Source organism: Dasypus novemcinctus, chromosome 13 (assembly GCF_030445035.2).
Source record: "Dasypus novemcinctus isolate mDasNov1 chromosome 13, mDasNov1.1.hap2, whole genome shotgun sequence".
Classification (NCBI taxonomy): Eukaryota; Metazoa; Chordata; class Mammalia; order Cingulata; family Dasypodidae; genus Dasypus; species Dasypus novemcinctus.
This window is the reverse complement of record NC_080685.1, coordinates 49,849,523-49,993,701: the sequence shown is the minus strand read 5'-3', so window position 1 is coordinate 49,993,701 and position 144,179 is coordinate 49,849,523. Positions and strand designations below refer to the sequence as shown.

The 144,179-nt window shown below is 38.3% G+C and overlaps 1 protein-coding gene and 1 non-coding gene across 20 annotated transcripts; both read right to left on the bottom strand.

Moving 5' to 3' along the window:
- Positions 1–46,723: 46,723 nt before the first annotated feature.
- Positions 46,724–135,997, bottom strand: PRRC2C (proline rich coiled-coil 2C). 19 transcript variants are annotated; one of them, XM_058310123.2, is made up of 36 exons: positions 135,674–135,997; positions 114,574–114,739; positions 113,757–113,934; positions 112,322–112,431; positions 111,143–111,268; positions 109,571–109,791; positions 106,687–106,769; positions 105,982–106,115; positions 105,814–105,901; positions 104,993–105,131; positions 101,734–101,787; positions 95,406–96,024; positions 92,996–93,165; positions 91,846–92,095; positions 86,562–86,772; positions 83,982–86,231; positions 80,889–81,097; positions 76,625–76,779; positions 75,279–76,107; positions 74,884–74,969; positions 70,818–71,006; positions 70,468–70,719; positions 68,111–68,203; positions 64,154–64,255; positions 60,630–60,831; positions 57,733–57,936; positions 56,662–56,774; positions 56,145–56,281; positions 53,837–54,068; positions 53,539–53,646; positions 52,398–52,616; positions 51,777–51,880; positions 51,274–51,400; positions 50,208–50,444; positions 48,694–48,746; positions 46,724–48,231 (listed from the first exon to the last, which is right to left on the bottom strand). In XM_058310123.2, exons 2-36 carry the CDS (start codon positions 114,683–114,685, stop codon positions 48,159–48,161), a joined length of 8,469 nt encoding a protein of 2,822 aa, XP_058166106.1. In that variant the 5' UTR covers positions 114,686–114,739; positions 135,674–135,997; the 3' UTR covers positions 46,724–48,158. The 19 variants fall into 19 exon arrangements, with proteins under 19 accessions (XP_058166106.1, XP_058166094.1, XP_058166098.1 ...); XM_058310122.2 differs by having other exon boundaries at positions 48,011–48,231; positions 53,524–53,646; XM_058310111.1 differs by lacking the exon at positions 48,694–48,746 and having other exon boundaries at positions 53,524–53,646.
- On the bottom strand, positions 80,431–80,503 carry TRNAV-CAC (transfer RNA valine (anticodon CAC)). The gene has a single exon. It is a non-coding gene; the product is annotated as a tRNA-Val (tRNA).
- Positions 135,998–144,179: the final 8,182 nt, after the last annotated feature.

The window sequence follows — 144,179 nt, the reverse complement described above, 5'->3', positions numbered from 1 at the left end:
ACCCCATAGTGAGTCTTTCTGCTGAGGAAGCTGGGACCGAAAGTGATATACCCAGGGCGTGTGGAAGGTAAAAAGCAGAACTGGAATCAGGACTCACAGCTCCTGGCCCCAGGGACACTGCTGCATCTTCCCACCAGAGCAGATCCTGGATGTTGCTGATAGGAGCAGGTGAGGTACTGGGGCAGGGGTTGTTTGGGAGTTAGGAGGGGCCCCAGCCTCGTGTAGACTCTTCCTTCTCAGGTGGACATGAGAGTACAGTGGCCACTGCCTCCTAGAGAGAGTGCCTCACTCTCATAGTCTAAAGCAGAGCTATCAAGTTAGCCATGCACCCCTATCAGCAAGGGTTTTCAATACCGTATGTATATTGGGAAACTGTGTATAATCTCTATGGATTCACCAATATCTTATTTCCCAATAAACTCTAAGGGGAAAAACAATGTGAACAATATTGAGTGGAAATCCATCTTCCAAATCAGTAATTTTTACTTTTTTGGCCAATTTATCATATTTTAGAAGATCATTATTTTTAGCCTCATAATGTGCCTGACAAAGAGTTCAAACTAGAAATGTCAGCACTGCCAATTTTTGTCATTTACTCCTATTTGCATTATTAGAATTATTTCAACCCAGGTTTTCTTGGCAAAAAATTTTTAGGCCACTGGCCTCTTCTGAGGATTATATTAGTTAAGACTAGGCAATGGAACTTGTAAATCCGCTAAATTGACACAAGTAAACTGCAACAGGTTGGTATTTGCTGAAAATCTCAACATTCCTGCTGACTTCCTCCAGCTTTGCCACCCCTGTCCTTCCATCAGGAATGTCTCAGAACCTCTGGACACACAGAGAAGGCACTGAGTCTGTCCAAATTCAATTTTAGCAGAGCTCAGTTTTAATATAAATATAACTTGGAATCCTAATATTTTCTTTATACATCCTCATGGGTTGTCTTGTGGGCCCCACAATAGGGAGCCCTGGAGTCTCTGGTGAGGCTAACAGAGGGTGGCAGGAATTTCCCACTGGTAGAGGAGAAGACATCACCATGGTGACCATCTAGGGTTGCCAGATTTATCAAATAAAAACACGGGGTACCCAGTTAAGAAAAACAAATAGCTTTTGGTATAAGTTTATCCCAAATAACCGCATGTATGCGGAGGAATAGAACTAATCTGTCAAGTGATTAAAGATTCAGATTTAACCGAGCTTCTTATACTAGAGAATATTTGGTTATCTGAAATTCAAATTTAATTGGGCGTCCTGTATTTTATCCGCTAACCCACCATAAGGGGGACGGTCTTGGCAATTGAGGCCTTTTAGAACTCAAGCATGCAGCACACGCAGCTATCTACTCCTTCCTTTTGCAGGCAAGCCCCTCTCCTTTGGGGCCAAATGGCCAGCAAGCCGGTTCAAGTTTTTTCTTTCTATAAAGGTCGTGTTTGCTCGCTCCTTTATTCACTGTTCATTAGCCCAGCGTTGGGCACCAGGAACATAGTAGCCAATGCGATCAACACAATCCCTGCCTTCAAGGTGCTTACAGTCTAGTCGGGAATGAGGGTGCACTTTAGGGAGTCCACCCTGTCCCCAAACTTTGTATATAAAGTCATGCATTTTTCCCCTGGGAGAGTAGATCATCACTCAGAGGATCAAAGTGATTCCGGCCTCACAGTTAAAGCCACTGCTCTGAAGCTCATCCCACAACCCAGGATGAACATTCACAAATGAATTATCACCACCCCTTGAAGGACACCCTGAGAAAAGCCGTTTCCCCATCCCTGAAATTCACTCGGATTCACAGGGGATGAATGCGTTTAGCATAAACCAAGTGCCTCTTGCAGTAAGCGGCCTGGGGAAGGGCTCTGCGGTTCTGCTCCCTCCCAACGCAGCAAGCAAGCCAGAGGAGAGTGCTCAGTACCTCGCGGTCATGGTGAATCTCCGCCTGGTCACCTCGGAGGTCAGGTCTCTGTAGGGGAAGTTAAAGCTGCCGCCTGCGGGGCTCTTCTGAGCCATGGCCCGGCGAGCAGAGGATTCCAGGAAGTGCTGCCTCCCAGGGCGTCTCCCACTCCACCTGTGAGAACCAGTGCCAGCCCGTCAGCACGCGTTGGGTGTGAGGGAATGTCCCAGCTGGGTCGAGAACCACATGGTTTGCAGAGGACATTCACTGCCATGGTCTCAGTGGGCCTCCCTATGGCCCACTCCCATCCCCACACTGCCTCGCGCCTCTCCCTGCTGAGGCAGGTATTTTCTCAAGTACCTGCTGTGGGAAGCAGAGCACGAAGAGAACTGGGAAGAGAACCGGAGTCATTTCCCTGAGCTTGCAAATGAGGAAACTGAGGGCAACCCTCAAGACTTCCAGATTAACAGCTGAAGAAATGGACGCCCAGAGAGGTGAACTCACTTGCCCCAGGTTGCACAGCTGAGCCCTGTCAGGTACTGCCTCCTCTCTAACAGGTACTACCTCTGTGCAGCCATTCCTCATGATTCCAGTTTGAAGAGCTTTCTTTCAGAGTGCTTACCTTCTACAGCACAAGAAAGGGATGCGGAAAAGGCTGGGACTCGGAGCGAGCATAAACACTGGATGCTTGATATTGATAACAAAAATAAAAACCCCCATTCAATAGTTGCCAGCCACCATGGGATGTCTTTTTACAGTGTCAAATTTGATAACCATAAGATAAGTGTTTGACCGGTGGAAAACTGAGTGGCAGAGAAACTAGGTAACTTCTCCAGGAGCCACAGAGCTGGAATTTGAACTTGGTCTATCCAGCTTTAGAGGTTATGCTCTCTCCGCTCCAGAGTCCAGCAGTCCTTCTGCCTCCGTGCCAAACCACCCCCCAAGAAACAGGAGGTGAGTTCCAAATCCTGGGTCACACCTGAGTAGTGGCACTACTGTTTTTAATGGATTGCAATGACCTGAGCTCACAAGTCCAATCTTCTGGTCAGAAAGGGTCATTCCTAAGAGGATGTCCAACTGACTCACCTTTTGATCCCAGATCAGGTTGGTGCAGAATTCTTTCCACACCTCAACTCATGCTCATGGTCTTTCCTCTTACAGACTCTGTACCATCGAACAGCAGTTCCACCTCTCTGGAAAGGGAAAAAGCCAAAACAACAACAAAAATATCAACTGCCTCCCCTTCAGTCTTTTATTCTCCTGCAGCTAATCTCTCCCAGGAACTTGAGTTAATAGGAATGATTGCTCCCTTAGAAGTGGCAGCTGACACAAATGATCCCTGCAGAGGCAGCCTGATGAGAAATCTCCACGGACATTGTGGGGAGGAGATAAGCCTTGGGTGCAAAATTGGGGAAGGGCATTCTGGCACTGGGGCAATAGGAAGCACCAATTCAGGTGCTGTTAAATAATGACATCTTGCCCTAATATTTATCAATTTAAGTTTTTAAAATGAATTCATGTGCAACCTACCTCCCCAGCACCATCACAAGCATTGATCCTGCCCCTTTCTGATAATTCACAGCACTTCTGCTGCAGAGGCAGGTGCTTTAGCTTTGAAATTAAAGGAGTTTTTGTGTTTTGCAATTAAAGGATTGCCTGACTCTCCCACTATTGTGCTGTGTGATCTTCAGCAAGTCATTTCACCTCTGTGATGTAAAAGAGGGGTAATACTACTATCTTTCTGCTAGGCCAGTTGTAAGGATTAAGAAAATATTTGCAAAAATCTATCATTTTATCCTTTTTGCATGTGTAAATATGTGTATTTTAGCCCAGGAATGAATATGTGTGTTTGTTTCCCCGAATATTTTGAGTGTAAATCTTGTCTTTCCAAAGCCAATTATACACTTTTTTTTTTTTAGGAGGTGCCGGGGATTGAACCTGTGACCTTATACGTGGGATGCAGGCACTCAGCCACTTGAGATACATCTGTTTCCCCAATTATGTGCTTTTTGAAAGCAGGAACGCTATTTCTGTTTTTCTCTTCCCTCTTTCCCATGGCTCAGCTACTAGTGGGAGCCCAACAATTACTTAAATTGGATCAGAATCTTCAAAAGCATTATATTGCCACCTGTTTCCCTTAGTCATATTCCTTTAGTCATGATTCCCAAAGTCTCCAAATTCGAAAAGAGCTTTCAAACTATAAATACACTTCTACATTGTGTTTGAATATGTCAGTAGCAGTTACTGGATGTAAAGTTCAGAAGGGATGCAGTGACTGTACAAAATCTCAAACTAGTTTGTGTTTGTTGTGACTTTGGGTCCAGTGGCTTTGGAGCATAAAGTCTGAACTTTAGATAGGAACCCTCCATTTCTTGTAGTTCAGATACATCTAAAGTGATTAACAATACAATAACTCCCATATTAGCTATCCTTTATGATGACCATACTTACCTGAAACAATGAACCCTGACCTCCAAACATGAAGTTTACATTTCCCATAGGTAAGGAGAGACCTGGGTAATAAAGCAATTTGACTATAAGAGAGAGCCTGTACTTCATTCCATTGACAATAAGGAAACCACAGTAGAAGAAATCTGCTACCTGTGAGAGAGAACAGAGCATAATTAACTCCACTCTCATTTGGGATTTTTATCCTAATTTGCTTATTCACATTATCAGAGGTCTTTGCTGAGTTCAAAAGTTTATGAATTTTGTTTTTTTAGTCCAGCTTTAGCAGAGTGCCCTCTGTGAAAAATCAACCCTGATTTCACTTGGGGTGGTGACATGCTGGCGAAAAGGCACCAGTTCTCAGCCCTCTTTGCCATCAGTATGGCCATTGACTAAGTTCTGAGACGTAAGCGGGAATGTTAAGCAGAATTTCTGCTCAGCTGGGACATGGATTCTTTCTCCCACTTTGCTGTTTGGGAATGTAGGTGTGATTTCTAGATGCTTCAGCCACTCTCCTGGACGGAAGCAAGATCCTGAGGAAGGCCAGGCATAAAAAGTAAAAAGTCTGAGTCTTTGAAGGATTGTGATGCCCTCATATCTGTGCTAGATCGCTCACCTCCAGGCTTCTTTTAAGTGAGAGGATAAATCTTTGTATATTTATGTCACCGTTAGTTTGAATTATCTGTTTTATTTGTCAAGCCTACTATCACAGACAAAGTCATTTTACAGCATCACACGTGCATGCAACAGTGCTTTTCAGTTCAACGAGATTATTTTATAGTTCTCTTTAATTAGAGCTGATTCCCTTTATGAATAAAGACACATATTTCTGATATTCTATTTTTCTTTTTAAAGAAAGGGCTTACATTAATTGGGTTCCACAGTGGCTTACAAATTGTCTTGTTTTTCTAAACATAAAATACAGTTATATAGTATAGAAGGCAGTGGGAAAATAGGATTCCATTTTTAGTGATTATCTTAAAATCAATGTAAAGGTATTCAGTTAGATGAGGTAAAGCTGGGTTATTATCTTCCAGCAGGTAGAGGACAGTAGTGTTGATGTAGAGGGAAAAACCCTGAGCCCACCACCAACCTACTGTTAATGTGGTGTATGAATTTGAATCAAGTTGCTCTAACCAAAACACAAAAATGACGATGGGGAAACGGACTTTGGCCCAGTGGTTAGGGCGTCCGTCTACCACATGGGAGGTCTGCGGTTCAAACCCCGGGCCTCCTTGACCCGTGTGGAGCTGGCCATGCGCAGCGCTGATGTGCGCAAGGAGTGCCGTGCCACGCAAGGGTGTCCCCCGCGTGGGGGAGCCCCACGCACAAGGAGTGCGCCCGTGAGAAAAGCCGCCCAGCGTGAAAAGAGAGAACAGCCTGCCCAGGAATGGCGCCGCCCACACTTCCCGAGCCGCTGACGACAACAGAAGCGGACAAAGAAACAAGACGCAGCAAATAAACACCAAGAACAGACAACCAGGGGAGGGGGGGAATTAAATAAATAAATAAATCTTTAAAAAAAAAAAAAATGACGATGATACCATTATGATGTATCAAGCCCTCATTTGTTCCAGAGACTATATGAAACATTTAATACACATTAGCTCATTTACTCTTTGCAATAACTACACAAAGTAGATATTATTATGACTATTGTTTTTGGATGGGAAAACTGAGACTCTGAGCCATATGCCCTGAGCAGTCATGTGATAAAGCTGGGATTCAAAACAAGGTCTTCCTGACACCAAAGTCCATACATTGAGCAACCACATTTTCCCCACAAAATACATATGTGGGCAAAATGAAATGAGAGCATGTATACTTCAAAGACAACAGAAGACTATACAACTGCAAGACATGAATATTAATTAAAAAACAGGGAACACTGACAGCTACTCTGTTAGGTTCTCTTAGTTGCATGGAACATAGACTGAGGATTCCTCAAGTGATGAGGGCTTGTGGTGAGGATACTCACTGGCCAGAAAAGGAGACCAGAATCCTCTTGGAAGCATGAGGTGGGTGGCCCAGGTGGGCCTCATGGGGAGACTTGAACTGGAAAGTCAAAGGCATCTTGCCTTCCACATGACAGCAAAAATGTATGGCTCTAGTGCTCTTCCATGAATGAGACTCAGTTACTCTCAGTCTCTGCAAAATTTATAAGCCTAATATAATTTTTGTAGGCCTATGTCCAGCTGAGATAACAGGAAAAGGACAATTAGCACTGAGTAACATGGAATTATGAGTCCTATCATAACTTTAGTGTCAGCTCCCCTGAACTGCTTTTTTTTTTTTGAACCTGGGACCTTGTACATGGGAAGGAGGCACTCAACCACTGAGCTACACCTGCTCCTCCTGAACTGCTTTTTGAACTTGCTCTGCTGAGGGCCAACTTGAACTAAATTCATCTCTCTGCCTACTCAATGCCTGTAGCCATGCAGCTGTGTGTGGCTAGAGAAAGACACAACTCCAATGACTAGTTTCACTTTAAATTCATGACTATACTCTTCAAGAGGGTGTTTATTCTAAGTCAGTATACCTCTTCTCTCCTCAAACCTCCACATGTCTTCCCAATTCTCATTCACAGCTAAAGAAAATTGAAGCAAACCTAAGAGAATTTCCACAAGTATCCAGCACCCACCATATTAACCCACCTTCCCGCTCTTGTGCCCACATCCTATGCCTCCTTCCTGGTTGCTCTAGATGAGCTGCTGGCACTCTTTTCAGAGGCCAGTTTTTCAGCTGGGCACTAGATCCCATGCCCTTATGAAAAACAAAAACAGAAACATTTAAACTCGCCATATCCAAGACTGCTCTCCTGTTAATGCCCTCAGGAGTGCTCCACCAGCTGTCTTCCCATTTCGGTTCATGAACCTCACCCTTTCAGCTGCTCAGTTTCCAAATCTTGGAGTCATCTGGATGTCATCTTTCTCTCTCAAACTCACTTTCAATCCATTATCAGATCTTTTCAGCACTCCTTTTCAAATTATACTCAGAATCCAGCCACTTCTCACTATCCTCACTGTTAACACGCTGGGCCAATTCACCATCACATTTTGCCAAAGCCTCGTATCTGGTCTCCCTGATTCCATCCTTGTCCCTCCTTCAGTCCATTCTCAATACACAGCCAGAGATGTCTTTTTAAAATAGGCCATGTCATGTCACTCCTCTGCTCCACACTCTCCAATGGCTTTACATTTCAGAGTAAAAGTCAAAGATGAGGAAACAGGCTCTAAAAGAAGATTTGGGAACTGGATTTCCAGGCAACGAGGATCCCATCACTGGTGGTAAGTGAGAGCATTAATAGCCCCTGGCAAGCTGTAATGGTGCAATTAAAACTTCCACTGGTTGTAAATTGGGATGGGATACTGTTGGAATGGGAATGAATTGGCAGGTGAAATATCTCCAGCTTTTGAGAGGTCCATGGGAAGTACTGATTACAAGGACAATGTCTCTTGCTGAGACAGGGCAAGAGTGGGGGTAATTAATCAGCAGTTGAAGGTGAAATGAAAAAGTCAGAGGTTTCCTTGGCAGTATATAAAGAGACTCTTATTTCCAGCAGCCAGAGGACATAAAAGCTGAGAATGTGGCTGAGGACTTAATTATAAAAGTAGCATACCAGAGAAGGTTGGATTCTCAGTCCCAGCAAGGTTGGGAAGAAGAGGGATCCTGAGACTTGGGATGAAGACCTGTGGATGGATCTCCCCTGTACCCTCCAGACTTGAAAAAATGACCTAGTCTTCCCTGTTGGAGACTAGCTCTCCTCTTGGCTAAAGAGGTTTTAGAAGAGTCGGTCTTGTAAGGTAATCCAGGCTCTCTTCAGATTCTCCCTTCTGGCTGCCAGGCCAATATCTAGGATCAGGTCACCCCACAATCCAGCCAGAAAAGTGTTAAGCCTGCCAAGGGCAGAAAGGGACTAAAGTAAGAAAGTGCTTCAGCACCTGGCTAATATGTATGGCTTAAGCCTGCATATATATATACGGGACTGGATACTGAGAACATTGGAACAAGTCAGGAGTGGGGGTGCAAAGTAAGACTGGATACAGGGGGTTATTAATCTGAGAGTACACTTACAGCAATAGGCATAACAGGATGCCAAAATGATGAAGGTCAGGTGGCAGTGCTTAATGAGGAACAAGGTGGTTAATGTACCTTAATTAGCAGCAAGATCAGAGTGGCAAGGCAGGGGGAGGGGAGAGGTAGTTAATAGAACACAGCATTCCCAGGGAGAAGCTTGATGAATAGCCAACAAGTATAAGGGTCTAAGAGTCAATGATAGATGATATTAAAAAATCACCATGTTATGCTCAGTTTCTGGACCCAGAACCTACTGACTGAAAGAGAAGCTGGGTCCTCAGGAGGAAAGACCCTGCAAAACCATGGCAAGTATATATGGTAATAACTCCCCAATCCTTCCCAAAGAGGCTTTTGGCCACTTTCTCAATTACATACTGGGGGAAAGGGAACACCCACACATTCTGAAGATGGTTGGACACAGGATTCAAAATGACATTGATTTTTGAAGTGTCAACATGGTCCCTCTGTTAGAGTGGGGATACATGGAGACCAGGAGCAAATGAAGTCCTGGTTCTGGTCTAGCTCACAGTTGGTCCACTGGGTCCATGGGCTTGCCCAGTGACCAATTCCCTGCTCTTTGAATCTATAATTGCAGTGGACCTACTCGGAAGTTGGCAGTACTTCTACATTGGGTTCCTGGCCTGAGGTAAGTATTGTAGTTGGAAATGTTAAGTGGAAGTCTCTATTGGGTTATACGGTAATTCCTTATTTAACCTTCTGAGGAACTGCTGAACTGTTCTTCACAGCAGCTGCACTATTTTACACTCCCACCAGCAATGTATATGGGGTTCCTATCTCTTGCCAACACTTATTTTCTGTTATTATTTTTTAATTATACCCGTACTAATGGGTATTATGAAGTGGTATTTGTGGTTTTGATTTGTATCTCCTTAATTACCATTGAGGCTGAACATCTTTTCATGTGCTCGTTGACCATTTGAATATCTTCTTTAGGTCTATTCAAATCCTTTGCCCACTTTTGAATTGGATTGTTTTTCATTTATTTTGTTGTTGAGTTTAGGAGTTCTTTATATATTCTGGATACTAAACCCTTATTTGATATAAGATTTATAAAATTTTTTACCATTCTGTAAGTTGTCTTCACTTTCTTATAGATGTCCTTTGCACATTTTTAAATTTTTATGAAATCAATTCATGCTTTTGGTTTCAAATATAAGACTCCATTGACAAATCTGAGGCCATGAAGATTCACTCTTATGTTTTCTTCTAATAGATTTATAATTTTATCTCTTATATTTAGGTTATTGATCCATTTCGAGATAATTTTTTGTATATGAGGTAGGGGTCTCTCTTAATTCTTTAGTATATAGTCATTCAGTAGTCCCCATACCATTTGTTGAAGGAACTATTCTTTCCTCATTGAATGGTCTTGGTACGCTTATCAAAAATCAATTGGCTGGGAGCCATTGTGGCTCAGTGTTTGAGTCCTGGCTTCCTACATATGAGGTCCCAGGTTCAATCCCCAACCCCAGTACCTTAAAAAAAAAAAAAAAAAAATCAATTGGCCACCTTTTCAATTGGAAGCAGACTGGGCATCGCCATCCCAAAATCTTCAAGACTGAGGAATGAACAAACATAAGGGGGGATTGCAACTATGCACTAAAGTAGACATATTATTCTAGCAGTGGAAGAACTTCTAACATTGATACAAAGGCAGTGGTCACTGAGGTTCTGAATTGAGGGAGAGGGAACCATAGGTGTAACATGGGCATTTGGGGGGCGCTGGAATTGTTCTGCATGATATTGCAATGATGGATTCAGGTCATTATACATTTTGTCAAAACATATAAAATTGTGCGGTACAAAGTATAAACCATAATGTAAATTATAGACCATAGTTATTAGCAATACTTCAATATGTGTTCAGCAATTCTAACAAATGTACTATACTCGTGAAAAAGGTTGTTGATGGGGAAAAGTGTGGGAGGGGATGGGGTTGGGGTATATGGGAATCCCCTATATTTTTGGTGTAACATTTATGTAATCTAAAGCTTCTTTATTAATAATAATAATAATATGGGAAGCAGATGTGGCTCAAGTGATAGGGCCTCTGCCTACCATATGGGAGGACCTGGGTTAGATCCCTGGGGCCTCCTGGTGAAAAAGAAGAAGAGAAAGCATGCCCGCACAGTAAGCCAAGTGCCCATGTGGTGAGCCGAGTGCCCATCTGGCAAGCCAAGTACCCACTCAATGAACCATGTTCTCATGCGGTAAGCCAAGTGCACACATGAATGCCTGCATGGCTAGCCAAGTGCCCACACAAGTGCCTGTGTGCTGAGCCAAGTGTGTATGTGAGAGCCCACGTGGTGAGCCAGTACCCACGTGGCAGGTCAGTGCCTATGCAGTGAGCCAAGGGCCCATGTGGTGAGCCAAGTCCCCATGTGAGTGCCTGCATGGCAAGCTGAATGCCTGCATGATGAGTCAGTGCCCGTGCAAGTTGAGTCTGCAGCAAGATGATGATGCAACAAAAGAGAGAAGGGAAGAGTCAAGGTGAAGTGCAGCAGAGACCAAGAACTGAGGTGGCACAATTAACAAGGAAACTCTCTCCACATCAGAGCTTGCCAGGATTGAATCCCAGTGAATCCTAGAGGAGAAAGATGATAAGGGAAGACAAAAAGAGAAACTGATACAGAAGATCACACAGTGAACCGACAGAGACAGCAAAAACAGCAGGGCAGGGAAGGGGGAGGGGAAGAGGGGGAAAAAAATGACAGTATCCAAATTGCAAATGGAAAAAAAATCAATTGGCCAAAGAGAAACAAACAAAAATAATAATTAAAAAAATCAATTGGCCGTAGCTGTTTTGGTTTATTTCTGGACTCTCAATTCTATTCCACTGAATGTTTATACTTATGCCAGTATCACACTTACTGATTTCTGTAGCTTTGTAGTGAAGTTTGAAATCAGGAAATGTGAGTCCTCCAAATTTGTTTTACATTTTTCAATTTTTTTTTAGGCTCTTTGGGGCCCCTTGCAATTCCATATGAATATGAGAATGAGCTTTTCCATTTCTGCAGAAAAGGTCATTGGAATTTTGGCAGGTATTATACTGAATCTAGATTATTAGATTGCTTGGGGAAGCATTACCATTTAACAATAGTAAGTCTTCCAAGCCATGAACATGGGATGTCTTTCCATTTAATTAGCTCTTCTTTCATTTCGTTCAGCAATGTTTTGTGGTTTTTAATGTATAAATGTTTCATCTCCTTGGATAAATTTATTCCTAGGTCTTCTATTCTATTGGATATTATTGTAAATAGAATTGTTTTCTTAGTTTCCTTTTTGAATTGTTCAGTTCTGTTATACAGAAACACAACTGAATTTCATTTTTTGGTATTCTACCCTACCACTTGGCTGAATTTATTAACTCTAGTCTTTGTGTGTATGTGTATATTGTGTGTGTGTATATATCTTTACTTTCTCCTTTCCAATCTGGATGGTTTTATTTCATTTTCTTGACTAATTGCTCTGGTTAAGACTACCAGTACCGTGTTGAATATCAGTGGTGAAAGCAGCATATTTGTCTTGTTGCTGATCTCAAGGGGAAAACTTTCTTTCTTTCAAATTGAGTATGATGTTAGCTATGGGTTTTTCATAAATGCCCTTCATCATATTAAAGTTTCATTTTATTCCTAGTTTTCTGAGTGTTTTTATTATCAAAGGCTATTGAGTTTTGTCAAATGCTTTTTTTGTGTCTATTGAAATGATCATGTAGGTTTCTTTCTAGTACTATAGTGTATTGCTTTGACTTTTCAATGCATATGTTGTACTTTGTTTGCATTCTGGGATAAATTCTACTTGGCATGGTGTATAATCCCTTTAATATGCTGTTAGATTTAGAATTTTTTAAAAGATTTATTTTATTTATTTCTCCCCCTCCCCTTCACTGATTCTCTCTTTTTGTTGTGGCTTTCTGTTTCTGACCATCTTCTATTTATAGGAGGCCTGGGAACCGAACCTGGGACCTCTCATAAGTGAGGGACGTGCTCAATCACTTAAGCCACATCTGCTCACTGCTCATTGTATCTCTCATTGTGTCTCCTTATAGGGTCATCTTGTTGTATTAGTTCACTGTACCAGCCCTTCATGTCAGCTGCCTGTCTTGCTCATCTTCTTTAGGAGGCACCAGGAACCAAACTTGGAATCTCCCATGTGGTAGGAGGTGTCCAACTGCTTGAGCCACATCTGCCTCCCTGCTGTTAGATTTTATTTGCTAGTATTTGTTGAAGATTTTGTGTCTATCTTCAAAAGGGATATTGTAGTTTCATTTCTTGTGGTATCTTTGTCTGGCTTTGGTATCAGGTTATTATTCGCCTGATAGAGTAAGTAAGGAAATACCTTCTCATTATTATTATTAGTAGTAGTAGTATTTTGTAAATGTTTGAGTAGGATTGTTGTTAATTTTTCTTTACTATCTGGTAGAATTCACCAGTGGAGCCATCTGATTCTGGACTTTTCTTTGTTGGGACAGTTTTGATTCCTGGTTCAATTTCTTTATTTGTTATAGGTCTGGTGATATTTTCTGTTTCTTTTTGTATCAGTTTGATAATTGTTGTGTTTATAGAAATTTGTCCCTTTCATCAGATTATCTAATTTCTTTATGTTCATACTATTCTGAGAACCCTTTTAATTTCTGTATGGTCAATAGTAATGTCCCCATTTTCATGTCTGATTTTAGTTATTTGCATCTTCTCTCTTTTTTTTAGTCAATCTAGCAAAAGAATTGCCAATTTTGTTGATATTTTAAAAGAACCAAGTTTTGGTTCCATTGGTTCTCTCTATTGTTTTTCTATACTCTATTTCATTTATCTCTGCTTTAATCTTTATTATTTCCTTCCTTTTGCAGACTTTGGGTTCAGTTTAGTCTTCTTTTTCTGGTTCTTTAAGGTGTAAAGTTTGGTTGTTGATTTGAGATGTTTTTTCCTTTTTAATGTAGGTTTTGAGGAGTGTAAATGCTGTATCCCGTAGGATTGGGTATTGCATTAGTCAGCCAAAGGGGTGTTGATGCAAAATACCAGAAATCTGTTGGCTTTTATAAAGGGTATTTATTTGGGGTAGAAACTTACAGTTACCAGGCCAAAAACAGTAAGTTACTTCCCTCATCAAAGTCTGTTGCCACGTGTTGGAGCAAGATGGCATCTGCAAGGATGCCACCTTCCTTCTTCCTCTTCAGGCTCCATGGTCCCAGCTTCTTCCAATATCAGCTGTAGGCTGGGATAAGTCTTGTCACTCTCCCCAGGGCTCATTTCTCTCTGGGCTCTGTTGCTCCGCTCTCTTTACAAGACCAGCTGTAAACTATCATGTGAATGGCTCATCTCTCTTCCTGGGGCCTCTGCCGTGTCTATTGGAGCCTTCTCTCTTTCCTCATGTATCTGTTTCTCTGCATATTTTCTTCCCAGGGCTCCAGCATCAAAAACTCTCATCTCCCTTTTCTGTGGTATGGTTTCTATCTGTGAGTCCCTGCCCCTCTCAAGGGGGCTACTGATGTGGCCCAATCAAAGCCTTAATCATTATTTAATTAAGTAAAAATGAAACCTCTGACTCCAGTATAATCTAATCTGCCCAATATAATCTAATATGCCCAGACTAGTTCACAAACATAATCCAAAATGTATTTTTGGAATTCATAAACAATATCAAACTGCTACAGGATGTTGTGGTTTAGCTTGTACTCATCTCAAAGTATTTTCTAATGTCCCTAGTAATCTATTCTTTGATCCATTGGTTCAGAACATGTTGTTTAATTTTCAGGTATTTGTGAAATCCCTAGTTTTCCTTCTGTTATTAATTTCTATCCTCATTCCATTGTGGTCATAGAGGATACTTTGTGTGATTTCAATCTTTTAAAATTTATTGAGGGAAGCAGATGTGGCTCCAGTGATTGGGCTCCCACCTACCATATGGAGGGTCCTGGGTTTGATTCCTGGGGCCTCCTGGTGAAAAGCAAACTGGCCCATGCCACACAGAGAGCTGGATGGCCTCCGCAGTGCAGAGAGCTCACCCAACAAGATGATGTAACAAAAAGAGACATGGGGGAGAGACATTGAGAGATACAACAATCCAGGAAGCTGAGGTGGCTTGGTTGATTGAGTACCTCTTTCTCATGTTGGAAGGTCCCAGGACCGGTTCCTGGTGCCTCCTAAAACAGAAGACAAGAAGAGAAGACAAGCAGACACAGAAGAATGCACAGCGAATGAACACAAAGAGCAGAGCATGAGTGCAAGTGGCGGAAGGTAGTGATAAATAAATAAACAAATCTTCAAAAAAAATTATTGAGAATTGTTTTTGTGGCTTAACATGGTAGAGAAAATGTTCTATATGCACTTGAGGAGAATGTGAATTCTGCTGTTGTTGGATGGGATGTTCTGTATATATCTATTAGGACTAGTTGGTTTATAGGCTTATTCAAGTCCTCTCTTTTCTTACTACTCTTCTAGCTAGCTGTTCTATCCATTATTTTTTTCTTTTTATCCATAAGTACTTTAATAACTATCTCTTACAGAGATAAGGATCTAAGAGAAACATAACCACAATTCAATTACTACCTTTAATGGAATTAACAATAATTCCTTAGGGAAGCGGATGTGGCTCAAGTGATGGAGCTTCTGTCTACCATATGGGAGGACCTGGGTTCGATCCCTGAGGCCTCCTGGTGAAAAAGATGAGAAAGCATGCCTGCATGGTGAACCAGTGTGTGCACGAGTGCCCATGTGGTAAGCCAGTGCCTGCACAAGTGAGTTATGCACCAAGATGATGATGCATCCTAAAAGAGAGATGGGGAGAGTCAAGATGAAGCACAGCAGAAACCAGGAACTGAAGTGGCACAATTGACAGGGAACCTTTCTCCACATCAGGGTTCTCCAGGATCAAATCCCAGTGAATCCTAGAGGAGAGAAAATGAGAAGACAACATAGACAGCAAAAACAGCAGGGCAGGAAGAGGGGAAGGGGAGAAAATAAATAAATAAATCTTAAAAAAAAAAAAAGGGAAAAAAGTAATTCCTTAATATAATCTATAGCCAGGCCATATTCAATACCCTAAAAATGTACTTTTGCAATTGGTTTGTTTTTAATCAGGAGCCAAACAAGATTTACAAATTGAATTTTTGACGTATTTCTTGTCTGTTAAATAAATAATAGCTCCCATTACTCCTTTATTCATACCATTTATTTGTTTAAAGAACTGGGTCTTTTCTAAAACTTCCCATGCTCTTGGTTTGGGATTTGTGTGTGTTTTTGTGTGTGTGATATTGTGTAGCATGTTCCATTATCCTTCCTACTTCCTGTAAGTTGGTAGTTAGACCCAGATTCTAGTTTGTATTCAGGTTCTTTTATTTTTTCTTTGGTAAAGATACTTCTCAGGGATGGTAAGCCCATACCTTGGCACATATCAGGAGGTGAGTGTCATTACTCCAAGAAGTGGGTTTGACTGTCCTACCTTTAGAGATGTCAGGATGGATTAGAATGTTCAATGTTATCAACCTGATCCTTTTATTGTAAAACTTCCTACAGACTTTCCTAGATGTATTAGGTCATTAGGGGTGCCAAATGGTGTTCTTTACATTACTGAAAGTAGGGTATTGAAGTGTGCAATTTCTCCTTTCAATTCTGTCAGTGTTTGTTTAATATATTTTGGGACCCTGTTTGGTGCATATAGGTTTATAATTGTTCCCCAATTGAGCCTTTTATTGATATATAATGTCCTCCTTTACCTCTTATAATGATTTTTTTTTTACCTAAAATATATTTTGTCTGATATTAGCATAGCCAGCACAGCTCTCTTTTGGCTATTATTTCCATGGAATATAAATTCTCATCCTTTCACTTTCAACATATTTGTGTCTTTGGGTCTTATAAGCAGTGTACTGTTGGATCATGCTTTAAGATTTCATTTTGCCAATCTCTGACCTTTCTTTGGTAAGAGTAATCCTTTTAAATTTAAGGTGATTACTGATAATGAAGGATTTCTACCTTTTGCTATTTTTTCTATGTCTTACATATGGTATTTGTTATTTTGTTCTTCAACTACTATAGTTAATGTCACAAATTTATACCCATTTAGTTTGAATTCATACCAACTTAGTTCCAATAGTATACATTAATTCTGCTCCTATCCAGCTCTATCCCCTACCTTAATGTTGTAATTGCCATAAATCACATCTTTATTCATTGTGTGCCCATTAACATAGATTTATATTGTGTTATGAATTTGTCTTTTAACTATTATAGTAAATAAAAAGAGTTACAAACTGAAAATACAATTATACTAGCTTTTATATTTACCAATGTTGTTAACCTTTACCAGAAACCTTTATTTCTTCATATGGTTTTGAGTTACATCTTGTTTCAGCTCAAAGACTCTGTTTAGCATTTCTTGTAGGAAAGGTTTACTAGCAAGAATTCCCTTAGTTTTTGTTTATCTGGGGTGTACTAATTTCTCCCTTATTTATTTTTTTTTAAAGATTTATTTTTATTTATTTAATTCCCCTCCCCTCCCCTGGTTGTCTGTTTTCTGTGTCTTTTTGCTGCGTCTTGTTTCTTTGTCTGCTTCTGTTGTCGTCAGCATCACTGGAAGTGTGGGCGGCGCCATTCCTCGGCAGGCTGCTCCCTCCTTCGCGCTGGGCGGCTCTCCTTATGGGTGCACTCCTTGCGCGTGGGGCTCCCCTATGTGGGGGACACCCCTGTGTGGCACGGCACTCCTTGCGCGCATCAGCACTGCGCATGGGCCAGCTCCACACGGGTCAAGGAGGCCCGGGGCTTGAACCGCGGACCTCCTATGTGGTAGACAGACGCCCTAACCACTGGGCCAAAGTCCGTTTCCCTCTCCCTTATTTTTGAAGGATATTTTTGCTGGAGAATAGAATTCTTGGCTGACAGTTTTTTCTTTCAGCATTTTATCATCCCATTGCCTTCTTCCTCCAAAATTGCTGATGAAAATTCAGCTGTTAATCTTACTGAGGATACATTTTTATATGACTTTTCTCTCTCTTGCTTCTTTAAAATTGTTTGTCTTTCAACAGTATAATTATAATGTGTCATGGTGTTGATCACTTTGAGTTTATCCTGTTTGGAATTTGTTGAACTTCTTGGATGTGTAGATTCATCTTCCACCAAATTTGGGAAGTTTTCAGCCATTGCTTCTTCAAAAAATGTACTGCTTTTTTTCTCTCCCTTTTCCTGATAGGACTCCAATAATGTGTTTCCTCTCAACTTTCCTAGACCCATTAGATCATTAGTGGTGTCAAATGCTTGATGTTGTCAATAGGTCCTTAAAACTCCATTTATTTTTCTTCATTCTTTTTCTTTTTGAGCCTCAAAATGGGTAATTTTAATGGCCATACATTTAAGTTTATTGAGTCTTATGCCTGCTTAAATCTGCTATTGATCTCCTCTAGTGAATTTTTAATTACAGCTCCAGAATTTCTATTTGGTTCCTTTTTACTCTTTCTGTCTCTTTATTGATATTCTCTACTTGTTCATCTGTTATTCTATTGATTACTTTTACTTCTTTGGCTATTTAAGCATATTTTTGACCTTTAACTTAAAGTCTTTGTCTTCTAAGTCCAGTTGACTGGGCTTCATCATGGATGGTTTCTCTTTTTCCTGTGAATTAACCATATTTTCCTGTTTCTTTGTATTCTTTGGAATTTTTATTGAAAACTGGACATTCTGAATATTATAACGTGGTAACTCTGTAAATCAGATCATTTTTTTCTCCCCAGGATTACTGTTGTTGCTTATTGAGGGCTGTAGTCATCAATTTGTTTTGTGACTTTTCCAAAAATTTTTTTGCAAAGACTATACTTCTTGATATGTGTAGTCACTGAAGTTTCTGTTCCATTATCCCCATGGTCAGCCAGTGACATGAAAGAGATTTCCTTGATTTCATGGATCCAAAAAAAGAAAAAAAGAAAAAAAGTCTTCTCTCTCTTTAAATTCTTTAGATATGCTGCTTGGGCAGACACTTCAGCCTAAGGGTGTTGAAATAAGGGCCAGCCTCTGTGCTCGTCCCTTAGACAACTGCCAAACAGATCAAAATATACAACCCTGACTTTGGAGGATAAGACCCTTTTTGCCCACCCTGGCATCAGCAAGCTGCACCAAAAGCAGGGCCACCCATCCCTATGCCTGCCTGCCATGGGGCAGTAGGCTGGGTATAGTAGCAGTTATGTAAAATGCTGAAATTCACTGAAATTTATAAGATTCTTTCCCCATCAAGCACTCTCCTGAACACTTAACATGTTCAATAACACTCTAGAGTTCTGACAGTTCATGCTAGCTCAATAGTTGTTTCAGTTGAGGGACTGATTCCTGAAACTTTCTACTATGCTATCTTTTGTGACATCACTTGAGTGTGCATTTATTATTTATTAGCAAATAGAATATGGCAGAAGTGATTATAAAAACACTTAGTTCTGTCTTGGGCACTTACTCTCACTGTCTCTTGGATCCTTTACTTGGAAGCCAGCTGCAATAACATGAGGTAGCCTTGTGGAGAAGCCCATGTGTTGAAGGACTGAGGCCGACCAACAACCATGTGAATGAGCTTGGTAGAGAACTTTCCCCATTCAAGCCTTTAAATGAGATTGCAGCTTTAGCCAACATGACAGAAAACTCTTAGAGACCTTTAGCCAGAGGCATCTAGCTGAGCTGCACCTGGATTCATGACCCATAGAATCCAAGATAATGTGTGCTGTTCTGAACTATTATGTTTTGGGGTAATATGTTACACAGTAATAGGTAATACAGATTGAATACCCTTCCAGGAATCAAGGGGTAGAATTAAGCAGCTTACTATCACTCTCAGTTACTTACTTGCTTGAGGAGTTTGTACTTCTTATACCTGCAGCTCTGGGCCCTGTGGATTTAGAGGTTCCGGTTCCCAGAAGGGGAATGCATCCACCAGAGGATCAGGAAGCAATCCGTTAAACTTTAGGTTATAGCTTCCACCTAGTCACTTTGGACTCATCTTACCAGCTGGTAAGAAGTTATCATATAACAGGTAAATTTGACATTAGTCATGAGTAGGAGGTAGAGGTGCTCTTATAAAATAGGACCAGGGAAGAATATGTTTGGCAGTCATGTAATACACTGGGGTTGCACTTGGTATTTGTCCAATTTTGACAAGAAATAGATAAGTGCAGCTGACAGTCTTAGAAGGCATGGTGACCAAGGGTTCTGACTACCTCAGATATAAGTGCCCACAGAGGTGCTATTGAGGTTGAGGGGAATCTAGAATGGGTAGTAGAGGGAATGATATCACTTGAGACCAGCTGCAATGGCAGAAGCTACGCTTTACCCATTAACCTTCTTTTTTTCTTTTCATTTTTCTATTTTTAAAAAGATACTGTGGGAAGTAGGTGTGGCTCAAGCAATTGGGATCCCGTCTACCATATAGGAGGTCCGGGTTTGAAACCCAGGCCCTCTTGGTGAAGGCAAGCTTGCCCATGTGGCAAGCCTGCCCACACAAGTGCTGACCCATGCAGAGTGCTGGCCCGTGTGGAGTGCTGCCCTGCACAAGAGGGCTGGCCCATGTGGAGAGCTGGTGCAGCAAGGTGACTCAACAAAAAGAGACACAGAAGAGAAATAATAAGAGACACAGCAGACCAAGGAAGCTGAGGTAGTGCAAGAGAATGATCCCCTCTCTCCCTCTCTGGAAGGTCCCAGGATCGGTTCCCAGAGCTGCGTAACGAGAATACAAGCAGACACAGAAGAACACAGAGCAAATGGACACGAGAGCAGACAATGGAGGGAAGGGGGAGAAATAAACAAATAAGTAAATCTTAAAAATAAAAAAATAAAATTACATAAATGTTACAGAGAATATATAGGGAATTCCCATATGCCCTGCTCCCCACACCTCCCACATTTTCCCACATTAGTAACATCTTTCATTAGGATGGTACATTCACTGCAATTGATATGCACATTTTGGAGCATTGCCACGAAGCATGGATAACATTCTTTTTAAGTATCTCCATGAAGACACCGACCAGAATCTGCAAGAGTTATTCCCAGAGCTCATTATATGAGCAAGTATATTTGAGCGATCAAAGAGTGAACTGTAGTGGATGCTGTGGCACACCACCAAGGTCCCCCTTCTAGAAAGATGCACTCATTTTTCAGCTGCTGAGAATGTTGGCACTGAGCTAAGTCCCTCTCCAGGAATTACCCTTAGCTAAAGCAAAGCATCACCCAAGATCATGTTTGCCTCTCCTTCACCCTGTTATAAGCACCCAATGAGGTAATAACTAAATAATGTGAGGACGGGTTCTATGGTCATGGCAGACGGGGTTCACTGCCATGTCAGATGGCCCTTCTTTGGAGCTGGTGTTTCTACGTGATGGAACTGGACTCAGATGGGATCTCTTTTCATAAGACTTTCATCCTACTTTACTGGAATTGTAGTTGGTGTTGGGGTTTAAGATATATTTAGGGAATTTGAATCTCTGAACTGACAATAGGATAGCCAGGCCCTGAGCATCAACAGACTCCAGCTCCTACAATCTGATTTATTGGACTCACCTCACTCAGCCAAGACGGAGTTGGAGAAGGACAACCACCACATCATGGAGCCTAGAGTGCCTACAACTGAAAGCAGGAGGATTGCATCCAGTATCCATGTGGAATCTGAGCCTCCTCCTGACATAGAGGTGCAACAGACACAACCAATCCAAGGCCCACAGAGAAAAGGTGGCATTGGAGTGGGAAAAGTGGACATGGTGGCTGATGGATATGGGGAATGGCAGGAAGAGATGAGATGTGGAGGCGCCTTTGGAACTTGGAGTTGCCCTGGATGGTGCTTCAGGGGCAATCACTGGACATTGTAAATCCTCCCAGGGCCCACTGGATGGAATGGGGGAGAGTATGGGCCATGATGTGGACCATTGACCATGAGGTGCAGAGATGCCCAGAGATGTACTTACCAAATGCAATGGATGTGTCATGATGAAGGGAGTGAGTGTTGCTGGGGTGGGAGGGGGGTGGTGGGGTTGAATGGGACCTCATATAATTTTTTTTTAATGTAATATTTTTATGAAATCAATAAAAAAAATTTAAAAAATAAAAATAAATAAATAAATAATGTGAGGATATAAGTCTGGCCTCCTTGTCTCAAGTCCAGATAATTCTGAAAGTGTGTCCCATCTCCAGAGCCTTTCATGGGATTGAGGCCTTTGTTGCCACAGCATTTCATTTTAACTACTTGCTCCGCCCAATCCTACCTTTTACTCCCCAGCAGGTGTTGATCCCACACACATGCACACACTTATTTAATCATCAGAACCCTGTGAAGAAGATAGTTTTCCCAACACTGAAATGGGGATGATTCTAAGACAATGTAAAGGTTTAGTAATTTTGCTTTGGTTATTCACCTAGTAACTTCAAGTTCAGTGTGTTTCAAACAATGTAGCTTAGTAGGTTAAAGATCTTGTGCCTCGATCAAATCTTGGCTCCTCCACTGGGTGTCCTAGGACAAATTATCATCTATGTGTCATTCTACTCATGTGTAAAATGACAATAAAAGGATTACCCACTTTGTAAGAGTTTGGGGAGGATTTTCTTGATACAAATCAAGTAATTAATAACAGTGCCTGGCACGCAGGCAGTTTTGGGTATTTGCTATTTTTATGCAGAAAGGGCAGGGCTGAGGAAGAAGACAAGCTAGTTTGGACATGTGGTAGTAATACAAGGGTATTACGCTTTGCTTTGCTATCACTGTTCCTCTTGTCACCTTCCACTATTCTCTTTATTTGTCTCTTGAGGAAACTGTGTACTCCTTTTTGGATGGAATCATGCTGATTTTGGCTTTTATACATTCAAGGCCTAGTGAGGATGATGCCTGCCACGTGTTCAATTCTGAATAAATAGGAGTACCCTGTACTTTTCTCCTGTAGTTATGGAGACAATTGCCCACATGGAAGACCCAACAAGCAACCATTCTGTGCATAATGATTACATCTCAAAGTATTTTGGGGGAGGAAAGCAAAAATTTAAGCACCTGAACCATTTCCCTGATTCTGCGCAACTAATGAGGAAATAAAGTGTTGGTGATGTTTATTGGTAATTTGCACTTTTCCCTGTGAGGCTTTAAGCTAGAGATAAAATTCTGTTAACTGAGCAATATGATAGGAAACACCTCTATAATACCAATTCATGATCCCAGGTTAGAGAAATCCTAAGAGCCCATCAATCACCCCAATGGGTATCGCTATCAGCTTGTGTGGGGGACTGTGGGTTTACTTCTGGGGTAATCTTTTCAGCCTTCTCATACTTAAAAAGTTGAGAGGGCTGGCTACTCTTTGGAACCAATGAGTCTTATTCATGTTAGTGACGTTTTTTAAGCCACTAAATCGTGTAGTCAAAAAATTTTGAAGTCAAACTTCTTCCATTGAACAATATGTTTACTTTGCTTGAAAATGACTGCCTTAAGTCAGTAAACCATTCCACACAGAACTGTCTGAAGTCAACTGAAATGAAACATTTCCCCTCTTGGCAGATTTTAACTCCAGAAGGCCAGAACACATCTCCCTTCCTCTTTCTGACCCCTCTACCTATCTTGGAACCTAAGACAAATTCACCTGGAACTACAGGCTCTACTTAGTGAAATGACCTTTCTCTAGCCTCCACTGAACATCAATGTACTTTAGGAATTGCTTTTCAGTTCAAGATGAGCAAGTTGTTGACTTCTGCAGCTCAGAACCCAGTAAGATCCCAAATGCCATTCCTACTACTTATTTGCAGGTCAATAAAAAGTGAGAAACAAGGCCAGATCAGGACTGGCTAAAACCTTTGCTTTTAATCCTATTAGAAGGTTTAGCAGAATAGATAGATGGATTGAGGGAAGGGAAGAAAATAGCTTGAGATATCCAGGAAATAGAGACCAGGTATTGATGATTAAAATCAGTGGACGACCTCAAGCCACCATGTATATCTCCACTTTCCTCTAGATTGTGTTGATACAGAGATTATCTTCTATATTCCCAGCACCTGGCACCTAACAGATATTTGATCCCTTGCCTAACTATACCTGAGTCTCATCTGTTGCTTAAATTCTCTAGCTCAGGTAGGTTTTACATCCCTGATGGCATATTATTTCTCTTATCAAAGGAAATCTTTGTTTTAATTTTTTTAAAAATTCTTACATTGGAATATGGAGTAAGTTAGCAGCTCTTGGGAGCAGATGTGGCTTAAGTCATTGAGTGCCTGCTTCCTTCATGGGAGGTCCTGGGTTCAGTCTCCAGTGCCTCCTAAAATTAAAAAAACAAAAACAAAAAACAACCAGCAAACAAATGAAAAAAGAAAAAGACAACTCAGGGTAGCTGATGTGGCTCAGTGGTTGAGATCTGGCTTCCTGCATACGAGGTCCCAGGTTCAATCCCTGACCCCAGTACCTCAAAAAAAAAAAATTAGGAGCTCTTAACCAACCTTTTTTAATCCACTTGTTAGATAAGGCATTGAATGATGCCCATAGCTAGTCAGCTGTCTAGTAAGTATAAATTCTTTGTTTTTGTTTTTATTTAAAAAACAACAACCAATTTCCACTTTTTAAAAATTGTCAAATTACATATGGAGAAAACTGAAACTTTAAAGGGATACTGTATTTAGATTGCTTTACAATTATGACACTTTTAAGACAAAACTGAAAAACTGTAAGGGATGCATTACAGATGGCATAGGCAAAAGAAAAAACATGACTTTAATTAGCAGACTCATGTCAAAAGATCATGTCATGTTCACCCTTCCCATAGAGGTGAGTTTCTATCCATAGGTAACATCAGAAAGAATGAAAATCAAAAGCACTCTTGGCTTGATATCTGTTGCCATTGTCTTCTGGGTATTTCAGGAAGGCCATAGAGCTCCTGCTTTGAGCTCCAAAAGGAGACTCAGCTCTACACCTGAAAAAGTAAATGAAGACCAACACGTGGAAGATGCAAAAGGGCCAAAGAAACATTTCTTTTTGGTTACTTAAAGAAGCAACAGACTTCCGGGAAGATGGCAAACTACAAAGACATGGGATTCTCTTCTCTCCCAGAAAAATAGCTAAAGGACAGGCTGAAAGGGCGTAGAAAAAATTTTCTAGGGTTTAGGATACCAGGCGAAGGCTGGACATCACCCAAAAGAAAGAGACAAAGGAAAAGAATTGTGATAGCAAAACTGTGAGATAAAACCAAAAGCTACTACTGGTGGCACTCTCCCCACACTAAAGTCACCTTAGAATACTCTGGCCTCTGGGCCAGTGACAGACAAAGGAGCTTCAGGGATCCACTGCCCCAGGAAAGAGGAAAAGAAGTGACACAGCCTAAGGCTCACTCAGCTTTTGACCCACAAATTTGGTCTGCTGAGTCCCATGAGCCCTTCCAGATCAGGTGGAGCTGTGCCATTGTTTGCCTTGGGAACCATCAAGGGACCAAAAGATCCTGGACTAAAGAGATCCGACCCTCCTAATCTCCTTTTCTATTAACCTGGACTGACTGTTGAGGATGCAGAGTGGAGTGGAATTATTTCCTATCTGGGAAAAGGGAGGGGGCTGCAAGAGAAGGCCTGAGAAGTGTGTCTGAGAAAGTTTGAATTACAAGGCTCTTAGCCTCCATGCAGGAACCTCTAATCACATTGATCCTCTGGTCTGTGTTGTAGCAAACACACTTTGACCAGGCATTGAACTGAGAGGGCTGCCAAAGAGTGTCATCTGCTGGCAGACCAAGGAAGTACAAGTGAGGAAAAAAATGAAAGTCTTTTTTTTGGCCTTTATAGCCTCCCTTCCCAAGGCCCTAGTAAGCAGGTCTACAACCAATTACTTGGTCCAGAGCCCTATTTTGAGCAACTAATAGGGACAATTCTAACAATCGAGGTCAATCCAAGAATCAGAAAGCAACAATAACACACAGCCTCCTGCCACTAAATCACTATGAAAGAGAAAGAAATTGAGCATCTGAGTAAACTACCATACTAATCAGATGCCTAAATATCAGCAAAACATTATGAGCCATACTAAGAAAATGGGAGATATGGCCCAAGAAAAGGAATTTATCAAAGCCCCAATAGAGACACAGGATTTGAGAGAATAAATTAATAAGATGTGCACAAATTTCCAAAATCAAATTAATGAGTTGAAAGACAATATGGCTAAAGAGATAAACAACATCCAAATAGACCTACTCCAAGATACATACTACTTAGAATGCCAAATGTCAAAGATAAAGAGAAATTTCTGAGAGCAGCAAGGAGGATGCAAACCACCACATACAAGGGATACCCAGTAAAACTTAGCACAGATTTCTCATCAGAAACCACGGAGGTGAGAAGAGAGTGGTATGATAGAATTAGGATACTGAAAAAGAAAAACTGCCAGCTGAGAATTCTTACCTAGCAAAATTGCCCTTCAAATATGGAGGTGAATATAAAATATTCATAAACAAACAGAAAAAATAAGAGTGTTTATAAAGAAGAATCCTTTGCAGGAAATATTAAAGGAAACCTTAGAGCCTGAAATAAAAAGACAGGAGAGAGAGGTTTGGAGGACAGTACAGATGAAAGAATAGCAGAGGAAGTGGACTTGGCCCACTGGTTAGGGTGTCTGTCTACCACATGGGAGGCCCATGGTTCAAACCCTGGGTCTCCTTGACCCATGTGGAGCTGGCCCATGTGCAGCGCTGAAGAGCGCAAGGAGTGCTGTGCCACACAGGGGTGTCCCCCGCATAGGGGAGCCCCACACGCAAGGAGTGCACCCCATAAGGAGAGCTGCCCAGCGTGAAAGAAAGTGCAGCCTGCCCAGGAATGGTGCTGCACACATGGAGAGCTGACACAACAAGATGACACAACAAAAAGAAACACAGATTCCCATGCCACTGACAACAACAGAAGTGGACAAAGAAGAACATGCAGCAAATAGACACAGAGAACAGACAACCGGGGCGTGGGTAGGGGGGCAAGGGGAGAGAAATAAAAAAAAAAAAGAATAGGAGAAAGGATAACCAAAAAAGTAAAAATAAAAAGATGAAAATGTTATGACATATGAAAACCAAAGAATACAATGGTGGAAGCAAATAAAGCATTTACAGTAATATCATTGAATGTGAATTGATTAAACTCCCAAATCAAAAGATATAGACAGACACAATGGTTAAAAAAACATGATCCATCCATACACTGCTTAGAAGAGAGGCACCTTAGACCCAGGGATACAAACTGACTCTAGCAGTTTGATATTATTGATGAATTCCAAAAAGAAATATCGAATTATGTTTGTAAACTGATCTTTTCCTCTGGGAGTATTAGATTATATTGGATTCAGAGATGTATTGATTAAGTAATCAGGTAAACCTCTTGTGCCAGTGGGGCATAAAAGACATGGCAATGGACAGATTTGGAGTTTTTGATATTGGAGTTTTGATGTTGGAGTTTGATGCTGGAGCCCTGGGAAGTAAGTTCGCAGAGGAAATAGAATCAAGCCCCCAGAAAAGAGAAACCCTGAGCCCAGGAAAAGAAGTGTGAGGAAGGGAGGAACCCAGGAAGCCTGAACCCTCACAGACATTGGCAGCCATCTTGCTCCAACACATGGAAATAGACTTTGGTAAGGGAAGTAACTGTGCTTCATGGCCTGGTATCTGTAAGCTCCTACCACAAATAAATACCCTTTATAAAAACCAACCGATTTCTGGTATTTTGCATCAGCACCCCTTTGGTTGACTAATATACCAACTAAAAGTGAAACATTAGAAAAAGTTACTCCATGCAAATAGTAATCAAAACAGAGCAGGGGTCATAATACAAATATCAGACAAAACAGACTTTAAATGCAAAAAAGTTATAAAAGATATAGAAGGCCACTATATATTAATAAAAGGGACCACCCACCAGGAAGATATAACAGTCATAAATATCTAAGCATCTAACCAGGGTGCCCCAAAATACATAAGTCAAACTCGGGCAAACTGAAGGGAGAAATAGACATCTTTACAAGAATAGTTGGAGACTTCAACACACCACTCACATCATTAGGTAGAACAACTAGACAGAAGATCAACAAGGAAACAGAGAACTTGAACAATATGATAAATGAGCTAGACCTAACAAACATAAATAGAATGTTGCATACTAATTCAGCCATTTATACATTCCTGCCAAGTCCTCATGGATCTTTCTCCAGGATAGACCACATGTTAGGGCACAATGCAACTCTCAATAAATATAAAAATATTGAGATTATACAAAGCAAATTCTCAGATCATAATGGAATGAAACTGGAAATCAAAAATAGACAGGAAAGAGTTAAATTGTTAAACGTATGGAGGCCAAACAACACACTCCTAAATAATCAGTGGGTCAAAGAAGAAATTAAAAGTGAAATCAATAAATATATTGAGACAAATGAAAATGAGAACACAACTTATCAAAATTTATGGAATACAATGAAGGCAGTCATGAGAGGGAAATTTATAGCCCTAAATGCCTATGTTAAAAAAGAAGGAAGAGCTGAACTCAAAGATTTAACTGAACAACTAGAGAAACTAGAAAAAGAACAGCAAACTAATCTCCAAGCACGCAAAAGGAAAGAAATAATAAAGATTAGATGGGAAGTGGACTTGGTCCAGTGGTTAGGGCATCTATCTACCACATGGGAGGTCCGTGGTTCAAACCCCGAGCCTCCTTGACCTGTGTGGAGCTGGCCCACGCACAGTGCTGATGCACGCAAGGAGTGCCATGCCACGCAGGGGATTCCCTGCATAGGGGAGCCCCATGTACAAGGAGTGCACCCCGTAAGGAGAACTGCCCAGCGTGAAAGAAAGTGCAGCCTACCCAGGAATGGGCACACACGGAGAGCTGACACAAGATGATGTAACAAAAAAAGAAACACAGATTCCCGTGCCACTGACAACAGAAGTGGACAAAGAAGAACACACAGCAAATAAACACAGAGAACAGACAACTGGGGTGGAGGGGAAGGGGAGAGAAATAAGATAAATAAATCTTTAAAAAAAAGATTAGAGCAGAAATAAATGAAATTGAGAACAACAACAATAAAAAGTAGAGAAAACAAAACAAAACAAAAAAAAAACAAAAGCAGGTTCTTTGAGAAGATCAATAAAATTGACAAACCCCAAGCTAGACTAGCAAAGAAAAAAAAAGAAGATGAAAATAAATATAATCAGAAATGAAAGGGGGAAGTTACAACTTACCCTACAGAAATAAAAAAGATCATAAGATGATATTATGAGAAATTGTAAGCCAACAAGCTAGACAACTTAGATGAAATGGACAAATCCCTAAGAGTGCACAAACAACCCACACTGATGCTATAAGAAATACATGAACTTAACAAACCAATCACATTTAAATCCATCATTAAAAATCTCACAACAAAGAAAAGTCCAGGAACAGATGACTTCATAGGTGAATTCTACCAAGCATTTCAAAAAGAATCAACACCAATTCTGTTTAAACACTTCCAAAAAAATTGAAGAGGAGGGAAAATTACCCAAAACATTTTATGAAGACAACATCACTCTAACACCAAAGCCAGATAAAGACACTACAAGAAAAGAAAATTACAAACCAATCTCTCTAATGAAAATAGATGCAAAAATTCTCAACAAAACACTTGCAAATAGAATCCAACAGCATATCAAAAGACATACATCATGACCAAGTGGGATTTATTCCTGGTATGCAAGGCTGGTTCAACATTAGAAAACCAATCACTGTAATCCATTCCATTAACAAATTGAAGTTAAAAAAATGTATCATTATCTCAATCAATGTAGAAAAGGCATCCAACACAATCCAGCATCCTTTCTTGATAAAAATGATTCAGAAGGTAGAAATAGAAGGAAAATTCCTCAATACGATAAAAAGCATATATGAAAAGCCCACAGCTAACATTCTACTTAATGGTGAAAGACTAAAAGCTTTCCCTCTAAGATCAGGAACAAGACAGGATGTCCACTCTCATCACTGTTATTTAACATTGTACCAGAAGTTCTAGCTAGAGCAATTAGACAAGGAAAAAAAAATTAAGCATCGTAGGAAAAGAGGAAGCAAAGCTCTATTTGTGGATGACACGATCCTATATTTAGAAAACTCTGAAATGTCTACAACAAAGTTACTAGAATTAAGCAAGGTGACAGAATACAAGATCAACATGTAAGAATCTGTACTGTTTTTGTACACTAGTATTAAACAATCTGAGGAGGAAATCAGGGGGGAAATTTCATTTACAATAGCAACAAAAAGACTCAAATTCTTAGGAATCAATTTAATCAAAGAAGTATAGGACCTATATGCACAAAATCACAAAACAATGCTAAAAGAAATCAATGAAGACCTAAACAAATGGAAAGACATTCTATGTTCATGGAGTGGAAGACTAAATATTGTGAAGATGTCAATCCTACCCAAACTGATTTATAGATTCAATGCAATACCAATCAAAATTCCAACAGCCTACTTTACAGAAATAGGAAAGGCAATTACCAAATTCGTTTGGAAGAGAAAGTGCACCCGAGTACCTGAATAGCCAAAAGCATTCCAAAAAAAAAAGTGACATGGGAGGAATTTTACTGCCTGACTTTGAAACATATTACAAAACTACAGGGATCTAACAGCAGGGTACTGGCATAAAGATAGACACATCAATCAGTGGAACAGAACTGAGATTCCAGAAGTAAACCCTCATGTCTACAATCAATTGGTTTTTGACAAACCTACCAAGTCCCCGTTAACAGAACAAAACTGTCTCTTCAACAAATGGTGCTGGGAGAACTGGATATCTATAACCAAAAGAATGAAAGAGATCCTATCTCACTCCCTATACAAGAATCTACTCAAAATGGTCAAAGACCAGGCGGCGGACTTGGCCTACTGGTTAGGGCATCTGTCTACCACATGGGAGGTCCGTGGTGCAAACCCCAGGCCTCCTTGACCTGTGTGGAGCTGGCCCATGTGCAGTGCTGATCCGTGCTAGGAGTGCCGTGCCATGCATGGGTGTCCCCCGTGTAGAGGAGCCCCACGCGCAAGGACTGTGCCCATAAGGAAAGCCACCCAGTGTGAAAGAGAAAGTGCAGCCTGCCCAGGAATGGTGCCCCACACTCGGAGAGCTGACACAACAAGATGACGCAGCAAAAAGAAACACAGATTCCCGTGCCACTGACAACAACAGAAGCGGCTGAAGAAGTCGCAGCACATAGACACAGAGAACAGACAACCGGGGTGGGGGGGAGGGGAGAGAGATAAATAAATAAATAAATAAATAAATAAATCTTTAAAAAAAAAAAGGTCAAAAAACTAAATATAAAAGCCAGGGCCATGAAACTACTGGAAGAAACTGTAGGGAAATATCTTAAAGACCTTGTGGTAGGTGGTGGTTTCTTGGACCTCATATCCAAAGCACCCACAACAAAATTAAAAATAAATAAATGGGTAAAGCAGATGTGGCTCAAGTGATTGGGCTCCGATCTACCATATAGGAGGCCATCATTCGATTCCCAGGACCTCCTGGTGAAGGCAAGCTGGCCTGCATGGCGAGCTGGCCTGGACAGAAAGCTGGCCCATGCAGAAGTGCTGGTGCAAGATGACACAGCAAAAACAGACACAGAGGAGGGACAATAAGAGATGCAGCAGACCAGGGAGCTGAGGTGACTCAAGAGACTGTGTGCCTCTCTCCCACTCTGGAAGGTCCCAGGATCTGTTCCTGGTGCCACATAAAGAGAAGAAGACAAGTAGACACAGAAGAACACACAGCGAATGAACCTAGAGATCAGACAATGAGCACAAAGCAACAAGGGGGCAGGGATAAATAAATAAATAAACTTTTTTTAAAAAGCACAATTTACATGTAGTAAAATGTATAAAGCTACATTAGTATTTTTATGTGTGTATATACCATTCAGATCAAGTCATAGAGTATTTCCAGAAATTTCCATTATGCCTTTTCCCAGTTGGCATCCTCCAAAGGCAACCACTCTTCTGACCTCTGTCATTATATTTTAATTTTGCTGCTCTTAACCTTAATGGAAGTGGAATTTCTAGAGTATGTGTGTATACTGGTGTATCTGTTTTTTCTTGCTGAACATGATCTGTGTAGTTTTTTACAGCAATTTGTTCCCTTTTATCGTGTAGTATTTTGCATAGGAATATTCCACAATTTACTGCTTTTCCTGTTGGTGGATATATAGGCTGTCTCCAGTTTTTGGCCAGCATGAAAATAATACAGCTGTGAACTTTTTTGTCTATGTCTACTGGGTATATAAATAAAAGTGAATTGCTAAATATATTTGATGTTAAAAAAAAAAGAGCAGCTTGTAAATGTTAACATGTTGTGGCAGTTTGAGATTATTTATGAACCCCCAAAAAGATAATGTTTATAAACTGGTCTGTTCCTCTGGGCATGATACCCTTTGATTATATTAGATTCAGCTGAGATGGCTTTGATTAAATTAAGATTAGGACTTGGATTTGACCAGTCAGTAGTGTGTAACTCAGGTTAAGTCCTTGCCCCCTTGGTGGACTGATATAAACAGGCACTCACTGAGCAGACACAGAAGAAGATACACAGGAAGAGAGAGCGAGCTCCATAGATAAGGCAGAGGAGAGGACTTTGGTCTTACCGCCCGAGGAAGAGAGGTGAGCCATTTGCCTGATAGTTTGCAGCTGAGCCTGGAAAGAAACAAGCCCTAGGCCAGCCTGTAGCTGAGAGATAGGAAGGCTGAACCCTTTCAGAGATCGCCCGCCATCTTGCTTCAACACATATCAACAGACATTTGGTGTGGAAGTACCTTTTATGGTACCTTGAGTTGGACTCTTTAGGGACTTGTAACTGTAAGCTTTTACACCAGATAAATACCCTTTATAAAAGTCAACAGATTTCTGGTACTTTGCACCAACATCTCTTTAGCTGACTAATACAGATGGTCAGTGTTACACTAACACAACCCTTTTTTTTTGTTTTCATTTCACAAGTAGAAAATTTATCTTAAAGCACCTAAAAATAACGAATTCTTAAGTCTGTCAAGCTAAGACGCATAAAAAAGCTTTAATTGTCCAAATATAGGTTGACTGTGGTTAACTGTAGATATTGAGTAGTAGGGTACTATGAGGATTGGAAAGGGAATGTAAAATTAGCACTGGAAATGCTAATAAACTATTAAATATATTGCAGTGGCAACACGCTGCTGACATGATAGAAAACACATACCTAATAATTTATTAATAAGTTCTAACAGTCTACTCTCAACCCTTTTTAACCTGTGATATGTTCTCATTTACCTTCTACATCTTGCTCCAAGCCAAGAGTTTGTTGGAACTTTACTTTTTGTCATTTGTAACTGGAAATGAGTAAATGACTTCTTCCTTTTTTTTTGAAGATTTATTTTTTTATTTATTTCCCCCCCCCCCCCCAAGTTTTCTGCTCTCTGTCTATCCATTGTGTGTTTTTCTGTGACCGCTTCCATCCTTATCAGTGGCATCGGGAATCTGTGTTTCTTTTTGTTGCATCATCTTGTTGTGTCAGCTCTCCATGTGTGCGGCACCATTCTTGGGCAGGCTGCACTTTCTTTTGCGCTGGGTGGCTCTCCTTATGGGGTGCACTCCTTGCGTATAGGGCTCCCCTACACGGGGCCACCCCTGCGTGGCAGGACACTCCTTGCACACACCAGCACTGTGCATTGGCCAGCTCCACACAGGTCAAGGAGGCCTGGGGTTTGAACTGCGGACCTCCCATGTGGTAGGCAGATGCCTTATCCATTGGGCCAAGTCCACTTCCCAATGACTTTTGCAACCACACCCTCCTCTCATTCTCCAACACTATTCCCCCAATCACTTTCCTATCACAAAGCACAATTTGTTATTGTCAAAGAACAAAGACATATTCCATCCCTCCAAACCCCCTCCCCAACTTTCCAGAGCAGCTCAAGGGACAGAGACATGTTCAGAAAATTATGTGATCAAATCTACCATCAATACTGACGGCAAGATGTTTAGGTTTACCTTGTCATATATCAGAGAATCCAGAGACAAGATCTACATGGCCGAACTGTGATGAAATGCTTAAATAAACGTTTCATTGCCCTGGATAAGTTTTTGTTGCCATTATTCTATTGTGGTCCTAGCAAAGGGCCCAAGGTATTACTGGTGCTTCAAGTGAATACTACCAACTGAGCAGCACACACCTGGCTGGGCCAGTACCTGAGAATGTGACCTTATTTGGAAATAGGGTATTGGCAGATGTAATCAAGGTAAAGTCATACTGGATTAGGATGTGCCTAAATCCAAAGGACTGGTGTCCTTAAAAGGAGATAGAGGGAGTAAATGTAGTTCAAGTGGTTGAGCACCAGCTTCCCAGGTACAACAAGGTCCCAGTTTCCATCACTGGTACCTCCTAAAAAAAGTGGAGATAGATCCAAGATGGCAAAATAGGGAATGGCAGGAATAGGGAATAATAGGCTTCAATTCTTCTCCAGAAACTGCAGGAAGGTAGGCAGGTTTACTTGGCAGAACGGAAGCTGTGGGACGGTAAAGGCGATTGGAGAGGATGGGAGAGAGGGGAGACCCGGTTGGGTGGAAGGAAAGGGAACCCATAGGAGATAGGGCGCTCAAGCCAGCTTAGAGGTTAGAGTAGCCAGGGAAGTGACCTGCCTGGAAAATTAGTGCTCAGTCGGCAACCAGAGTTACGTTCCCCACCCCCAGGGCAACAAGGGGAGCTCCCTGGTACCCAGCAGGCTTTTGAGGTGGGGGAGCTGAGGGGCAAACAAGTTTGGGAGTCTAGCACATCGCAAACTCGGGGGAAGAGAGGTAGGTAGTAAGGGAGATATGGCGGGTGGACCAGAAAACAAAGCTTCAGGGAGAGGGGAATGAGGAACTGAGCAAGCAGGCTGCCACACCCACCCGCCCTGGAAGAGGGAAGAAATGGGTCAGTGAGGGGCAGACTGAAAGGCACCTAACAGCCTGGGAGAGTGGGAAGCCTGGGGCGGCCAACACCAAAGTATTAGACAGCTTAACCAGCCCGAGGTGAAAAAGAATGGGCAGAGGCAGAGGACAAGCTTTCAGTCTTCAGAAGTCTAGCCTGAATGGTGGAACTGGTGGAGCTCAGTGGTTAAATTCTTGCTTCATGTATATAAGGTTCTAGGTCCATTTTTTTAAAAAAGCCTAACTGGCCTGAGTGATAAGGGGGATTGGAGGCAGGCACCCCAAGAGCTGCAGGGAGCAGTAGGGATTGAAGGACAAGCAGCCTCAGGACAGGAAATTTAAACTGAGTTTTTTTTTAGGTTATTTGATTTGTTGTTTTTTAAATTATTATTCCTTGTTCCTTTTTCTATACCTGACACCTTACCTGGGAAGGGTAGGCTTGCAAGGAGGTTGGTGAGCACTGGCAGCCTGAGACCTTTGCAAGCATATTTATTGTTTGTGTGTGTGTAATTGATGCTTTTTCTTTTTTCTCTCTCTTTTCTCCTTAGTTTCTACTTTTCTTTCTTTCATTTTTCCCTCCTCTGTTGCGTTTATTTCATTCCACCTTCTCTTGTTAGGGCCTCATTTTCTTCTCGTCTTATCTTTCTGGTCTTTTATTTTATTCTATCTTTTTTCCTGTTTCTTTTTTTTTTTTTTTTTGCCTCCACATTTTTTAATTCTTAATCCTTTTTAAAATGATTTTTCACTCTTATTAGTTATTTCTTTTTTCTCTTCTCCCTGGTTCTTTTAAAGTTCATTTTACATCATGTGTGTGTGTTTATTCTTTTTCTCCTCTCCTTTCTTTCCTTTTCTATGGCCTTACTATTTTGGGGCGGGGGAAGAACATGGACAACTATAAGGATATAGAATAAGTGGAACCAAGTGTCAAAGAGGAGCCTTAACACAAAACAAAACAAAACAAAATAAAACCCAAGAGTATAAAGAGAAGCTACCCATCTGAACAAGCCCATCGAGATAAACAGATGCCGAGACACCAACAAAAAATTACAAGCCATACTAAGAAAGAGGAAGACATGGCTCAATCTAATGAACAAACTAAAAAAACAGGAAGAGGTGCAGAATGTGGAGCAACTAATCAAGGATGTCCAATAAATATCATGAATCAACTTAATGAAGTGAAGGAAGAGATAAAGGATATTAAGAAGACACCGGGGGTGCATACAGAAGAAATTGTAAACATACATAAAAAGATAATGAAAATGATGGTGATGAATGGCACATTGAAGTAATAAAAAATACACTGAAAGCACCTAACAGTAGATTTGAACAGGGAAAGCAAAGAATCAGTAACGTAGAAGATAATACATCTGAAGTCACAAAGATATAGAACAGATAGATAAAAAGATAGAAAAAAATTCAGCAGGGACTCAGGGAATTGAATGACAACATGGAATGCATAAACATATGCACTATAGGCATCCCAGAAGAAGAAGAGGAGGGAAAGGAGGTAAAAGTGTTGGAGGAAATAGTGGCTGAAAATCTACTAAATCTTTTGAGGGACATGGATGTACATGTCAAGCACAGCACACTGCAAGCAATATAAATCCTAACAGGCCTACCCTGACACATATACTTATCAAATTGCCAAATGTGCACAACAAAGATAGAATACTGAAAATTGTAAGAGAAAAGAGATCCATCACATACAAGGGAAGATCAATAAATTAAGCACTGATTTCTCATCTGAAACCACTGAGGTGAGAAGGCAGTGGTATGACATAGTTAAGGTGCTAAAAGAAAAACTGCCAGCCAAGAATTCTGTATCCAGCAAAGTAGTCATTCAAAAATGAGGGAGAGGGAGTGGATGTAGCTCAAATGGTTGAGTGCCTGCTTCCCATGTATGAGGTCCCAGGTTCAATCCCTGGTACCATCTAAAAAAAAAAAAACAAGCAAGAAAAACCAACTTCTATTGGGGAGTGGGTGAAGCTCACTGGTTGAGCACCTGCTTCCTGTGTGCAGGGTTCTTGGGTTCCATCCCCAGTTCTTAAAAAAAAAAAAAAGAGAGAGCCTTTCAAGAAATACTAAAAGGAGTTCTGCAAGTTGAAAGGAAGAAAAAAAAAGAGGGTTCAAAGAGAGTGTAGAAAGGAAGATTATTAGTAAGAATAACTAAAAAGATAAAAAGAGAAATAAAAACAAAATATGACATATATAAAAGATGTCTAATCTGAAGAAAAAATGGCTAATGTAAGTACTGCCTTGACAGTAATAATATTGAATGTTAATGGATTAAACTTGCCAAACAAAAGACACAGATTGGCAGAATTGATAAGGAAATATGATCCATCTATATGTTGTCTATAAGAAACTCACCTTAGATCCAGGGATGCAAGGAGATTGGAAGTGAATGGTTGGAAAACAGTTTTACATGCAAATAGTAACCAAAAAAGGGCAGGAGTAGCTATACTAATATCAGACAAAATAGACTTTAAATGCAAAACTATTCTAAGAGACAAAGAAGAACATATATATTAATAAACGGGGTATATGTATCAAGAAGAAAGATCAAACACTTATGCACCTAACCATGGTGCCCCCAAAATAGATGAGGAAACATTGGAAAACACTGGAAAAACTAAGTGGAGAAATAGATGCCACTACAATTATAGTGGGGAACTTTTTTTTCTTTTTAAAGATTTATTTATTTTTATTTTTTTCTCTCCTCTCCCCCCAGTTGTCTGCTCTCTGTTTCCATTTGCTGTGTGCTCTTCTGTGACCACTTCTATCCTTATCAGGGGCACCAGGAATCTGTGTTTCTTTTTACTGCATCATCTTTTTGTGTCAGCTCTCCGTGTGGGTGGTGCCATTCTTGGGCAGGCTGCACTTTCTTTGGCGCTCTCCTTACGGGGCACACTCCTTGAGCATGGGGCTCCCCTATGCAGGGGAGGCCCCTGTGTGGCAGAGCACTCCTTGCACGCATCAGCACTGCACATGGGCCAGCTCCACTCGGGTCAAGGAGGCCCAGGGTTTGAACCGCAGACCTCCCATGTGGTAGATGGATGCCCTAACCACTGGGCCAAGTCTGCTTCCTGTATAGCGGGGAACTTTAATACACCATTATCACCGTTAGACAGAACATCTCGACAGAGGTGTAATAAAGAAACAGGCAGTGGACTTGGCCCAGGGGTTAGGGTGTCCATCTACCACATGGGAGATCTGGGGTTCAAACCCCGGGCCTCCTTGACCCATGTGGAGCTGGCCCATGTGCAGAGCTGATGCGCATAAGGAGTGCCCTGCCACGCAGGGGTGTGTGTCCCCGCGTAGGGGAGCCCCACGCGCAAGGAGTGCGCCTCATAAGGAGAGCCGCCCAGCACCAAAGAAAGTGCAGCCTATCTAAGAATGGCGCTGCCCACATAGAGAAATGACACAACAAGATGAGGCAGCAAAAAGAAACACAGATTCCCGAGCCGCTGACAACAGCAGAAGCGGACAAAGACGACGCAGCAAATATACACAGAGAACAGACAACCGGGGTGGGGGGCAGGAAGGGGAGAGAAATAAATAAATAAATAAATCTTAAAAAAAAAAAGAAACAGAGACCTTGAATATTAGAGGATCTGGGCCTAATAGACATATACAAAACATTACACCCAAATACAGCAGGATATACATTCTTCTTGAGAACACATGGATCATTCTCCTTGATAGACCATATGCTAGGTCACAGAACAAGTCTCAACAAATTTAGCAAGATTGAAATTATACAAAGTAATTTCTCTGACCACAATGGAGTGAAGCTGGAAATTAATAATTGGCTGAGAACCAGAATAGGCACAAAGATATGGAAGTTAAACAACATATTCTTAAACATCAATGGGTTAAGGAAGAAACTGCAAAAGAAATTATTATTATTTTTTAAAGATTTATTTATTTATTTCTCTCCCCTCCCCCCTACCCCGGTTGTCTGTTCTCTGTGTCTATTTGCTGCGTATTCTTTGTCTGCTTCTCTTGTTGTCAGCGGTATGGGAATCTCTGTTTCTTTTTGTTGCGTCATCTTGTTGTGTCAGCTCTCCATGTGGGCAGTGCCATTCCTGGGCAGGCTGTACTTACTTTCGCGCTGGGTAGCTATCCTTAGAGGGCGCACTCTTTGTGCATGGGGCTCCCCTACACGGGGGACACCCCTGTGTGGCAGGGCACTCCTTATGCACATCAGCACTGCGCATGGGCCAGCTGCACAAGGGTCAAGGAGGCCCGGGGTTTGAACCGCGGACCTCCCATGTGGTAGACGGATGCCCTAACCACTGGGCCAAGTCTGCCACCTGCAAAAGAAATTAATAGTGACCTTGAAACAAATGAAAATGAGAACATAATATTTCAACATCAATGGGATGCAGCAAGAGCAGTGCTGAGAGGGAAATTTATAGCCATAAATGCCTACATTAAAAAGAAGAAAGAGCTAAAATGAAAGACCTAACTGCATACTTGGAGGTACTAGAAAAAGAACAACAAACTAATCTCAAAGTAAGCAGAAAGAAGGATATAACAAAGATTGGAGAACCAAATGAAACTGAGACTATAAAAAACACTAGAAAAATTGAACAAAACCAAAAGCGGGTTCATTGAGAAGATTAATAAAATTGACAAAAGTTAACTAGCCTAACAAAGAAAAAAGAGAGAAGATGCAAATACATAAAATAAAAAATGAGGGAGGGGCTATTACCACTGATCCCACAGAAATAAAGAGTATCATGAGAGGATATTTTGAAAAATTGTATGCCAACAAGATGGATAATTTAGATGAAATGGACAAATTTATGGGAAAACACAAGCAGCCTATATTGACAAAGGAAGAAACTGATGAACTTAACAGACCAATCACAAGTAAGGAGATTGAATTAGTCATTAAAAACCTCCCAACTAAGAGCCCAGGACCAGATGGCAGACAGGCGAATTCTACCATTCATTCTGGAAAGAACTAACAGCAATCTTGCTTAAACTCTTCCAAAAAATAGAAACAGAATGAACAGTTCTTAACCAATTCTTTGATGCCAACATCACCCTAATACCAAAATCACATCAAGATGCCACAAGACATAAAATCTACAGACCAATCTGTCTAATGAAGCTGGATGCTAAAATCCTCAACAAAATACTTGCTAATTGTATTCAACAACACATCAAATGAATTATACATCATGACCAAGTGGGTTTCATCCCTGGTATGCAAGGATGGTTCAACATAAGAAAATCAATCAGTGTAACACACCACATAAACAGATCAAAAGAAAAAAAAATCACATGATCATCTCTATTGATGCTGAAAAAGCATTTGGCAAAATATAGCATCCTTTCTTGATAAAAAAAACTTCAGAAGATAGAAATATAAGGAAACTTCCTCAACATTATAAAGGGTATATGTGAAAAACCCACAGCTAACATCATATTCAATGGGGAAATGCTAGAGGCTTTTCCTCTAAGATCTGGAACAAGACAAGGATACCCACTGTCACCACTCTTATCTAATATTGTGTTAGAAGTACTTGTTTGAGCACTTAGGCAAGAAAAAGATATAAAAGGCATCCAAATAGGAAAGGAAGAGGTAAAAATTTCACTATTTGTGGATGACATGATTCTATACTTAAAAAGTCCTGAGAAATCTATAACAAAGCTTCTAGAGTTTAAAAATGAATTCAGTAAAGTGGCAGGATATAAGATCAACATGCAAAAATCAATAGCATTTTTGTACACCAATAATGAGCAATCTGAGGAGGAAATTGAGAAAAAAAATCTTTACAATAGTGACTAAAAGAATCAAATATCTATGGATCAACTTAACTAAAGATGTAAAGGACTTGTACACAGAAAACTGCACAGCATTGTTAAAGGAAATCAAAGAAGACTTAAATAAATGGGAGAATATTCCACGTTCATTGATTGGAAGACATCATTAAGATGTCTGTCCTACCCAAATTGATTTACAGATTTAATGTAATCCCAATAAAAATTACCACAGCATTTTTTACTGAATTGGAAAAGCTAATTGTGAAATTTACTTGGAAGGGCAAAGGGCCTGGAATGGCCAAAAACATATTGAAAAAGAAAAACTAAATTGGAGGAATCATGCTACCTGACTTTAAAGCATGCTACAGTACCGGGGGAGAGTGTGAACTACAGAGTAGACTATTATCCATGTGGTGCAGCAGTGCTCCAAAATCTGTTCACTGAGTGCGATGAGTGTACCACAATGATGGGGGAGGTTGTTGGTGTGGGAGGAGTGGGGTGGGGGGATGGGGGGTATATGGGAACCTCTTATATTTTTTATAATGTAACCTTTTTGTGATGTATGTATCTTCAAAAAAAATACAATTTACAAAAATGATGGGGGAGGGGGTGGGGGTGGGTTATATGGGAACCTCATGCTTTTTAATGTAACATTCTATGTGATCTATTAATTTTAATTTAAAAAGTGTTATTAAAAAAATACACTAAAGCATACTACAAAGCTACAGTGGCCAAAACTGTGTGGTATTGGCACAAGGATGGATGGACATACTGATGAATAGAACAGAATTGAGAGTTCTGATATAGATTCTTGCCTATATGGTTGTGACAGTTTGATATTATTTATGAATTCCAAAAAGCAATATTATGTTTGTAGACTGGTCTGTTTCTCAGGGCATGATAATCTTTGATTGATTTAAAATCAAAAGCCTTACATATACTTGATTAAATCAAGATTAGGACTTTGATTCAACCATGTTATTAGGGAATGCAGGGTTGAGTTCCCACCCCCTTTGGTGGGTCGATAAAACAGACTCTTACACAGAAGTAGATACACAGAAGAACACAGAGGAAGAGAGATAGCTCTATAGACACAGCAGAGGTCCCAGGAAAAGAAATAAGCCATTCGCTTGATATTTTAGAGCTGACCTTGTGAAGAGAACAGTGCAGCTCAGCCCAGAAAGAAAAGAGCCCCAGGAAAAGAGACAAGCTTTATGCCAGCCTACAGCTGAGATCAGAAGATGCTAGACCCATGGAGCCTTAAAAGGGAAGAGGAAGGCTGAAATCTCACAGACATCGCCTGCCATCTTGCTTCAACACATGGCAACAGTTTGGTAAGGTAGTAAACTTGAGTTGGACTCTTTAGGGCATTGTAACTGTAAGCTTTTACCCCAAATAAATACCTTTTATAAAAGTCAACAGATTTCTTGTACTTGGCATTAGCACCACTTTGACTGAGGAACAGAGCGGTCAACTGATATTTGACAAGGCCACCAAGCCTACTCAACTAGGACAGAATGGCCTCTTCAACAAATGGAGAACTGGATATCCATACCCAAAAGAATGAGAACAGGTCACCATCTCATGCTCTGTACAAAAATTAACTCAAGATGAATCAAAGACCTAAATATAAAAGTGAAGACCATAAAGCTCTTAGAAGATTATGTAGGGAAGCAGTTATGATATCGTGCAGTAGAAAATGGTTTCATAAACTTTATATCCAAAGCATGAGCAACAAAAGAAAAATGAGATAAATGGAACCTTCTCAAAATTAAAAACTTTTGTGCTTCAAAGGAATTTGTCAAGTAAGTGAAAAGGCAGCCCAGTCAATGGGAGAAAATATTTGGCAAACTTTTACTGATAAGGGCCTAATATCCAGCATATATAAAGAAATCCTACACCTCGAAAACAGAAAGAAAACAATCCATTTGAATAGACATGTCTCCAAATAAGAAATACAAATTGCTAGAAAGCACATGAAAAGATGATCAACATCACTATCTATTAGTGAAATGCAAATCAAAGCTCCAATGAGATATCGTCTTACATCCATTAGACTGGTGGCTATTAAAGAAAACAGAGGACTACAAGTATTGAAAAGGATGTAGAGGAAAGGGAACACTCATCCATTGCTTTTGGGAATGTGGAATGGTGCAGCCATTGTGGAGTTTGGAGATTTCTCAGGAAGTTACTATAGAATTGCCATATGCTCTAGCAATCCCACTTCTGGGTATATAACCAGAATTGAAAGCAGGGACATGAACAGATAAATGCACACCAATGCTCATAGCAGCATTATTCACTATTGCCAAAAGTTGGAAGCAACCCAAGTATCCATCAACAGATGAATGGATAAGCAAATTGTGGTATATACATACAATAGAATATTATTCAGATTTAAGAAGGAATGCAGTATTAACACACTGGATAACATGGATGAGTCTTGAAGACCTTATGTTGAGTGAAGTAAGCCAGTCACAGAAGGACAAATATTACATGATATCTCTGATATGACTTAAGCAAATTGAGACTCACAGCTGGAGTCTAGAAGATAGATTATCAGGAGACAGGGTGTAGAGGGTAGTCAGCTAATGCTCAAAATGGACAAAATCTATGTCAAGGTGGAAGGGGGTGGTTTGGCAGTGGATGGGGGTGACAACGGTACAGTTCTGTGATTGGATTCCATGGCGCAGCAATGTGAGAGGGAGTAGGGTGGGAGGTTTGGTTAGGACTAGCAATGGAACTGGGGGAAGGTTTGGAGGAAGGAGCAGGTGAAGTCCGGGAGATTTGTAGGTCTGTGGTTAAAACTATAATGGTGGGGGCAAACAGATGTGGCTCAATTGATTGGTCTCCCGTCTACCATACGGGAGGCTCTGGGTTTGCTTCCCAGGGCCTCCCTGTGAGGGCAAGCTGGCCTGCACCCGTTGAGAGGTGACAGGGCACAGCAAGATGCAACAAAAGGGAGACAAGCAAACACAGAACACGCAGCGAATGGACACAGAGAGCAGACAGCAAGCAAGCAGTGGCGGTGGCGTGGGGGTGGGGGTCGGGAGTAGGTGATAAAAAAATAAATCTTAAAAAAAAACTAACGGTGGGAATTTCTTTTGGCACAGATGGCAGGGGAAGGTTACTGGGCAGTGTCAGGAGTGGGGGTTATGTGGGATAGGGTACACCTAGGGCATGCCTCTATGTAATATTAAAGTGTTCATCTTGTCATAGTGTGTTATCTTCAGTGGGTTGAGACCCACACAGTAAACAAGAAAATATTAAACTTCCATCCTGTGGAGTTCTGCTGTTCTCAATTTGAAGGGCAAGAATCTCTTGAGAACACAGACTGTGCCTAATAAAAGAAAGCAAACCAATATGTCAAACCCTCAATATTGTTGCATGTAACTATGAGCCTTACTCTTCAAAAGTTGAAACTTAGCGGCTACCAGGGATTCCAAGGGGAGGGAAGAATAGATGGAACATACGGGTTTTTTTTTTTTTCTGAGGTATTGGGAATTGAACCCAGGACCTTGTATGTGGGAAGCAGGCACTCAACCCGTTACACTCGCTCCCATAGGGCATTTTTAGGATATTGGAATTGTTCTGCATGATCTTGCAATGAGGAATGCAGATCATTTTAAATTTTGTCAAAAACCTATGAGTGTATGATGCAAAATGTAAACCATTGACCATGTTTACTAGCAATGATCGATATTTGTACTATTGTTAACAAATTTACCATACATCCGTAAAGTGTTATTAATAGGGGGGAGTGGGAGAAGAGGGAGCGAATTGAGGTATAAGGGAATCCCTTATATTTTCCATGTCACCTTTCTGTAACCTAAAGCTTCTTTGAAGTAAAAAAAATAAGACACCAGGGGAACATAAAAGAAGAAATTGTCACTGTACATAAAAGGTATACAGTGATGAAAGACAATGAAAAAAATTTTTTTAACTATCATTACTTTTGTGTTATTTTACTCTTTTTGTTTTTGGGTAGATTTTGGATTGCAAAAATCACAATTGTGGGAGGGGAGGATCACTGGTGTGGGGTGTCAATGATGGGGAGGTGTGCACCTAGGACATACCTCTATAGGATATGAATATGTTCAAGTGTTATAGGGTGTTATCCCAGGGCTTGGAGACCCACACAATAACTGAAAGAATATTGAATTCCCATTCTAGGGGGTCCTACTACATTCTCTAATAGAATGGCAAGAACCTTCCAAGTACACAGCCAGTGCCTAGTGAAGGAAGAGACCATTACACCAGGCCCTTGATATTGATGATTGTACTTATGAACCTTTTCTTGTGAAATAGAAACTTAGCCCTGGTATTATATATTGCCTAAGAGCTTTCCTCCTGAATACTAGTATCAAATGTGGCCTCTCTCTAAGCCAAACTCTGCATATAAACATAGAACGTTCTCTGGCATGGGACATGACTCCTGGGGATGAGCCTCCCTGGCACTGAGGGATTACTACCAAGTGCCAACTAGAAATGTACCTGGAAAAAGACTTTGGCCAAAAGGGAGAACTATTAAATACAAATGACTTTTTGTGGCTGAGATTTCAAAGCAGGGCCAAATAAGCTCAGGAATTTGGCACCCTAACAGTGGGCTTTACTTTGTAATTTATGCTCCCCAGTGTAAAAGACTCATTTATAGTTTCCCTACACATGGCTCTTCTGTTCCTTTTATTTGAACCTTTAATTAGCACTATACTTGTTAACCATATGTCCTAGAAACTCAAGTCTTTAGTCCATTCATGTTCCAGTTTAGTCCCAAATCTCAGCAGAATTGCAACACCTGCTCTACAGTTCATTGGATTCACCCAAGACTACTAATGAGATGATGGACAATGCCCATCCCAAGCAACTGTCTGCAAATTCAAGCAAGACAGTTCCATCCATGGGAACCAAGCCAAGCCAAGTAGAAAGAATGGGCATTACCACCCCCAAATCCTCAATATTGGGGAATCAACAATGGACTAAAGTAGACTCATTATTATTCTATTGTAGACTTATTATTCTAGCAACAGACCTTTTTCACTGATATAAAGGCAGTGGCCACCAGAGGTTCTGAGGGGAGGGAGAATAGGTGTAACATGGGGACACTTTCAGGACACTGGAATTGTCCCACATGACACTGCAATGATGGATACAGACCATTATACATTTTGCCATAACTTACAAAACTGTGTAAACTATATTCCAGTTAGTAGCAATGCTTTGTGTTCATCAATTACAACAAATGTACCACACAAATGAAAGATGGACTTGATGTGGGAAAGTAGGGGAAGAGGGTAGGGCATATGGGAATCCCCCATATTTTTTATGTAACATTTATGTAATCTAAAGCATCTTTTAAAAAAAGAGATATATGAAGACAAAGAGGGAAGGTCATGTGATAACTGAGGCAAAGATTGGAGTGATGCTCCTATAAGCCAAGGATTGCATGCAATCACCAGAATCTAGGAGAAAAACATGAACAGATTCTCCCTCAGTGCTTCTGGAAGGAACACGGCCATGCTAATACCCTGATTTCAGTGTGATAGCCTCCAGAACTGTATGAAAGTAAGTATCTGCTGTTTTAAAGCTGCCCAGTTTGTGGTAAAATGTTTCAGTTGCCATAGGAAACTAAACACCAACTTCATCACACCAATTTAGAGCATATTTTGACCAAAACCATAGACTGAAAGCACATATATCAACAGTCACTGAAACACATTTTTCTAAAAACTGGGCCTGGAAGCCAGGTGCTCTGGATATAGGATTTTAGGCAATTAAAATCTTTCAGTACTTTGTTAAAAATTTAGTAAATGATAAAACAAAACCCCACTGCCTTTCCGAACAAGTAATAATGTCTTATGCTAACAAAAATAAGAAATATTTTTGGGTCTTTCAATTTATTCCCAGAAGAATGGTGAAATGGTTTTCTACAGTCAGCACTTTGTCTATCAAGAAAGACTTCTATTTCTTCCTTGTCTGTTTTCAATAGGAGTATGACTATCCCAAGAACAGGGACCATGACTATTATCCCCCATGACAATATTTGCTTTGACTGATTTTGTTTTAGACTTCTTAAAATCGAGAAATCAAGTCTTTGGATGATGATTTCCTCCTAGAACATAATATACTCTAAGGTTACAATTTTTGGTATATAACACCTTATTGCTTCAGATTTTAGGAATGGATTAGAAGCTCCAGGGTTAATTATTTAGAGAATACTTTATTAGTTTCTGTAATCAAACCCATGTAGATAAGACCTTACATATTTAATACAGTGCGTTACCCCTGTACAAATGGGAAAAAAATTAAATTTAACGTTTCTAGACCAATATGGCTGTTAATTTCTGTACAATGCCAACTCAACATGGTACAACTGGGATACTTTTTCCAAAGTTGACAGCACAGCTAAAGTTTCCAAAAATTCAAATTATATATATATGTATATATATATATTTATATAAAAAGACCAATAGCAGTATGTTATGCATCAATAGCAGCAACAGGTTTTCCAGGTTCTGCAGTCATCTGAACAAAATTATAGAGACATCCAGCACACTCCGTTAAAAAAAAAAAAGAAAAAAAAAAGTAAAAAACAAAAATCCCAGAAAACAGCAAGTTCTGTTACTGTTATGGTACCTGGCACCATTTTTTATTAGCTTCTCAATCATCATCTGGAAAGAAAACATTCTAGAATAACGTCATTAAAAACAGGTCTGATATAGCACGGTCACGACTACGTATCATAAAGCAGGTACAAGATATTTTACATTCACAGAGGTATGATACAGTATTGTCCTACATCTATAATACTAGAGGATACAATTAAAAAAGGCATTATTTGAGACTTGATTCTACTTTTCCAGCAGAGGGCCCAAAGGATGGTGTGACACAACTCTGGTAAAGAAATGCACCTTCTTAGATAGGATTTTCTATAATTAACAGCACAGTTCTAAGGACATTGCTCTTCATGAACATCAGCTAAAAACTGTAAAAAACAAAAATAAAAAAACAAAACAAAAAAACACTGGATTCATACAAAGATGACGGAGTGGTGGCAAGCAGGATTCAACCTAACTAGTATTTTACCAAATCTGTCATGTTTGAATGGTGAGAGCTCCATGGAAGAAAGGATAGGCCAAGTAGCAATTCAAAGCTTCGGGCCACAACCAAAACACAGCATCATTTCAAACAGAAGCAACAGCCAAACACTGCCCATTTGAAATTATTCAAGGATGCTGACCTCAATATTTAATCATCTGTTCACTCATCCAGGAAGAAGGGGAGATCAGTCATTGTACTTTGATTGTGTTCAACTAAATCACCTTGTTACAAAAATAGCAAGCTGCCAGAATAAAAAATAAGGCTCCTCTATCCAGCACCAGTTATCTTCAGTTCTTCACAAGCCTAAAAACACTAAAACCATATTCAAGGACATAAGGGAGCAAAGAAACCGCATCTGATGTATTTATTAGCTGGGATCATCACACTGTTCAGGCTGAACTATTCCTCTGTGGTTATTTTCTGCCTATTCCGGTATTTTCATCTAACCATAAGGATTTTAGTTCTAAATTATATGCACTCAAGGAATGTGTGCACTTATTTGTAAATAAGTTCTGACTGAAGACATGTGGCCATGAACAGAGCATGGGTTATACTGTAGATGCAAGCTTGCAAAGTTTCATTTTTACTGGTAAAGCAGCTATGTGTCAGTATAAATTGCTCCTATGTCCCCTGTGCATCTCCAAGCTCTGGACAGAATAATGTCACAGACCATTTTACCCCTTTGGCTGCTGGCATTATCTGACTTCATTCTCCCTCTTCCCTCCCTCCCCCTACCCGCCAATCCCCTGCAATAAGCCATGGCCATTAAGATTTTGTTTCTTCGGTTTTGATCGCCTGAGGTTTGATTGGTCCAGTTCTAACAGGTTTGGCGGCTATGGTGGGTGCAGGGGATGGCTTTTCTTCTACTTTTTCCTGACAGACACCAGGAGGGTCAGTCAGTGTTTCAGGAGGTTTACTTGATTCACTGTCCACTTTCTGGGCTTTGCCTCCTATCTGTTTGCTCTGTTGCTGTTCAGAGAAGAACCGTTGCGTGGACTGAAGAACCTCTGCTCTCTGCTTTGCCTTTAAAAAAAATGAGGAAAAAAAAAAAACAACTGAAAATGCTGCAACATTACCAAAGCCTGTCAATCAATCTCAATTCAAACTCTTTTACCAATCACAAATCAGTTATATTCCCCACGTTGGTTTGGCCCAAACCAAAAGTACCTCATTGATCTTTCAACTTTTAATGCATGGATTTCTTCCTATCTTTGAAAAATATTCCATGTGATTTATTTATTTACTTTTACATTTGAAAGAACAGGACCACCTCCCACCACCTTTTCAAAGTTTGCCATCTTATAAAATAATAAAATATAACTTGCTGGTTTGTATTTTTTTCTAGGACATAGCTTATTGCTATGAAATTTTATTTAGGGAGCCTGCTTGTAAATTTGAAGACATACAGGTAACACTTAAAACTTCTATTTATCAATATTTGGTCTACAATAAAATGAAAAGGAAGCACTTATATTGTGGCATTACCAACACCTAGGACCAAATGTCTTGTGGCTGAGTCCTCTTCCCACAGCTCTCTTCTGCAGGGGAAGAGCATCAGAAATTAGTAACTACAACTTCACTTGATCACTAAGTTCTGATAGCTCCTACCACATTCTGAGCTGGTAAAATAGATAATTTCCTAGTTTCAATGACTATGTGCCCCAAAGAACATACTTACGCCAATCTGTAAATTATACCAGTGAAACATACACAATTAAAACTTAGGTTTCTACACTTCTTGCAAATAATAAAATACCCTTCATGCTCTATAGGTAACCTGTACTAGCCAAAGACCTGAAGCAATTTTCAAGAAATTTGTACCCTCCCCATTGCAAAGCTCTGTCATTTTCAACATGGGACTGTGTGAAAAATCCAGTGCCAAGGAGCCAGGGACAGACTGCAAACCAAGGCCAAATAGTTTCCAAAGATTTCTACACATACCAGCATTTAATAGTAATTAATAGATAAAGCCCTGGAAACATAACCTTACTAAAAGCAGGTATTATTTAACAAGAGTTTTACTGCAGGGTAATCTTTACATTTGATTACTCAGGATCAGAAACACAAGGGATATTAATACCCAGAAAGAAATTTTTGTCAAACCAAATTCTCTAATAGGATTATCCTAAACATGTTTCTAATTCAGAGTAAAGCATTAATGTGGACACTTTCCTGTTGGAAAGCAGTAAGCTTTTCTTTGTTCTAGTCTGACCTGATACAATGACTAAACAGGCAATATTACTAAGAAATGAACTGTACAGACAGGTAGTTTATACTATAAAAACTGTCCTATCCCCACACAGACTCCTAGGCACTCTTCTGCATTAGCAAACCTCACATTTATCAGTGCCTTTCATCATGAAGGATCCCAAAGTGCTTTTCTGAGTTCTTCATCTACAACTGTTCACTCCATTATAGAATACAGCCACCTCAGGTGGCAGGCAAAAAATAAAAGGGTATGAAAACAGTTTGAGAAGAAAACGGTACTTGGATGACTCATGAGGGGGAAAATCAAGATAGGTAACACGTCTTACCCACTCCAGAGTTTTGACATAACAATGATGTATATCTTCAGTTTAGGGAGAAGGCAGTAGTAGAAGGGATAGGAAAAAAGGGTAAAAAGAAATCAAAGAAAAGGGAAAAAAAAAGAAAAACAAGGAAATCTATAAATTCATATTACTTTTTGGCTCTTCCAAAAAAAAAAAAAATGCAGCATTTAAATTCAGATTTCCCTCAAATATTACTTTGTAAGCAATCCATCTGGGCAGAGTTTAATATCTTGTTTGCTGACTATAGTTGAAAAAAAAGGGAAGGGTGTGGGAATAGGGCTGAAAGAAAAAAAAAAAAAAGAAATTAAAAAAAAAAAAAGAATGAATAAAAGTAGCTCAGTTACATCTAAGTCAATGAATGCCTGGATATACGGTTATGGGTCCAGAGGCATTGTGAGACATGGATCAGAGACAGAATCTTGCTCTGTTGGCTGTCAACACTGTACTAACCTTCATGTCTTGTTCAGCCTTCAACGCAGCCTGGGCCTGATTACCTCTGACTCCAGATAGTGATCCACAAGGACCCCTGGCTACATGTGGCAAACGAGCATGGCTCATGAGGCCTGTGGTCAGCGGAGGAGGCATCTGACTGGCCAGTGCCATTGGTGGCCTCTGAACAGGCGCTGGGAAGGTGTTAGTATGTGGGGCTCTTACCAATGGAGGGACCAGGTTAGGCTGAGAGAGAATCTGAGTGAAAAAAACAAAACATACAACATTGAACTGTTAAAAAAAAAATTGCCAACTAAACCAGGTTGGCTTATCCCAGAGTAAATCTGTGCCCAGTCTGCCAGTGAAAGGAAGTGTATGGATTGTGCCATTCCATTAAAAGGAACTAAGAACAAACAGGCCATGCTTGGAGAATCTAACAGAAAAATTAGGCAAAGCATGCTCATTTCAGTTGGTTCTAGCATCTCAGCTGCAAATTCTGGGAATAGAAAGGCTATTGATTAGGGTATCTTAAAATAGATACAATTGCAGAAAAGGAACACACCTACACCAAACAGAAGAAAGATAATATGAATTCAACAACTGAGAGTTTTCGCAGGAACCAATTCTAGTTTGTGAGAGTTCTTATCAATTTTAACAGTCCTTTACTATGATTATCAAAGTAAAGATGTATTAGAACAATGTTTGGAAATTTTGCCCTCAAATGCATACAGGTAGCTTTCAATGAAACCAAGAAAACTTCAAGCACTGGGACCCTTCTCTGAAAAGTCAACTTCTTCAAAAAGATTAAAGGATAGGACTAAAATGAAATATCAGAGCTGTGTGGGGAATCTCTTAACTATTTCTATTGACTGTTTTAGAATTATACTGTTACTACCTGTATCTAGCTACAAATTGCAGAGAACATATTTGAATGTTGTGAATTTACCGTTAAGTCAGAAACTGTTTTTCATTAAAAAATTGTGCTTCTAGACTGCTTAACGTCTGTCATGATTATATGATCAAAGAATTAGCTGGGTTAGCAATATTTACATGTAAGTCACACTCATTCTTACTTATATTGGCCCACCTGGGGTGCAAACTGTGTAGGAAATGGTTGTGTCATTCTCACAGTGGCAGGGGCTGACTGGAATTGCTTCTGATAGACAATGCTGTTCATTTTGCTGGACTGGCTGTTCGGACTTGTGGAAGTAGCCCTTGGAAAGAAGCCATCGCTGGTCAGTACAGTAGTGCCAAACAATGCTGCTACCTTCTTACAGACACTGCTCTAATTCTTTGTAGTTGATGAAAAGTCATCAAGGTAAATTATCAGACATTATGGTAGCAGTGAGACAACAAAAGGGCATAGGTGAAAAAAGATACTAGAGGTAGATTTGCTCTGTATTAGGGAAATCTTAAATAGCATTAAAAACACATTTTCAACAATTTAAAAACAACATTTTAGATAATACTATCAGACTGTCTTATTAACTTCTTTTGTGTTTAACACAGAACTGGTGACTAAGTATATAAAAAACAAATGATGATTAATTATTTTGAAATTCTGGAAGCAAATTTAAATTTTCATTTTACCGGAAGGGACTAGATGTTGGTGTGGTGCTTCTACCACTGATTGGAGGTGTGCCTGGTTTTATATCAATGCCACTTCCAAAGGCTTTTAGTTCCATTTCAGACATCTAAGAAAAAGCATAAAAATTAAATGTAACATTTCTTAAATTCCATAAGCTAAGTGCTGTGTTTAACATCCTATATATGAAGTCTTACTCTAGCAAAGGGTAAACTATCTTTAGCACAAAAACCCTACAATTAAGTTTCAAATATGGAATTATCAGGCCAAATTTGTGGCTAAAAAATCTGATACTGTGTGAATCCAATTCTTGCACAGAATTTGGGGATTTCTTTAATATCAGGTAAAAACCAGAGGGGGGACAAACACTAAAAATAGAGGAGGGAAAAAGAAAAAATGGAAGGAAGAAGATGTGGCTCAAGCAGTTGACTGCCTGTTTTCCACATGGGAGGGTCCTGGGTTTGGTCCCTGGTGCCTCCTAAAAAAATAGATAAGTCATAAGTATACTGGGTTTTAAAATACCCTGGAAGGTGATGTATTTCATTTTTGTAGAATATACACCATGCATTTATTTGAATTATGGCCCTAAATTCCTAAATAAGTTATGTAAATTTTGCTTCACTTACTTTTCCTGTGGTTGCAATCATACTATGCTGGGTTCCAGCAGGGATCAGTCCTCTGAAAGGCTGGCTTACTTGTGCAGGACGACTCAGGCTCTGGGCCTGAGCTTGTGGAGTTGTATGCTGTAATGGGGGCTGAAGTGTCTGAGGCAAAGCAATTAGAGGTTGCCCTGTAGATCCAAAATTAGGCAAGGAAAGCTGGGATGCTGGCAAAGGTACTGTGACCTAGAAAATAAGAAAAGAAACCTTAGCAAATTTGCTTATACCTGTTGGATACATATCCTCATTAACTATATATATAAATATAGTTACATACATACAACTCAAATATTTTTCCATAAGCTTTTAAAAAATAAAATACATGAATCTACTAAATTATTTCACATACCAATATTTTGCCTACTATCTCCAGTCACTAGGCAGTGCAACAAGAAAATGGATTAATTAATGCTACACAGAGTAAAGGAACGATATAACTGAAATAATTGACTGTTTTGAGTTAATCCACAGTACATGTCAAATAACCACAAAATAAAACAAAATTATGAGGATATAATTTAAGTAGTTATAATTTCTCAAATAGCTGCAAAATAAGCTCTGAAAAGAAGAAAAGAACCTCTCAGTTTTCATAGAAGCACAGTATTTAATTTGAATGTCAATAAGGTAATATGTTTATGAATTCCACCCCCTAAAATAAATAGCAACCAAAAATATTTATGAGAAAAATGACTAATGGCTGGCTTCTCTCCTCCAGCCCTCTATCAACTTACCCTAATGGGTAAAAACCTATCACACTTACATGTTAACTATATATTCTGGAGAATAATTTTCAAACTTTTCTATTCATGGACTCCTGTGTTAAAACGAACCTACTACATGGAAATCCAGATTTTAAAAAAAAGTGAAAAGCAGAATTGATTAAAGTGGAGGCAGAGAAAATGATGCTCATGAGATGGAAGCACCTTCCATTCCAGTGGCTCCCATCTACTCTGCTCCCCAACCATGGAATTCCTACAACACCCCAGAGAACAGTCTGAAAATCACTGCATTATGTCCCCATCTTAGGTCTATTTTAAATTCCCAAACAATAACAACAACAACAAAAAAAATAAAGAAAATTGAGGAAATTTACCATGCCATAGTTTACCTGCTGGAGAGCACTTGGTGACTGGGCAGTGTTATAAAAATTTGTCTGACCAGGCTGTTGTACTTGTCCAGAATAAAGGTTTGAAGCCTGGGTGAGATTGGCTCTGGCCTAGAAAGAAATAGCAGTAAGAATGAAAAATTTTTCCAAAGCAGATATCAAGATTATGACTTCACAGCAATCTCTAAAAATCTTAAAACAACATGGGAAGATCTTTGCTTTTTCTTTAAAAAATGTTTTCTTAAAATAATCTGCTGCATAGGAACACAAGGACAGAATATGGTTCTAGCCCCTACTTTACCTGGAGAAGATGAGTATCGATTAGCTGGGAACCTCCTAGTCCTGATGCCTGACCCAGCTGATGCTCATACAAGATAGGAATAGGTTGAGTATTTGAAGTTTGTTGAAAGGCAAGACCTGACTGTGCCTTGGCGAGTTCCTGGTGTTGGACAGCTGGAAAGTTGTGGATGGCAGTGCCAGAAAGGACCACAGATGGCTGGGATAGACTGCTTTGCATAAAAGCTGGCTGAGATCTAGACAAATACCAAAGAGAAAACGCTTTTATTAGGAATTAATTGTATATGGAACCAGGACATTTTAAGAGGAGTATTCCAAATGGTCAGTTACTCTAGAAAAGAAATCAAGAAAAGAGGAAGAGAACAGATACCATGTGGGGCATCTGGGGGACATTGAGACTTGTCTATCATTGAGGTAGAGGCCTCAGTATCAATTACTTAATATTAGTTACTTAATTGAAATAATTAAGTAACTAAATGCAAATAGTGGATTACATCTATTTGTCATTCCTGGATTAGAAATGCTAAAGTTGTAGTTTTAGCAAAACTTCCAAGATAATCCCAAAATGTCGATATCACACAAATGAACAGTGATAATTAGGTAAGAGACTACCTCTAACTTCCAGTTAGGGTAAACAGTTTTTCACTTCTACTAGGAAAGAATCTGTTGAAATAAACTCAACTAAATGACAGAGTAAGACCAGAAAATAAAATATGCTATATAACTAATGATACAGATGCACTAAATTCTACTGAAGAACCTTTAATCAAAACACAAAAGCGTTAAGTCATATTTTTCAAGCTTACTAATGATTCTGCTATCTTTTGAAAAAGTTTGGCTGAACCTGGCTTCTTTATTAGTCTCATTTATGGTAATTTAAAAGAAATGGGGAAGCGGACGTGGCTCAATGGAGAGAGCATCTGCCTACCCCATGGGAGGTCTGCAGTTCAAACCCGGGACCTCCTCGACCCGTGTGGAGCTGGAGTGCCATGCCACGCAGGGGTGTCCCCCACATAGGGGAGCCCCACGCGTAAGGAGTGCGCCCCATAAGGAGAGCCGCCCAGCGCGAAAGAAGTCCAGCCTGCCCAGGAGAGGTGCGGTGCACATGGAGAGCTGATGTAGCAAGAAGATACAACAAAAAAGAGATACAGATTCCCAGGCCATTGACAAGAATAGAAGTGGACACAGAAGAACACACAGTGAATGGACACAAAGAGCAGACAACTGGAGTAGGGGCAGGGGGAAGGGGAGAGAAAGAAGTCTTTATTAAAAATAAATAAATAAGAGAAATGAACTATATTAGTTGAACCCAAGTTTAATCTATAAAGAATGGAAATTCTATCCGAACCACTTCAAAAATCAAAAGAAAATATATATCCAAAAGCAGATATGAAAACCTTCTTAAATGAAATGTCCTGAATGCAGAATGTGTGTGTATATTTTTTTGGGGGAGGGGGGTGTGATTTTAGGCCATTCCTATAAGCATTGATTATAGAGCTATATCACAATGCACTGCTCCTACCATTTGACTCCTACTCCCACTCTTCCACCCTCATTCAGTTGGAGGCCAGAGATATCTGGAGTTGAATTCAGGCTCTGCCAACTATTTGTAGTGTAACCTTAGGCAAAAAATGCAATCTTTTCAAGTTCTAATATCCTCATACATCAAATGAGGATGACAATATACCTTTTATGCTGTGTGAAGACTAAATTGAGCCAATGTATATGGAGGGCCAAATATCTATCATACACATGGAAAGTTTTCATCACTTCCCTAATAAAAAAGATAACTTATAGTGTGTCTCAGGGACTCTTTCAAAAATGCTTTGTCCTACTACAGAACATACCTGTCACCACTATCACCATTACTTCTATTCTCTGTCTGCCACTCTACTTCTCTTTCTTCTATTCCACTCTGTCCTTCACTCTCTACTGCACTGTAGGTATCTGCCAGGTCTCAAGTTTTACAAAAAGGGGACTTGGATTTATAGTTATTAATAGCCAGATAGCAAATAAAATTTCAGATCCTTTAGTAGCTATTTTCTGGGATTTCTAATTGCTATGGGGTTATTGTTGCCCTCTTCTTCAAGAAGCTTTGAGGACTTTGTTCAAAGGCTAATTGAAGTTATCAGAGGCTGAGATTCATGACATAATTAGCGAGTTAAATTACTTAATGCAATTTATAATAGAATCCTCCTAACTCTTTGGGGAGAGGAGGACATAAAGGAAAGAAGAGTAGAGATGATGGCAAGGAGGATGAGCAATTAATTACACTGTTTTCAACCTAAGAGTAGGAATTTTAAAGCATTTACCTGTATGGTTGAAGTGAAGAACTGAATAATTCCTGAGCTTGAGAAACAGCAGGTCCAGCCCCCAAGCTCAGCTGAGCTTGATGCTGACCTTGCAGTGGTGCATAAATAGGGATTGGAATCTGCTGGACTGAAGCTGGCTGCAATGCAATGAAAAAAAAAATTATGTATAAACATATTATGTATGAACACTATATACACAAATTGAAATACTAGGGAAAACAGAACTTTGAGATATGAAAAGAAATAAGTTAATGCCACACACTAGCTCTCTTTTTAAAACAACCCCAAATGTAAAAAACTAAAATTTCCTTTCAACCCGTTAATTCTTCATATTGTTAACTATTAAGCTATGGTAAATTTGGGAGTGTTTTAGGTTTGCTAATAACATATCAAGCTAATCAAGGTTAAGTTACGATTATAATTTCAAAGTGTCTATTATTTGTAATCCAAGATGATTACTACTTTCATAAAAATGCCAAGAAACACCTATAGAATGAAACAAATCTTTGATATTCACCTGAGAAAGACCCGGCTGGAAGCCTTGCTGCTGAGCCAAGGATGGTGGAGCCAGTCGTGCATGTTGAGTATTGAATAAATGACTTGTGTCCATATAGAAAGCTGGGATTTGAGCTACAGGCCCCCAGGAAAAACAAGCAGTTAATAAGGTCTAAATTTTGTATTTCCAAATAGTAAGTAAAAATCAAGAATTATAGCTGATTTAGTGAGCACTCTGAAAATTAAAATAGCTATGGGAAAAACTAAAATTTGTTAAAATATTTCAAAAGAATTGACATTTAGTAATTTTTGAAAGTTTGATACAGATTCTTCCAGATTTCTTTTTAATGTATTATATATACTGTTTTGCAACTTACTGGGTTTTTTTTTTTTAAGCCATGGGAACCTGGAAAGGTAGGCTCAGTGGGACACAAGAAGCAGCTTACCCCCACAACTTGCCACTACACTGGGTATGCACACTGAAATTTTTCAAAGATACTTTTCGAAAAAGAATTATGCAAATATATACACTCTGCAGCAATGTATTTTAAGAGCCTATTAATATTGGGTATTAAAAGATACCGGATACTATCAATATTCCTAATATTTTCCAACTTGAGAGGGAAAAAAAAAACCTCGTTATTATTTTAATTCGACTCTACCATCAAATTTCATTACTTTATAAATCCAGTATTTTTCAAATGTTTATCAGCCATTTAACTTAAATAAAGTTCTCTATCCCCACTACATACATTTTTTTCTTGTTATTCTTTATTTTCCTTATATTTATTCTTCCACGTAAATTTTATAATCGATTTTTCTGGCTTTGGTAATGTGACTGGAACTGAATAAATAACTTATTTTGCAAATTGTTAGATACTAATTTGTCAATATATATGTAACACATATGTAAGAAACAACTCCCAAAAACTCAGAATGCTTATCAAGGAGAGCTACCATTCTATTTTATAAAAGGAATTAATCTGCAAAGCAGACAAATTTAAACTTGAAAGGTTAACTAGTGAGAGAGAGAAAAGCACTTGAAAAATGCATCATCTTCTAAATTCCTAATATTCAATCTGAAAAATAGTACCTGCTGCAGACTGAGACACGTAGACTTGTGGACTCTGCTGCTGCTGGGCAATAAGGGAAGGCATACAGCTTAATTGTGAAAAGTGACTTGCAGAAGGCAGACTGCTTGTCTGTAACTGTTGGGGTTTCACTTTACATATGTTAGGAGGATCTGATGTGGTTGTAGATTTTGTACTCAAAGAAGAAGTAGTGTAAGTACCAGCTCCTATGTTTAGGGGAGGGGAAAATACAGTGTATTTAAAAGTGCCACTGTTGCTCACAGTAAAATTCAATATTTGAAAACCTACTTAAAGATAGGCATAAAGAGAATAGAATTCATTTACACAGAAGTACAAACTACTGCATGTTAGGAATAATTATAAATTTAGATGGACTTTGAAAAAACACAATTGCTCCAGGAGTGGAGGTGGCTCAAGCACTTGAGCACCCACCTCCCACATGGGAGGTCCTGGGTTCCGTTCTCAGTGTCACCTGAAAAAACAAAAACAAACGACAAGCAAAACAATAAAACCCACTCAGGAAAGTTAATGTGGCTCAGTGGTTGAGCACTGGCTCCCCACATATGAGGTCCCAGGTTCAATCCTTAGCCCCCGGTACCTCAAAAAACAAAATCACAATTGCTCCCCCCAAAATCATATAAACTTTAAGGTTAGATCTTTTTCCTCCTGCAAAAACTGGTATATGGTTAACATCTTACAAAACAAAACAAAGCCAAACTTAAAAATTAATGGAATTATAAAACTTAGATCTTAAAGGATCAATTAGTTCAAATTACTGAGTTATATTGATAAGAAAAACTGGAGCAAAGTAACAATAGTCCTTGATTAAAAGTTAGAAATAGTATCTTTGGCACTTTGCCCTCAGATGCTGTTTCACCCGAGAGAGGACCAAGATCCAGCTGCCTTTATTCTTTCAGCTAAGTCTCTACCAGCAGGACGACTGGGCCAAGAATGCCTTTGTTTAAAAATTATCCCAATAGGAAGGAGTGGAGGGTATCTAGCTCTGGGAGAAAGGAGGTAGGTGGGAACAGCTGGGACCTTTCCACTCCCTTCATTTACTTATCTTCATACCACACTCTCCTATTTCTTTTATAAACCTGACCCAAGTACACAGGTACCCAAAGAAGAAAATAAAGACCAGTAAGCATAAGAAATAGTTAGTGGGAAATGCTTGGAAAAGATTTAAAGAAGGGAGAGATTAAGGTGTAAGACTTTTCTAAAGGAGTGCTATTTAATTTAAAATTCATTTTTGTAGCATATAATCTGTGGTTTATCTTAAGAACATCATTCTGATTTCAGATAATATAAAAATAACTATAGCACAACACAAAGACCAGTTTTCTGGCACTTAAAATGTTTGTATCTGTTAGAAAGGAGCCTCCCACTGCTTTGGAAACATTAGAAAGCTATGGCATTTAATAATGAGAAAACTTGAAATGAAAATTTCTGTTTTCAACAGAAGAGGCACAGTAGCACATATGGTAAAAGGGCACACCATCCTAGAGGCAAAGGATCAGAAAGAAACAGCCTCCATTATTCTTTAAGAACTGTAAAGAAGCTAAATGAGTATAGTTCAATGAAAGGATTATACACTTAAGGAAAAAGACAAGAAAGACACATTCTGGGAAGCGGATGTGGCTCAAGCAATTGAGCTCCTGCTTCCCACAGGGGAGGCCCCCAGTTTGGTTCCTGGTGCCTCCTGGAGAGGATGAGCAAAACAGTGAGCTGATACAACAAGATGACATAACAGAAAGACAAAAAGAAGAATCACAACGAGAGACAACAAAGCAGGGAGGGGAGGTGGCTCAGGTGACTGAATGCCTCTCTCCCACATGGGAGGCTCCAGGTTAGGTTCTCGGTGCCTCCTGAAGAGAAGACGAGCAGACACAGCACAGTGAATAGACAGAGAGCACACAGCGAGTGTAAAAATAGAGAGGGAGTATGTGCAATAGATAATATAAATCTTAAAAAAAAAAAAAAAACAACCAAAAACAAAGAAAGACATACTAACTTATGAGGCTGATGCAGTCTCCCTAAAAAAAAACAAAACCAATGGATTCTATCCAGTCCAGGGGTTCTTAACCTTTTTTTGTTCCACGGATCCCTTTGCCAGTCAGGTGAAAACCAGCAGACAGTTTTATGACACTCAACCAAGTGTTGGGTCTAACTACTGTAATTTTGAAGTATGGATAAGTATAAGTGATTTTTCAAGAAATGAAACAACTGTAATCTGATATGAAATGAATACTACTTTAATTTACTGCATATATTATAAGTGAAGGAAATGCTATATTTCAGTTAGAGGTCAGAGAAAATAAAGATATTAAATTGTTTTTCATTTCAAGCTCATGGACCCCCTGAAATCTTTCCATCTTTGAAGACCCCTAAGTCTTCAAAAAGTACAGGATTCCCATACACAGCCTACCAGCAACACCTTGCATTTCTACCCCTAACTCTTCATATATATATGTTACCCCAATGCATTTAGTCCAGTAACTTCTTCACAAAAAATTTTAAAGTCCGGTGATTCTGTGTTATATCTGACCTGGTCTAATTTGTTGTGTAAGGTAAAAAATAATCATCAAAAAGTGAACCTTATAGAAAAACTTCGAGGAAAGAGAAATTTTTAAAAATCCAATTACTTAGTAACTATAGTTTGGTGGGGAAGCCAAGCCAAGTTTGTTTTAGTAAGCTATTGATAAATATTTGCCATATTAAAATCAGGAATGCAGGAGGGAGTAAGCGTGCCAAGATATTGACAAAACAGCTGATAACTACCTCAATAGGCAAACTCAGATCTTTTGTAAATAATACTTTTTGGGATGATAGGTAAACTGGAGATTATAAGTAATTTTCAATAATTCAAAATATTTATTGGCAAGGTATAAAATATTTCTACCTGATAGTGATGTTGTAGGAGTAACTGAAGCAACGGGAATCTGAGGCATTGATGCACTTGAGAAAGAATTGTAATTAGCGGTGCTTGGTCCACTGCCACTACTGCTGACTCCACTTGCAATTGGAGGTGCTGTGGAAGTTACTGGAGAGCCCTTTTCCCTTAAGTTTGGAGAATTCTCCCATGCCTTGCGTGCAGACTCCATCTGCAATAAAGCAGACATTTTTTTTAAAGGCAAAAAATAAATACAATATAGAACTATTATATACACACATTCTCATAAAAAACACACATATATGTATACATGTGTATCTACATTTATTCTAAATTCCAAATAAGATATTTCAAAAACAAAAGTAAAAGGTTACAATTCCAGGGCTTTTCAAACTTTTCATGTTCACCTTTACTACCATGTGGGAGGTATGCACTCAACCACTTGAGCCATATCCACTCCTGGTTGTTTTCTTTTTTTTTGCTCCTTGACTGCTCTGTGTTTGTTTAGGAGGTGCTGGGAACCAAACCTGGGACCTCCCATGTGGGTGGCAGGTCCAACTGCTTGAGCCACATCCGTTCTCTATTAGCAGTGTTTTAAAAGGCAATGTAACTAGATAGCTTTTATGCTGGATGGTAGTAGAAATATTTATTTCAAATTCACATCTTCTCAAGCCTTTCACATAACTGTAAATGGCTATAGCGCAGTCATTTACATTTGTGGTCCTCTGTTTTAGGTATAGCTTCTTAGTTTCTCAAAAGGCAGAAAACAGGCCTTATTTCAATCTATCTAGAGCAGAGCTGGTCAACTGACATATAATGCAAGCCATATATGCAAGTTTTAAATGTTCTAGTTGGCAGAGTAAAAAAAAAAAGAAGATATTAATTCTGACTAACATTTTATTCAACCCGATATATCCAAAATATTATATTATCAACATAAAAATTGAGATATCTAGAATTCTTTTTTGAAATATTAAAATCTTGGCTACAGTAAATATTTTGCCCTCAGCACATCTCAATGTAGACAGTCATGTCTCCAGTTCTAAGAGCTACATACAGGTGGCTAGTAAATTATTCTCAATATTAAATATCCTGAGGCTACTTGAACAAGAAAGGAGCAGATATAAAGATTTGGAAGTTGTTATTTTACCAGTTCTATGAACCAAATTGCTAGATGGAGAGGAAAACCCAAATAATCTATAAAATTCAGTTGTGATGATTTACTTAAGGGTACTTTTTATAAGTAACATTATTAATGCCATTGTTAGGAAGTAAAGGTTTTTCAGAAGTGAATAAAGTACCAACTTCTAAATTTTTACCCTTATTGTAATATTGAGAATTTGGGAAATATTACACATTTCATCCTGATTCCCTTCAAATATACCTTTATTATTGTTATTTTTTTAAAGATTTATTTTTTTATTTCTCTCCCCTTCCCCCATCCCAGTCGTCTGCTCTGTGTCCATTCGCTGTGTGTTCTTCTGTGACCCCTTCTATCCTTATCAGTGGCACCAGGAATCTGTGTTTCTTTTTGTTGCATCACCTTGCTGTGTCAGCTCTCCGTGTGTGTGGCGCCATTCTTGGGCAGCTCTCCTTACGGGGCGCACTCCTTGCGCATGGGGCTTCCCTACATGGGGGACACCCCTGTGTGGCATGGCACTTTTTGGGCGCATCAGCACTGCGCAAGGGCCAGCTCCACAGGGGTCAAGGAGGCCCAGGGTTTGAACTACAAACCTCCCATGTGGTAGGCAGACACCCTATCCATTGGGCCAAGTCCGCTTTCCCTAATACACCTTTATTTAATCTTTCCTTAATGTAATAGTAAATTCAAAATACAGGACACTTTTACGGTTGCATGATTCTTTTTCTCACAATCAGCTTGTTGGTTTCAAATATGATTTGCTTAAAAGTCAAAGTGTAGGAGAGGGGAATAAATTGAGGAAGTGCACTATAAAGCAATTTGCGTATAATATCCGAAATTCTAAGGTTTAAAGTGATTTGAGTACAATGTCTTTTACACCAGTTTTGTTGTTTTATTGAAAACACACGAGCTACTGAATTATACCTACCAACCTAGCATAATATATAGGTCTTAAGCATTTGGCTTAATTTAATTTCTTAGAAAGAAAACTGTAAAGTTTCTATTTTTGGAAATTATACTCATTTTTCCTGCAAAATACTGTCAAAAATGTCCATATAAGAGAATTTTATTATACTTTATACCCGAACAAAGATGTCAGAAGTGAAAATAAGGAAACTAAGGAAAAGTTTTAAGATAATGAAATTTATTTAAATCAATTTTAATTCTAAATGTGCATTATTTTTTCTTGGTGTGCTAAAACATGTGGAAATGACAACGTTCTCTAGATTATCTGAAGAATTAGAGAACAGAGACATTTTACTTGCTAATGGAAAATTAGATTATTCCCTTGAATGGGACAAAGATAAAAACTGTCTATAGAATAAGACAAAATAAGGAACACAGACTGGGATAATAATTCAAATAGAAAACAACAAAGGCAAATGGGAACTGGCAGTAAAGGATTACACAAAGCAGAGACTGTTGCCTTTCAAAATTTTGTAGTCTCAAACTTATATTAAACCTCTTACAAAGAAGTTAGGGATTGGACGATGTGTGATCAGAAGGCTGTGGACTCAAACAGAAAAAGTCCAGAAATGAACATGGGACAAATCATAAAATACCTTACTTCCCCCAAAGACTATCAAAGGGATTCACTGTCAACTAGTATATCAGGAAGCCTCATTATAAGAGATTAAGTATTTGCCCAGATTATAAAACTGAATAAATAGCATCAGAAGATAAAATAATGCACTTACAAAAAAAAAACCGCACTTAATTTCATGTATTTTAAGTAATGACTAACTCTAAAGTGAACAAAACATTTAATACTCTCAACTCAAAATTTTAAAAAATTAATAAACACCATAACTGAAAATTGTAAACATAGTTTACAAATATCACCAGGAGACAAAAGAAAGGCTATACATCTTGACATTTAAAAAAATGTCTAAAATACTGTCTTTAGTCAAACAGTATCCCAGCAAAATTAAATCAAAAGCATACTATATTTCTTAATCAACTTTTCATAAAATACTCTAATTACTAAAATGCATTCAATTCTTACATTATTAGCCCTTGGGATTCAGGTAAAAAAAACAGAAAAAAGAAAATGAAATACCAAGCTAGTTTTTTTGTACACAAGTAATATGCCCCAAAATTAAAATCTCTAAAAGGAACTCAGCAAAAGTATGGAATATAAATAAATGCCATCCCAATTTTTACAACAAAATTCACAAAGATAGGCCTTACTTTAAATACTAGGATATCAAGTCACAACTAAATTGTGTTAACAGCTAATAAAATTTTAAGATATCAATTTGACATGACTCCATTTCCTCAATTTGGTCTCACTGCTTTTCATATCAAACCAGTAAAAACATCAAAAAAATATTGTTAACTTATGTCCCCCTGCATGCAATACAGGATCCTTACAGACAGATTTCGTACATACCTTGAAGGTGAGGCTGAAAGTAGTGGGAGGACCTGAAGTTAGGCTGGAGCTCTGTTGTATAGTCTCCCTCTTAGGGAGGGGAAGGGTGTTGGGCAGGGGCACCTGAAAAGGCAGGCAACACATATCACAATCTAACTAAGTCTATTACAAAAGCCCCACTAAAGGTAACGCTCAAGTACTCTAAGGGTGTTTATTTTTCATTAGAGCCAAGAGGCATATATGATTGTTTAGAATTATGTTTACAGTAATTAATAATTATTGGACAATTTACTTCTGAAGATAATTACTATTTGCCTTTTTTAGTGGATAAATTAACAGAAAAAGTCTGCCTCAAATGTAAGATATACACTCAAAGGCAGTGTTTCTCATATTTTAATATCTATATTAAAATATAACATCTGAGGATATTGCTAAAATACACTCTGATTCAGTAAGTTTAGGGTGGGACCTGAGATTCTACATTTCAATCAAACAAGCTCTCAGGTGATGTGGATACTGCTGGTCCATGGACCACTTTGTGTAGCAAAGCTCTAGGGAATATAATTTCCACCATATACAAGATCCACAGGTTCTATGACAGACATTTAACATGACAGTAAAAACCTATTTAAGATATTAATAACATCCCTTTAAGAGAGTCAATTTTCTTATAACTAGATTGAAGAACAAAAGTAATCCTGAGGGGGAAGTATGATATATTGCCCCCACCTTGTTACAGCAATAGCAATAATTATGGCAAATATCATTACAAATTTGGAAGTTATTAGAAACTTACTATTCTTAACTTTTCCCCCCTTCTAATGTTTGATTTTGGTTGTTCACTCAGTTGTTAAGGTAAAATGACTGGGATGCTGGGTGATAACCACTCTGTGAAGCTATGAACAATCTAATGGAGATTTGTGACAGTACGGACTATCTAATGGAGATTCTTTTATAAATCTTTAAAATAGCTGTGATAAAATCACCAAAAGCAGCACCTACATTCAAATTTTCAGGATATTCAAGATACAAATTGTCTGTAATATTAGGTAACACCAACCAATAGATACCAATTAAGATCCTAAAAAAAGTATATTTAGTCTCAACAAGAGGAATAAGCCACTTTTTAAAACATAAATGTTAAAAAAAGACAGAACTCCTACATATAAAATAGAACCCCCCAAAAGACTGAGAGACCATTTCTAAAAGTCTAAAAATTTTCCCAGGCAGGACATTTTTTTTTTTTAGGCAAGGGAGTAAAGAAACAAGAGAATGAGAAAAGTACACAATCCAAGGCATGGACTGCAAGCATGCTGCAGGGTGAATCGTACTAACATTTGTTTTTAACACTTAATTAATAAAAGTAATTAAGTTCAGAATTGCCAACTCACTTGCCACAAGTAAGCAACACTGTGAAATCATTCCAAATTGATGACCATTTATAATGTTCCCTGACCTCAAGTGATCTTCTGGTTTTCAACCATACACAGGATACACTGCTAGTAATCTACTATGCACCTATACGTGACTGGGTCTCTTTCCTCAAATAGCCATCAGTACATAAGTCTTACATTAATCAGCCTCACAGATCATGCAGAAACAATTAAAATGTTCATATGGATATTCTGGGTGACTTTTAAGAGTCCTAGAATAATGATTTTTTTCTTCCTAATTCCTATTTCATAAATTCTATTTTCAAAGGTTAGTATGGCAGAAATGTACAAAGAAAGAGATCTTAGAAATATTCTTTATTATTTTTTCAATGGAGAAAAGATACCACAATTAATGTAGAGTTAAACTTGTCTCAGCTTTACTGGGTTAAATATTTGATAATCTATACAGTGACACTAACACTTAATCTGACAGGAACTCTTTCTCCTTCCCAAGTTTTGCACTGCTTCCTACAGAAGATACAGGAAATAAAACAAAATTTAAAGCATTCCCCCAAAAAAGGTAGGGGACAGAGGACATGGCACATGAAGTCAAGCTTTATAATCACCAAATTGGGCAGATTTTATTATTCAGTATCTAGAGAACTCTTCTATCATCAAAAGAAAGTGTGTGACTCATTCTTTTCTCTTCCTTTTCCTGAGGTACATAGTAAGCACCCTTTGGCTGGACTACAGAAGTTGGATTATGTGACCCCTGATACCTCTGACAGTTCTAAAATTCTAAATACTCGATGCTAGAGGGAAGATGAAAGGGAAAACATTTTTTAAAGGACAAAACCAAGATTTCTATAATCAAAATGACAGAGTCAAAGCCCTTTGTAAGAGACTTTTAAATATTTGCAGAGCATATTTTTTAAAAGATGATCAACGTCTGAGTCTTGACAGTCTTTCTTATTATAGAGGGCTACATTAAAAAAAAAAAAGAACACAGTTGTCCAAAGTCCAAATTCCCACCATACTTGCCCTCCCAAACAGGCTATGCAGGTAAGTTCTAAAAAATTGTTCTAAATTACACTGTGTAACCACAGTAGATTACCTAACTTTCCTGAACTTATACCTTTTCATCTGTCAGTGGTCTAGACAAAAAGATGTACTTTCTTTATTTTCCCTCTTTTCTCCGCCCCCTCCGTTACCCTGCTGTTTTTGCTGTGTCCATTTGCTATGTGATCTTCTGTATCTATTTCTCTCTCTTTTTGGTCTTCTCTTCTAGTCTTTCTCCTCTAGGATTACTGGGTTTCAATCCTGGGTACCTCTGATGTGGAGAGAGGCTCCCTGTCAATTGTGCCACCTCAGTTCCTAGTCTCTGCTGTGCTTCATCTTCTTGACTTTTACCTTTGTTTCTCTTTTGTTGAGTCATCATCTTGCTGTGTGACTCACTTGCATGGGCACTGGCATGCTTTCTCTTCTTTTTCACCAGGAGTCCCAGGGATCAAACCCAGGTCTTCCCATATGGAAGGTGGAGGCCTTATCACTTTAGCCACATCAACTTCCCTACACTGACTTTTTTAAAAAAAAAGATTTATTTATTTTTATTTTATTTCTCTCCCCTTCCCTGCCGCCCCTCCCCCCAGCTGTCTGCTTTCTGTGTCCATTCGCTGTATGTTCTTCTGTGTCTGCTTATATTCTTGTCAGCAGCACCGGGAATCTTTCTGTTGCGTCATCTTGCAGCATCAGCTCTCCATGTGTGCAGTGCCACTCCTGGGCAGACTGTACTTTTTTCACGTCAGGCGGCTCTCCTTCCAGGGCACACTCCTTGCGTGTGGGGCTCCCCTACATGGAGGACACCCCTGCGTGGCACGGCACTCCTTGCGTGCATCAGCACTGCGTGTGGGCCAGTTCATCACACAGGTCAGGAGGCCCTGGGTTTGAACCCTGGACCTCCTATGTGGTAGGCGAACGCTCTATCCATTGAGCCAAATCCGCTTCCCTCTACACTGACTTTCAATGCAATCCTGAATTGCAAAAAAAATTGCTTTGGGAAATTAAGATCCAATTTACAACATGACTTAGCATTACCTTAAAATAGAGCATTTAAGAGTTTTCAAAATACATACATATTATAGCTCAATCTTCACAAGAGGACATTGTTCGTCAAGTCCAGTAATTTTAATTTTTTTTTAATTTAAAAAGTACCTGAATCTTTAGAAACACTTTGTCTTTTTGTTTTATGTCAGTGAAGTTTCAAAGCATTAAAATGTTTCATTTAAGAACAAAATCACCAATCAAACAAAATGTTGAATTTGAAACATGTGAGAACTAAGAACAAAAATTCTTACTCAAACCAGGTTAACAGGATTAACACTTATGAAACCAAGCCTAAGTACCACAAACCTCAATTTTAAATGGAAAAGTTGCTAACTTTCAGAAAGGAAAAGAAAAAGGCTTTGACTTCCTTATTATAATACACTCTTCTCCTGATATGAGTGAGATATTAATCACAACACTAAGTACAACACATGATGATGTATTAGATAAGTAAAACTTGGTTCCAATCCAAAACTTGACACATCTCAGATTGATTACTTACATTATTAACCAATGTATCCTCCATCTTTGTATTATTAGTAGCCACAGTGTTAGGAAGAGAAGAAGAAGGTGTAGTATAATCTGTTACAGACTCCTGTGGAGTAGAAATAGAAAAAAAATAAGCTGAATTAATGAATCCTTTTCTAATGACACTCTTAGTGTTGTCAAGTTGTTTTGGAAGAAAAGCAGGAGGGGAGAACATATCTTATGACTGAACTCACTCAAATCAATTTATCAGCCAATGGTGTCTCTAAAATATGGATTTATCACTGAAAAGATAACATTTCAACTATTGCTAGGTTCTTGTTCATTTTTTAAAATGTACTATATAATTCAAGAGCAACAAATATTTATTTCTCTGGATTACTAAAAGAACTGATTATGGGGAAGTGGATTTGGCTCAACTGATAGAGCATCCACTTACCATATGGGAGGTCCAGGGTTCAAACCCAGGGCCTCCTGACCCATGTGATGAGCTGGCCCACATGCAGTGCTGATGTGAGCAAGGAGTGCTGTCCCAGGCAGGGGTGTCCCCTGTGTAAGGAAGCCCCACATGCAAGGAGAGCCACCTTGTGTGGGAAAAAAAAGTGCAGCCTGCCCAGGAGTACGCCACACACACAGAGAGGTGATGCAGAAAGATGACACAACAGAAAGAGATTACAGATTCATGGTGCTGCTGACAAGAATGCAAGAGGACACAGTGAATGGACACAGAACAGACAAGGGGGGGGTAATAAATAAAAAATAAATCTTAAAAATAAAATTACAAAAAAAGAGAAAGAACTAATTATGTATGTCCCGTGCTCAATCTGTAGTTTACTTTCTACTATTAATTTTTATATCTCTTCAAAATAAAACAATGTAGATAAACTAAACAAATGTCAAGATCTTAGTTATCATAATTAATAGGTTTTAGGATACATTCCTTGTTTATTATCATGAATCTTCTTTATCTGCAGTAGCTAACTCACATAAACTATTTTTTAAAAAAGATTTATTTATTTATTAATTCCCCCCCCCACACTCTCGCCCCGGTTGTCTGTTCTGTTGTGTCTATTTGCTGCTGTCTTCTTCTTTGTCCGCTTCTGTTGTTGTAAGCAGCTCGGGAATCTGTGCCTCTTTTTGCTGCGCCATCTTGTGTCAGCTCTCCGTGTGTGCGGCGCCATTCCTTGGCAGGCTGCACTTTCTTTCGCGCTGGGCGGCTCTCCTTATGGGTCGCACTCCTTGCATGTGGGGCTCCCCTACGTGGAGACACCCTGGCATGGCACGGCACTCCTTGCGCACATCAGCACTGCGCATAAGCCAGCTCCACATGGGTCAAGGAGGCCTGGGGTTTGAACTGCGGACCTCCCATGTGGTAGAAGGGGCCCCAATTACTGGGCCAAGTCTGCCGCCTAAACTATTTACTTATATGAACTGAGTTACACGGCAATTAAAAAGAGAAAAATATGAAAGAGTCTCTCTTCTCAGCAAATATAAGTCTCAGAGTGAACATGAGATGGTGGATATAACTTTGCTGTTTCCAAGTCACTCAATATTTTATTTTATTTTTTAGGTCCGGGGGGGCCGGGGATTGAACCTGGGACCTCATACGTGGGAAGCTGGTACTCAACCATTAAGCCACATTGACTCCCGAATTGCTTTTTCATTTGTTTTGCTTGTTGTTTTTTTAGGAGGCTCTGGGAACTCCCATGTGGGAAGCAGGTGCTCAACTGTTTGAGCCACATCTGCTCCCCACTCAGTGTACCTCAACTTAAGGAATATTTTTAAAGATAATCATTTTTCATTTACCATGGCTCCTAAATCCAAGTCGACCAAGCTACTTCCACTGGTGCTCAACTAAAGAAACAGTGATATGTTCCAATCCTGGAAGAAAACTAGCTACAGTGGAGTTACTCAAAGACTGGCTACCAAATGTTGTAATACGACCACTACATTTGATTTTTGCCTTTTTATTTCCTGACTTTAAAATCTCAACAGTGTGCAAAATAAGTCTCTACCATCACTTTATTAACAAAATAAAAGTAATAAAGTGCAGCTTTTTCAAAGCCTACAAACCCACTGTGAAATATTCTAATCTTGTGTAGACGATTTTTGCTTTAATCTATGCAAAGTCTCTGGACTATTTAAGAGAAAATTTTCACAAAATGATGTAATTTAGTATAAGGAATTTCTTTAGCGTACATACACAAGGAAACAAAACCTTTTTTGTAGAAATAACAGCCCATATGGCCTACAGAATTATATGCCTCAAGCAAAAGAAAAAAAGAAAAAAAAAACTATACTGTTAGTGTGTTCCTCAGATACCTTAGATATAGTTTGCATCAACTGAACTGGTAAGCACTACAAGTTGCTTACCTTTGTATTGGTGCCAAATTCTGCAGATGACACTGAGATCATTGATCCTATTTCAGTAGATATTTCTGAGACCACTTTGGTTTCCTTTGTTGTGACAGGATCTGTGCTTCTGACTGTAGCAGAGTTTGGCTTTTCTTGTCCTTCTGGTTCCACCTGTTGGGCATCTTTTACTTTTCTATTTTTTAATGAACGTTCCTTTCCAATGGGACCAGGTTTATGTTCTTTGTTTTCTACTGGACTCAAATCTGGAAGCTAAATTCAATGTTTATGATAAGGATGCAGCATACTCAAAGACAGTCATTAAAAACTAAATTCAATTTTAAAACTTAAGTTTTAAAAATGATATTTACCTTCTGGGCTTTGATAGGTCCTGCCCGTGGCTGCTTCTGCCGTTGTTCTTTGGGTTCAGGTATTTTGTCAGTAGGTTTTTCCGAAAGCACAGGAACAACTTCATTTTCATTTCCATTTGAAGATGGAGCACCAAACTGAATTGTATCAATTCCAATTTCAACTCCACTTTCTTGACTGTTTTTTGCTCCCTAGTAAGAGAATACGTAACAACTTATTAACATGGCAAAGAGTTAGAAATCTGAATGATTTATATAGTTCACATATTTTAAGAAAGAATAATAGAAGGAGGTCTAAGGCAAGCTACACACTGAGATTAACTAACAATGATTACATTTTAGAAGAACCCCCTGCAACTATTGTTGAACTAGAAAACAACTGATAAACATGAAAACTAGGATTAGCCTTAATATTTTAAAAGTCTTGGCTCTTATGAGTGTGATCATGGGCAAATCATAGTTTCAAGTTGTTTCATCATTTAAAACAAATGTAAAAGTTACAAACATACAAAGACATCACGAGCAACAAATGAGTGAATGAATGAATGAATGAATGAATGGAGAGGAGGAAGAGAAGATACAGCAGTACCAAAATCACTTAGGTTGCTATGAAAATAATATGTACTATTATATGTAAAGTATTTTGTAACTGTAGTATACACACCTAAGAAATTTATTCACCATTTAAACGGCTAATTTACATTGAACCTTTTTTTGTGTTAGGTACCGATTCAGACACTAACAATATAATTTGTGGAACTTGCATTCTGGTGGGTAGGGAAAATAAACCAACGAAAATCCAGGTAAGGAATAGATAAGAATTAAAATACAGTTAGAGAATAGATAGTCACTTTAGAATGGTGGACAAAAAGCCCTTCAGTAGACACTGAAGCTAAATCTAAAAAACAAGATCTGTGGAAAAATGTTTTAGGCAGAGACAACACCTAGTGAAAAGGTTGAGAACAAAAAACGCCAGTGAGTTCTGTGTGATTCTTCCAAAAACTGTGAAAGCTATTAATTTTATGTACAACAAATTATTAAGAATCTACATATAGTTAAATGAATAGGAAAATAAATTAAAATAATGACAGCTATAGAATGTCATGTAGTTTGAGGAAGAATACTACATTCTTTGAAACAAAAAATGTATTATAAAAATACAAGGAAGTGGGAAGCAGATGTGGCTCAAGTGATAGAGCTTCCGCCTACCATATGGGAGGACCTGGGTTTGATCCCTGGGGCCTCCTGGTGAAAAAGAAGAAGAAAGCATGCCATGGGACAAGCCAGTGCCCATGTGAGTGCCCACACGGTGAGCAAGTGCCTGCATGGTGAGCTAGTGCCCCGCCCAAGTGAGTCATGCAGCAAGATGATGGCGCATCAAAAGAGACAAGGGGGGGATCGGATGTGGCTCAACTGATAGAGCATCTGCCTATCATATAGGAGGTCCAGGGTGCAAACCCAGGGTCTCCTGATCTGTGTGGTGAGCTGGCCCATGCACAATGCGGCCACACGCAAGGAGTGCCACGCCATGCAGGGTGTCTCCCGCTGTAGGGGAGCCCCAGGTGCAAGGAGTGTGCCATGTAAGGAGAGCCACCCCATGTGAAAAAAGCACAGACTGCCCAGGAGTGGTGCTGCACACTGGAGACCTGAGGCAGCAAGATGATGGCAACAAAAAGAGACATAGATTCCCAGTTCAGCCAAGAATGCAAGCGGCACAGAAGAACACAAAGTGAATTGGACACATGAGCAGACAACGGGGGGGGGGGAAGGAGGGGTGGGACAGGACAGAACAGGGGCGGGGGGCGGGGGGCGGGGAATAAAATAAATCTTTAAAGAAACATGGGAGAGACAAGGGAAGAGTTAAGGTGAAGCACAGCAGATACCAGGAACTGAGGTGGTGTAATTGACAGGGAACCTCTCTCCCCATCAGAGGTCTACAGGATCGAATCCCGGTGAAACCTAGAGGACAGAAAATGAGAAAAGAAGAAAACACAGACAGCAAAAACAGAAGGGCAGGAGAAGGGCAAGGGAGGAAAATAAATAAGTCTTTAAAAAAAATATACAAGGAAGAATAATGAAGTTTAGATTATGTCATCTCCCAAATAGCTTGCTCCTCCATTGACAGAAGTTGAAAGTCCTTTTAGTGTTGGGCATTTGCAGTAGAATGCCTGCAAGAAAAAACTAGCAGCTGAGAAATTATTACCGAGTATCAATTAGAAAAAGTGGACCTCTGAACATTTCAACAGTAAAATTAAAGTCAGTGTATCCATCCCAAAATAAAAAAATATAACAAATGCTCCACACTGTCCTTCATATCAGGTTGAAAATTCTTGAACTTATATATGTAAGACATGCACTCTATGATTAAACTGAAGATTTTAGATCCTGAATCCTGTGGCTCTCAATTCTAGCCATACGAAGAGGCAGCTGTAGTACTTTTAACATCAAAACAGATGGGAAAGAGGATGTGGCTGAAGTGGTTGAACACCTGCTTTCCACACAGGAGGTCCCAGGATAGGTTCCCCAGTGCCTCCGAAAAACAAAAACAAACGACAAACAAAACAAACAAAAACCAACTTGGGGGAGCTGATGTGGCTCAGTGGTTGAGCTCCAGCTTTCCTCACAAGAGGTCCTGGGTTCAATCCCTGGTCCTGATACCACAAAGAAACAAAAAGAGATGATGAAGCCTACTGCACACTTAATAAGTCAGAAAATGGGAGTGGAGGTAATGGGGAGCTAGGGAGACTTCTTTAGAGGGAAAAAACCCCAAACAATCTCTTTAAATGATCTTTTCATCTATTGCCCCATTTCTCTGCTTGCCTTCATAGCAAAGCTACTTTAAGTTCCCCACATTCATCTTTCTTCACATTTTCTCTTAAATTCACTCTAAGGAGGTTTTCACCAACATTGCTTGTCAGTCACCAGAGACTTTCATAGTTTTAATTCCCATTAACACCTATTGTACTTGACTAACTGGCAGATGTTGATATACCCAATCTATCCCATCTTAAAAGTCTCTTTCATTTAACTTGCCAGTCACTTCTCCAATCACTTAGCTCCTCCATTTCCTCTTCTGCGTCCTTCCAATCTTTCTGGGTTGGAATGTTCCAGGACTTAACTTTTGATTGTCTTCTCTTTTCTAACTACTCCCATAACTCATTTTCTCTTGTTGATTTCATCCAACTTCATCTGTTTAAACATTACCTTCCTGAATGCTTACATCCAACTGCCTAGTTGACATTTCATTGAGATGGATAATAAACACCTTAAATAACATGTCCCAAATGGAACACCTCACTTGGCTTTCCTGGCCCCCTAGTTATAAATTATTTCCATACCTCTTGGGAAATTCTTTATGCACCTTCCCTATTTTGTTTACTCCTTAGCACTGGCCATATTATTTACTTAACATATTATGTTATTTATTGTTGCCCACCTGACCCCCCAATGCAAGCCCCATAAGGGCAGGACTTTTTGTCTGTTCTTCTCCCCCACTTTTTAACCCCAAAGTTAGAACGTGCCTGGTACCTCACAAGTGCTCAGTAAACACCTGTTCAGTGAATGAATGAAGAATTACCGAACTAAAAAGTCATTTACCAATACTGCAGAGGTTTGAGAAGTTATATTACAAAAACAAAAACCTTATGTGAACTCTGCTTCTAAGTAAACATCCTAATTATTCATGCTAAAAACATGGTAGAAAAGTCCCGAAAATAGCAGCTGCATTAAACAAAAAACAAAACAAACAAAAAAGAAATTAAAACATATTCTGTTTTACAAGGACTTTTTTTCCCTAGAAAATATAATGAAAGTTTTTTAAACTTTAATGTCTAATGGTGAGAAACAGCTTATAATCAAGGCATTTTTTAAAATGTAAAGGTCCCGGAATAGAAGCAGCACCTGGAAAGGTGCTCAGGACTCAACCCAGAACTAATGAATCAGAAACTCTGTCAACTTGTTTTACAAAGTCCTCCAGATGATTTGGAAGTATACTAATATCTGAGAAATTGTTTTAAGGCAAATTCTACCACACCAAACCTACCAATACCATTATTAAATCTATTCCTACCTCTGATGAAGTAGCTGATCCAAACGATGTTAAGGGTTTATTCCATGCACTGACTGACGGTGGCTGTGGTGGGCTAATGGGACCTACTGAAAAGAAACAGCCATATAAAATGTGTCTATTAAAATTTAGAAGCAAATACTCTCTGTCTATTTAACTCTTTCTCTTAATGGTACCCAGACACTGAAACACTGACTTTCACATTACATTTAAAGAGATTCTTGCTTACTGAAATAAATATAAGCTCCCTAAAATGTGTGTTATATTTTGATGAACAGAGCACTGTGTCCATAAAAATATAACATGGTTAAAACTTACTGAGTATATAAATTAAACTGAAAAGAAATGCTAATATTCCATGCCCTTCTCCAGCCCTCACTTCTCTGTTGCTTACTTACATTTCTTAGAGATGTCATTCAGCACAGCTGATGAAGCCACCTTGTTATCCCACAATTCAGCTGTAAGAGCACCATGTGACTGTGGGTTCTGTATGGATTTTCCTGTGGCTACATAATCTGTGCCATTAGGTGTCTGAGCTGAAGGAAGCCTAATTGAAGGTGGTGGTTGTTTTGACATTTGTGTTGTAGTCTGTAGTGGACTTTGAACTGATTTGTGAGTCTGTGCTTGAGTATGGGCTGGAGTGGTTGCGGCTGGGGCTGAGGCTGGGGCAAGTGGGACTGGGGTAGTTGAGGCTGAGGCTGGGGCAGATGGGGCTGGGACTGCTGGGGCAACTGGGGCTGAGATTGCAGGAGCTGGAGTTGGAATTGAAGCTGGTGCTAGAGCAGAAGCAAGGATGGGAATTGAGACTGGGGCTGAGGCAAGGATGGGAGGTGAGGCTGAGGCAAGGATAGGGGTTGGAGCTGGGACTGGAGCTGGAGCTGAGGAAGAGGATGTGGCTGGAGATAAGGTGGAGGATGGAGCTGAGGTTGGGGTTGAGGTTGGAACTGGAACTGTGGATGAGGCTAGGACTGGAGCTGATGTTGACGCTGGGACTGGAGCTGAGGTCGAGGCTGGAACTGGAGCTGAGGTCGAAGCTGGAACTGGAGCTGAGGATGAAGCTGGAACTGGAGCAGAGGCTAGAGCTGGAACTGGAGCAGAGGCTAGAGCTGGAGCTGAGGCTGGTGACTGTGGTTGCTGGGACCCTGTAGCCTGTTTTTTGGCAAATCTTGGAGGAAGCTTAGAAGTCTGACTTCTTCCTTTCTCATTTGCATTCTTTTTATTCCAGACCTTAACAAATTGGTAGGAATCATTTTTATCAATGCAGCTGAAAGCAACAGTTCATGAATAAAATTTCTAATGAAAATACTACTGCTAATTTAGCTCCTTTACTTCTCAAAATACATACTCAATAGAATGAAAATATCAAGGCTGTTAATGAGATTTTAAATTATGAGAGGCCAAGATGATGTAGGAAGAAAATACAAATACATACTATACATTCTTGAGTTATAGGCCCACAATCTCTTTTCTATAATTTTGAAATCCAAAAATTTCATTTGGCAGCAAAACCTGACCTGTTCTGATAAAAAAGCTATTCATAGTCTTCATTCAATTCATAGGTTTGCCAAAGAAGCATTAATTACAGGAGTGCTGCTGGGTGTTACCCTAAATAGGTATATGCAGTACCATATTACCTTCCTAAAATAAATAAATGACTTCTGAAAAGACCTGGTCCCAACCGTGTCCATTAGATTTCCTATATATAAATTTTAAATTAGCTTTGTAGTTGAAACAAATTTTAAACCTGTATGATTTGTTCTTCCTTCTTTCGCCGTTCTTCATCCTGTAAACGTTTTTGTTGTTTTTTGGACACCACTTCTGTAAAACCATCATCGTTCAAATTTGACTGGGGGTCTTCCAGGACTGTTACTTCAGGATGGTCATCAATTATGACAACACCTAAGGGTATTGAAAAAGATTCAAAATGATTATTTTCCTTTATCAACTGAAGAGTTAAATAGCCTATAGCACTTAAAAAAAAAAAAAAAGACAGGCCATAAGATCTAGTATTTATAATTCACAGTATAACCCACCTCTCATTTCCCACCTCATAAGATGGTTATTCATGAGTAAAATGACTTTGGATCAAGATTTGAAAAATTTCAGAAAGAAGGTTAAAATAAAACTACCAAAACGATCTGCTTCTGTTAGTATAAATTCTACCTACCTTTTTTCTTAAACAATATAGGAGTGATTTCTAAAAAAAAAGCCACGATTATCCTATGACCTTAGTCAAATCATTTACATCTATCTTTCTCAGCCTCTGATCTACATAATACTTTCAAGATCTGCAAAGTACTTTTGCATCTCACCATTCTGAGAAATGGGTGTTACTATTTTTTCCCCTTTTTCAAAGGATGAAATAAGTTCAGAGAGGCTGGTTTGTTAAAGGTCTCTAGATGAGAAGGTAACCAAGCTAGCTGATCTTGTGAACTCCTAATACCTCTGTTTTTACATAGATCCTTATCTACAATGTGAACTTGTTAAAAACAAAATACATGTGAAAGTTTCACGTGAGTACAAAGTAGTGTAGATTATGTACATCATCATCACCAAGCAGATGAATAACTCAAGATATACTTCCAACTTATTGTCCAACTAACCATCACTGATGCTATCTTGTTACATTTTACTGTATATCCCAATGAGTTTAAGCAATTTATATCCATTTAAATATTATTTCAAGGAAAAATTAAATTAGTTGATATAATTTTGATTATAGGTAAAATGTGGGCCCACTATTAAAATTTTGCAAACAATATATAATGTGCTTTAATGGGGGGTGAATATACACACACTAAAAACAAATACTAGCCTGGAAATAACAAACATACAATCCAGATAGTGTTAACTTTTGTGGAGTGTGCCAAGAGGATATGATCAGGGATGGGTTCACAGGGGAATCTATCTACAAACAAATTCTTTTTGCATTTTGTAGACAGAAGGGAAATGAAAAATGAATACTGATTAATTAAAATGTACTATTTTTCTAATAATGATTTTGAAGGGAAGAAATCAATTGTTTCTAATTTATCTAAGGCACTTTCTACATGTTTTTCAAATTCTTTAACAAATTATTAACTCTGCAAAATGGAGTATATGGTCATTTCAATGAAAAGTCTTAGATATTTTTAAGGATGTAATGTACTCCATTTTAGACTGAAGAGACTTCTTCATTCACAATTCTAAATTCAGCAGTTTCTCACTTAGATTAAAAATTGTGTGTTTAAAGCTTAATCTTATAGCCACAGCATCACTCATCACTTTACCTTTCTTGCAAGGAGCTGCTTTAGAACTTTTTTGAGGAGTTAATTAGCCCAATCACATACAGCATTTATGTAAATGTAATTAATACTTTGCTCTCTACCCTGTTACTGCCCAGTACTTCCTATATTTTGGGCTAACGAGGTAGCACTCAACCAATTTTATTAAGAAAACAGCCTAAACATGACTTACTTTTTTTTTCCTCTTAGGAGATACCAGAGATTCAACCCAGGACCTTGTACATGGGAAGCATGTGCTCAACAACTGAGTTACACCTGCTCCTCAATGAGAGTTGGTTTTTTCCTTTCTTTGTTTTATTTTTAGGGGGTACTGGGATCGAACCTGGGACTTCGAATATGGGGAAAGCAGGCACTCAACCACTTGAGCTACATCATCTACTCCCTCTTTAATATCCTTGTAATGGGAAAAACAGAATAGCTCAATTTCTATAATCTATTCAGAAATACCTAAACCTTAATATATATATATTTTAAAGATTTATTTATTCCTGTCTAACCACACATCCCCGCCATTGTTTGAGCTGTCTGCTCATCTTCTCTTTAGGAGACACTGGGAAAAGAACCTGGAACCTCCCATGTGGAAGAGAGGTGCTCAGTCACTTGAGGTACCTCAGCTCCCTGGTTTGTTATGTCTCTTACTGTCCTTCCTCTTTGTGTCTCTTTGTTGTGTTATCTTCTTGCATCAGTTTGGTATACCTGCCTGTCATACCAGCTTGCCTCTTCCAGGAAGCCCTGGGAACCAAACCCAGAACCTCCATGTGGTAGGCAGACGCTCAATCGCTTGAGCCACACCCGCTTCCCTTACATTTTTATACTACATCTTAATCCAATGATAGAATAACTTTGGGAAATTTCAACTTATAAGAGTTGTTTAAAAGGAGGAAAACTGGTAGACAAATATTTGCAAAGACAAATGTGCCATTTTTTTGCGAGCCCACTTCTGTCATTTTCCAAATGTGGTGTAATGATGGATGCTTGTCTCCTCTCCTGTGGAACACTCACAATAAAGTTAGCATCCAACTTTCCTACAAATTTAATGTAACTGCTCTCTCTAAATCAAGGTTTTTCAACTTTGGCACTACTGATACTTTGGACTGGTTGTTGGTGCAATATAGAATGTTTAGCAGCATCTCTGGCCTCTATCCACTAGTAACAGTAGTACTTCAACTCCCCAGTTGTGACAACCAAAATAGTCTCCAGATACTGCCAAATTGGGGTGTGTGTGTGTGTAGCAACAAAATTATCCATGCTGGGAACCATGTCTCTAATTTCTCTAAAAATTCTTCAACATATAATGAAGAACAGCTTATTTCTTTTCCCCACGACTTCTAAAATGGTAGTCTAGAACAACAGTTCTCAAATTTTAGCACATATTAGAATCGTCAGTAAGAGTTATTATTAAACTGTTGTTGCACCCTTGTAGGCTGATTCAGAGTAGGGATCAAGAATTTACATTTCTCACAAATTCCCATGTGATGCTAATAGTCTTAAGACCACATTTTTGAGAAGTACTGGCCTAGTAATAATGTTTAGGCCAAAGCTCAAAATCCTCATGTACATCTCTAATATTGGAATTCTAGTATCTAACCTGTTTCCCATTACTACTACCTAGTGTTAACTTAGTAACTATCCCAATTTTATTCACTATTTCCAGTTTCAGTCTCATTATAGCTGAATGAATGACAAGCAGTACATTTTTACATGTACAAATATCTATTCATAGACATTCCTTTTAAATTTCCTTATGCAATACATTCTTACTGCTTATGTTATCCTTCACATTTGATATTCTGCTACCTCATGGCTTTAGTCCTAAAGTATTCACCAACAGCAACACTGCCTCCCAAAGTATTATTTATTCCCTATTTACCTTGTTATTTATTTCTATTTATCCCCCCACCCGCCCTATTGTCTGCTCTCTGTGTCCATCTGCTGTGTTCTCTGTGTCCACTTATATTTCTGTCAGTGGCACCAGGATTCTGTGTCTCTTTTTTGTTGCATCATCTTGTTGCATCAGTTCTGTGTGCATGGTGCCATTCCTGGGCAGGCTGCATTTTTTTCGCGTGGGGTGGCTCCCCTTACAGGGTGCACTCCTTGCGTGTGGGGCTCCCCTATGTGTGGCATGGCACTCCTTGCGGCATCAGCACTGCACGTGGGCCAGCTCACCACATGGGTCAGGAGGCCCTGGGTTTGAACCCTGGACCTCCCATGTGGTAGGTGGATGCGCTATCCATTGAGCCAAATCTGCTTCCCAAACCGTAGGGCGTGTTCCCACCCGGTATCGAACCAGGGACCTTTTGCGTGTGAGGTGAACATGATAACCGCTACACTATGGAAACCCACTATTTACCTTGTTTTTGATACCAATTTTATTAAGTCATAACCCACTGAGTTGAGTATTTTCCTTCCCATCCATTTTTTAAAAGAACACAACATAGGTTCAGATAATTCATTTTACTACTTGGCATTCTGTGCCTTCATATATCTGTCTGGCAAGTTTGGGTGGTTTTCAACTTTTTTTTTAATGCAGTACAGCATATCCCTGGAGTACCTTAACTTTACCAAGCATTCAAGACTAATCTAAAAGTTAATGCTTCAATTAGTAATTCATAAACAGCCTCTATTTCCACCTTGAATGTCCAATGCTGTCCTTGCTGACTAGGTAACTCTTATCTTATCAACTTAAAATATAAGAAAATAAAATAAATGGAACCTAAGACATACTTGCATAATTGTTGAGGTCAAACTGTGACAGAGCATCTACTTTCTCTTTGGGTTTTTTAGGACCTGGTTTGGGATCTTCTCTTTTTTTCCCAGGAATATCTTTGGAATTCTTTTGTCCTGTCCCATTAGATGCTCCTTCCTGGTGGTGTGCAGAGTTGCCATTGATAGGGTCAATACCAGTTACGCTTGCAATCTGGTCATCAAACGGCCTACAAAATAATAACTTGAGTCATTACTACTTCCAAATACCCAAACAAAAGAGTGCTTACTAGCATTTACTAAAGTTCAGTCTAAGAAGAAACACTGTTGAGCTCCTGTGACTTTTGTTGAGTAAATCCTCATGGTAACGGAACTTCCCAAATAAAAGAGATAGATTAGCTCCCTGGAGTTCTTCCCAGCAGTGAAATTCAAGTAGTCATAATTATCCCCTGAAGGTTCCTACTGTGTTGTCTAATATTGTTTATAGCAAAAAATACTTGTGATCTAAGCTAGTTCAAAGTATTTAAGTTTACACTATGTGTATATTTTAAAAAAGGCTCAACCAGATTTACACATTAATGTACACAAATATTTACACTTGATATGAAAATACTTTACTTTACATACCAAATGTATTCCTGCAGTTTTGTTGTGAATATAATAATTCCTTTCTGGTTTATTATTTTAAAAAGAATTTCCAGATGAAAACAAGACCACAGAATATGGGTTTCATAATTTCTTTTCATCTTAGTCTTAAGTATCACTAAAAGCTTATCAAGTGCCTGACACAGAGCATGATCTCAAATATTTGAAGAACGAACTGATTTCTTCTCTACGGAACTGCTGCAAAACATTGGTTTTAACTACAATCAGTTATTACAACTCCTGCAGGTTCAAAGCTGTTGCTATCTATCTACATGGCACAAAAGTTCTGTTTGGTTGAGATCTCAAGTCATAAAAATCAGATCAAGATTTCCCCTGAGCATTATTACTTGAACTTCTAATAGTTCTGTTAAAGTCATTGAAATTTTTTGTTCATTTGTTTTTGTCACCCTGACTCTCTCCAACCTTTAAAGAAGGAATGTTTAAAATCAGAGATAAGTACTCAAGAGATATAAATGGGTACAATGTTTATCTGTAACCTTCCCTAAATCATCAGCAAAAATATTTTGCCTCACTAGTCAATAACCTGAAATGCTACATCTGTGAAACTAAGGAATTCAGATTAATACAATATTGCCCTAATAAATTTCTTAAATGGCTCAGGCTGCAAACCTGAGAAACTGATCAACGACAACAACAAGAACAAACAGGACATAGCAATAGTTGTTTACCATACATCAGGTATGTTAAGTACTTCATAAATATCATCTCAGTAATCTTCATATATTCTTATAAATATCATAACTATCTTCCCATTTTACTTGTAAGGAAAAAAAACATTTACTCAACTAGTACCAGAGCCTAGATTTGAACCTAGGTATTTTGACTCTTTAACTGCTACTTTACAATGCTTTTTAATACTAAAGGAATCAATATTATTTTATTGTAACCAAGACTTTCATATTTAAAAGAATATACGGGAAGTGGATGTAGCTTGAGTGGTTGAGCGCCTGCACGCAAAAGGTCCCAGGTTGAATACCCGGTACTTCCGAAAAAACAAAAAACAAAACAAGCAAACAAACAAACAAAAATCATCAACTCAGGGAAGCCAGTGTAGCTCAGTGGTTGAGTGTTGGCTTTCACATATCCCAGGTTCAATATCTGGCCCCAGCACCTCAAAAAAAAAAAAAAAAAAAAAGAAAAAAAAAAAAGGAAGGGGGGCGGGTAGCAGATACATCTCAAGCAATTGGGCACCTGACTCCCACATGCAAAGTCCTGGGTTTGGTTCCTGGTGCCTCCTAAACATGAGCAGAATCCTCGACCAGCAGGGAGGAGAAGTGGCTCAAACGGATGGGCACTGGTAAATGGATGTGGCTTAAATGACTGAGCTCCCACCTACCACAAGGGGGAAGGGGGGAGGGAGAGGAGGCCCCAGGTTCAGTTCCCTGTGCCTCCTTGAGAAGATGACCAAGACAGTGGGTTGCCATCGATGGATGGCATGGTGAGCTGATGCAAGAAGATGACGCAGCAAGATGACTCAAACAAGGAGACACTAAGAGGAAACACAATGAGAGATACAACAAAGCAGGGAAGAAGTGGCTCAAGTGATTAAGCGTCTCTCTCCCACATGAGAGGTCCCAAGTTCAGTTCCCGGTGCCTCCTGAGGAGAGGATGAGCAGACAAGGAGAGCAAACAGTGAATGGACAGAGAGAGCAGATAGCTAGTGCAAAACAATGAGGGCAGGGGAATAAACAAACAACACAACAAAACAAACAGTTGGGTACTCGCTTCCCATATGGGCGGTCCCAGGTTCAATTTCTGGTGCTTCCTAAAGATGAACAGACAATGAGCAGCAGATGAGGGAGCCAGCCCATGGGGCAGGGGGGCAGGTGGAGAGAGATTAAAAAAAAAAAACAAAACTCCAAAGTTAGCAAAATTTAGAAAAATATTTTAAAAATAAGGAAATGTCAAAGTATTTAGGTTACTGGTAGCCTTAGGGTTGGGGATGGCTTTCCTTTCTGGGCCTTTAACTTAGGATCATTTATTGCAGGTTTGCAACAAGAGGGGAATACAATTTATTCTTTAGGTTCAACATTCACTCTTGGGAAACCAGTAAAGAGCAATCAAGCATATGGTTTAAACATACTAAATCTCAGAGGACAGCTACAAAGTTTTAAAATGAAGACAAATCAGAAAGAAAGGAGGGCTATTAATCACCAAGAAAATGACTTACCAAATGGAGGCTACTGTACATACCCGTACCTAGGTGTGCAAATTTTCCTAAAGTTACAAATTCCCAAAAGGATTCTTGTGGAAAACGTAACATAGCAGGCAAAGGCTCTTGTGATACATTAACCTCTCTTCTTCAAGTACCCTTTATATTTTGAGAACATCTGGGGAGAACAATGTCTTAATTCTCTATCCAGACTAACCCCTTGCATATTCAACCAAGGAAGACTTTTAGCTTCTTTAAAGATAAAAAAGTAAGTATTCCTACAGCAAAGTACTCACCCTCTCTTCCCACTTTTTGATGGTGGGCCACTTCTCCTTTCATTTCTAGGACCTGAGAAATTCCTTCCTGATTTCGATGGACCATTGTTGCCACGCCGATTCTGACGGTCCACTCCAGGTCTCTGACTGGAAAAACTTCTCTTAGCTATTTCCCTCTTTGGAGGTAAAGCATTCTCTCCAGTCTTTACCACTGCTTGTGCATTCAAGTCAGCATTTTTTTTTTCATCTCTTTCACGCCTCTCATTGAAATCACTGCTTTCAGAAGCCGTTTCCCATTCTTCATTTGCCTGATCTGAAGAGTTCTGATTAGATAAATCTGGTGTTTTATTCCCAGAAATATCCCCAGCACTATTAACTGGCTCTTGAACCACATTATTAACTGTGCCATTTGTGGGCACTGTTACCTCATTTGTTTTTGAGGCAGCCTCCCTCTCTCTCAGTCTTCTAAATCGAGGCGGCTTATCTTGCCTTGGTGGTCGGGTAGGGCGTTGTCTTCGGGGCCGCTCTCTAGCTGGGTCAAATTTTCGTTCAAATTTTGGAGGCCGCTTATCTGCCGGTATAGGAATAAACTGCTCATGTCTTCTTGGTGGCTCTCCATCTTCTGGTTTAGGAGCTTCTGTCTGCCTTGGGTTCCACTGATTGTCCCGATAAGTGGGCCTTCGTAAGGTGGGAGGGCGTGATGGGCGACTTCCAGGATCTCTTCCACCGCGCCTGAATGTTCCTCCCCTGCCCCGCCTTGTAGGCTCTCCTTTAGGAAGGAAGCCTGGTTTAGATTTATCATCATCCCTCACATAAGGTTTTTCCAGTGGCCTGTTATCTATTCGGACATGGTTTTCAGGCTTGAAAGAAGACTGAGGCTTTATAAACTTTTTGTTTTCAGACCGTTCCTCTCTTTTGGGATGTTTACCTTTGCTTAAACTATCCTTGTCACTTGCACTTTCGTGAATTTCACTGTCTGTGTCAGTCTCTGAACCGCGCTGTCTTCTTCTTTTGGGAACGACCTCAAAATCTGAGCTCTCACTTCGTGTTTCACTTTCTTCTCGCTGCCTAAGAGGCCCTGAAGGCACATGCTCTGTTCTGGGCTTAGGGTCTCTATACTGAGGATAATCTCGAGTGTGTCCTCTACCGCCCCGGCCACGCCCTCCATAAGAACCTCTATAGCTTCGCCCTCTGGAGTAATATTCCCCTCGGCCTCGACCTCTATATCCTTGATCTGGAAACCAATCTCTATCTCTAACTTCTTTCCAATAGGTCCTAGGGGGTAACATTGATTCTTTTTTAACAGCTGGTCTTGAATCTGGTCGAGGCCTCTCTATAACAAGGTCTTTGCTGACAACTTTCTCAGGTTGTTTCTCTTCTTTGACTACTGGTGCCAAGAGAGTTTGCTGGTTTACAGTTTTAACTGCAGGCTCCATCTGAATGCTATTTGGAGGTTCCAAGGGCTTCTCAGTATCTTGAGACGGCTTTTGAGTCAAAGCAGAATTTTCTGTTGAAGGAACCTTCTCTAGTTCTGGCTGAGGTGGTGGTGGGAGTGACTGTGGTTGACTTGGTGCTGGAGGTGGTGGGGGTGGAGGAAGAGGATCTTTCTTTTCTGTCTTTTCAGGTTTTACAATTTTTTCAGTAACCTTTTCTCCTTTTTCTCCTTCTTTCTCCTTCCTCTGCTCCCGTTCCTCTTTCATATCTCTAAGTATGGGTTTTTTAATGGGACCTGATCTTCTAATAGGCCTATCATTACTTTCTTCCCTTCTATTGGAGCCTGGTCTTGGGCCCCAACGAGTTTCAGATTTAGATTTATACAGTTTTTCAGGTTTTGGTCCTTCAGAAGATCGTATATAGCCATCCTTTTTTGTTTTTTCCTCTGACCTATCTGCTGGTTCTTTTGAATCAATGTATCTGCTGGCTACTTTAGGAATGCTTCCTGATGGCTCATTTCTTTGCTCCTCAGATTTTTGAGTATGGTTAGATCCATGGGAGACACTTCTTTTCCGGACAGGCTGGATTTCTCCAGCAGAAATCCGCTCTTCTTGAGGAGTGGAAACGTTTTTTTGATCAGGTACTTCGAAACAAGCAGACTGATTATTTGTGTCAGTATGGTGAGGTCTAATGTCTTCCACAGATCTGCTAATGAACTTCTGTACTTCTGTCTCACTTGATTCTCTGAGAAAGTCTGCTTTGGGATGAACCTCCAATTGGCTCTTTTCTACTGGACAAGCAGCAGTAATCTGTTCTTGATCCAATGAGGCTTCAGGCCTATAAGAAAGAGAATTCAAAGGTGTAACCAACAAAGCAAAATCTTTCCCACTATGTAATAGTATAGCAAAATAGACCCTCTAGTTTTAAAACACAAAACAATGAATCCTAATCATAAAGAGCATCTTTAAATATATATATATATTTTAAAAATTTAAGACCATACTGATACGACTTTCTAACCCATCAAGACTAACACTTTCCATCTAAAATGAAAGAATATGCTAGATAAGTGTATTTGTTCCAATTACACTGAATTTCAGCATTAAGTTATAAAATGCCCTAATTAATATAGAAATGCAGGAAAAGTTAATTTTAATAATTTATTACCTTACACCCTCAGGTTCTTCTGTTGCCTTAGGAGAAGTTCCTTGCTGTGGCTCAGTATGAGGATAAGGATCTGATCCCCACATTATACGAGGCTCAGAGAGGGAAATTGCATGGTCTCTTGCAGATCGAGCTATATGCTCAAATGACTCAGAACTGTTTGGTGACCCTTCCATCTGGTCTCTTCTCATTAATGGCTTAGGAGGAATCATTCCTGTAACAAAAGTCAAGAAAAAGATAAAATGAGAATTATAAACATCAAAGAAACAAAATCATGATATACATAGAATGTAGCGTCTTAATTACTGTTTGGAATTCACTGTACTTAAGGTAGAGAAATATTTTTTTTCCTGAGCAAAACTGATCAATCCAGCAAAACATCAGTGAAAATTCTATCAGGGCTTTTTTATGAATGAATCTCATTTATGAAATGAAACAAAATTAGCAAAGTAACAAAAGCTTGTGTTTACTTTAAAACAAAATATGCCTACAAAAATCAGATGCCATGCATGTAAATACAGATTCATGAGAAAGCAACACTGATAAATTTTCAGAGAAAGTATTTCCTATAGTAAATTCCATCATCTATTCTATGCAACTGAAAAATGAAGATTTGATTCTTGATTAGCTTTATACCACCCCTAAATTTTCCTGGATATTACTTGGTAACTCATTACCTGGATTTACTCTGACAGATTCCACAAAAGACTGCTACTTCATTTGTTTGTAGCTATCCTACGAATAAATTCATATGGTGGGCTGGTAAAGGATGGAGAAAACTGAAAAGTTGGAATATATAATAGATGGAAAATTCAAATAATGAATCATTTAAAAAGCAAAAATAATGTACTCAATAACACATATTGTTAATAAGACAATAAATATTTAGAAAATAGAACAAAACTAATATACTGGTCTTGCCACATAGTTGGTACAAGTGCCTGGCATTTAACTACCCTGTACTGACAGAAAGTTACATAATTTTATGATTAAAAATATAGAGATGCAGCCGTCCTAGAGTCAGCTCCTTCTACAGGGCAGTTAGTAAATATCCAGAGCTATCTGTAACTAGCTGAAGCACCTGTTTGGGGGCTTCAGGAGACCGGAAGAACATCCGGCAACATCCTTGAAGGAATGGAAGGAAAATGCCCATCTGCAGAGAAGATTCTTAAGTAGAGCACTCCATGCCATGGAGGCCAGTCCCCTTCCTTCACTGGAGGCATAAGCCGCTTCAGGAGCTGTTCCATGGCTGGAATGCAAAGCTCCACTTCCCAAAAAACAGGGGAGGAAGAGATAGTTGGGCACCACCTTCAGCTGCTAATGAGGAAATTCAGCAAGCTAAAGTATAATCCTAAGAACAACTAAAGTTTGAACCTGTCCAAGTTAGAAAGAGGATGGTAGCTGCCATCTTAACTCTGTACCAGGCATAAGGGGAAGCAGGGCAGGCTGAAAATCACAGTGCTGATAGGGACGGGCTTCTTTCCATCCAGGTCAGATTGCAGCTCTAGCCTAGGCCCCAGTGCCACCTCTGGTAGGGAGGAAGCTGGGTGGACCTGTGCCAGCCACTCTCCAGGAAATTAGCAGCCAAGCCATGGACACTGGTGATCATCCTATTCTGGTAGCACAAGTTGCCCAGGAGTTATTCTGTGGCTGGTGTTAGAAGCTCCATTTCCCAAAAACAGGAGAGGAAGAGACAGGTGGCCATCCGTTTCAGCTACTGATTAGTAGATTCCACTGGCTGAAGTATAATCCAAAGGACAGCTGAAGTTTGAACCTGTCCAGGTCGGAAAGAGGCCTGGAGCTGCCATTTTGACTTTGTCCCCAGCATGAGGGGAGGCTGGGCTGACCAAAAATCATAGTGACATAGGAACCAGTTTCTTTTACCCAGATTGGCCTGCAGCCCTAGCTAGGCTTCAGCCCTACCTTGGGGAGGGAGGAGGCTGCAGGGTCCTGCACTAGCCTATTCAGGTACCTGCAGGTACATTTGGCTGGCGCACGATGAATAATCGGAAGTCTAATGGGGCAACTGTGGTCATCGTGGACCCACACTGCATAGACTGTTGCCCACATCTGCAGCTTCATCCTTACCCTAAGCAGAGGAGAAAGGGCGGAAAGCTTCATCAGTCTCTCTGGGCAATGGCAGTCCAGTCCTGCACGACTTGGATTATTCAGGGCTGTGACTCTGTCCCTATCCTTGGCAAGGTAGAAAGTTGGGAGAAGTTTCACTGGTCCCTGGGGCAATAAGGGCAGTTTGAGCCTCCACAGTTCATAGCACCAACTGCCATCTTTGGTTCCTACTGTACAACCAGCAAGGAAGGACAGGAAGCCCTTAACTAAAGAGAAAACTATACCCAGAATATATACTCTAGTAATCCAGATGCCAAGACACGAACAAAAAATTACAATCCACTCCAAGAAACAGGAAGATATGGCTCAGTTAAAGGAAGAAGACAAGTCTTCAGATGACAGAAAGGAGTTGAGACAACTAATCATAAATGTTCAAACAAATCTCCTTAATAAATTCAATGAGATGGCTAAAGGGATTAAGAATATTTATTAAGAAGACATTGGATGAGCACAAAGAATTTGAAAGCATACAAAGAAAAATAGCAGATCTAATGGGAATGAAAGATACGATAAATGAAATTAAAGAAACATTGGAATCATATAATAGCAGATTTGAGGAGGCAGAAGAAAGGCTTGGTAAGCTTGAAGAAATGGCCTCTGAAAGTGAACATACAAAAGTACAGATGAAGAACGGAAAAAATTGAACAAGGTCTCAAGGAACAGTAAGAGATGTGCAAACACACATTTCATGGGCGTCTCAGAAGGAGAAGAGAAGGGAAAAGGGGCAGAAGGAATATTTGAAGAAAACAATGGGAGAAAATTTCCCAACCCTATTGAACGATATAGATATCCATGTCTAAGCACAACATACTTCCATCTGAAAAAATCCAAACAGACCAACTCTAAGACACATACTAATCAGAATGTCAAATGCCAAAGAGTTAATTCTAAGAGCAGCAAGAGAAAAGCAATGCATAACACATAAGGGATACCCAATAAGGTCAAGTGCTGATTTCTCACCAGAAACCACGGAGGCAAGAAGACAGTGGTATAATATATTTAAAATACTACAAGAGAAAAACTTCCAGCCAAGGATCTTCTATCTGGCAAGACTGTCTTTCAAAAATGAGGGCAAGTTTAGAATATTCACAGATAAATAGAAACAGAAAATTTCTAACCAAGAGATCAGATTTTCAGGAAATACTTAAGGGTGTGCCAGAGCCTAAAAAGAAGACAGGAAGAGAGGGGCCTGGAAGAGAAATGAAGATTATATCAATAAAAGGAACTGAAAGTGTCAAAAGAGTGGCAAAAACAAATACGACAGATAAAACTCAAATAATCAGGAATAAACTTAACCAACAATGTAAAGCACTTGTATTCAGAAAACCACAACTCAATGTTAAAAGAAATAAAAAAGGTCTAAATAACTGGAAGACCATTCCATGTTCACTGATTGGAAGACTAAATATCATTAAGATGCCCATTCTACTCAAATTGATAAATAGATTTAATGCAATCCTGATAAAAAGTCGACCTGCATTTTAAAAAAAAATTGAAAACACGATTATCAAATTTATTTGGAAAGGCAAGGGATCCTGAATAGCCAGAAACACCTTACAAAGGAAAAGTGAACTCTCATCTCCAGATTTTAAATTATATTACCTAGCTATTGTGGTAAAAACAACACAGTACTGACATAAAGACAGACACAAAGACCAATGGAACCAAATGGCTGTTTCAGAAACAGACCCTTATACATATGGTCAAGTGATTTTTGACTAGCCTGTCAAACCCACACAGCTCAGTCAGAACAATCCATTCAACAAATGGTGCTGAAAGAATTGCATATCCATACCTGAAAGAAGGAAAGAGGACCCCTATCTCACACCTTATCCAAAAATTAATTCAAAAATGGATCAAAAACCTAAAAATAGAAGAACCATAAAGCTCCTAGAAGAAATTGTAGGAAAATATCTTCAAGACCTGGTGGTAGGTGATGGATTCTTAAAGGAGATAAGAGGAGGACTGAGATGTACTATTGATGTTTAATGTAGAGAGAAGTTTTAATTAGCTTCACTGTAAAAGTGTGGAAATGTACCGAGTGGATGGAAACACATAGTAACAGCTAGTTTATAAACGGGAATGTGGCTGAAAATGGTCTAGGGATGTAAATGCCAACTGACAGAATGCTAGGGAATAATCTAGGAACTGAATAGCACAGTAAACCGAGAGGTGGATGAGAACTGTGGTTTTTGATGGTTCAGATCCAATAGAGTCCTTTGTTAGCTAGAGTAAATGTACATCACTATTGCAGTGTGATGGGAATGTAGAGAAGCATGGGAAAAACACAACTGGAGTGATCTATGGACTGTGATTAGCAGTAATATAATATTCTTGCATCTATGCCAAAGATATACTGTGTTGATAGTGGGACAGTATGGAAAATGTGTGCCAAATGTACACTATGGACATGGTAACCATCAGATGATCTTATCTTATCTGTAACAAATGCTCCACCACAGTGTGGTGTATTGATAAAGGGGTGCTGTTTGGGAATTCTGCACATGTGCATTATTACTTTACACGTTTACAACTTTTGTCATTAAAAAAATTTCTTTTAAATAATAGGGTGGATTGGGGGAAAAATACATGAAATGTAAGATAAGGACTATGATTAGTAGTAAGATTTTGACAATATTCTTTCATAATTTGTAACAAATATCTCATTACAATGCAAGGTATTGGTGGAGGGTTGAGGTATGGGACCCTTGAATCTTATGCATGTTTGCTTTCTAAGTTCACAACTTTTACTACACACTTACTGTTTATGCATGTTTATATATAAATGATATAAAGATAATAACAAGAGGGTGGGTTGGGGGAAAATACTTTGGTTAGTAGTGATATTTTGACAATTCTCAAATATTTAACAATAATGTAAGGTATTGGTCGTAGGGTGAGGTATAAGAGTTCTATATGATATTATATATGTTTGTTTTGTAAGTTCACAACTATTACTATACACTTATTATTTATATATGCTTATGTATGAGTGATATACTTCAATAAATAAAAAAATATAGAGGCCCTATTTAAGTTCTTATTATATTACATATCTCTAAAGATTAAGACTAAAAATGGGAGAAGGGTATGGGGATGAAAAACTTAAATACTGAAAAACTCCAAGTGAGTCCTGAGACAACTGCCTATTTCAATTTACCAGGATGAATGGGTGGAATATCCATAGTAGGTCTTCCTGACATCATTCGAGGATCCATATATGACTGCATCATGAGCCACCTTGGATCAAAACCCATAGAAGCCAAATGCTGAGGGTGAGGTTGCATAGGCTGGTAAAGAGGTCTGTGTGGTGGAGGTGGAACAGCACCACTGGTTGGTTGTGAAGGAACAGTTTGTGGAAGTACACCTTGCTGTTGCTGCTGCTGCCACTGCTGCTGTTTCATCTGTTCCTGAAAAAGCAAAACTCCACATCTTAGACTTTAGTTCCATATGAAGAAGTGATACAATCAGTCACATGAGAAAAGAATAGGCTTTTATTGAATCATTGAGGAAAAAGTAAGACTTCAAAAGACATTTAACAGTGAGAGACAGTAAAACAAAATAATAAAGAAAGGATAAGTTATGACATTTTGCCCCTTACTTGACTTAAGCAAGGAATGATTCATTCATTTTACTGTATAATCCATATCCTAGGTAAAGAGGTTGGTGTTAGGAGAAAAATGTAAAGACAAAGAAGGGGGGTATAACCCATACCAACAAACTTTTTTTTTTTTAAAAAGGTTTGTTTATTTCTCTCCACACACACGCCCCCCCCCCCCCCCCCCCCCCCGCCGCCTACCCCAGTTATCTGTTCTCTGTGTCTATTTGCTTTGTCTTCTTTGTCTGCTTCTGTTGTTGTCAGCGGCATGGGAATCTGTTTCTTTTTGTTGCGTCATCTTGTTGTGTCAGCTCTCTGTGTGTGCAGCGCCATTCCTGGGCAGGCTGCACTTTCTTTCGTGCTGGACAGCTCTCCTTATGGGGTGTACTCCTTGCGCGTGGGGCTCCCTTACATAGGGGACACCCCTGCGTGGCACAGCACTCCTTGTGCGCATCAGCACTGCACATGAGCCAGCTCCACACGGGTCAAAGAGGCCCGGGGTTTGAACCGCAGACCTCCCATGTGGTAAACAGACACCCTAACTACTGGGCCAAGACCACTGCCCTCCCCAAAAAAGTTTTATTAAAAAGAAATTCAGGCCAAATTTGTGTGTTTTGTGTACTTTAGATTTTTATATCAAATTAATTCCCCAAAGAGTTGAACAACAAACCTTTCCGGTTACATATACACTAGAAAATATTTTTATCTTTACCTGCTGCCGCTGGAATCGGGGTGGTAAAGACTTCTGAAACTGTTTGAAATAGCCAGATAACACAGCAGGCCGTGGCTGAGATCCCGATTCTGGTTCTGTTTCATTAGCCACTTGTGTGGACTCTTTTTCACTGCGATTACTATCTTGTCTAGTGAAAACCGGCTCCTCTTCTGCCCAAAGGAAAGGTAAAAGACAATTGTTTTCAACTATGACATTTGTTAAATATATGATTTTTGAACTGGAATGATTAGATTGACGTATCATTTAAGTTAATGTATAAAAGGTATCTTTAACACTACATAACACCGTTTTGTATTTCAATACTGGTAGCCTCAATGAGGTTACATCAGATTTTGTGAAAGCTGGGTTTTTAAGATAAAGTTCACTTGTACAAATGCCTTACTATTAAAAAAGAAAATTTGTATTTGATTTTTTTGTGTGATATCAGAACTTCAAACTCTGTTTCCATAAATATCAATGCAACTATCATTTTCCCTAGGACATATGTCAAAACACAAAAAGCCTATATATATATATACTTACAACAAAGCAAAATATTTTTTTCTTACTAAGGGACTGTAACCTATAAAGAAAACTAACAATAATGAGTTTAATTCTTAAATAAACAGAGAGTGACTACCAGTTATCTTCAAATATATTATTATTCCATATAAAGGGTGTTAAGTATGTGACATCAAAAAGAGAACCCATACAAAGATTTTCATTTCAAAGAAAACTAAAGCCATCTGTTTTAAAGTCATTTGTCATAATTACAAAGCAGTCTTTACAAATTCTTTTTGCCAATGACTAAGGATGCATTTTAAAAGGATGCTTATTTGCTGATATAAAATGATGTTGTCAAGAATGACATTTTCTTGCTTGCATTATATACAATTTAAGAATGTTGTAAAAGAGAATGTAAAATATTGGAGGGAAAAAAGGGAGAGCCAAGTAGGCAAGTTATTAAAAAATCAAATGGGTACACTTACTGATAAACAAGCTAAACTGTCTTAAGAGAACATATAAAATATGGATGAAAATAAAAGCACCACTTTGTAAGAATTATTTAAAAAAAAAACTAATTTACGTAGATGTAGTCACCACTGAAAGTTAAATTAACATATACAGGGTCAACACATCTATTCAGTGGCAGAACTGGAGCTAAAATACAAATTTCCTTGTTTCTAATCAATCCATAATCCTTTCCTATTAAGGGTTATTCAACCAGATTGCCTGAGGTTGATTTCTTTTAGCACTCATTATTATAACATGACAATATTTTTCATTTCCATTGTGAGCAATTTTACTTTTATTGGTGTTAAGTAATCTGTTTAAATGCTTATGACATGTAATAAAAACTGAATATTTGTTTCAAAAATATTTCTAGATTGATTAATGTGAAGAAAATTTATGAAATCTGGTAATCTTGAGTAAACAAAGACCCAACGGGCCTTATCTAAAAAAAAATGTCTAGGGAAATAACACTCTTAGTCTTTTACAGTTATACTAACAGCCAAGTTTGACGTAACACTGAGTATAAATAAAAACTTAAATTCCTAAATAGTTTATAATTTTAAGCAGTAAGGTTTTATAGAAAGAGTGTGTGGGGGGGTTAAGGATCAGAAAAGTTGTAGGAATTCTATATCAGAAAATATTCTAAAACAAAATGGTATGTTAAGTCATTGCTATTTCAAGTTGTTCATTAAGACTGCATTTTACTCAAGTTAGTAGCAAGGTTTTATTCTATACTTTTATTAATTAAAGTCTGTATGAACCAACTTGGGGAAGAACCCCCAAAACTGATTAGCTCTAGAAAGACAAAAAAAAATATGTAGTTACGTGGAAATTATAAACTGGTAAAAGCTACATATGGAAAATTGTGTATTTTAACTGGTAAAAAAAAAATCTGATATTACAAACTGGGTATAGTCATTTAACTACGACAATCCAACATTCCCATTCTCTCAGTTAATTTTGATAGGTAGTAATATATGTGAAAAAATGAGATTTTGTTTAGTTAAATGCCTTGGAATCAGAAAAAAGTAGGGGAAGAGACACCATATGCAATTATGAAGTCAATTCAATTTTGCAGATCAAACTGAATAAAAGCGGGTCTAATAACTTTAAGAAACATTTCAGGGACATTAATTCATTTTTTCCCCCACTAAGAACCCCACCATCATCTTTCCCAAAACCAAATGACCTATTTCTTTCAACACCTTTTTTCTTTAATATACAATAAGAAAAACACGGCTCAAGCCCATGTTTTGTAGTGCAAATGCCATCTTAAAACAATCACACTTATTTAGATTACATGCTGAAAACACACACACACGTACAACACCACCCAAGATGTAACTAACAGAAAACCTTTTGTAAAGCTTATATAAGAACAAACAGCCCATCATACCTTTATTAGAGTTGTTTTCACTTTCTTGTTTTTCTACCACAGGCTCTGAGGTAGGTTCTTTGGGTTCGACTTTTTCCTCCACTTTCTCCCTTTCCTGTTTTAGTTCACATTCCTTCTCCTGTTCTCTTGGCTTTTGTAGTTCTTTTTCCTTTTCTTGCTGCCGTTCTAGTTCTTTCTCTTTTTCTTGCTTTCTTTCCTTTTCCATTAGTCTTTGTTTTTCTTGCTCCCTCTCCAGCTCTTTCTCCTTTTCCTGTTGTCTCTCCCTCTCTCTTTCCTTCTCCTTCTCTCTCTCCCGTTCTTGTTCTTTTTCGAGTTCTTTCTCACGCTCTCGTTCTTTCTCACGTTCCCTTTCTCTAACTTCCTCTGGAGATGGTTGTTTTTCCACAATGCCAAGCTTCTCATCCAATCGTTTCAATTTCTCTGCACATGCTGCCTTTCTTTGTTCTTCCATTCTACGCTCTTCCTCTTCGCGTCGTTTACGAGCACGTTCCACTGCTGCAGAAACTTCTGATTGTTGTCTTCGTCTTTGCTTCCAGATTTCATCACCATCGGGTACTTGCTGCTTGGGAGGAAAAGGGCCAGGTCTTCCAGGTACTGCCTGTCGATCTGGAGGTGGATGCTGAAACATTAAGATAAACACTCAGATATGTATGAGAACTCTGTATTTCTGACCAACACTGGAGATCTCAGGCATGGATATGGAAAAAAGCCCCACAAAAAAGGTCAGAAAATTTCCTGATATAATATACACATTTAAGATGAAAACAAATAACAATACAGGGTAAAAAACACATCTACATAATTTCTCAAACTAAGAACAGAATAATTATTCCGACCATCCAACATATTTATTGAGCATGTACCTATTTATTGTGCCAGACATTACCGTTCATGGAGCAGTTTTTGAAAAAAGTCAGAAGCGTGACATGAATCTCAGAGCATAAATTTGGACATCTAAATAAAGTTTTTAAAAAATTTACAGTATAAGCATTTCAGCAAAAGTTGCCAGAGCTGGAATGCCTAAATGAGGGAGAAAAGAAGGTCATTAAATCCAAATGATCCAAATGGCTGCACCTGAGCCTCGAGAAGATCACGGTGCAGCGAACCGCAAACACCAGAAAGCAAAAGGACGAGGGAGACAGTGCTGATGATGAATCCCAAAATAGAAGAGTCCTAGAAATCAGCTGGGGGGTGAGAGGGGCAGTTCTATATCTTCCAATCCAGAAAAGCCCATCTATAGCCCATAGTGGGGACTAAGTTTCAATGATTTAACTTTCAAATTACTATGATATAAAGTGATGACTACAAAGCCTAAAATCACTGCCAGCAACTATGCAAAAACAAGCAGAATGAAAAGAGCACATGGAGGGCTGGAAATATAAGGGAACTGAATGTTTAAAAGACAAACAATTTAATGATTTTAAAAGGAATTAAGGTGAAGAAACCTTAAAAACAATACAACCTAGACAGAATCTTACAAAAGAGAAAACAGTGGTATGATGAAAACATTGGACTGATTATAAAAGAACATGAATCAAGCCTGTGCTGTCTTAGGCAAGCCACTTAATCAATCTGGTACTCAGTTCTTTCATCTAGTTTGCAGACAAGTTGCAAAAATAAAAATTATGTAAAATTACTAAATTTTTAGAGTAAACTCACAGAACAGGCACTTAAAAATTAAATATTTCTTACATAAAATAAAATGCACACATCTTAAATTAAAAGTTCAATGAGTTTGGACAAATGATATACCTGTGTCTGTCTCCTTACTCCAAGCATCTAATATTAGTTTTGCTTTTCCTAGAATTTCATTTAAATGGGTACATGCAGTTATATTATCTTTTATCCCTGATTTTTTCTGTTTGGTATAATGGTTTTGAGGTTATTGTGTATATCAAGTTTGCTCCACTTACTACAAAATAGTATTCTATTACATGAATATTTATTCACCCATCAATGGACTTGTAGAAGGCTTCAAGTTTTTGTTATTATGAATAACTATGAACGTTCATGTGTAAGTCTTCATGTAAATGTTTATATCTCTTGGGTAACTACTGAGGAGTGCAAGTACCAGATGATACAGTGAGTATATGATTCATTTTATTATAAATTGTCAAACTGTTTCCCAAAAGTTAATATTTTTACAATCTCATCCACAATGCACTGAGATTCATTTTCAACTCTTGGTATTTTTAGTCTTTTAAATTTTGGATGTGTAGCAAAACCTTATTAATTTGCAATTCTCTGATGACTAAAAATACTGAACATCTTTTCATGTGCTTATTGGCTACTTGTAAATTTTCCATTTTGTGAAGTGACTATTCATATCATTGGGCTGCTTGTCACCTTATTATTGAGGCGTAAGGTTTTTTGTTTATATATATATTCCAGATATAAACACTTTGTCAGATATATGTAAAATGAATTTTTTGGTAGCATATCTTTTCGTTTTCTTAAAGATGTCTTTCAAAGCCCAATTTTCTGGTTTTATTTTCTAAGTAGTACTATTTATAGCCTACCCAAGAAATTTTTGTCTACCCCAAAGTTGTGAAGATCTTCCCCTTTACTTTCTTTTAGATTTTTAACTTTTATATTTAGATTCATGGCAATTTTGAGTTAATTTTTGTGTATAGTGTGAGTTTATGGTCCATTCTCCCCCCTGTGAATACCCAGTTGTTTGAGTACCATTTGTTGACAAGATTACCATCACCCAAATTACCCTGGTACCTTTGTTGAATATGAACTGACCATATATGTGTGTAGACTCTATTTCTGTCCCCCCAATCCCTGCTCTGATCCATCGATTTACATGTTATCCTTGGTCCATAATATATTAATTACTGTAGCTTTGGCTTGAGGCATTTGTTTTGGTTAGTCTCAATTCTAAAATTGCCAAATAAATTTCCAATTACAGTGTGGCAATCTCTACCTTTACAAAAAGGCTGCTGGAATTTTAATAGTGACTACACGGAATATATAGATCATTTTCAGGAAAACTGCCAAATCTTTCAATTCACGATCATAAGTCTATTTAGGTCTTCTTTAATTATTCACATCAACGTTTCATAATTTTTTGTGAAGAGTTTCTACACATATTCTGTTACACTTATCCTGCTATGTAATTGACATTATTTCATGCTGTTTTAAATGGTATTTTTAAAAATTTCATTTTCCAATTGTTTGTTCCTAGTATACAGAAATACAATTAAATATTTTTGACGTTGTATCTTGCAACCTTGCTAAGGTTACTTATTAGTTTTTTACTTTTATTTTTCTTGCCTTATTGCGCTGGCACACCAAGAGAATACTACATAGAAGAGGTGAGAGTAGACATTCATCCATTGTTCCTGTGTATAGTGGGAAACATCCATTCTTTCACTTTTAAGTTTGATGCTAGGGGAGTGGATGTAGCTCAAGTGGCTGAGCACCTGCTTCCCCTATGAGGCCATGGGTTCAGTCACCAGTATCTTCTAAAAACCCAATTCTCATTGGGGAGCAAATGTAGCTCAGTGGCTGAGCACCTGCTTCCCATGTACAAGGTCCTGGGTTTAGTCACCAATTTTGTTATATTGTCTATATCCCTTTAATTCCTAAGTTTTTGAATTCTTACCATAAACTGGCATTGAATTTTGTCAAACGCTTTGCTAAATCTACTCAGATGGTCATGTAGTCTTATTTTTCTTTTAATGTCTATATCATTTGTAGAGATGTTCCCTCTTTCATTCCAAACCTGGTGATTTGTTTCTTTTTCTTCTTAATCAATCTTAGCTAAAGGTCAATTTTTGTGATCTTTTAGAAAAAAATGCTTTTAGAGTCTGATTTTTCTTACTGGTTCTTATTTCATCAATTTTCTTTATTTCCTTCCTTTCACTTATTTTGGAATTAATTTGATTTTAAATTCTTTACTAGTTTACTTCTTAGTTTTAAAATTTTATACTTTTCCCCATTAATTAAGTAATCTAAAGTTATAAATTCCCCTCAAAGGACTAATTTAGTTGCATTCCGAAGCTTTTGATATGCTGTATACTTTAATTACTCTTCAGGTCAAAATATTTTCTAACTTCCTTTACAATTTCTAGTTTGATATATGAATTATTTATAAGTGTACTATTTTAATTCCCAAGTATATGGGAATTTTCCTATAAAATCTTTTTGTAATTTATTTCTGAGTTGTCTTGTAGCCCGAGAACAACTGTCTGATTTCAATACTTTTAAATTTATTGAGACTTGGTTTTATGCCCTAGAATAATGTCTATATTAATGCACTTGGAAATACGGTGAAATATAAACCAAAAGTTATATTTTGCTCTACTCTGATTCCAAACTGAATCAGGAGAAAATTGCATTTATACATAAAAAATAAGTTGAAAGTCACAAGTTTGGATTCATAGATGCTTTAATTCTTAACCAAATTTTTACTGACTCAATAAGGACTTTAGAAAAGTATATGGAGTATTACTAGCTTTAATAAGTTGTAATTTTCTGAAAGTTTACGTTGTATATTAAGCATAAGTGCATTACTCAGAATGAACTACCCATGTTTCCAATATAATCTTAAGCACAGAGAATGACAGGTAATAAATAATTTTCATTTCTGTTAGTAGAAATGCTGTAAAGAACACTCAGTGATTAAGAGGAGAGGGACTGGGCCAGATGATGGTGATAAATGTGGTATACGCAGCTATCATATTAGGGTAATTAGGAAAAGCCTCTGAAGTGGTAATGTCTGAGGAGAAATCTATTATAAGAAGGCTCTCAGGAAAACAGTCTTCTAGTTAAGAGAAAACAGAAAGTAAAACATCTTCAGGATGAAAGAGCCTGTGTGGCCAATGCTTTATGAGCAGAGTACCATTAGCATACAGATGAGATTTCCTAGGGAGAGGGCATACATAGAAAAGGATTGCAAACAAATCCCTGACCCGCCTTGAGAAAGAGGTCAGTATAGGGGGGGAGCACATGTGGCCCAAGCGTTTGAGTGCCTGATTCCCACATGGAAGGTCCCGGGTTCAGTTCCCAGTGTCTCCTAAAAATTAAAAAAACAACAACAAGCAAACAAATGAAAAAACCAACTCTGGGGAGCCAATGTGGTTCAGTGGCTGAGCACTGGCTTCCCACATACGAGGTCCTGGGTTCATCCTCAGCACCAGTACCTCAATCAATCAATCAATCAATCAATCAATAAGGGAGAGAGATTAAGACATTCCCAGATAAACACTACATAGGCCCTACATGAGTGCTAATCAGAGTTTTGTATGCTGAAAGGAAAGAACTTTAAAGAATAGATAGAAGTCATACGAACAAATAAGGACCTCTGGCAAAGGAAATGACATGGATAAATCAAAATGCCAGTATGATTTATTTTTTGATTTGTAACTCAATGTTTTACATCCCACAGGATCTAAAAGGCAAATGCAGACTGTAATGATAAATCAGTGGTTTGGGACCCATAATGCATAAACAAGCAATTTATTACAAGATCTATATAAAGGAAGAGGGACAGAGGGGTATAGGAACATTGTCCATGTATACAAATGAAAGTAGCTGGTACCAAAACAAACTAGAACTACAGATTTAGGATGTTAAATTTAAACCCCATGGTAACTACAAAGAAAGTATCAGAGACTATGCAACCTCAGAGACACACATGAGAATACAGGTTACTAGAGGCAGGGACAGGGGGAATGAGAGTTAATGCATAATGAGTAGAGAGTTCCTGTTTGGGCAGATGGGAAAGTTCTAGTAATGGATGGTGTAAGGGTCCTGGAACACTGTGAATGTGCTTAGTCCCACAGAATGATATGGTTGGTAGTGGTTGAGATGGAAAAGTTTGTTGTACATGTTTCCACAATCAAATAAATAGCAACTAAAGAGACAATGACAATTAGATGCAATACATGACCCTGGGTAGGATCTAACAAGGAATGAGAAAAGATTCTAAAGGCCATTACTGGGATGTATGAAAAAATTTGAATAAAGACTACAGAGGCTTTATACCAAAGTTAAATTTCTTAAACTTGTTAACTACCTACCACTTAGGGTGCTTATATAAATGAATGTTCTTGTTCTTAGAAAATGTACATGATAGTATTAAGTGTTCAAGAAGCAGGATATACACTAAACTCGAGTGCTTAGGAAATAGATGAATTGATGGAATGATATAGCAAATATATTAAAATTTGTGGAAGGGGGGATCTGGGGAGTGGGGTATGTTGGAATACTCTGCATGGGGTTTGTGTTATTTGTACAATTGTCTTGTAAATTTGAAAGTATCTCAAAGTAAAATGTTTAACAAATCATACAGAGCATAAATAAAGCAGTGACAATTTACCTGCTGTGAAATCAACTTTGGAGGTGGTGGCAGGTGTGAAGATGGTCCACGTTCCTATTATAAAAAAGAAAATGGGACATCATGTTGAGTGTAATAAGACAGGTATAAAAGGACAGATATTATATGACTTCACTTATATGAAATAACTAGAATATATAAATTCATAGTGATGGAAAATAGTGTATAGGATAGGGGTGGGGAAAATGGGGAGGTAAAACATAACAGCCACAGGGATTTGGTTTAGGGTGATGCAAAAATTTTGGTAACGGATAATGACATGAGTGGGATCAATGCCACTGAATTGTACACTTGGAAGTGGTTAAAATAGGAAATGTTATATTGTATATATTTTACCACAATTCACAAAAAGAAAGAGCCTAAAGAGACAATGACAATTAAAAGCAATACATGATTATAAACTGGATCTAATAATAGAGAAGAAAATGCCCAAAAGTACATTAGGACAATTGAAGAAATTGGAATATAGACTGCATGCTTTATTATCAATGTGAAATTTCTTGAACTTGATATATTAAGTGAATATCTTTGTTCTTAAGAAATATACATGGAAACACTGTTATAGGAGCATGATGCATGCAACCTATTCAAATGTTTAGGAGACAGATATATCTACCATATGAGGCAACACGTTAAAAGTTGGTAAATGGTATCAAGGAGGTAGGGGGTATATTGGATTTCTGTGTATTGCTTTTTTATGATTTTTGCAACTTTGAGTTTAAAATTATTTTTTTCAAAATAAATGTAGCAAAAAATGATTGTTACAAAATAATCAGAAAACAAAGATATAGACTGGAAATTATACACACACACACATATATTTCTTTAAGGTACCAGGGATCAAACCCAGGATCTCATATATGGGAAGCAGGCTCTCAACCACTTGAGCTATATCCACTCCCCAATGAGAACGGGTTTGTTTGTTTTTTAGGAGGTACCAGGGATCAAACCTGGGGCCTCATACATAGGAAGCAGGCACTCAACCACTTGAACTATACCCGCTCCTCTGGAAATATTTTTTTAATGTGTTAATTTTCTCAACAAAACAACAAAATTGCTAAAAGTAAACCATCTTTGTCCTATTCTCTTTTTAATAAAGCATACAACTACATAAATCTTGTAGTTCTTACAGAGTCACTCTGTCTTTCAATAAGGCTAGAGTCTTAAATGCACTTTGCAAACAAAGAGAAATTTACTGTATCAATTCTGGAATTATAACCTAGGAAATTTGGCTTGGGGAGTTGTGCCTCACCAAACTAATAAATTTTATTTATGCAATCACATTTTTTTCCCCCTAACTCTTTCCTAATGGCAAACTAAAAATTTGAGATTTTTCTAAAGAATAAGAGGCATCTAAAACATATTGGAACTGGATGTAAAATATTCACTTGCTAATATACACAACAGTTTCACCAAAAAATCAGGACAACAAAGTAACAAATTCCTCTACTCTCCCATGAAAAAATTGTCCCTTATCATCATACCAATAGAAGAAAGTCACAACACAATAATTTTATTAAAATATTTGTTAAGCTTTCATAAATTTATTCTTCAGTAACACACCAATGTTTTAAGAATAAAATTTGGGAAGCGGATTTGGCCCAACGGATAGGGCATCTGCCTACCATACGGGAGGTCCAAGGTTCAAACCCAAGGCCTCCTGACCCATGTGATGAGCTGGTCCACGTGCAGTGCTGATATGCCCAAGAAGTGCCCTGCCACGCAGGGGTGTCCCATGCACAAGTAGTGCACCCCTTAAGGAGAGCAACCCAGGGCAAAAAATGTGCAGCCTGCCCAGGAATGGTGCTGCACACACGGAGAGTTGGCACAACAAAACAAGACACTGATTCTGGGTGCTGCTGACAAGAATACAAGCGGACACAGAACAACACACAGCAAATGGACAAAGAGAGCAGACAACTGGGGGGTGAGGGGGGGAGAGAAAAAAATTTCTTAAAATAAAAAAAGAATAAATTTCAAACTCCCTTTTATAATTTACAAGACTTAACTGGTTCTTACCACTCCCCCATAGTCAATACTTAGAATTTCTTGAATATGGCTCATACTTTCTAACTTTGCAGATGTGCTTTGGAATAGCTTTCTTCCTTTTGTTTACTGGCTAATTCCTACTCTAAGAATAGGTTGAGGGAAGCAGACTCGGCCCAATGGATAGGGCGTCCGTCCGTCTACCGCATGGGAGGTCCACAGTTCAAACCCTGGGCCTCCTTGACCCATGTGGAGCTGGCCCATGCGCAGTGCTGATGTGTGCAAGGAGTACCCTGCCATGCAGGGGTGTCCCCCGTATAGGGGAGCCCTACGCGCAAGGAGTGTGCCCAGTAAGGAGAACCGCCTAGCGTGAAAGGAAGTGCATCCTGCCCAAGAATGGTGCTGCACACACGGAGAGCTGACACAACAAGATGACACAACAAAAAGAAACACAGATTCCTGGTGCCGCTGATAAGGATAGAAATGGTCACAGAAGAACACACAGCGAATGGACACAGAGAGCAGACAACTGGGGGGGGGAGGGGGGAGAAATAAATACAAAATAAACCTTAAAAAAAAAAAATAGGTTGAATTCTCTAAAAACTTACTATGTGCCTACCTCTATCACAGCACTTACCACACTGTATTGTAACTGGTGCTTAGTGGCCTTTTTTTCTTTCATAGACAGTTAGGTACCACTTTTAGCTCCCCAAAGGGACAGGTTCTTTTACCTCTCCTTCGTATGAATTTAGCAAACACACACTGAATAAATATACTATGATTCCTTACCAAGAGTTAAGTGGACTCAAGGTAAGTCCTTTGCCTTCCCAGTTTGTAATGCAGCTCTTGCTACCCTGTACCATCTTACAAGTGGGATCAAGTTTATCTATCACCCTCATATGTCCCTTCTTTTGCAAAATTCTTCCAAATGAATTTCTCTATTCCTATGTGAAGCTCTCAAATAATATACAATTTAAAACACAAAGACTGACCAGGATTTATAAATACTCTGTAACCATAAAGTAGTTCAGAAATGTTAGTTTTAGTTTAGAAAAATAACTTTATACCTCCGCTTTGATATGACTAAGCCATTATAAGAAACAAAAAACTGCAACAAAAATTATGTTTCAGTTATACATATATTCAAGAAAAAATATATAGTTCCCTTCTTCTAAGTTCCAGTCCAACTCAACCATTTTAAGATAATTCATCAATAATATCTACAATGACAAGGATCTCTATGAAACCAACAAACCTGATTAAATGGAGGTCCTTTCCCATAGGGACCTTTTACTACTGGCTGGGCAGGTATCTGAGATGATTTAGTGCTGCAAACTTCATCTGCTTCTTTTCGGTTTTCAGAGTTTTCAGCGGCTTTTGAACCTTGATCATCACTGAAGGATCAAAACCCAGTGAAAATAAAAAAGCAAAGTAAGACTGTTATCATAAGTAAATGCATTTTCTCTCTATAAAAAATATTTCCGTATGGTTTGAGAAGAAAAAAATCTATCAAGGAATGAGACACTTTTGTGACCCAGTTCTGCTAATTCACTCACACAGAAAACATAAACTATGTTTCTATAATGTATTGGTAACTGAGCTGGTCCAGTTTACTGTCAGAAGGCATAAAATCCATTGCAGAAGTTGTCAAACTCAGATGCTCACACTTGACAAATAACCTGGCAAAGAAATATAATCCCACTATTTTTTCTCCTTCCCACCCAAGAAATCTCATCCTACGTGCAAATGAGTGATATCAGAGGTACCATTTAAATGAAAAAGAAATCGAACTAAGATTTATTTTAACACCTTGAACCATATGCTAAGCATCTAAAATCTTTTTTTTTTACATGTACTTTCTTCAAACACAGCAAGCTTTAATTCTTTGATTAGAGCTAATTCTTTGATTAATTTGGCTTATTAATCACCCTGCAACTCAGTAAAACTCCTTGGGCAGAGAATGTAGAAAATCTATAGATAAGGAACAAATGTCTATTAATTAAGCCTTTCTAAATACATGGCTGATGTTGTATCAACAAATTTATACTGTTACTAGTAAGAGCTATCACAACTTACCTGCTATTCTCTTTAGGACTACTACTTCCTTGTTCATCATCATCACTGAAATTTAGTTGTTCCGTATAATCCACTTCCATCTGAGCACCTATATAATTAAGAAAAACTCAGATTGACTGCTTCAGAGTATTTAGCAACTAAAACCACTTAACTAATTTTGCCTCTTACCTGCCCAACCTTCATCAGCTTCAGCATCTAAGTTATCAAATTTATCAAGCTCCTTCAGTTCGGATGCACTAAGGATGGAGGGGCGTTCAGGCTCAGAGGCCCATGATGGAGGTGGGCCTCTTCCTCGAGGGCCTCTAATGAAAAATAGGTTATGGGAAGAAAAGATACAAAATTTTAATAGTACTACATTAGAAGAATATTAAAAGATTGGGACTTAGCTCATTTCAATTCAACATTAGATTTTTAATTCCAAGACATTAAAAAAATTTTGATTTGTATTAAAAATTATATACATAGACTACATAATACAGTTTAGTATTTAATAGTTGACAGGACTTTTTAATTTCAAAGATTTAAAACAAAACAAATATATGCTAAAGGATAAAAAAAATCTCCAAATATGTAACCTTAAGATAAAACATAAGGCAGAAAAAAATTAAGGAGTCAATACCATCACGAAAGGAAGAAGGGAGAAACAAGTCTCAGAATTATAGGACCACGATTTCAGTTTTCAGAATGTTATGCCAATTAATGCAAAGTCATAAGAACGAAGTATTTTCACTCTGTTTGAGTAAGATTTTGACAGTCATTTGTTAATGCAAATTCGCTTTGAGGACAAAAAAATGAATCAACCACTACAATCCATTCAATCACCAGAAAACTGTAATAAGCATATATGTGCCTTGCAGACTAGAATAGTCTTACTTGTTTGTTTCAGATAAAGAAGGCGGGAATCTCATGGGGCCATGTAGAGGAGGATATGCCATTCTAGGATACTGCTGGAACATCTGAATAAAGGGAACACAATTTTTTGGGTAAATTTAGGAACCCTGTTATAAAATAATAACCAAACCAACTCAGTCTGAAATTATAGCTATAAGTTATTCAAATAAATAGAACTATTAATAATTAATTTTACTTGCTGGTTTGGATCAACATTTACCCTCAGCAACAAGTCATTTACAAAACCATTGCCTCCACCAAGTTTTTACATTAACTAATAACTAAAGTGCATCATATAAAAAACTTGCTATTCCATTAAAAAAATTACCTAAAAATGACTGTGTATTGACATGAAAACCTAAACTAAAATGAAAATACACATACCTCTCAGAAAATTGCAAAGCCTTAATCAAGTCAGAATACTTGAAAGGCAAATAAGGTGACTTTACCCTAAAGCAGGAGTATACTAGCTGGGGACAGACTTGTTCATGAAGAGGTACTCTGTTTAGATCAAAGTAAAGAGTAGTCCATAACTCAGAGGAGGAGGAGGTGGACAGTGAGGGTACTTGGAGTTTTCCTAAGGTCAGGGTCTAGATGAATTCTGAGTCAAACTACTGTACAGATAACTGTAAAATGAGGCCCAAGCAGTTCAAGATGATGCTCTCTTGACTTTAAGAAGCTAAACTTAGAGGAAGATGTAAGACAGACAATGAAGATAAATAATACCACCAAGAAATTTGGAAACAATGAAGTGTCAAGGGGTGCTATGTTTACCATTATTTGCTTGATATACAGGCCAAATTATGTAAAAAATATGAAATAGTATTGTTACCTTCAATATATAATTTGTATCCTAAAATATAAGAGATTAGTTCTTCTCAAAAACAAAAAACAAAAAAACCTCTATGTTAGATAAGGAAATTACCTTATACTTGAAGAAAGGCTATAATTAGGTGATTATGTTTTCTATATTAGAAATTTCTTCCAAGTAGGGTTAAAGCAAAGTTAATTAAGTTAAGCAGCAGCTGAACCTTAACTGGGGAAGCTTTCTGTTTAGGGAATACCCTAGATAATTTCCAGTTGCATCATGTCTGTACTGAAACCAGGAATACATTATTGGAGGCAAAAGTTCATTAAAAAAGTTGTGTTAAATTCTCTTCATCATTCAGACATAAAGAGTTTAATTTAATATGGTCTTATTAAATGCTTAAAATTTAGAATTTGCCACAAAATTATTCGTAGAAGCAATCTTTAAATTCACAATATGTACTAGTGGTTTGTCTTATTTCTTCTTCTTTTACTTTTTTTAGGAGGTACCAGGGATTGAACCTGGGACCTTGTATAGGGGAACCAGGTAACCAACCACTGCACTATACCCGCTTCCCTGTAGCAGTGGTTTTAAAATTAGTATAACACTTTGTCAAATAAATCATTCAGGAAATTGGGAATGAAGCCCACTTGAACTTCCCTGCTATGTACCCTGTTATATCCCACCCCTATTTATGAAAGTTCAGGGGTCTTTGTAAGCACAATTTGAAAATTATTAAGGGATAAGTAATTGCATATAAAGCATTTTTCAAGGTCAGATTAGCAGAAAGCTAATTTTTTTTAGACAAGTACTTGTATTTAAACATTTCCCTCCTCTACCTTATGATGGCTAAGTAAATAGCACAAGGAAGGAATAGTAAATACATTTTGAACTCGAATACATAGAATTTAAACCACAAACAAAATAAATATATGATCTAGTTCTTCATCTATATGATTAACAGTCTTCTCAAAAATATAAATTAGTTTAGCCTTGTCATATAACTTCACAATAGGCTAAAAGCAAACAAATGAATGAGGGCATTGGATCAAAATACTAATATATAGGAAATATACAGAGGCCAGAAGAATATATTAAATGAAAAGATGGAATCAGAGAAATTCAAGTATGAGAAACAGGACAACAAATAAACTGTTAAAAATAAACAAATAAATACATAAGAGATAAGCAGAAGTGCCCATAGAAAAGATTCTTTGAGACAACTGGAGAAACTGAAATACTGGCTTGATATCTGAGAATATTAGTGAATGCGTTTTCTTTTTAGGTGTGAAGATTTAAAAAAAAAAATCCACAAGGGTTATTATCTCTTAGAAAAACATCCTAAAATATTTACAGATGCAGGGGCATCTCAAGATATGCTTTAGTAATCTGATATGGTGGGGAATAGTTTAAATAAGATTGACCTCAAATTGAATTGTTGATGCTAGACAGTAGATACTGGGTGGGGAGGTTTTATTAAAACTATTATCTCTATTCTTGTATATGTTTGGGATTTTCCATAACGAAAAGTAAAAAAAAAAAAAAAAAAATTAAAGATACACTATTCTTAACTTTTTTTGTTCTGCAGATGATCCCTTTTGATAGTCTGGTGAAGCCTATGGACTCTTTTCAAAAAATGTTTTAAAATAAATTATCTAAAACACATAGTATTACAAAGGAAAACAATTATATTATTTGTATCTGTTACCACAATATTTTTTTAAAATTGTGATATAGTAATGCATATGCTTCTTTATTAAGCCATTAAATAATAAGCCAGTTTAATTGTGGGTCTAATAAACTAACAATTTTGAAGTAATGTTGAGTATAAACAGTATTTTGTCATATCTACAATGTAATGTGACATAAAAATTCCTATTAACAATAAAGTCACAGGTGCTGGTGATACTCCTGTAATTTGTCTCCTACATTCCTAATAAAAGAAAATTGTAATTTCCAGCTGGACATTAGTGAAAATAAAGAAAGAAAACTCATTCTAATCTCCCCTTGAACCACAGATTAAGAACCTCTTAACTAGCCAGCTTATTTAATACTCACATAAGGAGGCATCATAGCTCTATATTGGGAAGTGAGGGCAGGTTGCTGTCCATTCAGTTTAGCTTGTGGTGGACCACAGGCTATCCTTTTTTCTACCACTTTGAGGATATCATTTTGTTCTGATGTTCCAGCTGTGTTGTCATCCTGACCAGGGAGCTTTTCATCTTGATCAGATGGAGGTGAGCCAGCAGACTTACCACCATCTCTCCAACAAGCAACATCTGGTATGAAGAGAAAGGAGAAAAATATGAACACGGAAAAGAATGAAACCATATCAAGCACATTTCAAGAAAATGCAAGCAAGCTAGCAGAGTGAAGGGACAGTGAAAGTATAATCTAGTGCCTACTGCTGTCTAATGCTTTCAAGGTGTTTAGGTATTCTAGAGCATTGGCACCCTGAGCAGAAAGCATGTACTTGAGGGTACCACCACACAAGTAAATAGTGGAGTGGTGGAAGAGAATATTAGAACTTTTCCATTAAGCTCTACCAATATCTGATATAAAGATTAAAACCGTTGTTCTCATTTGGTCCATACGTCAGATGGTCATGTTTCAGGTAAAATAACTGAGGTTTCCTGAAAGAAGGCAAGTTGGAGTTCTATAATCCAGGAGGGTTGACAGCAATGCTTTTCAGTAGAGTTAAGTAATTATATTAGAAGAGATTATTAAGCAATTAAATAAACGAGATAAAGAGGTATTACGAGGCAACCCTGTGTGGTAGCTAGCTTCCATGATGGCCCCCAATCATCTCTACCTCCTGGTATTCACACCCTCTGTAATCCCTTCCTAGTGCTCCCAAGACTGGTCTGTTCAACCTATAAAATATGGCAGAAGTGACTGCACGTCTCTTCCAAGATTAGGTAATGAAAGACTGCAGGTCTTCCATCTTGACTAGGGGAATGTGTGTCCGTCTCTCTCATCACTTAGTTTGGGAAACCACGTTGTAAGCAGCCCTACTGAGGCCCACATGAAAGTGAGCTTGGAATCAAGAGTCTTTCAGCCCCAGGCAAGTCTGCCTTGGATGAGAACTTGACTGCAAGCTTGTGAGAGTCCCTGAGTCAGAACCTTCAGCTAATCCACACGTGGATTTCTGACTCTCAGACAGTATGTAAAATCATTAAGTTCAGTTCAATTTTTTTTTTTTAAGGTACTGGCACTCAACCACTGAGCCACACCAGCTCCCCAGAGTTGTTGTTTGTTTTTCATTTGTTCACTTGTTGTTTTGTTTTTGTTTTTAGGGGGAACCTGGGACAGAATCCCAGGACCTCCCATGTGGGAAGAATGCCCTCAACCGCTTGAGCCACACCCACTCCCTCATTTGTTTTTATAAGCCACCAAGTTCGTTATGCAGTAACAGATAACTAATACATCTGGCGAAAATACAACTAAATCATGCAATATAGTAGTAGAATTCACTTTTTTTTTTAAAGGAGGTACTGGGGATTGAATCCAGGACTTTACACATAGAAAGCAGGCACTCAACCACGGAGCTACACCTGTTCCCTCACATTTATTTTTATATAAACTCATTAACCACATTACAATGATGGAAATATAAAAAAGTATTCTTACTTGGTGGGCGTAAACTGGGTCCAGGTCCATAATTGTCATCGTTTGCTTCTTTTTCTTTTTTTTCCTGATCTCCAGCTGCCTGCAGGCTGGGAAATTCTTGCTGAAAATGACTATTCACCTGGATTCCTATAGGTTTTTAAAAATATATTAAATGTAACCATAACACTGAATATAATCCAAATAACCCTCCCAGGATAGAGCTCACTGTCTTTGTCTTATAATATTTTGCTCTTCAATGATGACTTTTCATATTCACAACTTTTTAATACATCTAGAGCCCTTGAAAAGTTAATGAACAGCCATGAGGAGATAAAAATCTAAGAAAGGAATCTGCCAGATACTGTTCCAGAGAACTCATTTAAGATGATCAGGCAAGTGGGGAAGAATTTCACTACTTCTGTTTCTCTTTTATTATGACTCCACTAAAAAAAAAAAAAGTAAAATTCCTTTGCTAATAACTTTAAGAATCAGTTCAAGCCATTCTTCCAAAATATAATTTGCGTGTAAACACCACAAGTATCAAGTTGAGATTAAAATACATTCATGGTTTTTTCCTTTAATTTTCATGATACTGATCATACCTCACTATTCACCTATAGACTCATCTACCTACATGCCTGCCTATCTATTTTTATAGTTTTATAACTCCAAAGAGCTAATCCTATTAGCTTGAGGACCAAGAGTGGGTTCCTCCATAGAATGTTTTATTTATGATACATATTTTGCAAAGTGAGAAAATTACATTCTGTTGGAGATTCCGTCATTCCTTGAGAGAAGGGAGGATAGAATTATAGCTACTCTGCTTTACGGCTATTCTGTAGCTTTTCTCCACCTAGGAAATCAGGATGTTTGAAACAAGAGAAGATGAATATGCAATGTTTGAATACTTTTATGTCTCTAAAAGCTGAAGTTATAGGCTTTGTCTGAACATGGAGAGGTGAAGATAAAATAGTGTGGGCCAGAGGGTATCAGTATGAAAAATTTAAAGACTCCTTTATTAATCCTTATAAGTGCCTCACACATGGGCCTTACCACTGAAACTAGCTTAAGAGATTAAAAAGAGACTCCTTTTTAGAGCTTAAGATTGCTTCAAAATATGACAGATCTACCCCTTTCTCCTTCATGGCTGTTCAATAACTATCCAAGCCTAACCAGTTTTCCCAGCTAATGTCCACTTACCATCTCCTTGCCCACCTTGCTTGTTACTGGCCCATGATTTGGGAACAGGTGCTACTTCTGGGGGAGCTGCAACCCCAGGTTTTGGCTGTGCTGGTGGCACTTCTGGTGTTCTTAAAAAAAATATGAATCCATTATTTCAGATATTATATATTTAAATAAATATTATTCTTAAGGAAAATCTGTATAAAACTTATTTTGGCTATTCATAAATTCATCCTCGACACTTTTCTTCTGTAACATTCTTTCACATGAATTATGGCTGCTTTAGTCTCCTTTCATCTCCGTTTTCTAAAGATAGCTGCCAAAGAGAAGACAGCATTGCTTTTACCCTATTTTTTTTTTAAAAAAAAAACAAAACCAAAAAAACCTTTATTGAGCACAGCTTCCAGGAAAAGGTTTTAAACAAGTCAACATTTATAATTAGAAATAACAGTATATGCATACATACAGTCTGGACCGATGGGATTAGCCATGGGCTAATAAAGCTAAGCAAGCTCATTTAGCAAGCAACAGGTTTACCACTGTACTTATTACTATTAATCAAAGAGGTAACCATAACCGTCTGATCCCTTGCATGAGTAAATGATATTTTAAAAGGACCTACAGTTATATTCAATCCACGCAATGAGGTAATGCTTAAAAAGGAAAAGGTAGTTAAGACTTAAGAAATGGAATAAATTTCTAATAGTCACACCTATAATTGACTTGATGTTATAAAATAATTCTACAATACCAAATAAGCAGAGAACAGGACATCTTTATAAGAAGTTTTATAGAAATCTGGTAACAGATATAGGCAAAAAAAAAAAAAAAAAAATTAAGTATCCAATGACTGAACTTATATTTTTAAATTATCACTTATTTAACTTGGTCATTCAATTAACCAAGAACCATGCACGATGCATGATACATAGAAGGTATTCAATTAAATATGTGGTGAATGAATGATGATTAAGAGGGACACTATTAATTCTATCCCAGCCTTCTTGTTGTTTATTCATGCAATGAGTATTATTTGAACCCCTATTATGCACTAGTCATAGTTTCAGTGCTGGAGATATTAGTAAGCCAAAGAGATTAAAAATTCTTGTCATCACAGAGCTTATTTAACAGAATCAACTCCTAACTAATCATATTATAAAAGAATGTCTCATTTGGGAGGAAGTGGGGAGTCTGGGGGTAATATGGCAATGGAGTCTGACAAAGGCTATAAGAAAAAATGTTATTAGCAACTGTCATCTTTCTACCTTGACAAATGGATATACTGCCACTAAAGCCACTCCAAGGGAAAAATAATCAAAAGTGGATTAGATAATAAAAAACTTTATACGACGTGAGATACTCAACACAATGTCTAGTATATAGCAGACACTCAAACGTAAGTTCCCTAAGAAAAAGGAGAATGATTTCATTCTTTAATATACTTTTAACTCACTTTTCTTCTTCATGCTGTTCCTGTTTTGATGCCCACCCTGTACCATCTTTCGGTACAATGTTCACATTAGGATCATTGCCTTTGTTTTCTGCTTTGAGACTTGGGAGGTTAGCTGGTGGAGGCATACGCCGTGAAATACCGACTTTTCCGAGACTTTGTAATCCATGTCGAGCTGCAACTAAAAATCAATAACATCAACTTCCTAAGAACATATATTGTATTATCCATTTTATTCTTTAAACAATACAGACATTATTTTCTAATATTTTAAGATAAGAAAATTTAAACTAAGCTACACACACATGAAATGTAAACCAATAAAGAAATATCAAAATAAACAACCAAGCTAATGAACATATACTTCAAAAATTCTAACAGTGTAACCCATACACTATGGAAATGGAAACACTGAGTGCTGGCTTTAAAATTTTTTGAGGAGATCTATTTCAAATTCAAAGTTAGAATGTTAGAAAATAAGTATGTTTTATGTTGTTAACAGATACTGCCAATGTATGACACATGGTCTAGTTTTCACTTTCACACTAGGCTCAAGATATCCAAATTTTAAAAAACCACACAGGACTTATATACTCCATAATAAAAGTGATGGTAAATACCTGCTCTCATATACCTCTATGCCTATAGCCTCACTGACTGAGGTTCCCATTTAGTACCATGTATTTTTACTCATTTTCTGCTATCTGACAAACAGGGAAAAATAAAATCCTAACAGGAGCAATTTTGTCATATCATTTACTGTGAAAACAAAATCATGAGAAACATGACAAATATATAAACGTCACTTGATTTTACTCACCTGTGGTTTTCTGAGTTTCTAATGATTTACCCTTGTAAGTATTAAATAAACTGAGTGTTGCATACTTTTTCCCATCCTTTGCTTTCGTGCTCTGGCCTGACTTCTCCGACATTTCGGTGGAAACTCATCGAGTCCAAAACCTCCTGCCACTCCCCTTAAAATCTGTCTTTAGGAGGCACATAAAAAAGGAAAATAACAAGGAAGATCTTAGAATTTCTTAACTGATACAAAGTTTTAGTAAATTCAAATGTTCATAGAAATCTTAAAAGTAAAAACTGAGAAATGTGAAATCAATCTTGCAACAACCATATCAATGATAATTTCACAGATCAGTTTTAATGTCAAAATCAACCCATAAATGGCAGAATTAATAATATAATTACTACATATTGGAGAATATATTTGTATTTACAGATTATAATTACTTAACTATATCAGAGAGAATGAAGATAATCCATGCTGAGATGAATAGTTCAAATATAATCACTCTATTAGTAACGGAGACTGTCTACTTAATAAATACTATTTAATTTAATAGGCTTGAGATGACTAACACCAGCCTATACTTATGGAATCCAAATTTAATAGGACAACAAATTTCATACTCACGGTTTCAGTCAGTAAGTGCCCAACAAAATGCTATTAAGTTTAGAATAGCAAAAAAAAATTTCTATTCTCTCTGTATTCTTAAAAAAAGTACATTTCCTCATAAACACAAAGAATATAAAATTAATAATGCATTTTATGGCTATGAGTTAAGTTTTAAAGAAATGGTGTGGATTTATCAGAACAAATCCCTGCATATATGAGTACTTATTAGAAATTAGTATTTTAATAAACATTTTTAAACAAATAGGACTTTTATCATTGGGGTTAATGTACCCTAATCTTGGAAATTACCTTAACTAGAAAGAGAATCTACTACTAAAGAGGGGGGAAAGAGAAAAATACGCCCTCACACTATTTCTCCTCATTTAATGTGAAGGTGTATACACACCAATCTAAGGGATTTTTGAGGGGCTAAAGGTAGAAGTAGGGCAGAAGATGGCAAGTTATACTATAGAAACCATGAACAGTCGTAAAAGGAACTGAGAACTAAAATACAGGAACTAAAGGAAGGACAGAATTGATATATCATGCAAAAAAAAAAAAAACACACCAAAATTAAGGAAAGTCTATATAGGCCCTACTATTACAAAAATCTTATTTATTGAAGTTTTACATTTGTCAATTGCAGAATCAGCATCACATATAGAGATTTGATTTTTAAAGCCTACTAACTGGGAAGCGGACTCACCCCAATGGATAGGGCGTCCGTCTACCACATGGGAGGTCCGCGGTTCAAACCCCGGCCTCCTTGACCCGTGTGGAGCTGGCCCATGCGCAGTGCTGATGTGCTCAAGGAGTGCCCTGCCATGCAGGGGTGTCCCCCGCATAGGGGAGCCCCAAGTGCAAGGAATGCGCCCCATAAGGAGAGCCACCCAGCATAAAGGAAAGTGTAGCCTGCCCAAGAATGGTGCCACACACACGGAGAGCTGACACTAACAAGATGACACAACAAAAAGAAACACAGATTCCTGGTGCCGCTGATAAGGATGGAAGCAGTCCCAGAAGAACACACAGTGAATGTACACAGAGAGCAGACAACTGAGGGGGGGAATAAATAAAAAATACATCTTTAAAAAATAATAATAATAAAAGCCTACTAACTGCCGTACTCAACAACTGTGTAGCTCCAAAAAATTTATCAAGAATTTTCACATCTATTATCTCATTTCAGCCTAATAACCTTATGAGGTAGACGGTAAATGAGGAAACTAATGTTCCCAGGTAAATGGGACTGCATTGGAAGTCAGTATTTCTGGTTCAGTCTACTACACTGTGCTGTTCTCTTCCACGTGGAAGTGTGGATAACTACTTAGCTTTCTATGTATATACTTACAATAAGCCACCTTAACATTCAGATAATTGTGAAAAGGACTCACCTGCGACCAAGACCAATCTATGGACAGTTTGCTATCATATGTAGAAGAATGTATGTAATTATATCCCAAGGATGTTCATAATGATGGTGTGAAGGGAGATGAACTCTCAGAATTTCATATTTGTATATTTTCACCAAAAACTTGGACAAAGATATAGGAAGAATATTTATCTACAGCAACAAAAGGGGGAGAGTAAATACACACTAGATTTCATTATTAAAAGCCAAAGAGATCTTTATTCAGAGGACAAAGATGAACGGATGTATCAAGAAAAATTCAACTTGCTCTTTCAGCCTTTATGATAGTTATTAAACACCTAAGACTTCTAAGACTCCTCAAACATCAGACCTCTCCTAATGCTGCCGCCACTACTCTGGTAACTCTTGGTGGAATATCCTCACATGCCTAAATCACAGAGAAAGCAACATCTTAAGACAGGAGCTCCCTAGACTTCTTGGGAGTGAGCATACAAATCCACCTACATCTACTCTTATTCTTTCCTTCCTCCACCTATTGCTACAGAGGTTGATTCTCCATAGGATCTGGACACCTGCTAGCAATGCAAATATGACTGAGGTGGGTGTAAACGCAAATAAAAGAAGCCCAACAAAAAATAAGGAGAGGAGAGTGGATGTAAGCTCAAGTGGTTAAGCACCTGCTGCCCAAGTATGAGGTCCCGGTTTCAATCTCCAGTACCTCCTAAAAAAAATCACATACACACACAACACAACACACACTCAAACACATGGAGAAACTGACTTACTGGACCAACTGCTACAAAATTATAATGAATTTCTAAAGGCACAGAATTTGTAGCCTTAAAGAATAAGAATGGATAAATCAGAAAGGCCAATTCCACAATAATGGTATGCCAGGTAAATGTGGGCACTTTTAGTTTAAAGTCCAATTCATAACTCAGCCTACTTGCTTTTCGTTGTCTTGCTTCTGAAAGGGTTAAGAGAGACTCTGAGGCTCAATTCATCCAACATATACTTGAGATTAAAAAGTGACTTGTTAAAAAATAAAGATTGCTTTTAAATCAAAATACGAAGGACTCCAAGCAAATCAGAAAAAGCACCACCAAATCTTAGGTCCACTTTGTATCATTTATTTTTAAAAATTTTAAATTTAATTCCTGTTTGGATGTCTAAGCTTAATCACAGAATCACAGGCACATAGAAATTTTTCAAGAAAGTAAAGATCAAGGTTAACTGGCTTACACTTTCAGCCAAGATGAAGCAACAGTGACCAGATTTACCATCCCTTCCTGAAACAACAAAAACTGTACAAAAACACACATACAATGGTGTGGGAGTTTGATATTATTTATGAATTTTTAAAAAGGTATAGATTTTGTTTGTAAACTGGTCTGTTCCTCTGGGCATGACAACACTTTGTATTAGATTCACCTGAGCAATCTGATTATGTTCTGATTAGGCCTTTGTTTCTGCCATGTAATTACAGAGCAAGTCAGCCTTGAGTCCCAGCCCCCTTGGTGGGCTTATAAAACAAACTCTCACAAAGAAGTAGACACACAGAGAAGCAGATACATGCTTCATTAGACACAGCAGAGGTCCCAGGAAGGAGATGACGAGCCTAATAGTCTACAGCTGACCTTGTGATGAGAGCAGAGCAGCTAACCCCAGAAGAAAACGAGCCCCAAGGAGACAGTAGAGCCTTATGCCAGCTTACAGCTGAGATCAAGACACAGGGACCACAGAGCCTTAAGAAGGAGGAAGGCTGAACCTCCGACATCACCTACCACCTTACTTCAACAGATGGCCAATTACTGTGGGTGAGAAAGAACCTTATGGTACCTTGAGTTGGACTCGCCAGGGCCTTGTGACTGTAAGCTTCTACCCCAAATAAATACCCTTTATAAAAGCCAACAGAGTTCTGGTAGTTTGCATCAGCACCCCTTTGGCTAACTAAAACAAACGGTTAAGGGAAACAAAGGGCAGTGATCCCTGAGAGATGGGAAACAAACTAGGTGAGCCCCATGGTTTCCTGAATTTTCTGCCTTGAGAGTTTCCAAGCCATGGCACTGGGATGGGACCTCACGTGGAGGTAACTAAGTTAAGAAAATGGCAAGTGTTTAGGGAGATCAAGATAGCAAGAGTTCACAGGGTATAATACTTGAAAGAAGAGAGTTACATAGAGAGAAAACTGCGAATCTGTAGAGGATTCCTGGAGTATTCAGCAAAGTATCAATTTGTACATACAACAGAGGAAACTACACAAAGCCTGAAAAGATGAGAGGTGAACAGAACCCAGCACTCACAAAGAGTTGGTAATAGTGCCTGTTCTCCTCTCACCAGGCAGCCTAGAAAATCTCATAACTCTCCAGGCATTCAGAAAAGCGTTGTCTCAATAGTGGTAAAAAAAATAACCCTAAAGTAAACACTGTTTTAGTCTTGTCTAACAAATCTTAAAGCAGTGCTCAAAAAGTTTCAAGCTGTTTTCAAGTATCATTACTGAATCCCAGAACAAATTTAAAGAATATTTATAAAAATATGAAAACATTCAGCACCTAGGAAGGTAAAATCCACAATGTCTGACATCCAATCAAAAATTACCACATAGGGAGTAGATGTGGCTCAAGCAGTTGAGAGTTGTCTCCCACATGGGAGGTTCCAGTTTGGTTCCAGGTACCTCCTAAAAAAAGAAAAACAACAAGCAAAACCAATGGTAAAACCAACTCAGGGAAGCTGATGTGGCTCAGTGGGTGAGCGCCAGTGTGCCACATATAAGGTCCCTGCCCCTGGAAACCTCTAAAAACAACAACAACAAACAATTACCATGCAGAAATGCTATGAACTGTGTGTGTAACAAGAGAAATCCAAACATTATTAGAAAGGTACAACCTCTCTAATGATGAAAGACATACAAATATAAACAAGATGACTTTAAAAATAAATAAATTTTTTAATACAATGCCATAGGTCCTATGATACTGGCTATGTATAAGACATGTATGTATAAGTGAGGAAGAAAAAAAGAAATCACCATGCAGAAAAATATGACCCATATAAAGAGGAAAATCAATCATCTGAAATAAACCCAGTAATTACAAATTTTTTTAAAAATTATAATTGTGTTCTATATGTTCAAAAAGCTAGAGAAAGAATAAATACAAATAGACAGGGAAGATTAAAAAATCCAAAATTAAGTTAAGAGATGAAAGATACCCTGGGTAGCATTAGCAGTGTTTTAGACATTGTAGAAAGAAAAAACAAAAATGTATAACTTGAACCTTAACATGGAAAAAAAAAACAAACCCAAAACAACAACAAAAAAACCCCACAACTTTTGCTCTTTGAAAAATATTACAAAAAGAATGGGAGAACATATTTTCAAATCATATGATTAAAGACTAATTTGAGAATATTCACTAGGTATTCACAACTCAATAAGCAAACAACCCAATTTTTAAAAAATGGGCAAAGTATTTGAACAGATACTTCACCAAAGATATACAAATGGCAAATAAACACATGATGACGCTCAAACTAATTAATATTTGGGAAATGCAAATTGAAACCATAATAAGAGACCTCCACACACCCAGAATGGCTAAGATGATTATAACAGAGTTGATGAGGATGTGGAGAAACAGTAACTACCATACACTGCTGGTGGGAATGTAAAATTGTACAACCAATTTGTTTGTACAGCTTGGCAGCTTCTTAAAAAGTTAAACACTTATCAAACTTTTGATGCCCCCATTCTCCTCCTAGGTTTTAATCTATGAGAAATGAAAACTTATATTCATAAAAAGACTTGTACATCCATGTTCATAGAAGCTTTATTTGTAATAGCCCAAACTGGAAACAACCCATCAAGAAGTGACTAGATAACTAAATTGCATATCCATACAGGAGACTGCTAAGAAGTAGAATAACTACTGATACACATAACAACATGGATGAATTCCAAAGTAATTATGCTGAATAAAATAAGTAAGACCTCCCCTAGCCCCAAATACTTAGTACAGGAAACAGGTCAGTGGTTGCCTGTGAACAACAAAGGGGAGGTGCAGATGAGAGTTAAAGGCATATGAGGAAAATTTCCAGTAGTGATAGATGATCAAGGGATTAAATATTAGGTGAGAATGGCATAATAGACCCCACAAATTTAGTATAAGTGGAGTGTAGATTGCAAGGGAAGGAGAGAAGGCAGGGAGGAAAACAGGTTGGTAAGATATAAAACTACAGAAATCAGCAGCCCAGATAAGGAATAATGGAGTATACTTGAGGTAGAGAGGGGAAAAAAAACAAAACTCATAACATAATTTAAGTAAGGGATCAACAAATAGTACTTTGTTTCTGAGTTGGAAAGAAAGCATTTTAAGATGATTTACTGCTACACATTAACCACTAGACTAACGAGAATGGATTCAGACAATCCAAATACATGTTACAGAATTACAATAAAATAAAAAAATGAGATAAATAACTTAAGTACTTACATAAAATCCTATTCCATCAAAAACAAAATGACTAAAAGGTTAAAAAAGAATGAAAAACAAAAAAATTAAACAAAGATAAGAGAAAAAGGAATGAGCAAAGGTTTAACAGGAAAATATAAATGTGACAGCTGAGGTGGGGACATTAGTATCAGAAAAGACTGAATTCAAAAGGGAAAAAAAACATTAAATTGGACAAGGACACTTTATTATGACAAACGACATAATCAACAATAGTGACATAATTGCGAAATACATACAAAACAATTAGATCAAAATAAATAAGGATTAAAAATCCATGATAAATGTTGATCCAAATAATCCTCTACCGCAAGCACAAGAGAATGCATTGCACAGCCTTCCCACCTTCTCAAGTGTCCAGGGGAGTATTTGAAAAAATGAGTATTTAAAAAACAAAACAAAAAACTCAATTCATTACCACCATATTGAAATAATATAAATCATCCTCTCACCACAATGCAACAAAACTTGAAATACAGAAATGTGAAAATAAAAACAAATCTCTCTTGGATAAAAAAGGAATTTGAAACCAAAGTTACAAAAACAACACAACTAGAGGCATAAACAGAATTGATTCTCAATTCAAACCAGACTAGGACTGACAAAAAAAGACAAAAGACACACAGACAGACACACGAATAAATGCAATTGCTATAGATCATTTGAGTAACCCATTTTTTGAAAGTTATTTACTGAACACCTATTAGTCATATAATTTTATGCCCTGGAAACACAGTTGAAGAAAGACAAGAACTTGCTCTCATTGAAGCAGGCTAGATAGGAAATCAATAAATGGATCTGGAACCTGGCAAGAAGTCCACATGGACATCAATAACCCCAAGATGGCCGCTGTTAGACTCTCACGAGAAATCCAATTCAGAACAAGATTTCTTCCCGAAGCCAGGAAAAACCCTGAACATTCTCCAGAGGCTTTATTATTGGGCCTTCCTGAGGGATTGATGGGTGGGGTAATCAATCAAAACAGCAAAAAGATGAGACTCCTCCCCTTCTATTAGCAAAAGGGTGGAATAATTAATGGTTTAAATAAAAAGCAAGTGCAAAGGCCTTTTGCTCTCTCTTGCCTTCACTCTGTCCTGATACTTCTTGCTCTCCTTCCTTTGGACCCCTGTTCTTGCCTTCTTGTGCTCTGCTCTCACCATGTCCCCCTGCCTGGATTACGCGAGTAAAAGCTAGGCTTTTATGATCTATAATGGGAAATTGTAGTCCCTAATCAGCCAGCTTTATCACTTTTCAGCCCTTTCCTCTCTACCCGGGACCCACGATCTGTTATTTTCTCCCATTTCTCTTCCCTCCCTGCCTTAATAAATTATTGGCCTAACTAACCTGATGTGCTCTTGAAATTCATTTTTGCAGCATAATCAAGAACCTAAACAAAACCCAGTTATATCATGGGTCTTACTTTCTAGTGTGGTAATTCAAATAGCAGGTAAACATATTCATAGATGCTATGAATAAAACCAAACAGGGCAAAATTAAAGGAAAGTATGATAAGGTGAAACTCAGCTAAGTTATGGTCTCTCTCTGAGGAAGAGACTTGATTTGGGTCCAAAGAGGAAGAAACCAACTTCAAGGCTGAAGGAAAAGAAAATGCAAAGGCCCTGAGGTCCTGATATGCTAGTCATGCCAATAAAAAACAGAAAAGCTGGGAAAGCAGAAGTGTAGTCAGTAAAGGAAAAAGGAAAAGAGAATGCTGAGGTAGGTACAAAACTATCAATGAGATAAAAACAATAAGGTAAGGCAATATAGGATTCTGACTTTTATCTCTGGAGTTAATAGGAAACCACTAGGTTCTAAGCAGAGGTATGTCTTTTGTTTTAAAAATATCATTCTGGCAATCATATGGAGATAATATTGTAAGAGACCAAGAGTGGAAAGCAGAGATACTGAGAAGGTGACTGTAATTGTCCAGGTAATAAGATGAACAGACTGTGAAAATAGATAGATATAGGAGTCTAATGAAGAGAGTATTCAAGGATAACCTTAACCTTGACCTTGAAATGCTGGGAATTAAGTGAGGTGGTAAAGACCAAACAGAAGATTTAGGGAAGATGGCTGGTGGTGTGAAGTAAGAGTTGTTTTGTTCAAGTTTTGCTTGACATATTTATGAGGCAACCAAGGATTTATACAGAAAAGTGCTCAAGTCAGGGTCCATGCACAGTCTGCTGCCTTTTGCAGTAGCCCACAAACACTAAGCTTGAGATCTTGCTGGCCTGGCTCCCAGGAGGGATAAGAAGGGAGTGCCTCGAGGTAAAACATATCTTCCAGCAGTTACCACCCGCATAGACTTCCCCCATTTTGCCCCAAGCATAAGTAAACATACACTAGAGATAGTCTGGCTAAGTATTTACATTTTATCGCACCTGTCTCACCCCTGCAGGAAATGGTGTCCTTCCACTATAGCAACAAGAGGTAAGAGCATGGTTCATCTCATTTCTTTGACTGTGGATGGAGACCCCCTGGGCATGGGGGACCTAATAAGCACTAGGGAAGCTGACCTTGCTTTATATCTTCTCTGTATGAGTAAACCTTGTTCCATCCAGTACTGTGATGACTCCAGCTTTGACTGGTGACGCTGACACCTGCAAACCACAGAGTGGGCTGGGACTCTCATCCTAGTGGCTGGCATTGTTATGCCCTTTGCTATCCTCTATGCAGTGAGATCCCTTAACCTGGAGGTGGCAATAGTTTTCTCTCTTTCTGACCAACAAAAGTATGAAAAAGTCTAGAAAAACGTTTCACAAATTATCAGCAGTGGACATCTCTCGGCATAGAATCATAAGGGTCTTGACTTTCTTGGCCATACAGACCGCAATATCTAACTCTAAACAATGAGGGCACATTGCTTTTATAATCAGAAAATAAGGAAAAGTAACAAAATTTTATTTTAAGGAGCAATGATTTGAAATTAAAAATTAGTTTCAAGACCAGAAAATGAAAAAGTGTTTATGATGAAGTAAAAGAACAGAATTTAAAAATCTATCCTCACTGGCATTACAAATACCCAAAATAAGCAAGAATATGAACAAAGACTACCAATGAACATGGAAAAAGTAGTTGACAGTTCATTTTACTTTACTATCTCCTTTACTGCTCTGTTGTTTATGCAGTAAAATTTTTAAAAAAGTAACAAAGTACTACTTTGTTGATTGTGAGCATTACATCACTGTTATTAACCTTCCTTCCACCATCAAAGGCTGTTAAGCATGGTCATGCCTCTAACTTTTGTGCACTGGCATTGGAACCTAACATTCGTCTGTAACACTGTTTCTAAGGGATAATACATCTACTTCTCTTTTGTACACTTTAACCTTTGGATACTAAAACCTTAAATAACAAAACCTATGTCCTCTTAATGCTTGCTGGAGTAATTAGTATATTCTCTATTTATCATTGACTAGTATGATCTCTTTATATAACATGGAAATCAAACCCTTACCAGATACGTGGTTTTCAAATATTTTCTCCCATTGAGCAGACTGCCTTTTCAACTTCTTGACTAAGTATAATTTTGAGGCAGGCCCGTTTATCTATGTATTCTTTCGTTACTCGTGCTTTGGGTGTAAGGTTTAAGAAAATACCACCTACCATGAAAATCTTGACGTTTGCCTTCATTTTCTTCTCAGAGTTTCATGGTTATAGCTTTTATATTTAGGTCTTTGGCCTATTTTGAGCTAATTTTTGTATAAGGTATGAGACTGAGGTCCGTCTTTCTTTTGGATATGGGTATCTGTTTCTTCCAGCAACATTTGTTGAATAATATAGAATGGTACAGTATTTGTGGAAGACAGTTTTGGTAGTTCCTCAAGAAGCCAAACGTAGATCTGCTGTATGATGCAGCAATCCCACTACCATGAACATATTCAGAACTGAAAGCAGGGACTTGAACAAGCATTTGCACACCAATGTTCAAACAACATTATTTACAACTACCAAAAGACAGAAACAGCCCAAGTGCCCATAAACCAATGAATGGATAAACAAAATGTGGTATATCCATACAATGGGATACTATTCAGATGTAAGAAGAAATGAAGTTGGGATGCATATGACAATATGGATGAACACTGAGGACATTATATTGAATGAAATAAACAGACACAAAAAGACAAATATTGTATGGGCTCACTAATACGAACAAAACATCATGAGTAAACACATGGAGGTAAACTAGAGCATAGATTACTAGGAAACAGAATGTGGGTTGACAAAGGGGAGGTAATGCTTAATGTATGTACAATTTTTAATAAGGTTGATTGTAATTGTGTGGAAATAGAGTTGATGGTTAACACATTATAGTGAATACAACTAACAGTCTTGATTTATAAATGTGGTTGTGGCTAGGGACATAAATGTCAATCGAAAGAAAGCTGGAGGATAATCTTGGGACTATTTAACAGTGATTTCAGTGGTGGATGAGGATCATGGTTAGTAGTGCAAACACAAGAATGCACTTCTGTTAGAAGGTGTTAAGAATGTGGTGATACATGGGGAAAACACAACTAATTTATGGACTATAGTTAACAGAAACAATATTTTTGCAGCAATGGCAAAGAAGATACTATATGAATTCTAAGGGTCAGCAATGGGGAGATATAAGGAGTCTGGCATTCTTTTTGGAGTAATGAAAATGTTCTAAAATTGACTTTGATGATGACAGCACTGCTTTATAAAATTTGCTACTTTAATGGAAATCTAAATTTTAACAGTTCCGATAATTTCAGTGTTTATCATACTATGTTGATAGTATTGTGTTCAATTCTGGGCTTCATTAAGATAAACATTAAAAAAAAAACAAAACCCAACCAGGAGAGTAGGTATAACTCAGTGGTTTGAGCACCTTCTTGACATGTATGAGGTCCTGGGTTCAAACTCTGGTACCTTCTTAAAAACAAAAAAACAAAAAAACAAAAAACAAACCTCAACCAGACTAAATACTAAAGAAAAACTTTCTAACTGTTCAGTTTATCCACAAGTAGGAATAAATTATCTTACAATAAAACTAGTAACATTCTTTTTCACAATGACAATATGTCAAGCAAACTCAAAGACCTGTGACATGAAGGAATTTTAATTTTGTTGAAGCAAATTTTGTATCCAGTATCATAGGTATGTGTGAGAAGGGTCCTTTCTTTCTCTTTCTCTCTTTCTCTCTCTCCCCCCCCTCTTCCCCCCCGACCCTGGTTGTCGAGTCTCTGTGTCTATTTGCTGCATCTTCTTTGTCTGCTTCTGTTGTTGTCAGCAGCACAGGAATCTGTGTTTCTTTTTGCTGCGTCATCTTGTTGTGTCAGCTCCCCGTGTGTGTGGCACCATTCCTGGGCAGGCTGCACTTTCTTTCGAGCTGGGCAGCTCTCCTTACAGGGCACACTCCTTGCGTGTGGGGCTCCCCTACGCGGGGGACACCCCTGTGCGGCAGGGCACTCCTTGCGCGCATCAGCACTGTGCATGGGCCAGCTCCACACTGGTCAAGGAGGCCCCGGGTTTGAACTGCAGACCTTCCTCCCATGTGGTAGGCGAATGCCCTAACCACTGGGCCAAGTCCGTCCCCAAGGTTCCTTTCTTTAGATATCCCTTCCTACCTTTCTTGCCGGGTGCCTAACCCAGGGCTTTGTTTTCTTTTTAAAGTATATATTAATAATAGCTCATGTAAAGAGCTATGTAGTTGTTACTTTGTGGAAAAAGAGCTCTGAAAATCCAAATCCTAGTGCAGATGACGGAAGTAAAGAGAAACTAAGGAAGTTAGAATCTATTTTGTGTTCACAAATTGGGAAATTTGCAAGACCTTAGGATATATGCCTTGTGAACAATAAGAGTTGATATGTACAGCAGGAGAAACAGAGATTGAGGGGTAAAGAAGTTTCTTGTTTGTTTTTTGTTTATTATTAGTAATATTGAAATAAAGAAAATACACTGCTAACGACTGAAGTCATGAACACACAACTATGTGATATCAAATACCATTGATCGTACACTATGGATGAGTTGTATGATTTATTAGTAGGAATCAATTAAAATCGATTTGGAAAAGAAAAAAAAAAGGTTGACTGATAACCTCTTGGTCACCGGATACACTGAAGAATAAAATAAGCTTTTGTCAGAAATATTTTAAAGATAATTCTTGCTTTGGATAAGAGGCTGAATTGGCCAACTTTTAAGTTCTTACCCTTCTCTAACTGTTATAATTAATGAGTAATTCTAAAGTCAGAGTGACATCAAGTGCGTTTAAGAATACATATACTGCCATAAAAGTAAAGCTAAGAACTCTACCATATGTTGAATGACTATCTACAAATAGTATTACAGTAAAAAATTAAAAATTATTATTTAAAAAAACAAAGTGTAATATAAATAAATCTGTTCTAACTGGAATAGTAGAAGGGCTCAGGCTGTTCTTGGAAACTGAAACAAGTTAATTACGTTTCTGGGACAGAAGAAAGCCTTTGGAATCAGAAAAAAGTTTAGATATTGAATCTTCTATACTGAAAGTCATATTCTAGAAAATGTAAGCTATGTGCCTACCATTTACTCAATAGAAGCATGCTTTTCAACAACTTACATAACATTCAAAGTGTTTAAAGCCATACAATTTCTGTCTAAAGCTAGCATACTAATGAAATAAAAGAAAATATAATACTTTAAAAATACTGGAAACTGGTTCATTTTGCAGAAAAACAGGAATTTACTTCTATGGCTCTTTCTAAATTATGGTAAAAAATTCAAGATATCTGCTCCCCTGAAGAGAATTAAAATACATACCAAGATCAACTTCTAGGGAAGCAGCTGAGAGCCTGCTTCCCACACAGGGAGGTCCCAGGTTTGTCCTGGTATCTCCCAAAAATAAACAAACAAGGAACAAACAACTCAACTCAGGGGAGCCGATGTGGCTCAGTGGTTGAGTGCTGGCTTTCCACATACAAGGGTCCTGGGTTCAATTCCTAACCAGGTACCTCAAAAAAAAAAAAAAAATCAAACTTCTAGTACTAGATAAAGAGCTACTTTATCACTAAAGGATTCTACCACAATCCCTTTTTAATACAAAGCTAATCTAGAATAGTAAGAAAGTATTATTTTTAACTGCTCATATTATACAACTACTCTTAAAATGGATTCAGTTTAAATATCTAACATTTAATAGCTAGGTAACATCAGATAAATTTTACTTAATAAGTGATAAAAATGTTCATTAATATTAAAAAAATAATATAAATAAAAACCCAACCTTATTTCTTGCAAGGCTAGGATGTTATGGGAGAATAAGAAGATAGAACAACTGCTCATCTAGCATCATGAATTATTCTAAATTATTCACATAACTAAAAGTTTGCCTTTAAGAATTAGAAGTTTATTAAAATGTAGAGAACTGGTTGGCACCCCTCCTCCCAACCATTGGCTCTATTCCCTACCAATGAAATATTTGTCTTGAGTCATATAAACCCATCTATCTTTCTCCTCCTTTCTACTTTTAAATAAACATAACTAGAAAATTGAATTTTTTTTCCTGATCAGGAAGCCAATTAATTAGTAAGTATGGGTTACTGTTGACTTCATTCCTATTCAATTGTTCTTTCTGCAGCAGGAGAGATGCTTTCCCTGATTTTAAAATGCCAGAAGACTGGTTCTAAAATTGGAAGACATTTCATCTTTCTATATGATTTCTACAAATGCACAGGTTCACAAAAGCTGTTTCTTTCAGAGGATAGTATTAGAGGTAACTGAAAAACTCAAGATGAAGTTGGAACTATTCTATCAAAAATTCTAATCTTTTCCTAACGTAAATTTAAAAAAACATAACCAACCTCAATCTGTCAAAAGCTTCATTTCAATAACTTCTTTTTCTCATTTTTAAAATAAAATTCTTCTAACTCTTCCATTCTCCTAACCTTCAGAAGTAATTTTGGAGCTCTGTATTGTGCTTCTCCAATTAAGATCTATAAATTTTATACTCTGACATTCAAAACAGTTACATAAAACCCAGACCAAGCTAAAGAAGTCATGTTGTCAAAAATCTAAATCTTAGTTGGACCTGAAAAATTCTAAAGTGCTTTATTTTGAAGATTAAATTGTTAAGTAGCTTTAGCAGTTAAATACTCTCTCTTCTCTCTGAAATTTGATAAGGTATGATATTTAATATATGCTATTTCTTAGTTACTAAAAATGTTTAACAAGCTACAATGGCCACCCTTAAAATACAATGAATACCCTGGATTTCTGTTCTTGCCCAATTAATCAATCCATCTTAGTAAAGAGTTCTAAGCTCTTTGCTCCTCAATGATAATTTTTCCAGTCTCCCAGTTATTTTTGATGTTCTCTACATGTATTCTCAACGTCTCTTTTTGGGCCATCCACTGGCTTCTAAGTATCTTTGTGTAAATATACCCTTTTGGAAAGATACAAGTATTCCTCCTGGTGAGGGACTGATGCCTTGGGGAAGAAGGGAGAAGTAGAGGCACCATTTCCTCTATGAGACCTAAGCCAGGGCACAGGACTCTGCAAGCACAGGATGGGTTGGTATTCAGGCTTTGTTGCCTCCTTCAGTTTCATTCATTCATTAATATATAAGCTCTACCTATGTGCCAATGATTGTACTAGGTAATAAGGGCATGGAAACAGTCTAGTAAGGGAAAATAGAATAATATGGGACCCAGACAAGTATATAGAAATCACTAGATAGTATGCTATATACAAAATAGCCAGAAGTGTTTTTTCTATACTAGAGGTGACCCATAATATTATACCTCACCCTCCCTTTAATGTAAACCACCTTACAGTGTTGAGTACATTACACTGGTAGTTATTAATTTTGTTGCTATCTTATCTTCAGACAAATGTTTCCTGCTGAAAGTAATAGTCCTTGTTGGAAATGATTTGTGAGCAGATATATGCACACACAAGCCCCCCCCAAAATGACAGTCATTCTGTTAATCTGGAGCAAAACACAAGAAATATAACTGGTAAAAAGAATGGCTTAAAGTTAGCCTTTCTGGGGGAAAACCATGCACACAGACAATCAAAAATTTACTGAAATTACCCTTTCTGAGAATACTTTTATCCACAAAGATATTTTGACTAATACATAATGGCATTACTGAGGAACTTAGAGTGTTATGACTCAGAAAACTAACATTAGTTCTCAGACTTCTAAGCATCACAAGTAATACAAAATAAGATAAATTTTCACTGTTACCATATTCATAAGGTAACAAGTTTCATTTCACTCAAAGTGTATAATCATGTCAGACACACTTTAGGAGCTCTTTCACTGTGGTTCTATTTATACGTATTTATAGCTAAACATTTTATCAATGATCAATCCTTGTCTTTCACAAACATACTATAAAACAGCATCCACCCAAGTGACTTACAAACTGAAGCAGTGTTTCTGGGGAGAGACGGGGAGGGGAGGGAAGGGAAAAGAAAAGATGGCTGAGTAAGACATTTTAGGGTTCCATCCCCCCACAAAAGCTTTGAACAACCAGTAAGAACTGACAGAAACATCTTTATCCAGACAACAGTTAAAGGCCTATAGTAACACAGAATTAAGGAAAAGTCTACTGAAAATGATAGGATTATAAGCCCCCCCCCCCCCCAATCCACATCCCCTCACTAGCTCAGCTGGTCTGTGCTTCCAGTGCAGATCCTTGGTCCCAGTACAGAGGGAGCAGAGTAACCCTCAAGCACATACTGGGAGCTTGTATGTCTAGCCCAGTATGTGACTGTCTGAGGGACTCCCTGTCTCAGAACTTACCTTGCATGTAGAAAGTGACTCACAGAACTCTCCTACAGAAGTCTGTGGGAGAGCAGACAAGTTATGCTGCCTGGGACAAGGAAGAGCTGGCTGTTGGACATACGGTACAGTGCCTGAGACCAGAGGAAACTGTTTCCTAGGGAAGAGGGGACATTCAGAACCCTGTAAAGAAGTGAAGTCCTAGGACCACACACTAATGCCAAAGATACATAGGCAGAAAGGATCAAGGAGGCCCCTAGGGTTAGGCCTGGAGATATTCTCTAAACTTATTGTGTGGATAAGCCCTGAAGGACATTTAACAAGTCAATCTGCAATGACTAGGGAAGGTGTTTTTGTTTTCCCCCTTCTTCTTTTCTTTTTTGGTTTGTGTATGTATGTTAGCTGCTGGCATTCATGAACTCTGTCATAACACTAGCTGGATACAACTTAAGGAACAGATGCCCCAGAGTCTAAAATACAGAGATGATGCCCTGAAATATCTAAATATCTTGATTCCAACAAAAAATTATGAAATATATAAACAGGAAGTGATGGCCTTGGCAAAGAAAAAAATTAAAGCATGAGAAACTGTCAATAGGAGGATGAAACCCGGGACATAACAAAGACTTTAAAAAAAAAAGTCCTAGAAATGCTCAAAGAGAGTATAAGTAAAATAAAGATCAAGAACTAAAGGAAATCAGGAAAATGATAGATGAACATAAACAGAATATCAATAAAGAGATGGAAATGATGAAAAGGAACCAAACAGGACCAAACCCAGTTACAGCAATTAAAAATTCCCTTCAGGGATTCAACAGGTTGAAGTTGGCAGAAGAAAGAAGCAGTGAACTTAAGTTAAGACAATTGAGCCATCCATGAAACCATTCAGTCTGAACAGCAGAAAGAAAAACCAAGAAAAGAGAACAGAACCTGAGGAACCTGTGGGAAACATTAAGCATACCAATATATGCACTGTGGGAGTTCCAAGAGGAGAGAAGAGGGCAGAAAGAACATTGAGAGAAATAATGGCCAAAAAATCCCCCAAATTTAACAAAAGACATGAATATACATATCCGAAATGCTCAATGAGCTCTAAAAAGGATAAACACAAATAGACCCACTGTGACATAATCAAACTGTTGAAGGCTAAAGATAAAGAAATTCTGAAAGTCCCGAGAGAGAGGAAAGCGTCATGTACAACACAACTTCAGTAAGATTAAGTGCCAACTTCTTATTGGAAACCATGGAGGCAAGATGGCAGTGGAAGGACATATTTGAAGTGCTCAAAGGAAAAAAAAATAGCCAACCAATAACTCTATATTCTGCAAAACTGTCTTTCAAAAGTGATGGAGAGAGATCTGGTGTAGCTCAGTGGTTAAGTGTCTGCTTTCCTCATACAGAGTCCAGGGTTCAATCCCCAGCATCTCAAAAAAATTAAAAAAATTAAAATTGAGGGAGAGATTAAGACATTCCCATATAAACAAAAGCTGAGGGAGTTCAGTACCACTACACTAGCCCTTCATGAGATGCTAAAAAGAGTTCTGCAGGTTGAAGAGACAACAAACATTAGATCAAAGCCACATAAAGATCTCTGGTGAAGGTAAGGACATGGGCGAATATAAATGCTAGTACGATGGTATTGTTGATCTGTAACTCTACCTTTTACTTCCTACAAATCTAAAAGGTAAATGCATAAAAGGCAATGATACACTTGGATTCACAGCGTATGAAAACATAATTCATTTACATAAACATGGGATACAAAAGAATATAAGAACATATACTGAAGTTAAGCTATATGTAAGTAAACTAGATTTTTAGAGATTTAGGATGTTAAATTTAAACCCCATGGTAACTGCAAAGAAAAGAGAATACGCAAGCTAAGACAGGCTGGGGGCAGAGGTGGCAAAGGAATGGGGAGTTAATGCATAATGGGTATCAGGTTTCTTTTTGGGGTGATGGGAAAATTCTTGTAATGGATGATGCAAAGGGTACAGTAATATTGTGACTGCTACATTCCCATACCGTTGAATGGTAGGTATGCTTGGGAGTGGATGAAATGAGAAGGTTTATGTTATTAACATATGTTCCCACAATTAAAAAAAAAAACAAAAAACAACCACAACTGAAGAGACAATGACAATTACATCAATACATGACCCTGGATGGGATCTAACAAGGCATAAGGCTGGAAAGGATATTACTGGGACACATGAAAAAAACTGGAATATAGACTGTAAGCTTTACATCAAATAAAATTCTTGAACTTGATACCTGTACTTAATGTGGTCACATAAGTGAATATCCTTATTCTTATGAAAAGTACATGGCAGTATTCAAGGAGATCAAGGTGTTGAAGAAGCATCAAAGTATCAATGTACATGAGATATATTGGAGTGTCTGCAAGATGGGTAGATAAATAAATTACGGAAAATGTGCAAAATGTTAAAAATTGGTGAATCTGAGAATCTGGGGAGGTAAGGAAGAGTATGTTGGGAGTTTTCTCCATTGGGTTTGTATCATTTTTATAACTGTCCTGTATGTTTGAAAGTATTTCAAAATAAAAAATTAGATCCTACCCCCACCCACTCCTAAAAAGGAGAACCACTAGGATGGAAAGGGGAACATCATATAACATTCAAAAGGAATTTTGCTAGTAAGGATGGCAGTAGAAAAAGGAAAACAAAAAGGCTGGAATGAGCCAGAATGTCATGTACATTAGCTATGGGCAAGATACTGATCCCAGGGGTACTACGGAGCACAAGGGGAGGAACTCCTTAAGAAAACTCAGATTATACAACTGAAAAAAAAAAAAAGTCTTCAAGGGGGATTAAAAAAAAATCACAGTTATTTTCTTCTACCAATACTTTAACATTCCCTCGACCATTAGTTTGATCTTTTACTATCACAGTAATAAGCCCTTTAGATAATCTGTTTAATCCTACAGCAACTTTCCAGGGAAGTATTATTATAATTTCTATATTACAGATAAGGAATAAAATAGGCTAGATCTCAAAAATTTTAAATCTTATCTGTGATACTGTATAGTTATTTAAATCATCTCTATGTACTCAACAAACCTTTAAATAGAAAGGAGCACAAAAAATTAGTTTCCACCCACTACCCAAGTAGCTCTAAGCCATTTTTTTCACACCTTGCAACAATTTAACCTTTGCATGCAACACTGTTCATATACTGAAGTCAAGCTAAAGAAATACAATCAGTTAATAATAATATATATCTAAAACAGCTCATAAAATTACAAGGAACAAGGAGGCAGTATGATGTCTTACAGCATTCCTTTTGGGTTTAGACAGTATGGATTTGAATCTACACAGTGCCAACAATAATTGTTGTGTGACCTTGGTCAAATTAATCTCTCTGATTTCATTTCCTCATCTGTAAAATGGGTGTGAAAACAAGAGCACCTCCCTCCCAGGCCTGCAAAGGATTAAAATAGAAAATGTAAAGGGCTTATTACTGTGTTCAGTATAGAAGATAAGGTCAACTACCGTGGAGGGAAAACAGTCACATGGATATGCTCACCAGGGCAAAACATAAAACATAAAAGGCCTATATTCTGAAAATTCCATTTCAGAAAAGGAGATAACTACTATTTGACAATATGTTATAAATAAAACTCAAAATTCAATCTATTCCTCATTTTTATGGGGCACTGATGCATTTGAGCTGGGCTAGAAAAGGATGCTGCAGTGTATCTGTGACACACACCTAAAAATGGCTCCAGTTAGAGGCAGCATCTTAATTACCCATTTAAGAGACTAAATACACTGTTAAAAAATACTTAAGTTAGGTGTGACAGGCGCTTAATACCATCCTAACCTTTTTTTGCCTACAGAAGAAAGCTATCACTTAACAATAATCAAAAATCCTCCGATTCTTCTGGTGCATTCCAAATGATAATCTTGTTCTCTAGAGGAGAAGAGCCTATAGCACAATTCCAAGTACCCCAGCGAGGTATAAATTTATGAACCTAGGCTGAAGATCGGCCAATGCGGAAATCCGGGTAGCTTTAGAAGACAGCATGACAGAAACCTCTAAAATTTTCAAATCGAGCCAAAACAGATATATATCCCTGTAAAGGGATTAGGCACCTTCCTCTCACGGAAAGAAAAACTTTAATCGGTGCCCCTTTTGGCCCCCTTGACCTCTGCTTCGGTTCAAAAGTGGGGGCCTTTAGCAAAACACCAATAATTCGAGCACTATCAGGGAGCTGCAAAGTGGGATTCGCCAAGCAGGTAGGGGCTGGAGCGGCCTAGGGTGCAAAGCAGCACGTCCCTAGCGGAAGTAGGGTTAGTCCAGATTCCCCCCAAAGAACCTCTCGCGAAGTGAGGTCTTTTACTCGGTCTCTGCCACTGATCACTCATTGCAAACCTCATCCCCACCACACACGAAGACTAGGAGGTGGTAGGCCCTGGATGAGCCCTCGGTTTGTGTGGATGACCAATCCATCACACTAAAAAAAAAGATAACGCAAGCCCGCTGGTCCGCCAGGAAAGAAGTTCATTTCTCTTACCTGGCAACGCGCGTAATCTCTCCCCCCAAGCCCCCACCCCACTCCGGTAGGGCCTGAGCCGGGGAGGAAGGGAGGTGGTGGAAGGCCGACGGGTCCGGAACTCCCGCTGCAGACCACATGGGGCGGATCTGACTCGTTTCCCGCTCCCGGACCAAGAGGCCAAGATTCCTCCAGACACGATGATGGTAACCAAAGAGAAAGATGGGGATGCCCGGACCGAGGCCCTTTCCACGCGGTCCCCCAGTCTCCCGGCGTCGGGACAGGGGCGCTCCCTCTCCCCGGCCGCCCCACGCTAACTCTTCCCGATGGGTCCGCTATGATCGCGGCCCCGACGCCCTCGCTTTTCTTACCGGCCAGGGTGAGTGTCAGCTCAAGCTGAGTGTACGCACTTCGAGGGTCTCCGCTGAGCTCCAATAAAGGGAAGGGGAAAGGGGGAGGACCAGGATTAACGGGAGGCCAGAAGGGAAGGGGGACACCGGGGTTAAGGGGGGCCGGACTAGCAAAGCCGAAGCTGCGGAGAAGCAAACCGCCAAAGTACTTTCCCTGCTTTCCGAGAGGTAGCGAGTGAACGAGAAAAAGAACCAAGATGGCGGCTAGCCAGCCCCTACGTACAACGTCATGACGCTACGTGCGTAAGGCAAATCTCTTCAAGGCCCCCTCCTCCGAGGAAGAGATCTGATCACGTGAAGCCTCCGTGGCGGCCTAACCCGTTTGGAAGACGACAGTGCCTCCTACTGGTCGGAGGGAGTTCCTACATCCAGAGTTGCCGTTGCAAAGATTAGCCTGTGATCTCTCCCGGAGCTTGAATTGACCGTGTTCTCAAGTTGATATGGCTCGGTGAAACGACAACACTTGTATCTGGGGGGTGGGTGGGTGTGTAAAGCTATTCAACAAGTGGTTTGGCAGTATGTATAAAAATTACACTATGCATAACCTTTAACCTTGATAGCTTGAAAATGTTTGATTTCAAGGTATTTTTCAGATGTGTATGTGCACAATAGTCATAATACCAAAATTTGTCCATCAGTAAAGATGAATAAATACATTATGATTCAGCTATTTATGGAATTTTTTTGGAATGTTCAGAATACAATTTGATAACAATGGAAATGCTTAAGCCATAATATGCTTATGCCATAAGTATGCTTTAAACACACATACAAACATGCATGTTGATAGAAAAAAAGACTTTAAAAAATGTACTCTGAAATGTTAATAATGATAAACATGAACAGTTATCTTTCAGTGGTGAGACTTTAAAATATGTTTTATATATGCCTTTTTAAATTTCCCAATTTTATAATAAAAATTTAATATGTACAAAAATTTTGTCATAAAGCTGTTAGGAGAAACAAATGATACTGTGTGTACATATGTATGTATTATATAATACGTAAAGATGAAAAAAGTACTACTTTTTTTAGGCTTTAAAATAAAAAAAGAAGAGGTATGAATACCAGTTTTGTTAATTAATTGCTATGTAGTGTGGGTAAATTACTTAAGCTGTCTCAGACACAGTGTTGTTCTCATTTGTAAAGTGGAGATAATAATATGGTAATATCTATTACCATACCTCTCAAGGTTGTTTCATTCACTCAACAAATAAATATTAAACATCCACTATATGTCACTGTATGAACCAGGTATTAGAATAATAAGGTGAAGAATAGTTAAGATCCTTGCCCTAATGAAACAAGAGTCTAGTGAAGCAGATCAAATTATAAATTTGGATATGTGCTATGAAGGAAACAATCAGGATATCAAGATGAAGCATAAGTGGAAAGGGAAGCAGGAAACCTACTTTAGAAAGGGTGGTCAGTACTTTTCTGAGAAGGGTGATGTTTGAGCTGGGACCTAAATAAGATAGAATATGTAAAGTGCTGAATATTGTATGTGAACACATAGTAAATGGTAAATTTGTCCACTTCATGAAATATCTGTGGTACATTGTAAATCTGAGGATTATGAGGGTGAATTTCCCACAGCCCACTCCGCTCTGGTCTAGTGTCCTGGTCACAGAAATATCCTTGCTTATCAGCATAAAGCAGTTCCAGGATCAGATGAGCTTATAGTAACCAAGGTCATGGCACACACATATATATCTACAACTAATATATTGATTTATTAATTTCCAAGATCTATGATTTATATTCCTGAATATGCATCACTGCAAAGGCAGCACATTTTTTTGTTTTTGTTTTTGTTTTGATTTTTTGGTAGCCAAACCTACTCAGGAAACCAAAAGTTGCTTGGTCTTCACAGATTCCGAACAAGCAGAGTTATGTGAATAGACTCTTCTTGACTCATTTATCTGTACAACAGGATGATTTTGGCCCAAAGATAGAAATATTCAATTTCCAGTGGTTCCAACTTTCTACATTGATCTCCAAAGCAGAAGAGAGATCCTGCTGTGCTGTTGTGCTATTGACTTGGGCTTCTCTCTCTGACAGAGCTTGATGGGCACTGATACTTACATGGCCCTGGTTTCTTTGTTTCCATGACTACCCAAACTTCTTAGCAATAATATATTCTTTCAATAGAAATAAAATTACAGTCAAGTCGGGCCATTCTGTGTTTATTTCTACTCTTTTCTATTGCATGTGATCTTAAAGTTTAACTCTTATTTCCTTTAGGTCCTGGGGGAAACCACACTGAAACTTCCATGTACTGATACAATGTCCAAAGCCAAATAAAATTCTTTTAAAATTTACTTTGCCTAGGATGATTTGCAGACATAGATAGATTTGTCATAACAATTTTTTCCATGGCAGATTGAATGAAAACTTTTCATTTAATATTTTTTAATTTTTAATTTTAATTTTGGTAAGCAATAAATTTTTTAAATGAATCAATTTTATTGAAACATATTAATAAAGCATACAATTCATCCTAAGTGTAGTTTGTGCATTCATCACTTCAATTGTGCAAATTGTGCACAATTTGCATTGTGCAAAGTGTATAGTTGTGTATTCATCACTTTAATCACCATTAGAGCATTTTCATTATTTCCATAATAATAATAACAAACAAAAAACAGACTAACGAAAATTCTTCACCTCTTGATTTCTGTTTCCCCCACTGTACATAACTGCTATTTCTAACTATCCCTGCACAAATATTTATTTATTTATTAAGCAGCTTTATTGAGATATATTCACATACCCTATGATCTATCTAAAGTGAATAACCTTCAGCTCCTACAGTCTGGTTTGTTGGACTTATCCCACTCAGCTAACATGGAGTTGAAGAAGGTCAACCACCACACCAGGGAGCCAAGAGTGCCTACACCTGAATGCAGGAGATTGCATCCAGCATCCATGTGGAATCTAAGCCCCCTCTTGATATAGATGTGGAGTGGACATAACCATTCCAATGTCCACAGGATGGAGGAATAGAGTATGGATTAGAGTGGACTTACTGATATTCTATTCATGAACTGTTGTGATTAGTAATCAAAAAAAATGTGGCACTGGTGTGGAGAAAGTGGCCATGGTGGCTGCTGGGGGTAGGGAATGGGAGGAAGAGGTGAGATGTGGCGGCGTTTTCAGGACTTGGAGTTGTCCTGGCTGGTGCTGCAGGGACTGTTACCAGACATTGTATGTCCTCCCATGGCCCACTGGGTGCAATGTGGGAGAGTGTGGGCTATGATGTAGACCATTGACCATGAGGTGCAGCGGTGATCAGAGATGTATTCACCAAATGCAATGAATATCTCATGATGATGGAGGAGATTGTTGTTATGGGGGGAGGAGGGGGGTGGGGTGGGGGGTGTATGGGGACCTCATATTTTTTTAATGTAATATTAAAAAAATAAATAAAGACAGAAAAATAAAGTGAATAACCAATGGCTTTTAGAATAATTACAATGTTGTGCATTCATCATCACAAAAAAATTTAGAATTATTTCATTATTTCAAAGAAAGCATTCCATACCCCCTGGCATGCCTTCCCTTGCCCTATAGAACCACTAATCAAATTTATCTCTATAAATCAATCTATATTTAGATTTTATATAAATGGAATCATACAATATGTTACACAATATATTTAGTTCATAGTAACACAGTCATATAGTATTTGCCCTTTGTGTTGGGCTTGCTTCACGCAACATAATATCCTCCAGGTTCATCCATGTTGTCATATGCTTTACGACTTCATTTCTTCTTACTGCTGCATAATAGTCCTTCATGTGAATAAATCAGTTTGTTTATCCTTTAATCGGTCAATGGACACCTGGGTTGTTTCCAACTTTTGGCAATCATGAATAACGCCACTATGAACATAGGTGTGCAGATGTCTATTCAAGTCACTGCTCTCAGTTCTTCTGTGTATATACCCAGTAGTGGTATTGTAGGATCACATGGCAAATATATATTCAGCTTCTTTAGGAACAGCCAAACAGTCCTGCACAGTAGCTGTACCATTCTGCATTTCACCAAAAGTGAATAAGTGTTCCTATCTCTCCATATCCTCTTCAACACTTGCAGTTCTCTGTCTTTTTAATGGTGGCCATTCTGATCTGTGTGAAATGATACCTCATTGTTGTTTTTTTTTAAGATTTATTTTATTTATTTATTTATCGCGCCCCGCCCCCCACCTCATTGTTTGTGATCACTGTCTGCTCTCTGTGTCCAGTTGTTGTGTGCTCTCTCTGTCTGCTTGTCTTCTCTTTAGGAGGCACTGGAAACTGAACCTGTGATCTCCCATGTGGGAGAAAGGTGCTCAATTGCTTGAGCCAACTCAGCTCCCTGGTTTGTTGTACCTCTCATTGTCTCTACTCTTTGTGTCTCTTTGTTGTGTCATCTTGTTGCATCATTTCACCGTGTCTGTCCATTGCAATAGTTGTCTTGCTCATCTTTTCCAGGAGGCACCTGGAACCGAACCCAGGATCTCCCACATGGAAGGTGGGAGCTCGATCACTTGAGCCACATCCAATTTCCTCTCATTGTAGTTTTGATTTGCATTTCCCTAACCATGAGTGATGTTGAACATTTTTTCACATGTTTTGTTTTTTTCCATTTGTATTTCTTCTTTGGACAAATGTCTATTCAAGCCTTTAGACCATTTTTTATTTGGGTCATTTGTCTTTTTATTGTTGAGTTGAGTCATTTAATTTTTAGTGTCTCCTTTAAAACAATAATTGCAGGGTAACATTATCAAACTACTAATTATTGGTATAAAATCGGGCAAACTAATGTCTTGCTGAAAACAAACTGATTCCTCAAACAATCTGACCTATTTTCTTTGCGATTGCCCAGATGTTAATGGTTTTATTGAGTTTCTGCCCTTCTCATTGGGGTTGATCCTATAAACCTAAAGGTACTGAAGATTTATGGGATAGGTGAAAAATAAAAGAACTAATGAAAGTATCATAATTCATCATTAGTAGTGTTTCTTAAATGTTTGTGTGCACATGACATTTTGGGGTTTTTTTCCCTCGTTCAACTGTCCAGCAAATTGCATTTAGTAAAACTGAGAAATATAAGCTTGATGTAATTATACCCAAATACTGCATGACAATATAACTTCATTGTATAAACATCACCAGATATTGTAACTATGCTAATAAAGAAAAATATTGCTAGTACTTTAAAAAATTACTTTCAACTAACTTGTAAGAATTTATATACTATATTTTATAATGTATAGATTATGTTATATATATAATATAAGATATTATATATAAAGTAGGATAAATATTTTCCTATTCACTAGTCTATTATTAATTGACTCAGCAAACCCTTTATATAATTGAACAAAAGGCATATTTTGGCCAAAAGTTTTGTTCCTTTATTGCAAGTCATAAGTTAATGAAGTCTGAATTCACTGCTAATAACTATCTACCTAAAAATTTCCCAGAATTTTCTTAGCTGAAAGAAGACAGCAAGTTCTTGTAGCTCTAGGCTCAAGTCAACAGAGTGTAATGTAGCTAATGAACTGCAAACAATATCTGAAATATTAGGCCATGGAGTTAGAGGACTAAGTGAAGTAGGAAGAGATGGAGAAAACAAACTGCTGGCTCATAGTTTTGCCTACAGCTGGAAGTTCACCTGCTTCAGGCAGTGATGATAGACAAGCAGAGGACAGGAGACCAGAGGGAAAGAGGGCAGGTCAAGCAAAGGCAGAGCAGAAAAGATCACAAAGAAAAATAGGCAGGTGGTAATGCAGGATACAGAAAATGTGACTTCTTAACTTTTTTTAGAAAGAAAATAGAAATTTGAGATTTGCTGATGAATATAAATACAATGCTTAATAATTACCTCTCGAATGTTAACTATGGCTGCTGCTTGTGGCATTTCTCAAAGTACAAAGCTTTTTTCCCCTGCCTCCCAACCATGTATACAATATATAAATCAAACCTCTCAGTTTCAAATCTTTTACTGCTCCATAGTAATGAAGAGAAATGAGATTGATAGTACATTTCTTTGTTAGCCTTAGGAGTAGGCATTTTGAACAATATTTGGGCTTCCTGTAGAAGAGAGAATTTCATCTACTACAAAGAAATCAGTAGCCCATGTCTAGTTCAGGTTTGTTTCCTTGCATTCTCCATTCTTATTTCTGCTGGGGTTAATTAAATACTATTTCAGAAATATTTCTTTGAGTTGCTGAGAGTGTCCATGAGATAATTGCTTCAAATGGGAATTAGTGGCACAATACTCTAAGGATCAGACCATTGTTTACTTTGTAGGGCACAATCTTGCCAAGGAGAAAAGTGAAAAGAAATAGTGATTAAAAGAGAATCGAGGAAAAACTTCTCAAAGATTTTAACACCCTGGGTAAATGAAACTCTCTTCCTTTCAATATTCAATATGTCCTTGTTATAGTTTGCCAAAGGACTGCCAATGCAAAGTACCAGAAATGTGTTGGCTTTTATAGTGCAGATTTATTTGTGGTAAAAGCTTACAGTTCCAAGGTCATGAAATGTCCAAATAAAAGCAACAGAAGAGATGCTTTCTCACCAAAGTCAGCTGCCATGTGGTGAAGCAAAATGGCCACCAATCTCTGCTGAGGCCTCTGCCTTCCCTTCCAGAATCTCTTGTCTCCAGGAGCTCAGTGGAGGGCAACCAGGCATAAGTGTTGTCTCTTTTAGGCTTCCTCTATCAGTCTCAGCTGCTCTGCTTTCTTCCCAACTTCAGCTGCAAATGATTATCAGGTACATGGTTCATCTCCCCCTGGGCCTCAGCTCTGAGCCTCTTGGGGCTCCTCTCCTTGCAGCTCAGCTGTGGGTGAAAGTGTTGTCCTTTCTCTCATACTGCAGGATCAAATACAGCAGCTCCCTTTTTCTGTGTTTGTCTCTCTCTGTATCCCCATTTATATCAGGTCCAGCAAGAGGGCAGAGACCCAAGCTGGCACATCCCTCACTGATGTAGTCTAGAACAAAAGCCCTAAATTGATTGTATCAAGTAATCTAATCAAAGGACCCTCAACTGAATTTACTGCAATCAAAGGGTATCACACACAGAGGAATAGATTAGTTTCAAAACATAATCTTTTTTGGACTCATAAAAGAACTTCAAACTGCCACAGTCCTATATTAAACTTTTAATTGAAAAAGTTTCAGTCACTGTAATGATTAATAAAACAGTGCCACCTATTCAGGTTCGCATGTCTAGGACCCCTGCCCAATCTTCAGAGATGCTGATAGGGTGACTAATGCCCATTTGCCTGGGACTGTCCTGATTATAGCATTGAAAATCCCACAGGAAATGTCACTGTCCCAGGCCAGTCAGTACAGCTGATCACCTTATGCTAGCCACAACGAGGGAGTCATGGATCTTGGTCCCATTCTTTTCCTGCATTAAATTCTCCTTTGGTCTTTACTGTCTTCCCGAGAAGTTGTCCTTGTCAGAGACCCCTAATAGAAATAGAACCTTATTAGAAAACAAGGATTATTTTTTATTTCTTATTTATTTTTTAATCCTGATGGTTTAGTCAGGCTGCAGAGAGCTGTGGATGTTTGACCTCAGGAACTCTCTGGTAGAAATTAAATAAATTATAATTTCTTTGGCTCTCTCCTGGCTGTTATATTGCTGCATTATCCCTTTTACCCTGTTATAGCTGTCAGGTATCAAATGCTCACTGGGGACCAGCACTGTGCTAACTTCTTGCATGCATCATTTTCACAGCCACCTGTAAAACAGATGATAAAACTGAGGCTCCAAGAGAGTAAATGACTTGCTGTCTTGGTTTGCCAAAGGGCTGCTGATGCAAAGTACCAGAAAAGGTTGGCTTTCATAATGGGAGTTTTATTTAGGGGACAATCTTATAGTTCTGAGGCCATGAATGAGGTCCAAATGAAGGCATCAGCCGAGATGCTTTTTCACCAAAGGTCATCCTTTGGCAGATCCTGTAGTCCTACCACATGGTGAGGCAAGACAGTGGGTCTGCGGATCTCTCTCTACTTTCCCATGGAGTCAGCTGTGAGCAATCAGGCATCTCTTCCTGGGCCTTCTCTTCTTGAGCCTCTCCAGGCTTCTCTATCTTTCTGTAGCTCTATAGCTATGTGAACCTGGAGTCCTCTGTTACACATATTGGGTCAAAATGGCAGCACTCCCTTTTCCTGTGTGTGTCTCTCTCTGTGTCTCTGTTTATATCAGACCCAGCAAGAGGGCAGAGACTCAACCTGAGTCACGCCTTACTGCGTACTCCAATTAAAAGGGTTTCATAATCATAGTGATGGATTAGTTCAAAAACACTCTTTTTCTTTTTGGGATTTGTAAAAGAACTTCAACTGTCACACTTGCCTTTAAATCATAGTACTAATCAGTGTCAGAACTTGTGCTAGAACTGAAGCCCAACTGCAAACAAAGCTGATGCTTTTATCTACTTCCCTGTCACCTAGGTTGCCTTGAAGAC

Bases quoted from the DNA above. Each gene is read 5' to 3' on its own strand.
- PRRC2C (XM_058310111.1), bottom strand. From the start codon at position 114,685: ATGTCGGAGAAGTCAGGCCAGAGCACGAAAGCAAAGGATGGGAAAAAG. The intron at 64,256-68,110 runs GTAAGTAATCAA...CTGCCTTTTCAG, and splicing joins AGGATACATTGGTTAATAAT to GTGCCCCTGCCCAACACCCT. The intron at 57,937-60,629 runs GTAGAAATATTT...CCCTAAACATAG, and splicing joins TCCTACAACATCACTATCAG to GAGCTGGTACTTACACTACT.